The sequence below is a fragment of the Amblyomma americanum genome, chromosome 1 (assembly GCF_052857255.1).
Source record: "Amblyomma americanum isolate KBUSLIRL-KWMA chromosome 1, ASM5285725v1, whole genome shotgun sequence".
Taxonomy (NCBI): Eukaryota; Metazoa; Arthropoda; class Arachnida; order Ixodida; family Ixodidae; genus Amblyomma; species Amblyomma americanum.
Window position 1 is genome coordinate 120,103,719 of NC_135497.1, and position 144,179 is coordinate 120,247,897.

The following is a 144,179-nucleotide window of genomic DNA, read 5'->3' on the forward strand; positions in this document are numbered from 1 at the left end:
CGAGCACCAGGCAGGCGAAAGCTTGTACCCATTGTATCACCGGTACCCATTGTACCCGGCGACTCTGCGGATCGAACCTCGCACCTCCCGCATGCGAGGCAGATGCTCAAACCGCTAGGCCACCACTGCGGTTAAAGGTGGAGAAGTTCGTATACACCGCGCTCCTAAGTTGTAAACGGTAAACTCTAATATTGAGAGGCTAAACCAAAAAAACTTTTCATAAGCAGTCCAAAATAGGTAGACTCAAGTCAAAGGGTATGCAATTGTGGCAGTAATAACAATAATGCAGTTAAATTGAAACGCTCACATTTTTGACATGCTGCGGATTATTGAATTATGTCTGCGTGCGGACGATTTAACGGTGCAGTATAGTACTTAGGCGCTGTAACAATATGGAAAATATTACTCATTACTTCACCAATTACTTCGGTCCAATTTACGATGAACAAGCACTTCAGCATTGCAATTTCCTTTTATGGTAAAAACTCTACTTGTTTGATATGCAAAGTCATGTATGACTCTGTTACAAAAAAAAAACGCAAGAGAAAAACTTCCCAGAATTTCACTTCTGTCGGGACAAAAAAGTGACACTGATGCTGTACAATGCCTTTGAGATTCAGGTGGTTCGCAAATACACACTTAGAACAATAAATGCTCGTCAGCTTAAAAGAAAAAAAGTCACGCTGAAAAGGCCATAAATTAGGCTAAAAAGGAGTCAATCAATGGGTCATGAAATGTTAGTGTACGCAGTGCATGTATAGGATCACCATCTGAGCGTCTCTTGAGCAAAGAGAATGAAGAAGGGCTCTCGCGCACGTGTCCTCGAGCCGCTTTCGGCGCAAGCCACCGAACGAACGTGCCAGGCCCGCTCAGAACTGCCTCCGACCGACAAGGATTACGCCGCAGCTGCCTTCAGCGATCGAAGCCAGCCGGGGCTGCCTACCAGCCTAGAGCAGTCAGATGATACCTCAGAGCACTGTCAAATTGAAACCGGCAGCGCTGGCAGCCTTCGGAGAGGGTTGCGTAGACGTCGAGCCTAGCCATGGGATCCTTCCTGCAGAAGCTTGGCGGCACGCTGCGGCCCAGGATTTAGATGGCAGGCGGAGAGCCCCTGCTCTTCTGGAGTCTGCTGATGTGCGCCCTACTCCGACAGCGCCCTGCCCCAGCAGGGTTGAGCAGCACCATCTGTGGCGGCTCCGGAGATACTTAATTGCGTCCTGCGAACACCGGCCAAATGACCAGCGGCTGGACGCCTACGACGGGACATGCGCCCTCCATGCAAAGGTAATAGACGTTCCTCTTCTTTCCGGTGCTCCGAAGAGCGTCCTACTATTTTTCCGGACTCTGAAGTGCCGCCGTGAATCTGTCCAGAAGAACCAGCTCGTTGCCATGGTCAACCAGATAAAATTGCCATTTCCTGACGATACACAAGAGCGCACTGGTCAGCATGAACACCAGGTCGAAACTGGAGCCGACGAAGGGTACCATGCCGCCTTTGTGAACACCCGACGCCTAGCGGTATCCGTAGGATGCGGCCTGTACCGTCGTCGCTTCGAGGGTGGCCACATCGAGCGCCTGATTCTCGACCACGCCGTCAGTCGACTTACCAGAATTGCGACAAACCACGTTCTGGAGGCACCTGGTGCGTTTGCGTCATCTGGGTTCAGCATCAGAGACACGGGACAACTCGCTGTCCTGCTGGAACATCTCGCCCAGGATGCTGCTGGCGCCATCTGGCCCTCGACAGACCCTGTTATGCGTATACCAGCAGCGCTTACGCCAGCAGACCACACCACCGAAGGTGAAGAACTCGCCATCCTGCCCCGAGATCTAGCTCAGGATGCTGCTGGAGTCTTTCGTCCCGCGGAGACCCTGGTGATGCGACTGCTGCCCTTTCGTTGTCTGCCCTGCCTGACGTCAGAGAAGACGAGGAAGAACTTGTGCACCAGCTGCTGGCCCTCGGCCACACTGCCGCTGGTCGCCCAGATCATCCGATAAAACCCCGCTGGTGGTGCCCGTGCTGCGGATTGCTCATCTGGCTTCCGTGTGCTCCAGGAAGAGCCGGAGAAGCTCGCACACGAAGCCGCGCGGCACGATAACATCAGGTGCACCACAGTTACGGGTTAGCGGGACATCGGGGTGACAGGGAGGCTACAGCAGGATGGCTGCCAGCAGGACATGGTGGGCCACAAGCTTGCCTCACCTTCGTTGTGGGTGCAAGAGGACCGCAACTGACGGGCAGGTTGATGAGTGCAGTGGCTGCATAGTGGCGCACGTGTGCAAGGCGCCATCTCGCCCCGACTGCCCCATCGATTCCTTGTGGATAAACGGCAGGAACCTCTTCATCCGCGGGGCCTTATAAAAGAAGATGAAAAAGACATATTCATCGAAAATGTGGGGATTTATTTTGAGGAATTTGTCGTCGGCAAACTACGATACCTTATCTAGTTTTTGCGAGTAGTTGGGCGCATTATATTTGACTGCTAAATATTCTGATGATACTTTCGTGAGGTGCCCGCTGCTCGTAGTAAAGCAGTTTTTTTTTAAAAGGAAATTACCTATGTGTTCTTTAATGGATTGGCTGAGACCGCCCATGCACTTTCGCCAACAACTTGTAGCTTGTCCGCAGTCTTACCGCATTACTAATGCCTGATCATTCTCACTGGTGTTGAGAAGGCGTTTTCACGAACTGGAAGGTGAATATGCCCAAACCGACATGTTGGTTGAACCAACAGATGCAGTTACGTGTCCAAAATACTTGAATTGCACGGGAACCGCCCTAGAAAGGTAGTTGTACTCACAAGGACGAACTTCGGACTCTACTCGCTGCCGCGGAGAAAGTGCTCGAGGGGTTTCTGGCGCAGCAGCTGCTGGGCTACAAATAATTTTGGCCTGTGTACGTTTGTAGTACGAAGTAAAGGTGTTGACCGGACTCAATCCGGTCTAGCTGCACCAGTATTTTTCTCAGCGTTCTGCTCTTTCACTGATTTAAATCTGGTAGCTCTCAAGTTATCTGGTAAATTCTTCCCTTGCACCGGACATGCTAAGAAGTTGTGCTGGTCGCTTCCAGTAGGCTGCGTGTACTTCCTTCACTTGCCACGTGACACTGCACGCAAGCCGGTCAGGTGAGCAAGTGCCTTCGTCCTGGACGCTTCCAAACAGCGATGCTAGAAGTGCTCATTACAGAAAAGCTAAGGCTTCGTCGTTTCGTGTACGCACCGCGAATTACCTCCGCTGCGCTTAACTTACGCGGTCCAAAATGAGTTCTTCGTTATTAGCATTCCTCGTAGGGTATACGCGTAGACGCTTGTGAGCCGTCTACAATTCCTAGCTCTTTGCGGCTCTACAAGGACGGAACGGCGTTCCTCTGTGTGCTCCCGATGTTTCCAACATGTCCGGGAGCCAAGCGCGACCTTACGCAAGTTCGAGCGCTATGGCTTTACCAAGTCCCCGTTTTGCGCAACTCATTTCCAGGGATGAGCAGCTTGTCTCTAACCGCGTGCTCTCTCATACCCTTGCGCTAACTCGGGCGTACTTCTTTACGACCAATTCGTTCTTCCCATAAGAGCGTATCTTTCTCCTTGAGTCAGCTTTCTTCAGGACAAAAAGAAAACAAAAAAGTGTAACCACAAGCGGTGTCAGGTATGACCAAACACATTACGTTTACGTCATTTTCGGTGTCATGAAGGGAAGCAGTTAAAACAAAAAGGGAAGGAAGTGTTCTAGCGTAGAATCCGTTTTTCCAGATCGCATATAAGCTGGTCTGCTCTTCCTTTACAAACACGGTGGACATGTGAGCGCGCACACGGTGCGGCCGTGTTCGGCGCGAAAAAACAATCTACTGCCCCCCCCCCCCTTTTTTTTTACTGTTTCTATTTTAGTGCGCACTCAGTTTATTTCTTCGGTCGTTACAAAGCCTCAGGCGTGCTTTCTTCCACAAAAGTAAAGAATGTCTCCTGCATCGTATGTTAATTGTGATTACATCATACGTTTTTGTGTGTTTGTTTCTTTCTTTCATCGTGCGACGCTCTCTAATACAGCAGAGATTGGAGTAGCGTCCAACTTGCGGGTTGGTGCAAAATGCATGAAACCGCAGTGCTGCGTCGACTTTCCCTTGGATTCATTATGACACTCTTTTCGCAAAGGCTGGAACTCTGAAGGGGCTGTGGTTTCTTCGCATTTTTTAAAAGCGAAAGCTTTACTGGCCGCGATCTTGCGATTTCGCCGTGCCGGTGCTCCGAGGAGGCACATGACGTCATAACGAGCGCCTATCCGCGGAGCAGAACCGGTGTGGCTGGGCGGCGGCGGCTGGCGCAATCGGCGCGAAATAGAGACATGCTCCAAGTCTCCGCCAGTGCGGTTAGGCCACATTCTCACAGCCGGTTTTTCGCTTCCTCCGTCAGCTCCGTCGCTGCCGGAGCCGACGGAGGGGGACGAATTTGGACCGTTTTCCCCCCGAAATCGGGCTGCCGGTGCCGCTGGGCCCTGCTCTACGTTTCCGTCGAGCGGCGGCGACGATGCACCGCCCCACAAAAAAAAAAAAAAACGTGCCATTCACAGCACGAGCTCGCCTCATGTGACCCGCGGCTTGCTTGCTGCGAGCGAGAGATGGCGCTGGCGAGCGTCGCGGCTTCGGCGGCGGCGATGCGTGGGTGCGCGGGCTCCCAGTACCTGGCCAAGCAAGCCATCGCCACAGGCCGGGCTGCCAGCGTCACGAGCCTCGGGGACATGAACGTTTGAGTGCAGTGGGGCCGTGCGGGTGCCCAAGGACCTGCGCGTCCTAAACTCCCCTGTGTCTAATAAAGTTTCCACCACCACCACCGGGCACAAGAAAAGAAGCCCCCCCCCCCTCCCCCCCCCTTTTTTTTCTTCCTTTTTCCGTCGGGGCATACCAACGGCTCTCGAGAAGTGGGCCGGGTTAACGATACGCCGGTGTAAGAAGGGATGCTGACGCACGTTCAGAGACAGCAACGACAGGCTGGCGCCGCTTTCCAGATTTTGGGGGGACGCCTCTCAACAATCGGCACGAAGACGAGTAGTTTGTTACTTGCGGCTGTAGCGGCTCGGTAGAGATCGATAATTGCCGTAATGCTGGGAGCCGCCAGGTCACGGGTTCTCAGGAAGCCGGCGACACGCGAGAGTGTCTTTGATGTATTTTTGTGTGTTTCTCTTTTTACTTGGTCAGGGAGAGAGTATGAGTAATACTGTAGAAGTATGGGGCGTGGCACGTAAACCTAGTGGGCCAATCATTTCGAGGGCCCGTTCCCGGAATGCCATTTTTAAAAAGCAATTTTGATGTTCTTATCGTGCTGAGTATTTTAGGGAGAGGGATTCGAACCTTGCGGAACCTGCAAGACATGCCATGCAGTTTGTATACAAATCATGTGTTAGTGTGTTGTGATTGTGTGGTGCCAAATGTGGGACCGGCTCCTAGGTTTCAAAACCGGGCTCCGGAGCCGGGAAATTGTTCTGAGCTAGATTTCGATCCCTTGCATCTTCGGCGATGCCAAGGAGGGAAGATTTTCCCTCAGCCAGTTCCACGTAATCACTCGCCGTTTATTCTGTTGTAAATATGTGAATTCCTGTATAAAGATTCAGTTTGCCTTCCTTCAGTCAAGTGTTGCCTGATCTCGTCTGTTATATCGCCTCGGACGGCGGGGCACCTGTTGTGGAGCCCGAAGAACGAACCTTAACTTAGACGAAAACTAAAAAAAAACACGGCCCGTGGACTATGGCGAACAGAGGGAGTTCGGCACGGTAACGAACTGGGGGACGGAAAGCCTGTTACCAGGTTTAAACCGAAGAGAAGGGGATGGCTGATAAAAAGAACAACTATTCAGATGAAGAAGACAAAAAGGAGGATAGAGGTGACGGGGCAGATAAGATAAAGAGCAGAAAAACAAACTCAAATAAAAACAAAGCAAATACAGTAAAGAGGATCAAGAAACGCGAGATGAAAACAACGGAGTAATAAAAAAGCGTATCGTAGGAATAACATTGGACGAAGTACATAAAGCTGAGCAAGTTGGTAACTACTATCCATGGTAAAACAGCGCGCAAAAACACGAGGACGGGACAAACACGATGACACGAACGCTGTGTCGAAGGCCGCCACCAACCCGCCGAGCTGACGGCTTTTAGCCGCTTCCTGCGATGAAAGCTGCGTTGAAACCCCATTTACTTGTTGCTAGCTTTTAGGGCCTCATTGCTTCAATTAGCCTTTACTGGTAAAATATTCTCCAAACTGTTTTGCTAGCCTAATTCTCGAACGTTAGTATAAAGAACAATCTAGCAAGCCCTGAGAAACCATTCCTGTATTGATAACGGAGTTCATTACCCCCTACATATGTTCGATTTCGTTCGCATTGGCCAGAATAATGTGACTGCAGTGCGCGCAGCGCTTTAATAGCACCTTGCTATATTCATATAAATATGTTTTGGTGCTGTACGCGTGGTGTTGCGCTGTAAAAATGTGGAATTGCACAAAGTTATTCAACTTACTTCTAACTTTTGCCACCGCTTGCGAGATCGCATGTTTGTTCTGCGATAATAGTCAAGAAAAGCAACGCGCAAGCAGACGACAGACGACTTTCACCGCACCTTCGGCATCTCCTTCAGACTCCGCCACCGCCGTTTTTTGTTGTTAATTTTTTCCACGCGGGAGAAACGTGGGAGGTGGTGGTGAAAAGCCTTTATTTAATGAAAGAGGTGAGGCTCTTTAAAGGGCCCCGTAATGGGTGGAGTCCTTATTCCGGGACCCCATTAGTTGAAGCCGCCAGCTTAGCCCTCTTGACCAAAGCCTTTTGGGACTGAAGGTCCGAACAGCCAAGCAGGGCCGCCTCCCATTCCTCTCTGGTAGGGTTGGGGTGGGGGGAGAGAGCTGAGTTGCGCTGGCAAGCCCAAACCATGTGGTAGGTGTCAGCCACCTCCCCACAGTGTTTGCACCTGCCAGTGAACGCGGGATCGAAGTGTTTTAGTACTGCCGGGCACAGCATTGTGTTCGTGAACAATCGGAGTAGAACGCGTTCGTTTGCTTTCCCCAGTCCCTTTGCAGGGGCCGGGTAGAGGCGATGCCTATCCTTATAATAGGATGTGATAGCTTTGAAGGAGAGTAAGTAGCTACCTTCAGGTTCCAGGTGCTCAGGAGCCAATCGGAACGCCCGGTGAATGAGTGCTCGGGCCGCCACGTCTGCAGCCTCGTTTCCTGCTAGGCCCTGATGGCCCGGAGTCCAAACCAGGCAGCGGGGTGTAGGATCGGTATCCCGGCTGCAGTTCCTTAGTATTCGTTCAGCCAGTGGAGTTATCCAGCCAGCCTCATAATTGCGACATGCCGAACGTGAGTCTGTTATTATGTGTTTGGATTTTGAATCAGAAGCAGCTAGGGCGATGGCAACCTCTTCAGCTTGTGTTGTACCTGGGGCTCGAAAGGAATGCCCATCCACCTGCATTTCTTGATGTATGACCGCGGCCGTGTACCACCCCCCGTTGGTAGGCCCCGCTACATCTACGTAAAAGACACCATGTTTGTTGCCATAGTGGTGCGCTAAGGCTTCCGCCCTAGCCTGACCACGACCACTATGATCCTCCTTGTCTATCTTAGTGGGGAGGGGTCGAACTCTGACGGCGTGCCTCCAGAGTTCGGGCACTCGGACCCGCTCCTGAATGTGAAAATCATGTTGGATGTGAAGTCGGGCTAGCAAGTGCCGACCCGACTTCGTTTGGGCTAGCCTCGTGTATTGATTTGTGAGATGGGCTTCCTTGAGTTCCTGAAAAGTGTTCACCACTCCCAATGCAAGAAGTCTCGCATTGGAGGTGGACACAGGAAGGTCAAGTGCCCTCTTCTTCATTTTGCGGAGTATTACCTCAACTTTGTCTTCGTCGTGTTTCCGCAAGGGTAGATAAGGGACCGAATAGAGGGTTCGGCTGATTACGAAAGCATGGGCCAGCCGCACAGAATCCCTGCTTCGCAAACCCCCTCTCTTGTTGGAGACGCGACGGACCATACGGCCTACTTGGTCCCCAACTTTGCGGAGTTTGTGCAATGTTGTGTCTACTCTTCTTTGGTTATGGATGAAGAGCCCGAGTATTCGAATCTCTTTGGCCTCGTGTATGGGGCCACTTGTTAAGGAGAGATGTATTTGGGTAGTGTCCTTAGGGGATGCCCTAAGGTGCACAAATTCAGACTTGTTGGGTGCGCATTGGAGACCACAGTGCCCTGCGTAGCGATCCACTACGTGAGCGGCTGTTTGCAGGCATTCCTCCATGCGCCCTAAGTTTCCCTCTGTGGCCCAGATCGTGATATCATCGGCATACAGCGCATGCCGTATGCCTTCGATACCATTCAACTTGTCTGGGAGATGCAGCATCGCCAAATTAAAGACCAGGGGGATAGCACCACGCCTTGTGGTGTCCCCCGCGTACCCATTTGATACGGACCAAATTCTTCCTCTTGGATTCTGATTAGTGCGGCTCGATCGGTCAAGAAATCTTTGATATAGTTGAAAGTGTTGCGGCCACAGTTGGTTTCATTGAGGTGTCTCAGTATGACGCTGTGTTTGATGTTGTCGAAGGCTCCTTTCAAGTCCAAGGCCAGGACGACCTTGTCATTGTGTGGGTGTTCGACTGGTTGTATTATGTCTCTGTTGAGCTGGAGGAGTACGTCCTGTGCCGACTTATGTGGGCGAAAGCCGAAAATAGTGTCTGGAAATGTGTTTCGTTGCTCCAAGTATTCGGAGAGCCTATCCCGCACCATGGTTTCCATCAGCTTGCCCACACACGAGGTGAGCGAGATAGGCCACAAGTCTGTGTTGATTTCCTTTCACGCCTTGGGGATGAAGGTTACTAGGGCTGTTTTCCAATCAAGGGGGAGCGGGTTCTCGCCCTTCCATATAGTGTTGGTGTATTTCAGAAGGGCCCCATACGCCTGGTCAGGGAGATTGGCCAGCAGTTTAACTGTGACCTTGTCCCGTCCAGGCGCAGTGCCTCTCCTTATTTTGGTCAGGGCTGCCTTGAGATCAAATAATTAGAACGGTTGGTCCAACTCAGGATTATCTTTGCCTGCGTAAAGATACTCCTGACCGCGAGGGTCCTGTTTGCAGCAGAGATACTTGTCCCTGAGTGTCTCTGCAAGCTGTGTTTTGCTGCCCTTGAAATTATGGAGTGCTCGTTGTAATTGGCGCTGTGTTTCGCCCCGGGTCTGCGCGGGGTCTATAAGGCTGCGGAAAAGCCTCGTGGGAGGAGCGAGCACCCGCCCTAACTGGTTTGCCGGTCTCCGGCGCCTATTTCGATTAGAACAACGCGCCGCTCCGTTACTGCCGCGGTTTTGTGCGCCTAAGCCGCCAAACGCATCGGCGGTCATGCGCAGTTGGAGTATCTCGATTTGGCCGACGTTACGTCGTCGTGCAGCGCGCGCGTTACGTCGGAGTATAGACGCGTCTTAGCAGAGCCTGCGCTTAACAGCTAACAATTGTATTCGGTGGCGGCATCTATGGGAGCCACTGAACCCCCCCCCCCCCCCCCGCACACTCACTGATTAAAAAAAACCTATGCCGGTGCTCGGAATCAAACCAAGGCCTTTGGCGTTTGAGGCGGAGACGCTACCACTCCGCCACGACGGCTCAACCTTCAACCATAAATAAAGGCGCATCTAGTGAATGCACTCTTCTTATGCAGAAGTCGCCGCGCTTTCACTACGTATATCCTGGCCTAACAGAGCTAGGCCATCAGCAGTTTCTTCATAGGGTCGGACTAGAGGAGGCACGAGGCCTCCTTGTCCGACCAGCAGAAATGTCCGAGTCCGTAGTCGACGCATGTGGACGCTTTAAGCTCGAACTCAAAGCGACCATCTCAACATCCGAAGACATGTTACTAGAAGTGCTGGCGCTAATCCTCGATGTAGAAGAGGACGGCGACTGCGCAGGTTCAGTGTCAGGAGATGGCCTTGGCTCCTGCCCAGGCGAAATATCTGTCCCGACACTATACCTCGATGACGAAGGAGACGCCGACGGCGGCCTCGGCTCCTCCCCAGGCGCGATGACAGTCTCGTCAACGGCGAAGTTGACTGAAGAAGCTGAGGACGTCAAGCTGCTCTGGTCACCATCAGCCTCAGGTATGTTGGCTTCAGGTAGGTTGGTCGTTCGTTCGTGGCTGCTGCTGCTGCTTCGTCACCGCCTGCCTGCTTCGTTTCCTGGTGGTGCCGGGCGTTTCTCTTGGTGATGCCGTTCCACGTTCGTGGGGTTTTTGCCAGGGTTCAGGTTAGCTCTGCTGACTCGGGTGATGTAAGGTTGTCGGCACACTGTGTGTAGGCATGTCTTTCGCCTCCCCGGGAGGAGGCTCGGCAGCCTGGTTCGCCAGCCTGCCGGCCGAAAGCTTGCCTTTGAACTAATTTCTAAAAAATGGTGTCAATTCAAATCCCGTGGCGCTTGTACCGATTGGAGATGGAATTCCCAAAATGAAGAATCCAAAAACAATACAGCATCAACAAAAAGTCTAACCTGTCACCATCTCAACGTCTCTGAAGTGCGATCTTTTGGGAGGCGTGGCATTGTAAGTCGGCAAACATTTAGTTTGTGTCGGATCTGCTCCGGTGTAATACGTTCACTTCTCTGCCGGTTAAAGCCTTCATTCCTGAGCAACTTGCGTGCACAAAGGGCATTGTACGTGAAGTGGACCCGTCATCTGTAATTCAAGAAATTTTGGAGGAGTTCCAGGAAGGAGGGGCAGGAGTTATTTCTGTATACGCCGCTCTCGCGAGGCGGCTGGAGTGCGTGTGGCAACAGAGAGAGAGAGAGAGAGAGAAAAACTTTATTGTTAGAGAGGAAGTCTGGGCACGCCCCTGGGTCTCCGCACGACCCCACTGCACTCAAGTGTTTATGTCCCTAAGGTCCATAACACTGGCAGCCCGGCCGGTGGAGATTGTCTGCACGGCCTGGTCCTCCGAGCGCAGCAGGGTCTCCCAGTCCTCCCAAGTCTTGAGGTCCTCTAGGCCGCGCGGGGGAGGGTCCGCCGGGCAGAGGGAGAGAATGTGGAGGGAAGAGGCGAATGGTTCTGGGCACAAGGTGCAGGCAGGAGTGGGGAAGGAGGGGTGATAGTGGGCTAGGGTCAGGGGTGAGGGGAGTGTGTGTGTCTGTAGTTTGCGCCAGAGTGTTGCGTGTTTGTTATCTAGGGAGGGGGGGGCGGGGGGTAGAGCTGGCGCGAGGCTCTGTATGCCTGCGCCATCTCGCTGAACGAGTGCATTCGCTCCCTCGTGAATCCCCGATCTGAGGAAACCTGAACCCGGTTTAAAGAACCTCGGGCAACTGCAGGTTGCAGGTTGGCGGCCTCGTCTCCGGGATTCCCGGAGTGCGCAGGCACCCATATAAGCTCTACATGGCTGGATGGGGGTGCATCGGGCGAGCCCAGTATGCCAAAAGCAGGGACGTGGACTCGGCCTCGCGCAAAATTTAGAATTGCAGTTTTAGAGTCTGTTAAAATGTACTGGGCTTACGTGCGGGTGATGGCAATTGCGATGGCGGCTTCCTCTGCAGCCTCTGGGGTGGTGTCAGGGGGGAGAGGTAGTGTGAGGAGGGCGGATGAAGAGCAGTCCACCACGGCTGCGGTTGCTTCGTCACCCGTGCAGGCGCCGTCCACCCATACGGCGTCCGGCTCGGAGCCGTACACTCGGTGGAGTGCCTTCGCACGGGCTCTGCGGCGCTGCTCATGGTGGGAGGGGTGCATATTTTTTGGCAGTGGCTTGATGACCAGCTCTCGGTGAAGGGATCGAGGAATGGGGAGGAGGGTTGGGTCGTTGGCCGGTATTCTGATTCCGAGGAAGTCCAGGATATACCGGCCTGTGGAGGTTTGTATAAGCCTTATGTATTGGGCCTGTCGATGGGTCTCCACGAGTTCCCCGATCGTGTTGTGGAGGCCCAGGCCTAGTAATCTGTCTGTAAGGGTATTGAGGGGAAGATGAAGTGCGACTTTGAATGCCTTGCGGATCAAGGCATCCAAAGTATTTATGCCGTGTTTGGATAGTTCTAGGTATGGGGTAGTGTAGAGCACACGGCTGAGGACAAAGGCATGAATGAGGTGACAGAGGTCGCGCTCCTTCATGCCTCTATGATAGCCCGAAACTCTGCGGATGAGATGCGATATCGCGTCTGCAACCTGCTTGAGTTTCTTGAGGGTGGTGGTGTTTTTGCCATCGTTCTGGATATGCAGGCCCAATACGCGGAGGGTGTCAACCTCCGGTACCGGGTCCCCATTCAGTTCGATGGCAATGGGGGAGTGGGGGGAGCGTTGGTTCTTAGGCCGGATGAAGAGCAGTTCGGACTTCTCTGGGGAACAAGACAGTCCGATGTTCTGTGCATAAGTTTGGGTGAGGGTGGCTGCTTCCTGTAAGGTGTTCTCTATGTCGCCGTCACTGCCGTGGGTGGTCCACAGTGTGATGTCGTCGGCATAAAGAGTGTGCTTAAGGTGGGGAATAGTTGCCAATTTTCGGGCGAGGGGGATGAGGGTGATATTAAAGAGGAAGGAGGAGAGGACGGACCCTTGAGGGGTTCCGATCTGAAGCGTGTAGGAGGGGGAAGAGAGATGTCCAAAATGTATCTCAGCCATGCGGTCAATGAGGAATGCTTGAATGTAGGCATACGTGCGCGCACCCACATTCAATGGAGATAGGGCAGCCATGATCGCCTGATGTTCGATGCGATCAAAAGCTTTGGAGAGATCCAAAGCTAAGACTGCTTTTGTGTGAGCAGGCAGAAGCGGGTCGAAAATGTCATGTGTGAGTTGCAGCATGGCGTCCTGTGCGGATAGATGGGGGCGGAATCCCACCATGCTATGCGGATATAGATTGTTGTCCGCCATGTGCGTTGTGAGTCTTGCTAGCACAACATGCTCGAAGAGCTTTCCGAGGCATGAGGTTAATGAAATCGGGCGAAGGTTTTGAAGTGTAAGCGTTTTGTTGGGTTTGGGTATGCATATTACCTTCGCGTGGCGCCAGGACAGCGGGAGGATGCCCTCCCTCCAGCACTGGTTGAAGTATTGCGTAATTTGGGTGATCGATTGGTCGTCCAGATTACGGAGCATGGAGTTTGTGATTTGGTCTGCACCAGGTGCGGAGTTGGTTCGAAGAGTCAGGAGGGCCGCTCTGACTTCCGTCTCACTGATGTCTGTGTCGAGTGTTGGATTTGCTGGTCCTGTGTAGGTGGGTAGAGGTGTGGGGGCACCCGGAGAGGTGTATGTGTTCTGAAGTGTATTTATGAGGGCCTCGGGATCGTCAATATGTTGGTGTGTGAGGCGTGTCACGTGGTGTTGTGTTGATGATTTGGTGTTTGTGGGGTCGATGAGGTGTCGGAGGAGTTGCCATGCGCGTTTGCTGGACAGGTTTCCGGCGATGCCGTCACATATCTGTCCCCAGTTGGATCGGAAGAGCTCCTCCGAGTGTTGATGGATTTTTGTCTGCAGCGCGGCCAGCCGCTTTTTAAGTGTCTTGTTATATTTATTGCCTTTCCAGCGTTCCAGGAGGCTGTGATAAGCCTCCCAGAGGTGGGCTAGGTGTGTGTCCAGGGTAGGTGTTTCGGTGGTCGTTTCAATGTGTTGCGTGTTGTGGTGAACGTCATGCTTGAGTGATTGCACCCAGGCGTCGATCTCTGTGATAGGAGTGTCTGGGTGGGCGGTGCGTGCAGCGCGAAGTGCGTCCCAGTTAACCAGTTTATGTGTTGTATAGGAGTGACGGGGTGGTTTGTACGGGACAGTGATTTGTATAATGTAATGATCACTGCCCAATGTATGTTGAGTTCTGTTCCAGGTAACACCGCGGATGTAGCGGCTCAGCGTCAGGTCCGGGCTGGTGTCCATGCTGACACTGTTGCCGATCCACGTGGGCATCTGAAACGTGTTGTGAACAGTGAGCTGGAAGTTCTGCAGGAGCAGCCACAGCCTGCGACCTCGATGTGTCGTGGTTGTGTATCCCCGGTCAGTATGCTGACTGTTGAAGTCCCCACCGATTAGTAGAGGATGTTTCCCTGCTATGTGGTATAGCTCTCGCAGAAGTGATTCTAACGAGGCCATCGGCTGGGACGGGGCTGGTATATATTTGCTATAAAGACTGAAGGAAGTGTATGTGTGTTATGTATAAGTTCAGTGATCACGCAGGGTGTCTCAGACGTGATGTGATGAGTTTTATAGGTGAGGCTGCGGTGGATGAGTGTGGACGCCCTAGGTTTGCTAGTGGTGTCTGAGTGTGTAGATGTGTAGCTGGGGAGGGTTGCCCGATGTGCAGTCTCCTGGAGAAGAAGTATATGGGGAGTGGGCGTGAGGGTGGGAAGGAGAAGTTGCAGAGGTGCGCGCTTGGCACGGAAACCGCGGCAGTTCCAAGTTAAAATAGGGAGAGAATTAGTGTTCCGCCCCGCCATATTGGAGAGTAGGGGAGTTGAGGAGGGGAGTGAGACGGGTGTCAATTGGTATGTGTTGTTCAGCAAAGGGGGGTTTGTGCTTGCGGAGGTATGGGGGAGGAGTGGAGGTGGTCTGAATTTGGGTAAAGCGATGGGTAAGGTTATGTTCCATGAGCTCCATCATCTTGGTAAGCATAGCGCCCATGCGCTGCTCAAGTTTTTCGGTGAGGGTGGCGGCAAGGTGATTGAATCTGGCCTCAAGGCGGGCGTCTAGCTCTTTGAGTTTGTGGTCAAATTTGACATCCAGTGTAGTGAATTTAGCGTCTATTTCTAGGGGTACGGAAGGCGGTGTGGCGTCTGAGCTGCGCTGCTTCTTTGCAGGAGGGGTGCTCGATGTGTCTGTGGATGGGGAGGTCGGGTTAACGAGAGTGGTGCGGGTTGAGTAGGCAGAAAAGTGGTGGGGGTTCTTAAAAGGGAGGAGAGACGGCTTACCTCGTCGCGCAAGGCCCGGAGTTCCTGGTCTCTCGAATCTTATTGGGAGGACTGGGGTGGCGGGGGATGACGGGTGGCGTTGCCGGAAACGCGGTCTGCCCAAGTGAGACGTGAGGAGTTTTTACTGCTGTTCTGTCGGTTTCTGGAATTTGACCGGGAAGCCGTCGAGCTGCGTCCGTTGGCTGTGCTTTGTTAACCACGGCGAGATAGCCGCGATTTAGGCGGAGGAGAGAGAGGGTTCTTCGAGGACGCTAGTTTACGGCCCCGTGCTTTGCAGTTCCCAGTTCCGGTCATATGTGGGCCTCCACAGAGAATGCAGCTGGGGGTACATGAGGGCACATCTTTTTTGGGATGAGATTTCCCGCAGCGGGGACATTTATGAGATCTTGGGTGGACACACACACATCCGCCCGGTGGCCTGGGACGCGGCAGTTCGTGCAGGCGTCTATATGCCCTCGGTACGGTGTACACCCGTGGAGGGCTCCTCCATAAGAATGGCGCGTGGCACAGGTCCAGCACGAAAGGTGACTGGAATGGAACGCGTGGCCCCCATTCGGCGGGCGTGTTATTGACTGGGTGAACCCTGATTTGGGTACGCGTTGGTTCTTGAAGCTGGGACGCCGCTCGGAAGATGGCTACCCGTAGTAGTCGGGGCGGAAGCAGGTTCAGCTGCAGCCCGCCTCGAGACCTGAAGATGATCCAACAGGATAGATAAGCGGGCGAGTTGGTGATACATAATGCAAAAAAACAGCGCGAACAAACGGGGACTAGACGAAGAATACACAGGAACAAGCGCTGACTCTCAAGTTGAGAGTCAGCGCTTGTTCCTGTGTATTCTTCGTCTAGTCCCCGTTTGTTCGCGCTGTTTTTTTGCATTAAGCCTGAAGATGATCTTGTAGTCAGCAGCCGGGAGCGGCGGCTGCTGCCGCGAACACTGCGCAGCTGCGCGCGTTGCTTGCAGGTGCGACTTGTCAGGGCCTGCAGTAGATGAGATGGCGGCACCGCTTGCAGACGCTGCGGTTTCCTGGCTTGTTGACGTACAGCGGTCCCTGGAGCGGGCAGGCACACTAAGGATGTGAGTCCAGTCCCTTGGGTCGTAGTCGCGGGGGTGAAGAATCTCTCCCTGCACCTGCACCTCCATGGTGGAGTGTTCACGGGGGCGCGACCGCGAGCGAGCGCGGACACAGTCATCAGTCATAACTTTTTCTGGTCGCACATGCCCCTCGGAGTTCAAAATTTGGCAAATTGTCTACCGAGTGGACCCGCTGCATCCTCACCACTGCAATGTACCAACTGTTGGAGATTTGGACATAGTGGTAGAGCCTGTAAGTCGGCGACCAGATACCGGGTGTGTGGCGAAGGTCACTCTTCCGACAGCTGCACCACTGAACAACCAAGTTGTTGTCTATGCAGTAACAGTCCCAGCGCTGATGATGCCACTTGTGAAAGTCGGTCACAGGAGCAAAGTTTATTGGAATTAATTGAGCAGAATCGCTGCTCACGGGCAGACGCTTATGCACTCCTTAAACCGCAAAAACATTCATATGCCAGCCTTGTGCGTTCCACTACTCCTGACCTCGAAACCACATTGTCTGCCTCAATAGTGTCAACCGTCGAAAAAGCACACTCAGTTGTGGTCGAGCGCATGTTCAGCAGCTTCACGCAGGGGTTGTGATATAGTTGCAAATCAGGTTATTTCTCAACCTCAGCTTGTAGTTCCACCAGCATTAACATCACAGCAAACCTCTGCTCAAAGTTTCGTTGCCACGTCATCACCCAAGGTGCTGTCTCACGTGCCGCCTCTCGACAGCGTCCCTGTAAATCTTTCTCGCAACACTGTTTGCACTAATGATGTAGAAATGGCTTGTCCCACGCAGAAGAGTCGTGCTTCAACCTCTCCTTCTAAGTCCTCCGTTCCCCAGCTCAAGACAAAAAAGGGCCTTCTAGAGTGTCTTCCAAGTCAGATATTCTACAAGAGGCTGTTTCAGCCTCTATTCTCGAATAGGCATCATGGCGGCTGTAAAGGTTCTCCAGTGGAATTGCCGCTCTATTGCATCTTCTCTTCCTGATTAAAAATTCTTCTATCTTCTCATAACCCAGATATTGTGCTATTGCAAGAAACTTGCCTCTCCCCTGTTAGGTCATTTTCTTTAAACAGGTTTCGTGTTTTCCGTGCGGACCGCATAAATGGTAGGGGCGGCGGGTTGGTGACCCTGATTTCGACAAAATTGTGTCGCAGGTCATTAATAGCTAAAAAAGTAATGAATTCCGATTGCGAGCTTCTAGCTATAGATCTCACTTTGCCGCACTGCTCTACTGTCACAGTCGCAAACGTCTATTTATCAAATGGAGTATGCAGAACAGACCACCTAGAAAGCTTACTTGCAAACTCTAGCAGGGTAATCATTGTTGGGGACTTCAACTCACATCATGTCGTCTGGGGTTCCTACACTGATTCACATGGACATATGCTATGTGCATGGATGTCAGCAAATGATGTGCGGTGTTGCAATTCTCGGGCCATAACCTTCATCCGCAAACACTCGCGCTCAGTTCTCGATTTGTCCTTGGCAGCAAGATGAGTAGGTATAGGGGCATGGTCCACAATTGACAGTGGCACATCTAGTGACTACCTGCCAATTACTTTCACCATATTCGTGAGCCCCCTCTGAGATCATGGTTCCGCCCGAAAATTAGTTAATCTTGCAGCCTACAAATCAGCTTTGCGCGCCCCTCTTACATCTGATCCTTGTTCATGTAGGACCGACAGGGCTCAGCGAGTGTTTTGTTCAGTCTTGAAGGCTACGGAAAGCTCCCAGTTCAATTTGCGTTCTGCTATTTGCAATATATCACCATCCCCATCGTGGAATGACGCGTGTGATACATCTTTCCGTCGTAGGAAAGCAGCGTCGAGGACCCTTTCGCATAATCAGAGCCCGGCATATTGGATCAACAACAAATTTTTCTCGGCCTCGTTTAGAAGAATCATAGCAAAGGCAAAGGATGCCTACAATCAAAATTTGAACACATATTTGTCAAGCCTAAAAATAGGAAGGCTTTGTATCGTTTTATGGAACGGAATATGAACTCCTCAGCCATGCAGTTAACCAGCTCGGTGGTGCTCTCTCCACATGAGGCGAAAGATGAGTTAGAGCGAATTGGTCAAGGGTTTGCTTCACGTTTTCAGGAGCAGCGTACAGTTCCCCTGTCCGCCCCCTACCCCTGCTCAGACTATGTTGTGGTTGACAAATCAGAGTTAACAACTGCAGTTTCTTTAATGCAATCCACGGGTTGGGATGGTGTTACGGTCGGTATGTTGAAAATCTTAGCGTAAGACTTCACTCAGGATCTGCTCGAACTGGTCAATACATCATTAGAAACTGCATGGTTGCCGCATTCCTGGAAGGTGGCGAAAATAATATTGCTCTTAAAAGATTCAAAGAAAGGCTTCCATATTGTTAACATTCGGCCGATAGCTCTAACATCCAATTTGGTAAAGCCCACAGAAAGAATTGTGCACAGCCGTCTATCCGCGCATGTTTCAGTAGGGAACGCATTGAGCTCTGCCCAGATTGGCTTTAGCCGCGGATGCTCCATTTGGTCTGCCCATGTCGATTTAGAGAGCAGAGTCCGCCTTGCTATGTGCAAGAAAGAAGTATCAGCATTAGTGACGCTTGACATTGCTAAAGCGCACGACAGTGTTGAATATTCGATCCTTCTCTCTAAATCGGCATTATTACACCCGCCGTACTACATTTATGCATGGATCCGCGTATTTTTAACAGGACGGCAGTTCTTTTGCTCTGACGGATCCTTCACCTCAGACACCTACGCCTAGACCAGCGGCGTGACACAAGGTTCTGTATTTTCGCCACTTCTATTCAATCTGCTGATGTGCGACATTCCAGTACAGCCTGATGTTACATATGGTTATGCAGACGAAATAGCCTTCTTTGCTTCTGCCGCAGACATTCATGCCCTATATCGTTCTCTCCAGGATTACCTCAATGCGCTCGAGATTTGGCTGGATATATTAAATTTGGTATTAAATGTGCACAAAAGCAGCGTGCTGGTTTTTGAAACCAACGTGCCCCTATACATATCGCTACACTATCGCTCGGACAGCATACCTCAGGTAGAATCGTTGAGGTATCTAGGCGTCATTTATGATGCACGTATGGATTGGCGGCCCCGCATCAAGACTAACGTTGAGAAAGGTGAGCGTGCACTAGGTAGGCTACTACGAATAAGTAATAGGAAATTTGGCATGCGCCGGGACACGCTTGTACTTCTCTACAAAGCATATGTCAGACGCATTTTGTAATTTGGCTGCATACTTTTTTCTGGCTCCACTAAATATAAGCTTCATCCGTTGCTGCTGTCAGAAAGGCACGCACTGCGTCTCTGCCTAGGTCTCCCTTAATCAGTTTCCGCCGCAGTTCTGTACTTGGAGGCTCGTATTCCCGACCTTAACTCCCGTTTTCACCTTTTAACTGTCAGGACTTTTTTGCGGGCATTTGAGTCGGCTCCTGGTGTGGCTACACCTATTTTCGTCTCGCACCCAGCCCTCTTTCTCACTCCTCATTGGCCAAGGTTCCGCCTCCCTCAAGTTGTATTTACTCAGAACCTTTTATCAAACATTGGTGTGGATCTCAATTTTGTATGCAGAGTTGGTTGGGCAGCGTCCCCTGTTGATATTGCTTTTGATTATATTTTCCCACCAAATGCGAAGCATCTGCCTGCAAGGACATTAACTGCACTCCTCTTTGATCAACTTGCCCATTACCCGCAACATACTGTGATTGCTACAGATGCGTCTGCGACAGGCCGGAAGGCAGGGGTTGGTATTTTTTCAGAGTCTCTCTCGTGGAGCTTTTCGGTTAGAGTCCCCGATTACACAACCATATTTCTAGCAGAGTTTACGGCTCTTGGGCTGGCCGCTTTGAAAATTCCCACAACTGTTTCTCAGGTGATATTCCTCTCAGATTCTCTCCCTGTTTAGTTAGCGCTGGAGTCTATACGAAACGCTGTTTTAAGACGATCACTAAAGTCTTTGATTCCTGGATGGGTGAAAGAGGTGCACTTCGTTTGGATACCAGTAAACTGCGGTATTTTACAAAATGAAGCTGCAGACTTTTTGGCAAAATCAGCTCTAAATGCCCCTGTTGCCTGTAGCATCCCTAACCTTCTTTTCGGTATGACTACCAACATCTCATGTACCCATGGAAGGCTCGTGCGTGTAAAACCCGGCAGTGTGAGGTAGCGATAGCACTCATGCGGTGCAGGATTCCCCGTTTAAAACTTTACTTATGTAGATGCGGGTTCAGTCCCACAAACCTTTGTGCGGCTTGTGGTGAAGTAGATACATTGGAGCATTTTCTACTCTCTTGCCGGAGGTTTGCACATCACAGAAGAGCACACCTAGACATTCCCATTGCGAAGTTGGGTCTCTCTTTGTCGGTTCCCCTGCTCCTCTCTTTCGGCGCGAGCGCCAGGGGTTTTGCATTGCATCAAGTTTGCGAATACCTCCACAATTATATAGCAGCTACCGGCAGATTCTCTTGCTAATTGTTTCCAAAATTTCCGCATTTAAAACAGCGTTTTGGACATTTTCATATATTTATTTATTTAATTCTCAGATATTCTCTCCCGATATTTTGTTTCTTCCTGTTCTTTTAAATTACTCTGAAACTTCACCCAAGCAACAATCATTAGCTTCACACCAGTTTACCCTATTCTATGGGGTCTCCCCACTGAACCCTGGCCAATACCCCGTCGTGACTATGTGACAGGTCACCAAGACAACAACAACAACAGCAGCAGCAATGTTGGCGTCCTTGCCCAAAACTGCAGCGCTGGCTGCGGGCTGCCGCGCGGGCTCCGAGAGCGGTTTGTCCTCAGCATCAGACATTTGCAGGGGCACAATGGGCTCAGCCTCCTTAGCGGCAGGTGCACTAGGTGAGACTAAGGCTGACAGAGCACGCAGGCACCGTTACTGTCAGCTTGCTTGGTGCATCACTGGACGCATCAGCCGCATGCACCAGTTATTTCCCACACTGACTCTGAGACGCAGAGGAACCACCCGTAACAGTGTCGGTGTCGGAAGCGCCGGGCTCCTTGGTGGCTTCAACGGCTGCCTGTGCGGCCGGCGGAGGTGCAGGTCGGGCCGCAGCCTCTGAGTACGAGGGCTTGATCGAACATGCCACGGTAGCGTGTGGATCACCACAACGTCGACATGGCAGCACACAACCTTGGGTCACCTGGGTGACCTTAGAGCTCAGGGGGACGATGGCGACGCGCTCCTTGCCGATGATGAGGCAGGACGCATCAACAATTGTAGCCATAGCGGCTTCGCTTTTCACAATTACTTAGTAATTGCGCCCACCGAAGTGCTGGACGCAGTAAACTTCTTCCAACCCAACTACGGAGGCTGTCGCATCGACGACATCATCCGAACTAGCCCCATCAGGGACGACGACATCAAAGGCAAGAGCCTTTGTAGGTGGCTGGCTCACCATATTGAGGCGCCCGCCAGCCGAAGGACACCCGAACAACCACCGAAAGTCGAACACCGGCTACCGACGCAAGCCGGCGGCCGGAACACACCCAGAAGCAAAGTCCAGGAAAAGCCACCACAACGCACCGCCGTGGGTGCGCTGAGGTGGATGGTATGTACGCGTCGGTACTTCGGATTCCCGTCGAGGTAAATACGGTTTCTTAAGTCCAATGTTGTTGCAACAAGGCAGAAAGGCGGGAACCACTGATAAATCTGTTCTGAGCCATCTGTCCGTCTGTTATTGCCAGGAAGAAAGAAAAGTGCACAGGCAGAAAGAAAAGGAAAGTGCACAGGCCTGCCCACTGGCTCAAGCCGAGCCACAATCGCTACCACGTGCAGATAGTAGAAGAGTTAAAAGATGGGATAGGAAGACAGGATAGAAAAGACGCGCGGTATAATGACAGAGCCGATCCCGGAGGCAGTGCAATACTGGGCCAACCGGTGGCTGAAGTGAAGCAACCTTCAAGCACTCCGCCACATTTCCAAAAATATGTTGGGTTCAAATGGGACCCGGATCAGATATTCTACGGGTCCCAACCCAGATGGTTACCTGTTCTGAGCCGCATGTGTTACCTCATGATTTTTTAGTCAGGGCTACAAGATTTCAAGGCTGAGTTGGCACTCTAGTTGTTTTATTTTAGCCTGGCTACAAGTCATGTCTTGCGTCAAACTGTTAATAAGAATAAATAAAGTGCATAAATTTAAAGCATAACAGAAATAAACTCTGCATGTTTGCTGGCAATGGCGGCAGCCAAAGTTTATAAATAATTGGTTTTTGGGGTTAATGACATGGCGCAGTATCGGTCTCATATATCGTTGGACACCTGAACTGCGCCGTAAGGGAAGGAATAAAGGAGGAAGTGAAAGAAGAAAGGGAAAAGAGGTGCCGTAGTGGAGGGCTGCGGAATAATTTCGATCACCTGGGGATCTTTAATGTGCACTGACATCGCACAGCACACGGATGCCTTAGCGTTTTGCCTCCATAAAAGCGCAGCCGCCGCGGTAGGCGCGAATGTCCGAACACCGTAGAGTATCTGTTACGGGTCCAATTGGACTTATTTTTGGAAATGTGGCGGAGAGTTTGAAGGATGCTTCACTCCCGCCACCGGTTGGCCCGGTATTGCACTACCTCCGGGATCGGCCTTGTCTTTAGTGCGTCTTTACTATCCCGTCTTTCTATCCCATCTTTCAACTCTCCTACTATCTGCACGTGGTAGCGATTGTGGCTCGTCTTGAGCCAGTGAGCAGGCCTGTGCACTTTCCTTTTCTTTCTTCCTGGCAGCAACAGACAGACAGACGGGTTCGAACCCGGTAACTGCGGATCAGTAGCCGAGCGCCGTAACCACTGAGCCACCGCGGCGGGTGGAAAACTACGAACTTTGAATGTAGGAGCCACTTCAAACTGGGACTCCCTCCTTTATGCCTTCCCTTAAGGCGTGGTTCAGGTGCCCAATGATATATGAGACAGATACTGCGCCATTTCCTTTCACGAAAAACCAATTATTATTATGAACTAACAAAATCACTACGGCTGGCAACGCTGTCCACAGACATGGCGAATGTCCCACTGATGCACTTGGCCTCGGCACTGTGGTGTTGCAGCTATAACCATAAGCCTGTACACTGCAGCTGCCTCTCTCAACGCAGCCATGTAATGACTGAGCTCGTAAGAGGCTTTTTTTTCTTTTCATTCATGATTGACGCCGACAACATGTATGTGGCGTTGACAGGTACAGTACGTGCTTCCTAAAAGGTGAAGCGGAAGTTTTGGTAACAACTTAATTCAAAAGTCCTGCAGAGCTTTTGCCGACGGGGCCTTAGGTCTCCCACGTGGGGACGTCGAGGTGTTGCCTCGCCGTCGCCTCGCGGGCCTACAGGACGGCCCAAAGTTGGTCACCGAGACTGGGGCTGCGCAAGGCAGCGGCCCACCGCGGCGGGAGGGTTCCGGAGATAGCACCGTCAGGGTTTTTGCTACAGTCCCAGAGCATGTGGGGTAAAGTTGCTATAGCAGTGTGGCAGACCTTGCATATATTCGTCGGGTATGTTCCGGGGTAGAGTCTGTGGTATTGCGCCGGGTTGGGGTACGTGAGCGTCTGCAGTTGTCTGAGGGCCACCGCGTGCGCCCTGTCCAGCTTGTCGTTGGGCGGAGGGAAGGTTCGGCGGGCCAGGCAGAGGGCCTTGGTAATTTCGTTGCATGTGGTCAAACAGTATTTGGTGCTGTCCCATGGACGACGGTCGCCGGCGCGGTTCGCGAGCTCGCGCGCCTTGGCGTGTGACGTCTCGTTTCGGTTGCGATATGTGTTCGATACTGCTCCCATGTGCGCCGGGAACCACTGGATTCTGGTTTGAAAAGCTTCTTCCCACTGGACTCTTCGATTGCTCAGGATTCGGGCCGCTGTCTGTGAGATCCTTCCTTTGGCGAAGTTTTTGACCGTTTGCCGGGAGTCGCAGAGAACTGTGGTGCACGTCGGATCCGTGAGGGCGAGGGCCACCACCGCTTCCTCCGCTTCTTCTGCGCGCTCGCACGCTACACTTGCCGTTATGCGCGTTTCGTCACTCGAATCGACGACCGCAACCGCGAATCGCGAGCGTTCTGCGTATTCCGCGGCGTCAACGTACCTTGTTCCCGTTTCGTCACCGTGGCCGTGTAGGAGAGCTCTGGCCCTGGCCACTCTTCTTCCCCGGTTGTGTTCTGGGAGGACGTTCCGTGGAATCGGGTCGACTCTTAGGGTTTGTCTGATCGCGTCCGAAACAACGACTTTCTGGCCTTGTTGTGCATGGTAACGGATGCCGACATTTTCCATGATCTGGCGTCCTGCTCTCGTGCCCGCAAATCTTTCTAGTTGTGAAGTGCGCTGCGCATCGGCGATTTCGGTAAGCGTGTTCTGAGCTGGAGCCAGCGTTGCGTGCTGGTGGACTCGGATAGACCCAGTGCTATCTTGTACACCCTGCGGATGAGGACGTTGATCTTGGCTTCTTCTTCCTTGTACCAGTTGTGGAATGCCGCGACGTACGCAATATGGCTCATGACGAAAGAGTGTATGAGTCGTGTGGGACTCGCCTCCCTCATTCCGTTTCTTCTGCTGGTGACCCTCTTGAGGATTCGCATGGCGTTAGCCGTCTTGTGCTGTAATTTAGTGATCGTTTCACCGTTGACGCCATTGGCTTCGATTATCATGCCAAGGACCCTAATTCTGTGCACTATCGGGATGGTTGCTCCGTTGCTCGTGCGTAGTCTGATCTCTTCGTATTCTCGTCTGGTCGTTGCCGCATTCCGACCACACCCGGCTGGTCTGCCCCTCTGCGTAGGGCGGTAGAGTAGGAGTTCTGACTTTATAGGCGAACATCGTAATCCCGTACCCACAAGGTATTCCTCTATTGTCTCGATTGCTAGTTGCAGTGCCGTTTCGATGTGACCGTCGCTGCCTTCGTGCACCCAGAGTGTTATGTCGTCAGCGTATATGGTGTGCCGGACGTCTTCGAGTTCTTGTAGCTTTTCTGCTATCCCGATCATGACGAGGTTGAAGAGCATGGGCGAGATGACGGAGCCCTGCGGTGTGCCGGTGCTCCCCAGCGTTTGCTCTTCTAGCTGGATATCCCCTGCCACAAAAAAGCTCGCCTGTCTGTCAAAAAATCTTTAACGTAGTTGTACGAGCGTACACTTAGGTTTTGCCGCGATATCTGGTGTAAGATCGCCGAGTGCGCGATTCTATCGAACGCGCTTTCAAGGTCGAGGCCGAGAATTGCTTTGGTGCCTCTCGTCTTGCCGTCAAGCACCTGGTGCTCCAGTTGTAACATTGCGTCTTGCGTGGAGAATTGGCGGCGGAATCCTATTATGGATGGTGGGTATGCCCCTTTCTGCTCTAAGTGGGCTTGCCAGCGGTTAAGCAATGCGTGCTCCATGGTCTTGCCGACGCACGACGTTAGGGATATGGGGCGAAGGTTGTCGAGGCTCGGCGGTTTTCCGGGTTTTGGGATTAGTATCATTCTCGCAGTTTTCCACTGTTGCGGGAGGCTGCCGCGCTGCCAGCACTCATTGATGAATGCCGCTAACTGTTCCACGAATCGGTCGTCGAGATTCTTTAGGGCGCGATTCGACACCCCGTTGGGGCCCGGCGCCGATCTGCTGTGGAGGTTGTGCAGCGCCGTCCTGATCTCTTCTACGTTAAAGTCCTTATCCAATTCTGCGTTCGGATCCCCCTCATATGGGCCGTGTTGTGCGGTCGAAGTGTGCGGCAAGTACTTCGCTCGTAACCGGACGGTCACTGCAAATATGCAATTAGAATTTATTGTGTGCACTCAGTTCGGTACAGAACGTACGCACACTCCGTACCGCTAATAATGAAATGCAGCCCTCTGCTACAACCGCCCCTCCATCCCGCTCCATGGAAAAAGCAAAGCCGTGCCACTGTGGGCGTAACTACTTCCTAAAAATGCAGTTTATTTAAATTACAAATATTATCTCATAGGCATTATACATATTGCTATTCCACATTGCTTTAATATGTAAATTTAGCTGTTCCGAAAATTAGCTGAAAAGCAAACATAGTAAATATGCGTTACGGGTTTCCAGGTTTCTGAGACCTGCGGCGCTTGATTGGTTCGCTTTACACACACCCTACCTAAATCCACTGCGCGAGACCATGGTATCGAAAGAAAAACTGAAAATTGGTTTTGAAGAACGGAAAAATTGGACGACTGGTAAGCTTCGCCGTTAGGTGTGGAACGCGAGAGAGTATTGCAGCGCTGCTAAGGAGTCCACGCAACTCCTCGGTCGTTCGGCGCGACGTTTGCCCGTTGAACATATGAAGAATATTTTTTTTGAAGAATGGAAATGGCGCGGTAACAGCCTCACTCATTTCGGTGGACACCCAAACCGCGGATGATACGGTTTTTTTTTACGTAGCCCCCTATTATTGGTTGCCGGTTCGACTTCCTGCCGCGAGCTAGGCTCCAACTTAACTAGTAAGTTTGTGCTACACGAAACGCTCAATCGTATGACACAACCTGGAACATTCTGCGACAAACGGTTGGCATGATACGATTTTTTTTTTACGCAGCCCCTGATCTTACCCAGCTCAGTGACGTCATAGACGTCATGTGGTTTCTTCTCGTTTTAAGGTCAAACTCGCGCACACGGCGCACACAGCGAAGGAGCTACGGATGGGAGTAATAATAATAATAATAATAATAATAATAATAATAATAATAATAATAATAATAATAATATAATAATTGGTTTTGGGGGGAAGGAAATGACGCAGTATCTGTCTCATATATCGTTGGACACCTGAACCGCGCCGTAAGGGAAGGGATAAAGGGGGGAGTGAAAGAAGAAAGAAAGAAAGAGGTGCCGTAGTGGAAGGCTCCGGAATACTTTCGACCACCTGGGGATCTTTAACGTGCACTGACATCGCACAGCACACCGGCGCCTTAGCGTTTTTCCTCCATAAAAACGCAGCCGCCGCGGTTCGGTTATAAATGTCCGGGCCCCGTAGAGTATCTGTTACGGGTCCAATTGGACTTATTTTTGAAAATGTGGCGGAGAGTTTGAAGGATGCTTCACTCCCGCCACCGGTTGGCCCGGTATTGCCCTACCTCCGGGATCGGCCTTGTCTTTAGCGCGTCTTTACTATCCTGTCTTTCTATCCGATCTTTCAACTCTCCTGCTATCTGCACGTGGTAGCGATTGTGGCTCGTCTTGAGCCGGTGAGCAGGCCTGTGCACTTTCCTTTTCTTTCTTCCTGGCAACAATCAATCTATCTATCTATCTATCTATCTATCTATCTATCTATCTATCTATCTATCTATCTATCTATCTATCTATCTATCTATCTATCTATCTATCTATCTATCTATCTATCTATCTATCTATCTATCTATCTATCTATCTATCTATCTATCTATCTATCTATCTATCTATCTATCTATCTATCTATCTATCTATCTATCTATCTATCTATCTATCTATCTATCTATCTATCTATCTATCTATCTATCTATCTATCTATCTATCTATCTATCTATCTATCTATCTATCTATCTATCTATCTATCTATCTATCTATCTATCTATCTATCTATCTATCTATCTATCTATCTATCTATCTATCTATCTATCTATCTATCTATCTATCTATCTATCTATCTATCTATCTATCTATCTATCTATCTATCTATCTATCTATCTATCTATCTATCTATCTATCTATCTATCTATCTATCTATCTATCTATCTATCTATCTATCTATCTATCTATCTATCTATCTATCTATCTATCTATCTATCTATCTATCTATCTATCTATCTATCTATCTATCTATCTATCTATCTATCTATCTATCTATCTATCTATCTATCTATCTATCTATCTATCTATCTATCTATCTATCTATCTATCTATCTATCTATCTATCTATCTATCTATCTATCTATCTATCTATCTATCTATCTATCTATCTATCTATCTATCTATCTATCTATCTATCTATCTATCTATCTATCTATCTATCTATCTATCTATCTATCTATCTATCTATCTATCTATCTATCTATCTATCTATCTATCTATCTATCTATCTATCTATCTATCTATCTATCTATCTATCTATCTATCTATCTATCTATCTATCTATCTATCTATCTATCTATCTATCTATCTATCTATCTATCTATCTATCTATCTATCTATCTATCTATCTATCTATCTATCTATCTATCTATCTATCTATCTATCTATCTATCTATCTATCTATCTATCTATCTATCTATCTATCTATCTATCTATCTATCTATCTATCTATCTATCTATCTATCTATCTATCTATCTATCTATCTATCTATCTATCTATCTATCTATCTATCTATCTATCTATCTATCTATCTATCTATCTATCTATCTATCTATCTATCTATCTATCTATCTATCTATCTATCTATCTATCTATCTATCTATCTATCTATCTATCTATCTATCTATCTATCTATCTATCTATCTATCTATCTATCTATCTATCTATCTATCTATCTATCTATCTATCTATCTATCTATCTATCTATCTATCTATCTATCTATCTATCTATCTATCTATCTATCTATCTATCTATCTATCTATCTATCTATCTATCTATCTATCTATCTATCTATCTATCTATCTATCTATCTATCTATCTATCTATCTATCTATCGAACCCGGGAACTCAGGTGAGTAGCAAAGTTCTCGCTTTAAAAACATGCCGGCGTGGCAACACAATGGCAGGAGAATGGCCAGGCCGAGAGCGTTGAGCAAACAATACTAGGGGGACGAAAAAGGCCCTTACGTAGGCTCGGCGCACCGTTCGACTATATAGGTAGAAAAATTACAGCCGGTTTGCGTAGGTAATCAAATGCGAAGTAGGTGCGCTAGCACTGCTTGTCTCTGCTATACTTTTATAAGCTACGCAGAGTGCACCGGCTTTCTATGAGGTCGCTCCGCCTTCTCATGGGCTGACAGGCGACGCTGCGTCGCCACCGTCTCATTCGCGCTTCAAGCTCAGAGAGAGAGAGAGGGAGAGCGCGACAGCAGGGGCGGCTTGCACGAAGCAAATAATTAGTCATATTCGCAGTTCAATCTTATTCGCGGCGTGTAGACCTCTCTCGGTTTTGAGAAAAGGAAAGGAGCATAGCTAGTTCACTTCGGTGGACGCCCCAAGCGCGCCACGAACGCTGAAAAAAAAAAAACACTAAGTTGCCCGGTGCCCGGGTTCGAACCCGACCGCGGCGGCTGCGCTTTTATGGGGTAAAAACGCTAAGGCGCCCGTGTGCTGTGCGATGTCAGTGCACGTTAAAGATCCCCGGGTGGTCGAACTTATTCCGCAGCCCTCCACTACGGCACCTCTTTCTTCCTTTCTTCTTTCACTCCCTCCTTTATCTCTTCCCTTACGGCGCGGTTCAGGTGTCCAACGATATATGAGACAGATACTGCGCCATTTCCTTTCCCCCAAAACCAATTATTTTTATTATGTTAAATCCCTCCTTTATCCGGTTCCCTTACGGCGCGGTTCGGGTGTCCGCCGAGGTATGTGAGACAGTTACTTCGCCACTTCCTTTCCTCAAAAACCAAGTTTTTTCCGAGCTTTTAGTCGGCATTCGGGGTGCGCTGGCCTTGATGGTCTTGGCGCATGATGGCCTCAGTTGCCTATGGGCTTTAAAACACCACAAACAACACATGCGAAAGAGGTTTTAGACCACCCGGCCCAGGTTTCTGACTGCCATCGGCGAAATCCGTGGTTGCGGCTAAAAGTAACAACGCACTAAAACAGCTTTGACCATCTGCGGGGCTATTTTTCGAATGACATCTGAGTCGAATGACATCCGGGAACTACTGATCCGGAGTTCCCGGGTTCGAACCCGACCGCGGCGGCTGCGTTTTTATGGAGGAAAAACGCTAAGGCGCCCGTGTGCTGTGCGATGTCAGTGCACGTTAAAGATCCCCAGGTGGTCGAAATTATTCCGGAGCCCTCCACTACGGACCTATTTGTTCCTCTCTTCTTTCACTCCCTCCTTTATCCCTTTCCTTACGGCGCGGTTCAGGTGTCCAACGATATATGAGACAGATACTGCGCCATTTCCTTTCCACCAAAAACCAATTATTATTATTATTCATTCGGGACTTGGAATGGCATTCGGACTCGACGGACTTCCACGGCGCGACATGACACTTTCCAAACGCATTTGAAATTTCCTCAGCTCATTTTCAGTGTGCGATGACGACGACACTGTCACGGTCAACAGCAGCATATATGATTGTAGAAGGACAAGTTTTTGAGGCCGACACCGACGAATCCGAACGGCGGACGGTCAGCCTTCATGTACTCGGCAGGCCGGCGGCTGAGCGAAAACACGCTGATGAGGCGACGGTGTGAATATATTCGCCCTTCTACCTTATACATATTGTTAACAAGCGGAACTAACGAGTATATTTCACATGTGCACACTCGAACACTCACCAGCTATAAGCGCTTGCCAAATTAATTTTAATCGATGGCGACTCCGTTCCCTTCCGCGGCGACTAGGCCTAGTAAGTCCGCAGGGTTACGTCTGTGAATTCGGCGGTTGTGAAGAGCGAATTCACAAGTTTTAGCGAATGCAAATCATCAACGAGTGTAGTTTTGATAACAGTGATCTGAAATCAACTATCGCTCACATCGCAGGGCGCGCATACGATGAACGGGAAGCGCCGGTGTGACCCAGACCGCCGAGCACTGCTTTACGGTCAGCAGCAGTCGTCGCCGTTGCTATTTTGTGGATAACAAGTTATGTCTTTTCAATTACCGCAAATGCTCACCAATCATACTTCTGAATAAAGCAGTTTAAAAAAACTACTGATCGTGTCGGAGGAAGTCGGGACAATTAGCGACAAGCGCCGGTCGTAGGCGATGTCAGCAGCCCGGCTGTCAAGTGTTTCTCAGGCGAGCGATCGTATCGGCGCTTCCTCCCACAGATTGTCGCACTGCGTTAACAAGCACGGGTGCAACCGGTACAAAAGAGATGAGCTTATTTAATAGAGCTAAAGCGCAGAGTGCGTTTTATGTCATGAAAACGAGCGCTAGCTGTTCTTAGGCATGCGATGTAAACAACAGTATGAGTGCAGGCGTCCTCATCGGCGCACTGCTGGAGAAATTTCATGCTCATGCGGTAAATGTTCATTGGTGTACTATTACCTTCAAGCACTTACGTAGACATAACACGAGCTATTTGCTAAGCAAATAGCAGGAAAAAGCGAGCAGCAGGTATCAAAATGAGCAGAAAAGCAGTCGCGCCGCTGCGAGCGGGGCGAAGCGATGGCGGCGGCGACGCCTATTGGCCGGTTCGGGCTGTGTTCGCGTCTCGAATAATAATAATAATAATAATAATAATAATAATAATAATAATAATAATAATAATAATAATAATAATAATAATAATAATAATAATAATAATAATAATTGGTTTTTGGGGGAAAGGAAATGGCGCAGTATCTGTCTAATGGCATCTGAACCAAATGCCGTCGAAAAATTTCGTGTAGCAGCTTAAGTTCGGTAGTCGAGCCGAATGACACTCGGTTGGAAGGCATTCGAAGCGCCCGTGTAGCATGGGTATTACGTTCATTTTAAAAGGAATACACAGTGCGAACAGAGACGACGGCCGGCGAAAAAGTGAACAGCACAGCGCATGTGTTGCGCACCTCTTCTTCGCCCGTCGTCTCTGTTCGCGCTGTATATTTCCTTTAAAATACTATAGCTACAAAGGACTCCATTTTATAGAGGCCGAAACTTTAACAGATTTCGGAAAACAAGGTTTGCACAAGCCGGCTTTGTTACTTTTTTTTCTCGACAATTTTTTTCTTTTCGAGACATTCGCATATGCTTTTTCTGTGTGCCCCGCCAGCATTATATATTTTTTCGTCGAGATTAAAAGCGTCTACCGGAAATTCTTGTTCAATATATCGTGGGTTAAACGTCCGCAGTGAGAAACCCCTCGCCAGGACGGCGAACTTGCATGCGGCGCTTCGACGAGAGGAAACCGCGATAAAATACGTGAGATGTAAAGGCCTTCAGTTTGTTCTATTCAAGTTCGGCAGACACCCTCAGTGCCCGCAGCGCCGCCGATGCTGCATGCAGTAATCCGCTTCGGGTGCGCAAAAAGCTTGGCGTTGCTGTTTGCATGCGAAAAGACACTCTCAGTGCTTTGATTGGTACTGACGCACTTTTCGGTGACATTGAACTCGCGTGCTGCCGTGCAATTTTTCAGTGGATTCGCGCGTAAGACGACGGCCGAAAAGGTCCCCGACGTTCGGGAGGCATGACCGTCAAGCGGTTGTTCAGCAACTGGGAGAAGTTTCGTTTTTTGCGACAAGCGTTAAGCTGTTAAGCCGTGACGTCATGGAGGTGCGGCAGCACTGGCGTCGGCAGTGACTTTCGCAGTGTAGGCAAAGGGCAGGAACGTCCGCACTGTCCGCATATTGTGTTCCTGGACATAATTCGCGACATGCCGGCAATTTGTGGTGCGGCTGGTTGAGCCGCAAGGCAGAAGAAAGGAAGCGGCATAAGTTTCCACAGATTTACTGCGGTCAGATATAGGAGTGAAAGCAACGGGCCGTGGAGCGGAACAAGCACGGTGACGGCTCGGCTTCGCGGCCAGCATTGCATTTCTGCATCGAAATCTGACCAGATATGTTTCCGTCTCTTAATCCGCATGGTGTCTCTACGGTCGCGCGGCGAACAGTGCAAGAATCAACGCATGCAACTTCTTTGTGTTCTGTCGTCATCTTACCACGAGAACCTTGGACGCGATATTCCGTGTGCGTGTGATCGTATAAGTTGTACGTCCGCAGAGGACCCCTTTGAGATGCGAATCACCCGGAATACGTGCCGGCCCTCTCTTGACGCACAGAAAGAGAAAACAGCGGCTGCCAGTCGCCTTAAGAGTTTATAGCGAGAAACTAAACGCGACAATTGAAGCAGAGCTGCAGACTCTGGTACTGGTCCCTACAACGCGTAGTTTTCCCTCTATTTTCACTTTAGCAAGCTGCAACATGTGCGTCTTTTCAACACAGGTCCCAGGAACCCGGCCTGCGGAAACAGCAAATACCGCACCAAAAGCCAATCTGGTAAAGTATAGAAACCGGGCGTTTAATTGAACGAAAGTTTAAAATAAGCAGCAGAATGACTTGAAATATTCAGCTCAGCAGGGTGAACGTAAATTTCGTTTGAAGTTCGAGCAAAGTGTCTACGTACACGCTTGCGCAGCTCTCCCAAAGCCAACGGCGCAAAAAGAGTGAATTCATGCGGGCACTACCGGTGGCGCGAGACTTCAACTTCTGCCACAAATGCCCCTTTTATCGAGCAGAATAAAGCATTTAAGCGCAATGAGCGTTCGACAAAGTTACAAAGAACAGAGAGATTGCATTTGACTTATTCAAAGTAACTGTACTTTAGAGTGTCCAGTAATTTTCTACGTTCTCCGGAATGAAGCGGATCAGAGAAAACAGGAAGCACAAAAGAAAGTTCATCACGTCAAAAAGCTGCTTCGCGTCGTGCATCGCATCGCCCTTCTTACTGCACTAGAGAACGGTAGGCGGCTAATGCCTCGTGCTTTCTCGGTTTGATTTAATGAGTGAACGCAGTTGGCCACAGTAGCCACGCAGTTACTTGCTGCCAATTATTAGCAGAGAAGGAAGTCGATGTAGCGCCCCGTCTGTCGAACAGGTTGAAAAAGTGCAGAACTACTTTTCAGGCTTCAACAAAAATGTTTCTAACCGCAAGCTATGCGTGCATTTCTAACCACAATCTGATCTGTGAATATTCCTTTGACTATTACTGTTAGTGTCCTTATTTTTTTAGAGGCGTGTGGCCCGCCGTCATTAATATTTATATCAGTTTTAAGAATTTCGAAGACGCCGTTACCCTCCGCGCTGTGGCCCAACAAATTTAGCTACTTCGACGAGTTACGTGCACTGCAGGGGTGGCTTTGCCTGCAAGCTTTGTAGGCAAACTTTGTTGGGCTACGGCGCCGAGGGTAACTGTGTCTTTTAAATTCTAAAAATTGATATGGATATTACGGTGAACTACACACCTCTCAATAAATATCGCGCTACACCGCTGACTATGTTATGCCGAAAAAATCGCTCTTAAAGGAAGAAAGAGGTGCCGTAGTGGAGGGCTCCGGAATAATTTCGACCACCTGGGGATCTTTAACGTGCACTGACGTCGCACAGCACACGGGTGCCTTAGCGTTTTGCCTCCATAAAAACGCAGCCACCGCGGTCGGGTTCGAACCCGGGAAGTCCGGATCAGCAGCCAAGCGCCCTAACCACTGAGTCACCACGGCGGGTACACTAGACTACCAGTCGAGCATTTCGCGGTACATGCAAGAAGCCGCTTATGCGCATGCGCCAACCGGAGAGGAGCAGTGGGTGTGCCGCGCGCTTCGTCGCCGACGTCGCCGCGGCTGCGCAAACGCTCCACCGCGGAAGGTGAATGTGACATCACGCGGGTGAGCAGTTGTGCGCATGCGCCGATACTATCGTAACCGGGGAGACCCCACAGCTGCGCCGCGTTCGTCACCACCGCCTCGCCGCACACAGCTCTATCACCTGAACCGCGCGTCGTCGCATGCGCAGCATTGCGTATAAAAGGCAGAGATGTAATCGGCGGCTGTATCGCAACGCTTGATATGGATGCACAGAAGGAGAGTCCAGCCGCTGCTAAACGGCGGTATGGACAAGAGAACAATAACTCTTCCGATCCTGAGGTTGTCGCCTGGCAGTTGGCTACTCAACAAACAGAGAATGAGCGTCGGAAGGCCAAGGGAGCAGCGGAGACGCCCGAACCGAGAGAGGAACGCCTTGCCAGACGGAGACGACAGACTGCCGAGCGTAATAGACGCCGCATAGCCGCCGAGATGGAGCCTATGGAAGGCGTCAGTCAACGGGAACCAACCGAAGAGGATGCGACAGCCCGTCGTGTGACTGATCACACAATTCGAATTTCCGAAAGTGCATCTGCGACCCGGACATTTGAAGCGGACTTTGTGAATAATCCGTTTGGACACATTTGTAGTGTGTGCGGCAGACTTTGGCACCAAAAGGACTTGACACCAGTGAGTAATCCAATGTATAACACTTTGCGTTTGGCATTACCAGAACAAGCTCAGCCAGGGAAACGTACCTCCCGCTACGTATATCCTGGCATAGCGGAGCTAAGCCACTGCCAATCCTTCTGCGACACGAGCTCCTTAACGCTGTCGCGTGAAAATTAATTCCGATTGAAAGCGCCAACTGACTCACTCTCTGTGGACACCTCAATCGCTGCCAATCTTTCTGCGACACGAGCTCCTTAACGCTGTCGCGTGAAAATTAATTCCGATTGAAAGCGCCAACTGACTGTGGACACTCTATGGACACCTCAATCGCGCCTTCAGGGAATGGCTTAAGGAGGGAATGGATGGCAGCTTTTTTTTGTCCCCTACATGTGCGAGGAGGGACCCTCACTACAGAGCTCCTACGGCCTTTGCTGTCAGCTGGGGAGCATAAGAAAGCGGTAGGCTTTGGTGTGAAGCCGTTTCCATGCAACCGCTTCATCGGGTGCAGTGGGGCCGTGCGGGGGCCCAAAAACCTGCGTGTCCTAAACTCCTCTGTGTCCACTAAAGTTTTCACCACCACCTTCCTCGATTCCTCGTCAGGTGTTTGTGTGGCGAGGGGTGCGTGTGTCGGTTGAGCCGATGGGGTTGAAGGAATGCGCAGCACTGTACGAATACCGGCTCTGATGGTCTGGAGCCGTCGTGCGGGACTCGGTTATAATAAGCTCGGGCGATAGCGCGCACGCTGGTTTTCTTCGGAGGTAGTGGTGATCAGGTGTGGAAATAACATCGGCTGGTTGGTGTACTCTGCTTTTGAGGATATGATGTGGGCGGGCGCGTGTTCTGCACCTGCCGTAATTGCGGCAGACAGCTTGATACCTGGTGATGATGTAGGTTTATTTCTTGCTCCTCAATGGAGAGTATTGCGAGAGAGATGGCTGCCTCTTCTGCCTCCAGAGTGCTCGTTGTTCATGTGGGGTAGGGGGGGGGGGTAATGCCAGCAGAGTGCGATAAACGTTGGTGGCCGCCGATTACGACCGGGATGCATAGTTTGTCGCGACGGTATATGTGCGGGTTGCACGCACTCCAGAGCCAACCCGACAGGTTTGGAAGGTTTTGAAGCGAAAAGCTTCACTACGCCAGCCTTTCGAGCCGTCGGCGGGGCCGCAAGCTTGACCTTGCATGTAGCTAGAGGTCAGTGTAGCCGCAAGTTTCACCTTTAATGTAGGTATATGTCAAACCATGAGAAATGACGCCTGTCTCACATATCTCGGTGGACACCCGAACCGCGCCCGTAAGGGAAGGAAAGTGAAAAAAATTCGGGGACGCTTAAGCTTCGTCTTTAAGAGCAGGACGCGACAGCGTGGTTGCAGCGCTGCCAAGGGATCCACGGAACGCCATTGCCCGTTCGGCGCGATGTCTTGCCCTGACAATTTAAGGAAAGGAAACATATCTTGGTAGTGGCTGAGTGGTTAGGGCGCTCGGCTACTGATCCGGAGTTCCAGGGTTCGAACCCGACCACGGCGGCTGCGTTTCGATGGAGGCGAAACGCTAAGGCACCCGTGTGCTGTGCGATGTCAGTGCACGTTAAAGATCCCCAGGTGGTAGAAATCATTCCGGAGCCCTGCACTACGATACCTATTTCTTTCTTTCTTCTTTCATTCCCTCCTTTATCCTTTCCCTTGCGCCGCAGTTCAAATGACCGCCGCGATGTGAGACAGATGCTGCGCCATTTCCTTTCCCTAACAACCAACAACTATTTATAGAATAAAGGGAGGGAATTAACAAGGAGGTCAGGAGCCGCATTAGGATCCTCTTTCCCCCAAAAATTGGCAGTGGCTTAGCTCAGCAATGCCAGGATATACGTAGCGAGAGCTGTAGTTCCCCGCTGGTCACGCATGTTGTCGAGTTTGTTGTTCTGACTAAAATGTTAAGCATTGAAGAAGTATTCGGTGAGACACATTGTTTATTTATTCTATTGTTTTGACAGAGATAAACACTGCCCGATGATCGGTAAAGTAACACGCCGTTGTCTCAATGCTGCCTACACAGTATTTAGACTGGTTGGTTTCTCTCAGATACACAAGGTCAGTCCTTGCAGTCCAGGATCCGGAGTACCAAGGTTCGAACCCGACCGCGGCGGATGCGTTTCGATGGAGGTGAAACGCTAAGGCGCCCGTGCGCTGTGCGATGTCAGTGCACGTTAAAGATCTCCAGGTGGTCGAAATTATTCCGGAGCCCTTCACTACGGCACAACTTTCTTCCTTTCTTCTCTCAGTCCCTCTTTTATCTCGCCGGTGCATTTTGATGCGTTCAGCGGAACGGTAGGTGTGATCCATGCGACGCCTGCCGTGGAGATCGACACCGCGGATTGCGGCCGTAGGATTAAATTGGTTTTTGGGGAAAGGAAATGGCGCAGTATCTGTCTCACATATCGCCGGGCACCTGAACCGCGTCATAAGGGAAGGGATAAACGGGGGACTCCGGAAGAGGTGACTAATAGCGCGGCGCCCCCACTCCTCCTCCCCGGTTGCCATGGCAACGGCGCATGCGTACAACTTTCCTCTCGCATGTACCGCGAAATGCTCAAGTGGTAGCCTAGTGTAGCTATGCACCCATAACTAACATGAAGAAGACAAAACAGATCCGAAGCGCTGGAACGCATATGCGACCCATGACTGCGACTGAATGGTGCAGGTCCCTTTGTCCAATTCCTCAATGGCCTGGGCCGTCTTGCTAGCCCTGTAGATCGCTTTGTCATGGTAGCGAACGCACTGCAGCTTGTCAAAACAGCGCGCCAGCTCAACGTCACTCAGCGAAATGCGGCAGCCGAAATATGAGGAAGAGCGGTGGTTGCCAGATCTAGCGCGGGCATCTTCGCAGGCCGCCGCTAATTCCCTCGAGAAGAGAGGCACTTGAATTTCCTTGGTTGTCCAGTCCGCGGGCCGACAGCACGCCTCTCAATTTGGTGGCGCACGAACACGCGATGCGCGGGCCGCTGCGAACGGTCCGTCGTGTGAATCGGCCTTTACGGCGCGGTTCGGGTGTCGGCCGACATGTGAGAAAAATACTGCGCCATTTGCTTTCCCCAAAAACCAATTTTCAATTTTTTTCCACCCGAACCCCGCCGTAAGGCAAGGAAAATGAATATAAAATTGGTTTTAAGGAAAGGAAATTATGCCTGTCTCAGCTATCTCCGTGGGAACCGAAACCACGCCGTAAGTGAAGGAAAGGCACCATATTCACACCGTATTCACTAGACGCGCCTTTGTTCATTCCAAACCATCAAGCTGGCGTGGCGGTGTGGTTAGAGAGCTCGTCTCGCACTCCGGAGGCCCTTGTTCGATTCGCCAACTCGACTAATTTACTACTCGGCTTTATTTATTAATGTTTCTGGTATTTCTCGCTCACGGCCAACGCCGCCGACGACATCGGCTTTGCCGCCTGAGGGGCCCTGAACGCTGTCGCGGTAATACAACGTGCTTACAACGTGCTTCTGTTCCTGTACTACAGTCGCAGCTTGTTAAGTGCTTTCGAAGGCAACATACACATGGACACAAAAGAGCATTCTCGCTATGTCGGATTGAGCTAGAAAATCGAAATGTACTGATATACGTCTGCATAACCGTCGCATTGGAAAGTACTTCGACGACCAGTTTCTTTATATTCGGTAACTATTCTCAAGCATGAAAAGAGTATCGTGAATACCTCCCGCCCCCACCTCCCAATTTCTGCTATATGATGTAGAAAATCCGTGTTTGTGAATCGCCAGTTCGTGCGTGAATGAGCGAGAGGCTTCAATACGAACAAGTATACACGAAGCAGGTTGCCGAATATTGACACACATAAAGTACTCAGCGACGTACTGGTGGTAACCGCGTATGCGACACCTCTGCCCGCAGGCCATATACTCTCTGAGGGTTCATCCGAGATTATAAGCTTCCCTTATTGCGTGCTCATCAATAGTGTCTGTACACACCTTCCATCATCATCTTGGCTTTCCTGTCTCGCAGGATTCTCAGAATTGTTTTCAACCGAAAAACTTCATAACCGCTTTTTGTTTGTTTTTCGTTTGTTTTTTGAGGTCGAGCAGCCGACCTCAACCCCACAATTTGAGGTTCAGTAGGTTGAGTGAGGTCAGAGGTGGTCTCAGGAAAAGTGAGGTGAGGGCGTCTAAGGAGACCTCAACGTCAACTGATGAGGTTGAGGTTGAGTGAGGTCGGCAAATTCTTTTTGAGGTTGAGGTGAGGTCCAGATTTTTGAGGTCAAATGCCCACCTCTGCCCATAGGCATTTCCTGGGGCCAGTTCCCGGAAGCTAGGAAACGAAATACAGTTGAGCCCCCTTATAACGGCCGCAGTTATAACGAACAGTCGGTTATTACGAACGAGATCGGTGCTTCCGTGAAAATAGGTATTAAGCAATGGCAACGCATCATACAGGCATACAGGCATTGCGTAATCAGGGGGTAGAAGAGCCTTATGTCAAAATACTGGAAGATATATATAGCAACTGCACAGCTACTATAGTCCTCCATAAAGTCAGCAATAAAATCCCAATAAGGAAGGGCGTCAGGCAAGGAGACACGATCTCACCAATGCTGTTCACCGCATGTTTGCAGGAGGTATTTCGAGGCCTGAATTGGGAACAGTTGGGAATAAGAATAAATGGAGAATACCTAAATAATCTGAGATTTGCTGATGACATTGCCTTGCTGAGTCACTCAGGAGGTGAACTGCAAATCATGATCAACGAGTTAGACAGGCAGAGCAGATCGATGGGTCTAAAAATTAACATGCAGAAAACCAAGGTAATGTTCAACAGCCTAGCAAGGGAACAGCAGTTCACAATTGGCAGCGAGAGCCTAGAAATTGTGCCGGAATACGTCTACTTAGGGCAGGTAGTGACAGCTGATCCGGATCATGAGAGGGAGATAACTAGAAGGATAAGAATGGGGTGGAGCGCATATGGCAAATTCTCGCAGATCATGAGTGGCAGTTTACCAATTTCCCTCAAGAGGAAAGTGTACAATAGCATAATCTTACCGGTACTCACCTACGGGGCAGAAACGTGGAGGCTAACGAAAAGAGTTCAGCTTAAGTTAAGGACAACGCAGCGAGCCATGGAAAGAAAAATGATAGGTGTAACGTTAAGAGATCGGAAGCGGGCAGAGTGGGTGAGGGAACAAACACGGGTTAATGACATCCTAGTCGAAATCAAGAGAAAGAAATGGGCTTGGGCAGGGCATGTAATGCGAAGGCAAGATAACCGCTGGTCTTTAAGGGTAACGGAGTGGGTTCCAAGAGAAAGTAAGCGTAGCAGGGGGCGGCAGAAGGTTAGATGGGCGGATGAGATTAAGAAGTTTGCAGGCAAAGGGTGGATGCAGCTGGCAAAGGATAGGGTTAATTGGAGAGACATGGGAGAGGCCTTTGCCCTGCAGTGGGTGTAGTAGGGCTGATGATGATGATGATTGTTCACTGGAATGGTCTTCCGGAACACATCGTCAATATTCGTGATCCAGCTTCTTTTAGGACCGAAATAACAATGGCAACGCATCTCAAATAGAAGGAACAGCTGTGGCCGCACTGCTCAGTTATAGCGAACAAGGAGGCGCCGTAAACTAACCCCCGGAGTAAAAAAAAAAAAACTCGCGCTTCCAGCAAGTGCGGAGACTGAACAGCGTCTCTCATCCCGTGACTCAACTCCGAAAAGAACATGGGGACTCAAAAAAGTAAGAAATGGGAGGGGACACTTAAGCTCCGCCTTGAGGGTATGACGCGGTAGCGCTAATGGGTTAATGCCCATATATGCGGAATTGGTCATTCTCTACTTTACATTCATGGATCGCTGAGAGTCCTCATACCACTCCTGGCGCAGTGGCACAACGGTTGAGCGATTCGCCCCTGTCCTGCGATAACAGGTGCTGCCACAGGTGGGGCTTGTGCGAGCCAGGTTGCTCTTGCCGAGCAACTTTTCGCGACCAATCATTAATTTGGCCGGCACCTGCCACGATGATCAGTTTGCTCAAAATTCTGTAGGCAGGTTGTGATTTCGCCACAAGGTCACGTGACTCAGGTGGCCCAACTAGGTTGTTTTTCCGGGAATTTTTCGCAAACAGCGCCGACGACACCGGATATTCATTCTGCAGAACGGGAGCATTAACGCTATAGCTTTAAAAAGAGCGGCATTTCAACTGTTAATAACCGCCGGCCAAGCACGCGCCGATGGCCTAGGAGTCAATTGTCTCATCTGTGCCGGGTGCGCAAGGCGTGTAAAGTAAAGGGAGTAGCGTGGTGGGCAGACGACACGGGCAGCATCGAAAGCGAAAGTAGCCTGCGCGCACGGTCGGGGATCAGCCAACGGGAGCGATTTGAGAAGTTGGGATACCGTGGTACGCGACTCCGGCCCAGTATGGGCTGTCGTCCTTTTCTGCTGTTACCGTGAGCAGACAACAAACAGAGCAGCTACATTCTGAGCCAACGTATATACTACGGTATACCTTCGTCGCTGCATGGGCCCAGAAACGACGGATGATGCTGTCGAAAGCAGAGGGGATCAGACGCACGTGGACTTGGTTCAAGGCGTCTTTGATGAGCGAGGAGAGTGCTTTCTGTATAGCCAGCAACTTGAGTGGAGCGCTGCATGGCGGGAACCACGCGCCAAAATTGATTGCCCCAGACGAGCACACCATGCCGCTCAGCGTTTCCTGCAAAGCCGCCCGCGTAGCGTCACGCACGTGCACGTTAGCCCGATTATATGAAGATGAAGAACGGGAAGTCCGGAGTGGTGATCGCGGTGAGGAGAAGCATAGTGGCCCGCCTTACGACGAAGAGCCCACATGATGAGGTCTATGTCCACATTTCGCTCAACCTGATTTACTGTAGTGAAGATTGTGTCAGTTGTGAGAACGCGTCACCTGGAATTTGGGACAGCGTCCAGTCAGTGCCGCTAAGCATAGAAGTCTAGCGGCTATTTTTAGATGCTCGAGGGCATACATCACGTGGTGGCAGCCAAAGGAACTAGAAGCGCTTGTCCCGAGTCCTGGTAGTGGCCAAGAGAGCGGAAGAGGAGTTTTGTGCAGATAAATCTACTGTCTGCGCGCACAGGGCCCCACGAAGTACTGTGCGGGGAAATTCAAAATTGAAAATTGATTTTTGAGGAAAGGAAATGGCGCAGAAAGGAAGAGGGGCCGTAGTGGAGGGCTCTGGAATAATTTCGACCACTTGGGGAACTTTGACGTGTCCTGACATCGAAGAGCTCACACGCACCTTTTGCGTTTCGCCTCCATCGAAACGCGGCCGCCGCGGTCGGGTTCGAACCCGGGTACTCCGGACCAGCAGCCGAGCGCGCTAACCACTGAGCCGCCGTGGCGGGTGCGGCAAAGTTCCTGTAGACGCGATAAGGGAGATTAGGGTAGGGCTGTGACCACTGCCCCAAAATGCCCGCTTCAGCGACCCAAGGACGGTTACCGGGGCTTAGCTATATTCTAATGTATACTTCACCGCCGACAATGCTATGGCGAAAAAAGCGCTCTTTTAACTCAAAAAGCTGATATAAAAAAAATGTGTAAATTCGAAGTGTAACTGCCTGTATATTGTCATGTCGCCTCACTGGCAAGATGTCTCAACTGACGTCTGACAAACTTAGTTCTTAGTTTTCGGGAAAACTAGCGTCTGCGGGCGGATTTGAAGCTCTATTTTTAACTCAAGGGCAACATAGGCGACAGCGTCACCGCGACGTGCAATTTATGTCCGCCGACGTGCCTCCAGAACGAGTCAATTGAAAAGCAGAATCGGTAGCTTGTCGGTGTGCCGTAGAGTCACTAAATAAAGACTTATTTAGTCTTTATTTAGTAACTCTAGTGTGCCGGTGCATTATTGGGGAGGTTGAGCATGAACAAGCAGTCGATGCACTCCCGCTGTTCATGCGGACGACAAATTCTTTTTATATTCAAACGACGGCAAACTCGCTTAATCGCAACGAAGGCAATCTACCCCCGATATACGCCCGCTGCTTACATCATATGACGAAACCTATATAACCAACCTTCATTCTTTTCTTTCATCGTGAACAATTAAGGCCCTCGTAAGCCGGGCCAGAAACGTCATTAAGCGATTGGCCGGCGCTTGAAGAATTTCCGCCACAAATACTTCAGAATCCAGAGTGTGGGATCATATTAGGCTACGCATTGAACGATGAACTTCTGATTGAAGAATGATGCAAGAAGTTGTACAGATTTTGCGATTAAGCTGACCTCATCTGGTGGCTCAGTGGTTAGGGCGCTCGACTACTGATCCGGAGTTTCCGGGTTCGAACCCGACCACGGCGGCTGCGTTTTTATGGAGGAAAAACGCTAAGGCGCCCGTGTGTTGTGCGATGTCAGTGCACGTTAAAGATCCCCAGGTGGTCGAAATTATCCCGGAGCCCTCCACTACTGCACCTCTTTCTTCCTTTCTTCTTTCACTCCCTCATTTCCCCTTCCCTTATGGCGCGGTTCAGGTGTCCAATGATATATGAGACAGATACTGCGCCATTTCCTTTCCCCCAAAAAAACCAATTAAACCAATTATTGACCTCATCTACGTTAGCAAAGTGGCTGTTCACTGGACTAGGGCAACCTTTCTTCAAAGAGAGGCAAAATTTCCGACGCCCACTTTATGGCTCAGTGATGGTGGAGACAAAGAAATCTGAAAATTTTTAGGCAACACTTTTTATGCGTTGAAACTAAAAACTTATTTAAAAGTAAATTTCATTACTTGCGGGAAATAATTGTAATGTCATTACTTTTTGAAAGTAGCAATAATGTAATTTAATTACTTTTACAAGATTTCTAGGAAAGTAATCAGTAATGTAATTTAATTACATATCAAAAGTAATTTTAACATGTATGGTGCGGAACAACCAATGCGATGCGCATCGGTAGCTCTACGCTGTGCGCAGCATTGCATAATCATGCAAAGCGCACTAACATTCAAAATGGGCACTTAAATGACGCAATCAGAAGCGCTGTTCGACTCGGACACGGCAGCACTTGACCGAGCGCGGCATGTTATGATTCCGGGTTAGAATGCTGCTGTACTAGAGCGGCCAAGGTGCTAGCATATGCCCTTGCGAGCCGTCTCATGACGGCTTCTTAGAGTAAGCTAGCTTACAGTACTTCCAGAGATCACATTCACATGCCATTCGGGCCTTTGAGCACACGATCGGTCATGATTTCAGTAGTACGATTCGGTCAGGAGCGCTTGTTTGCTCCCCCAGAATTGCATGGGCGCACGAGTAACCGAGTAAATCTGCTTACAGTCAAGTGCACAACGCAGAACCTGGCAGCGCTTGACGTCTGTCATACTGCTCTTTGCACGGCTCCAGAATCTTTTTTTTCGCCGGTTTTCGATATTAGGTAAGCGGAAGAAATATATGCGACTGGTCTTCTTCGATTAATTAGCGCATTGCACCGCGCAACAGCTCGAGGGCATTGAGAAAAAAAAAGTAAATTGTCACTACACGAGCCCCGATCCACTGCACCGCTCTGCCATAATCGGAATATGGTTTCCCAACCACGCCAAGCGATGCCCTCCTCAAAAGAAATTGGCCGACTGCCATATATAAACTTCGGTAAACAACTGTGCAGTATTCGGCAGTCGCTATGTTGTCGGCCAACCAAAAGTGGCCCAAAGATGGGTCCTGGTTGGCTTCCAACTACGCTGGTTAATAGTTGGCCAAAGAGGTTCAGCCAGCAGTCGGCAAATGATAGGGAATTAGTCGCCACCCAATGCTCGGGCAAACAAACATCGTCTACCGTAGGGCCATCTGGTTGGCTCCTTCGAAACGTCATCCGTGAGGTAGCGCGGGCAAGGGTCCATTGAATTTATTCTTGATGCTGTTTGAAGCTCCAACAACCGAACGATGGCGTGACGTTTAATTGTTTATAGTCACGTGAGGCACGAAAAAACAAACAAACGTAGTTTTAATTCACTACAACGCCTAAGCCAGCCTGCTTCACGAACTGGAATGACAATGACCGATCAGCGGTTGTATAACAGTTTTTTCATTCCTCACGTAACCTAAGCACTTCTTACACATTACAGCCATCGTTCGGTTGTTGAAACCGAAACAGCATCAATTAATTAAATTGTCAATCATTCAGAGGTCGTAAGCGAATACCACGTGGTGATCCATGTATTAATTAATGTCTTATGGATGATTACAGAGAAGAAAACATGCAAATCTAACAGCTATCTCTAGCGAAGTGGTGTAGGAACAGCGCTAAGAACAGGACAGAAGTCAAACATGGAAGCACAGGGACGGGCGCTGACTATCAACTGAATCCTTATTTCGGAGCACAAACATATATAAGGTGGCAGCAAGGGGGTACAATCAGGTATGCGCGGTCACATGGAAACAGTGAATAGTCACGTCAAATGATGAATTTAGACATCTGAGGCCGAGAAGGACGGAAGGGAAGAGGCGATATAACAGAAAAAACCGATAAAAAACTGCAGGGCGTAGAGGGCCGTCACGCGAACTAAGAAAAACTAGATGAAGTTCTAATAGCAGAACTAATAGCTTATTTGCTTGCCGACAGCAATTAGACAATTAGTCTAATAAGAAATGCATCACGTAGCAAAAATGATATTCCCTGACGCTGGGAAGCAGCATTTGCAGGGCCATCACCATGACAGAAGGTCTCCGTTTGAAGCACGCGTACACTCATGTCCTTAGAGAACAAAGCGATCATCATGACATCATTAGGATGCATGTCGAAAATTAAACTTACCACTTAACACTTACCATATTTAAATAGGCTGCCTTCACCGGGTTTTTATACCTCCTGTGAACTGGCCTCGCATTGTTGATCGATGAAACTATCCATATCCGGATAAAATCCGATCAAGCGATCAAGAACGCAGCGGCAGATGCTCCTCGAAGGATCCCCCCCCCCCCCCCCGCTTCCCCCAGCCAATGGAGTCGAGTGTTTGTCACGACGTCGCGGTTAATCCGGCTAATTTGTTGTTAACTCTCTTGTACCTGCCAACCGCCTGCAATACTTTCTGTGGCAATGCAGCAGACGGCCCTTTGTACCCGCCAAGGCTTTTAATTGGGCTAATTGGTTGCTATAATTCGACATGCATGGTGGCTAGCGCACAAGGTAGACGTACACACACAAAAAAAAATCCACACAGGACAAACACGTACCACGGGAAGGGGGTGGTTCGTTGTTCAGGCTAGGGGTGAGGACGGTTGAAGGAGGGAAGTGAGATAGACGGTGCAGCCCGCTCCACACAACATGGGCAGAAATGCCCGTCTCCCTCCTTTCCTGCCTAGCCTTAGCTGCATTGCCACAAAACAGTGGATTAACCGTGAGACCGCAGTCGGTCGATGCCATTGGCCGGAGGGCCTCCTTTGAGGGGTATTTGCAGCTGCTTTCTTGAATTAAGTGGATCCGACTATAAAAAATTATTAACAGATATTCGTTAAGTGCCTGCTAGGTTCTGCTAACTGAAGACCACAACATAATTGCTATGGGTGGCTACAATTTCATGTGAAGTAAGGCAAAACGCTTCATGAGGTCTTTTGGTGTCTTGTTCTGTCAGTTTTTGCAAAGTTTTTGGTTTCTTTAACCTTTCGAAAACAAGCGACAGGCATTGTTTGCGAACGCATGCGGGCACTTCCATTCAGCTCAGCGTGCAGTGAAACGTCGTTGGGTAGATCCTCTTAGATCCGTTGAGATATTTCTTACACAGTTAAGCCACAAAGCTTTTGTCATCTGGCAACCTTTTTTACGCAAAGTACGTAAGACAGCCAAGTCAAGTCACGGTGAGGCATGAAGTATACACGAAGAGGGAGATGCCGTTACAGCAGTGAGATTTATTTGTGCCATGTGTACGTCGAAAACCGCGCTCGTGTTGCTTGTACGTGAGCTGTAACCGCAATTGCGACAAAAGTTATGGCGCTTCGACTGTGGTTGTTGCAGCTGACAGCGCACCACAGTGCCGACAGAATATCCAACAGGTGCTGGAAACTGATGGCAGCGGCCACTGAAGTGCCCTTTAGCACATGTCGGAGATACTGCAATGTGGTACCGGCTCACAAACTAACTGAGGAGCATGAGCGCTATGATGAAGCCAACGAAACGGCTCATCCGTACCGTCCGTACTGTGTCGCTGACTTTCCCGGCCTGGCGGTCGACAAAATAACTAAAGAGAGGATACGGCTTTTACTACGGCATCACAAGTTGCGGCTTCGAAGTGGCCTACTAGCACCACTGGAACTCTCATCCCAGGACGTGCTTGACCTCCTCGCGAAAGACTCCTTCAACAAGAGGTGCCGTTTCTTCAAATATCTCTTCCATCAAGAACAAAAACGGTTGCGCCAACAGCGTCGTGAAACCGACGGTTTGGTAACGACAGAAGCGCCTAAATCAACGTTGGGAAGGCTTTTACCGCATTCGGCAGACCGACTAGATGAGTATCGCCTTTTTAGGAACTGTTTCCTAATTCGCATCCGGGAGTGCACTATAAATAGATTTTACGAATCAAGACAAATACCAGCGGTACTGTTCGGCCAGAGTATCGTGTTCGACCTGAGTTACGATGAGGTTATGACACCCAGAGAATCCAACAAAGCAGCGAGAGACCTCCTTTCAGTTTTCGGAAGGAACAGGTGCAGCCGGAACCCGTTCCACTTGTATTTCTGCAATGCATCACCGAACGGCCTCACGGCGCGAATCCTGCAGAGCGCGCTTTTCGAACCATCTGAAATCCCCTTGCTGTCAGAATTGACACCAAGTAGCTACTTGGATATTTTTCCGAAGGAGAAACTTGTGTATTTAACACCAGACAGCGAAAATACTTTGGACGTGTTCGATTACGACGCAGTGTACGTGGTCGGAGCGCTGGTTGACAAAGAAGCCAAAAAAGGTGCTACTTTAGCCAAGGCAACTTCAGAAGGCTTAAAGACTGCCCGGTTTCCCCAGACTTTTTCTTGGTACTGGCAGAAGGAAGTATCACAGCCTCTGCACTTAACAGATGTATTCAAAATCTTGCTAGCTCTCAAGCAAACAAACGACTGGAATTCTGCACTAAGATATGTAAACCGCAAGGTGACTGTCCAACAAGATTAAAGTTTTGAACAGAGTATGTGTGCTTATCTTTCTACGCCAACCTGGAAACACGACTTCAAGGCTCTGGCTGAATTATGGACGTGATGCCTTAATTACCTTGTGTTGTCAATGGTGCTAGTGCAGCAAGTTGCAAGACGACACCAGTGTAGTTCTGAAACAAAATGCAAATGTGAAGTTCTAGGTGCCAAAGGGGTGTAGGTAGGTTTTGAAATAGAGGTGAACAGTTTCTCAGCATGTTTAAAGGAGCTAGGCAAATGACTTAAATTGTAATGATAGAAATTAGGGTATACGATTGTTTGGTGTTGAAGTTTTGCATGTTATAACATCAGTTTCTCAGGATTCTGAACAAACATTAAATTCAACTATCCTGTATGGCCCAAAGAAGTGAACTCCATAAAATTTACTGATTTTGTAATGTTCGGGACCAACATTTCAGTGTCTTGCATAGCTGGTACCTGGAATACCAACAAAGAAAAGCTAACGTGTTTTGTTTTTAAGGATAAAATCCGAACAGAGTCTTACCATTAGCAGTTGTTGCCACTGTAACACTTGAGCGGCTCTGGAGGACATGATAGTGAACTGGTACCTCAGCAAAGTCAACTGTGCTCCCATAATAACAGTTCTTATGGTTACTGTGACATGTACAACAATTGCCGTTACATTTTAGCCCTGAAGGATTGTAAAGAGACCTTTTTTTGAGGTTCAAGAATAGTACTAGGGTGGTTTAAATAGCCAAAATACATAGCTTGCATGAAACATTAGGGGTGTCATGATGGCTCTCCACTTATAGCTCCTACCAAGCTTCCATGTGGCTGGTGGTGATAAGCGGATTAGACGAAAGAATAATTCTCACTGTGCTCCTTTTCCACCAACATAGCGGTCAGTGTGATGTTGCAAGCCACTGATGGCAAGCTAATCACTATTTGTCAATTTGAAGACTTTCCGTCAAAAAAGTCAATGCTACCACACCTGTACATAATTTGTCTTTTTGTAGGCAGGAATATAATCTTGAAACAAATATAAAACGTCATTGTGAAATCCATTATTGTGAAACACTTTTTGTGCCTTGTGCTTTTGGTGGAAAAATTATGCCAGCAACTGTTTGATGAAGTAAGCATATGACGGAATCCCATCTGGCCGGGGGATACACTAGGAAAAACACCAATGCTGACTAGCTAAGTAAGGCTCCCAGCACGGGGGCCTTGTTCATACTTCTACCTTTTTTGAGCAAAAGCCAGAAAAATAAACATCTGACTTTCATCAGATTCTGTACTCATCAGATTAACACTGTGCATGCAGTGACATTCTGAAGAATGGATCTCAATGGAATCTAGACCACTGAAAGTTCAATGACTTGCTCCCATTACCCCCAAAGTTTACAAGAATAGACAGCTTTTAGAAGGTCGTTGATGTCTTGGCTCTGCAAGTCTGACTTTTACTAACTAATGCAAACATCCTTTTACTTGCTACATATCCAGCCAAAAGGGCACACACTTCATGAGCACAGCTGAGTTTCCCCCTTCAGTTGGTGATGAGAAGAAACACCTTGTTGATGATGAAATTGGGGTTTCTTGATGACCCGGTGGTTCCAACTCACAAACATTCATGTTACTCGAAGCAAGGAGAAGGTTAACTATTTATTTACTACATAAATAAAACGAGAAGAAGCAAAGCAAGGAGGAAACTATTTACACGACTAAACCGTTGATCAGACGAATTCAGCCCTCGTTCAACCCAGCGCGCTTGTTTTTAAAATCTCTGTCTCCGCCCTTAGCGGGAACAGCCACCAATAAGATCACAAGCGACACATCTCCCCAATCAGTGGTCAGGGAAAGGAAAATAAGGCTTCCGCCAACTAATCACAGAGTGGGGAAAGAGTGCTGATTAAACATTTGGGAAAGGAGAGGTTGCAATCAAATACACAAACAGCACAAACGCGACCACCCTTTCCCACGGCACAGCGGTTACCACTTTCCTAACATATGTTTTCTCTTTCGCACACACGACAAACATATGCCGACAAAACGATCCCTAAAGTGTTTACAGAACACACCGCAAGAGACTAACACAGTCGTTACGGGAATAGTGGGTTTCCGGTCACTCGGCTAATACCCAGCCGTGTCTCGTGTGCCCCCGAAACCTCGTCAACCCGTTGACAACGAACACATGTCGAGAGCTGTACATAGTTAGGCTTCTTAAGACAGGCTATCTGAGAGGACTCGGCTTTCTTGCGTTTAGGGTACACTCGGCGGCGACGACTTTTTCTAGGTATCCGATGGTTTTCTGTGTGCGCTTCCTTTGTTCCAGAATCGTTCGTGGAAACCGTCGCTGAATCCTGACGCAGCTCTTTGCTGTTGCCCGGCGCGCTCAACGCGTCTACCAATACCGCTGTCCGAGTTAGCGCAACCTGCGTTCTTTGTATCGACAGCTCGACCGACACGAGCGGCGCGTCCTCAGCTGCCAGTGATTGCCTACAGGCCACCTCGGTGACAACTTCATCAGAACTTGCTGTTACCTTTAAAGTTTGTCCTGCACTTTCGCAGTTCTGGGGAACTATTCTGCCAGGGACAGCGACGTCAGACTTAGTTAGAATTAGCATCTCTTAATTCCGGCCTCGCTCTTTGTGTTTCCAGCACTTGCACTTTTTCTCTCTCGCTAGCCTTTTCTCGTGCTATACGCTCCGAACGAAGACGACACGTTTCGCGCTTCAATTCCAGCGATTCCCTCTCTACTTCTGCGATCTGCAACCGCAGTTGCAGTATTGCTAACCGCGTCGATGTCGCCTCAGGTGCGGCGCTCTTCTGACCTCCGCCCATATGGCCCGCGGGCGCCAATGGGTCCTCTTCTGGCATAGGAGCCAGCACCGTTTTCAGTCCGTTTGCATAATCGCCCAACCGCTGTCCATGTTGCGCATCCTCTAGTGGCGGAAACTGCATTTGCATCAATTTTATTTCTTTATGCTCAGTTTGGAGCTTAAAATTTTCAATTTCAAACATTTGAGCCTTGCGCTCCTTTTCTTTCCACAAATCCTGCGTCATATTTCCTAGTGCCTGCTCTGTTGACGCGAGTTGCTCGATAGGCTATAGACCATTCCCCCCTGCGGCATCCATCCCTGCATCAGTCATTTTAGCGCTAACCTATAGCGTACGACTAACTACACAGACATGGCGTTTCGGAGAAAGCAGAAAGGTGTCCTACCTCTTTCGATGCTCCGACGACCGCAGCGCTGTCAATCTCAGCGTGATGATAGCGGGCTCCCGGGAAGGTAGACGCCCACGAGTTGATCCTGGTCTCTCAGCAGCTCACCGCTTCGGACCTCGCTTCACTTGGTCGCCTGGCTACTTTTCAGCAGCTTGCTGACTCGAACCCTTTCGAGGTGGATGCCTGGTTCTTTTTTTTTCAGCAGCTCACTGACTCGAACCCTCGATGGCTTGTCGTTGCCCGGCTCCTTCAGCTCCTCGCTGACTTTAGCCTCCGACGTCCACTCGACCACGACCAGTGATCCTGAAGCTCTCGACATCGTCTTTCGACGCAGCTTCATGTTTTCTCCTTTAGGACAAACAGCTTTTCCTCCAACTTGTTCTTCTCACCTTTCGCCCAATGCCTCGAGTAGAAAGAAGTTGCGATCCTGTCGGCTGCGCCAGTTGAGTTTTCCCCTTCAGTTAGTGATGAGAGGAAACACCTTGATGATGAAATTGGGGCTTCTTGATGACCCGGTGGTTCTAACTCGCAAACATTCACGTTACTCGAAGCAAGGAGAAAGTTAACTAATTATTTACTACATAAATAAAACGAGAAGAAACAAAGCAAAGAGAAAACTATTTACATGACTAAACCGCTGATCAGACGAATTCAGCCCTCGTTCAACCAAGCGCCTTGTTTTTAAACCCTCTGTCTCCGCCCTTAGCGGGGACAGCCACCAATAAGATTACAAGCGACACATCTCCCCAATCAGTGGTCAGGGAGGTGAAAATAAGGTTTCCGCCAACTAATCACAGAGTGGGGATAGAGTGCTGATTAAACATTTGGGAAAGGAGAGGTTGCAATCAAATACACAAACAGCACAAACGTGACCACCCTTTGCCACGGCACAGCGGTTAACATTTTCCTAACATATGTTTTCTCTTTCGCACACGCGACAAACATATGCCGACAAAACGATCCCTAAAGTGTTTACAGAACACACAGCAAGAGACGAACACAGCCGTTACGGGAATAGTGGGTTTCCGGTCACTCGGCTAATACTCAGCCGTGTCTCGTGCACCCCCGAAACCTCGTCAACCCCTTGACAATGAACACATGTCGAGAGCTATAACAGTTAGGCTTCTTAAGACGGGCTATGCCCGTGACGGCGCGGAGTAAACGAGGACGTCCGCCGCAATCAGGGGAGGCCGAGACGGGGACGGGTCCCTTTGCTGGCGACTTCCGACCCCCCTGGAGCGGCCTTCCTTGCGAACACGACCAACGAGTTCGCGGAAAGGTCAGCGAATTCCACAAGCACTTTAGTGTCATGCATATATTTGAAAGACGCCCTTTCATATACTGCACTTTCAGAAAGTAGGAAATATTGAAACGCTACGTATCATAAATAAAATCGTGGATAAACAAGCACACCTATGTAAACACAAGGCTTATCAAGAGCAGTAACAGTCGCCAGAAATTGAACCTATAGCCTGGCATTACATCTAAGGACTCATCCAAGGCCAGACAATATGTAAAGCGTTATTTGCAATGCTTCTGCACTTACATCTACTTCATTTCACATTAAATGCAACTATGCTGCACTTTATTCTGTTTTGCTGAGGTGTTCGAACAAGAGGCAGCCTGGAAATTTACCTTGATGCCACTTCTACTTGATCCCCTATTGCTCCATTTTCCTTTAGAAAATAAGCAGAGTGGCTGTGTACAATATTGTCACTCTCAAACAGTGCCAATAGTGCTGTTGTAACATGCCTGGCTTTGTACCTGTTGGCACATGTTTCAATTCAGATAATTTTTTCTTGTTTTGCAACTAAATGGACACTGAGCGTTTGGACTGCACAGACACGCCTGCACAATGTGATCTGTGTATGCATAAGTGTGAAAGTGCTATACGCCACCACGCCACAATGTGGCACCAGCTCTAGACAAACTCCTTTCCGAACCTACACCACAGGAACAGCTTTTTCCTGTCACAATACCCCTCTCACTGCCCATACCACTCCATGTGGGAGTGCCCTAACCCCCCCCCCCCTCAACAACCATCAATAACCCACCCCACTACCTCTTCATGAGAAGCTGCTCTATCCAGCTCTAGCCGGGGCGATTAGCACTGGCTGATGCGCGGGCCCGCATGATAGCAGAAGCTATCAGAGTCCTGGACTGAGGACCCCACCTACGAGGACAGGTCTCCTAGTCACCCTTTCTGAAAAATAGCTTTCCTTCTCCTCCTCCTCCACTGTGAAGTCATTCGAGAAAGAATGCACCCACACTCTTTATCTTCATCATGAATTAATGAATAAATGAAGGAAAGAATGTGAATATGGTCTCTAGAATAAGAATTTTTAGCTGTCTTCGGAAACACTTCCCCATGTTGCAGTTTCTCGGACAAAATTTCTCCGCTGAACAAAATCCATTTCATTAGTAAAATGATTACCAATTAAGAAAAATCCATCTTGTACAAAGGCCAAACAGGTTCAGAAGGTTGTTTCATTATTGCATTGCCTAATTAAGAAACAAGAAGCAAAGAAAAAGCATAGTGCTTTCAAACACATCAAAAAATGCTGATGATATGCTCACAACAATTTAAAAGCTTGTGGACATCTTGTTGGAGACAAACTTGAATTCATGTTTATTGTATTGGACATATTTGGAGCATTTTAAATATGCTGTACTTCTACTTGCAGCATTCTGCTGAAAACAGAGTGGATTCTAAAACAAGCATATGGCAGCATTTGAACATTGAAAAAAAAAAAGAAAGCTGGAGGTCAAGCCATATATATTACCTACAGATCATTATGCGCTGGAAAACATATCTGGATGGTGTCCTAAAATACTTGCATCTAGCTTCCAGAGCTTGTAGAGCTGGTAAAATCATGCCGTCTGTTATGGCACAGCAAGTTAAAACTTGCCTAGTCAGGTGTAGTGTTCCAGTAGGTGTGATAAGTTTTCAAGTTTTGCCTCCATAAAATGCTACAAGAGGCTCATAGCTCTTTTGAGTCACCAAAACGTAACATCAAAGAAGAAGAAAAAATGCCTTCATTAGTAAATCCCAGGTGAAGAATAAAAATGTAATGACACTCACGGGCTTTGAATGAAGCTTTTCTGAACCGTGGCATAAATTGTGTAACTTAATACTGCATAGAAACAGTTGTGAGGGCAAAAACATTATGTATTTTCATATTCCACAGCAAAAGTTTGTTATGGAGCACACCATAGTGGAGCGCTTTAGATCTCGGACACCGGTGGTTCTTTTAATGTGCACCGATCAAGCTTATGCGTGTTCTACAGAAATAGCTGCATAGGATACAATCAGTGGCTTGAACAGTGTCAAGGCTGTCATATGAAAAAATTCGGTCAGGCCCAATTGATGTGAGTGCCAGGGTGGGAAGTTCTACCACTGCAAGAAAGTGTGATATAAAAAGTGGCAGCCTGCCATCAGAGAGAAGTGATGTCATGTTCATTGGTCAGTCACATGACTTCTTCAGTGCAAAATACAATGGTCAACTCAGTGCATTCAGCAAGTGTTCAGAGACACCAAGCTGCATGGCACAGTGAAATACCGCCTGAATGAACTTTTGCAAAATCACCTTCTAAAATGCAAATGAGTTTCAGTTGAACAAATCTGAGCACACTGCAACCTTCATATTAGTGAACATTTCGGGAAGTACTAAAGTATCGCTTCCGGGTTTGAATGTGCCATTTTGGCAGACATGCAGCAACTTCAGCCTATAAAACTGCAGACAGTGCTGATCTGGAATTCTGCCCTAGCTGAGAATTTTCAAAGCATTATGCACACTGTGGATAGCACTACAGGTAGCAACTGCATGTAGAACTGTTGCCTTTCAAAGAATATGCAGGAAGTGACTTCACTGAGACACCTGCAAGACTTGACTTGCTTAGAGAACTTTACAGTCTCAGAAAGAAACAGAAGAACGTTTCAGAAGAAAGTGACAAAGTATTTCATATCTACTCTTACAGCCACGCAAAAAATTACCAACGAGCCGGCATCAATACGAAAATATTTTAGCAGGAGAGGCAATAATGTGTTTGGAAAAGATGAAAATGCTTGCCATCCAGCAGGCATCTCTACTCGAAAAAGTGTGCAAAACCACTGATAAACTCACTCAGTTTGTGACGATAGAAATACTGCGTGCCAAAATTCAGGAGGAAATTTTATAAAAAGTGCAAAGTACACAACAGATTGTGAAGTTTTCAGTTTTGTGAAAGCTGCCTTCAAGAACCATATATGAATGCTCGATATAGACTGTATTTGGCAACATAAGCTGCTGTGCACTCATTTTAGTGCAGAAAAATTTCACTTAATTGCACATGTCCTCAGGGCTCTATGAAGTTTGCTGAAGTGGTACCTCGCTGTATTACAGCACTACATTTGGGTACAAATCAAGAATGAAGCGCCAAATGCCAATCAAAGGAGGCTCTCCAGCCAATTGCATTGACCTATTGCTACCACATCGCAGTTCATATGTGGTTAATACCCTTGTCATGCTAGCGTGACAGGCGATTAACTTATAGTTACTTGGGATTAAGCATGCATTAACCGTGACATCACAAAAATCACTGTATGCCACTGGCGGAGAGCTTCCTTTGAGAAGCATTTGATGCTTCATTCTTCAGTTGTATCTGGCTATAGATCTTTCCGGTCCGTGTGCCACCATATTGCTCACTGGACTCCTTTTTCCACCTATCACTACCAAGCAGTCTCTGGGCGTCACCTTATTGTTCGCTAATACATAGTGCTCCCCTGCTGCAGGCACGGTGGATTGGCAATGCAAGGTATAAAAAAGCAGTCCGTATGGCGGTGCACAGGTTGGAGAGGTGTACAGCTGTTTTAGCCTAGCCCTCCTGGTTTAGTCATCATTGGAGTCATTAGAGTCAGCCTGTCCGCATGCCATCATCTCCTCCTTCTCTGTCCCAGACAGGGAGTGGAAGAAAGTGAGGGGAAGCTGGGAGGGAAGGAAGGAGAGAAAAGGGGAGTGGGAGAAGGGGAGCAGTAGTGAGAGGTGCCAAATACAGATGACATGTGAGCCCATGCGGTGAGAGCAGTTGCCAGCACACACAGGTGTTCCCAAGAGGCGGCTCTCGCGCACCTCCGCTGGTGCGATTGGGTTGCTCCACACGTTATCAGCATCTATGTGCCTGCTCCTGCACAGTAGTGATAGCCGCAGTGAAAATAAAAACGTCTGTGGTGATGTGGCGTATCAGTCGCATTGTGAAAATGGCCATGGATGCAGTTAAGGTGGGACATCATGCTCGGAACGCGAGGCCACAACCACAAGCGTGTGGCCTGTCTGAATGCTCTAGGGAGGATGCCTGCAAACACAGCTGAGGTGGAGCATTGTGCTAAGAACACTGCGCGCACATGCAAGGTCAGCCACGCTCTTGGGATGCTCCCGCAAATGCGCTCTGTGACAAAATTTTCAAGACCGTGCCCATAAAATTGTCACTGTAATTCTCCCATAACAAACACTCGTACTGTTGTGTGTTTGGTTGTGGTTTTATGGGGTTTAATGTCCCAAAGTGACTCGGGCTACGAGGGACGCCGTAGTGGAAGGCTCCAAGTAATTTCGACCATCCGGTGTTTTAATATGCACTGACATTGCACAGTACACTGCTGGGCCTCTAGCATTTCGCCTCCAGCGAAATGCGCATGCTGGGCCGGGATCGAACCCACATTTTTTGGGTCAGCAACCGAGCACCATGCACAACCACTGCACTGAGCCACCACCGCAGCAGCTCATACTGTCTTGTGTAGCGTCATCATTGCGTTAATCATTTCCTGAACCAGTTAGCACTGACCACTAAGGGTATGCGGCTGGAATTTTTTCACTACGCTGGCAGTGGTTATTTGGCACACTTTGCTAACCTCGGAGGAATTCCAGCTTGAAATACATCTGCATGCAAGGTGGGTTTTTCATACTTAGTGGACCATCAAGAAGGCCTGCGATGCCAGTGGGATGTCGCATTGGTATGTTCACTCTACCTGAGAGGATTATCAAGCTTGCCACGCTTGTGAAAAGTTACGTTCAGAAGAAGGCTAATAACCTCTTCTTGAAACCAGTCAGTCAAAACTTACCCAGTGTGTAGAAGGCACACTGCCTTACTTGGTGTTTTCGAAAGAACCTGATGTGCAAGGAGGAGTCAGGTCACCTAGTGCTGTCTACCTTATTTGTAGATTGTAGCAAACATTGTGAAACTGTTTTTGCATTTTAACTGCAATGAAATACCGCTACTGTAGCTGGGAATCGAGCCCACTGACTGCTTAGCACCAGAACACAATAGGCGCCGGAGCAGGTCTTGGGAAAGGTGTGGCACTCTGTGGAACTAGTATGACTACTCAAGGTTACTTTATGCTTTATTGAGGTTATGCTTTTATTGCAAATATGCTCTGTGTCCTCAGTTCACATACAAAAATGCAGGTGTAGTAATCACTTTTATTAAGTTTGACTTGGTCTTCAGAAACAAGACTGCAAAGGTTTGATACAAATGCAGTACACGTTTCTCGAAATTCTTGGAATGTCTGCAAGACTGTTGCTCCACGAATTGCATAACAAAGATGAAGAAAATCAAAATATTGGCACTGACATGCCATTTCTGTATACAGCAAGGTAGCGTACAAAACAACTCAACATGGATGGATGCTGCTGTCCAGTTCTATATTCTCCGTGCCAACGCTGAGTCTCAAGCCAGTCATATCAACTTCCACTTTGTGTATGGTAACTTTAGACATTCCCTGCACAAAATAACAACCAGAAAGAACAATATTAGATTCAGCAAAAACATGAGACCTACAGCACCACCCCTTTATTAACAATGATGCAGTTGCGGTGTGCGCCATTCAAAAAACAGTTACTGCACTTTGCCCTATTTCTACCTACAAATCCCTACAACTACTGCTACTGCTACTACTACTGCTACTACTACTGCTACTACTACTGCTACTACTACTACTACTACTACTACTACTACTACTACTACTACTACTACTATTAATACTACTACTATGTATTGCAATTCAATGTTAGACACCAAGGGTAGAATGCTTGCCACCATAGCTTTATTCGATTCAGTGCTGGTTCACGGCACCAATCCTGAAAAAGTGTTGCTGGTGCCAGCGCAGTGCAAAACCAGTTCTGTGGTGCAGGTGCAGCGTGTCAGCAGCGTCGCACCTTATGTGCAACAATTTTCAATCGAGCGCGTGCAGGCAGCTCTTGTCGTCTGCTTGCCATGAAGGTGTTCAGTGGTGCAGTTCTCGCATGTTTTCTGTGTGCGGTCGCTTTCGAGCATAACGAGACTTGCGTCATCTATGGGGTTGGCCATAGTCGACGACGGGGACATCACATAGTTTCTTGTTATGGAGTAGTTCTACTCTTACGACAGTGAATACCAGGAAACCGACTCCGTGCTGTCCTTTACCGCAACTCACTTGTTTGGACCGATTGCAGCCGAATTCTGAAGTACTGTAGAAGCGTGGTTGCAATTGCTACTTCAATGAGGCTCTTCAGGCTATCTAGAGAGTCGTTCGAAGAACTTTCGGCGCGCTTCAAGGCCCTGCATATTTCCCGACGCCTATAGGACGGCGCCCACAAATTACCGTTGAGAGCCTGCCTCGCTTATTTAGCTCTTTATAAGCAGTTTAAAAGCTACCTCGCTGCTTTGCGTGAGCCCCGACATCCTCGTAGCCGCAGCAGAATTAATGTCCAGGCAGCGGCGAACCAGCAGCATCTGCCTGCATGCTAGCGCAGCAGGCAGAGGTACTGGCGCTGGCAAAACACGCCCGCGATTCGCCCTGCCCGTATTTTTCCAATAGCACACACACCATTGTTGCGCTGTCTGAAAATAAAAAATGTTTTGTGTGAACTCGCAGGCACACGGACGGCTTAGTTATCTGTTACAAGTAGCAGGTACAACAAAAAAACACAGAAAGTTACCCGCTGTCGTGTATATTTCAGCGTCATTTTCTCGCAAAATGACACAGGACCCTTCGACGACAGCAAAGACCTCCCTCAATTCACCTTCAATACTTACGAGCATGTTAGCGCCGTCTGCGCGTCGTCTGCTCAAAGCTGTCTGCATGTGCGTAACTTTCCTGCACCTCCATCGTGGACAGTGCCAAGGTTCTTTGCACCACACCGACACCACAACTGCACCCAAATCAATCGCGGACAGTGGTGCAGGGGGCGCTGTGAATCAAGGGCTTTGGTGCAGCACACCATGAACCGGTGCCAGCGGTGCAGAGAACCACAGCTGAATCGAACAAAGCTTATGTCTAGCAGGTTACACCTAATTCATTCGGTACTGTAGTCGAGGCATATGACAGTGCAGTTGCGAAGAAAATTTTTTCACCATATAAAGTGTAAAGCTTACATCGCGAATATGAAAGAACCAGTGTTTATCCAGTCCTAAAACAACTGCTGATGCTAAACAAGCAAGTATTCAAAGGCATTAGCTGTGCACTAAGAATGAGACGAACTAAGTGAAATGCTGTAATTAAGAACAGAAATATATAAATTGTGTATTTTTACAATTTTCAAACTTGAGCTGTGTTACCGGTTGCTTATACAACGTTATTTCTTTAGAACAAGTTATTCCTTACAGTTAAAACCAATTAGTAAAGATTAACTACCTTTTTAGCCGAGAGATGCAAATACGCAAGTAAAAAATTTTGATGTACTCATATACATGTATTGGTGCAATGTGCAAAGAAAAACTTCAAGTAGAAAGTTCTTCTGCTATGCTGTAAATAAAGCATATGAGCCACTGCATGAGCCTGAGGTTTCAGCTGCATGGTTACAGTGATAGAGACTGTGGTTTGGTTGGTTTATGAGGCTAACATCACAAAGCAATTTGGGCCATAAGGGACGCTGTAGTGAAGGACTCCAGATAATTTCGAGCATCCGGGGTTCTTTAACGACCCGCCGCGGTGGCACAGTGGTTAGAGCACATGGCTACTCAGCCGGAGTACTCGGGTTCACACCCGACCGCAGTGGCCGCATTTCGATGGAGGGGAAACGCAAAAAGGCGCCGCCCGTGTGCTGTGCGATGTCAGTGCACATTAAAGATCTCCAGGTGGTCGAAATTATTCCCGAGCCCTCCAATACGGCACCTCTTTGTTCCTTTCTTCTTTGACTCCCTCCTTTATCCCTTCCACATAGTTCAGGTGTTCACCGAGATATGTGAGACAGTTACTGCAGCATTTTCTTTCCAATTTTCATCAAACCAATTTTCATTTTTCTTTAACGTGCACTGACATCTCATACATAGTATGGGGGCCTCTAAAATTTTCGCCTCCATCGAAATGCGACCACCGCAGCCGGAAATGAACCCGCGTCTTTCGGGTCAGGAGCCAAACACCGTAACCACTCAGCCACGGCCGCAGCTGATAGAGAGTATGGTATGGTTCTGTAAGCATGGAGCCATGACCTATTCTACAGAAACTGTTTACACTAGCACATAAAAATACATGTTTACTTCACTGCCCAGAAAGGATTTCAACAATGAAGCAATGTTTCTAAATATAACACATTCTTTTTTCACGTTTTCAATAGTTCCCTTAATTCTTAGGCTCTAACAGACAAGCAATACTACTACTTGCAAAGGTAGAAAGCCAACAACATGGTATTATAGCAGTATACTGGAACGGCATGTCAATTTTTACAAAGCCATAGCTCAGGCTACATGGGGCAACCTAGTAATACAGGGACTTGTACACTTAGGCTAACAACCTTTAAAAACTCCTTTGTGTATCCTGCTGGCCTGTGTATGCCCAAACCCTGCACACACATCACACCATGAAACATCTTGCCAGGTTAGCAGAAAAAATGTTTGAATGAAGGACGTAGCACTGAGAGAGCACACAGAAAAGGCGAGGACAGGATGGGTGCTACAAAGTGCCCACCCTGTCCTCACCATTTCCGTGTGCTATCTCAATGCTACGTTCTTCGTTCATATATTATGTCTGACCAACTGGCCCCTCAGTATACTTTGTTAATGCTTGCTGAAATCAATGGAAAATCACTGTCATATGAAAACTGAATAGCAAAAAAAACGTCCTGTATGTTGATTGGACATACATGCTCCCTGCCGAAGGACAGAATCGGCAATCCTGCTACTGTAGCATATGGTACTCATTTCATTTTTGTCACAATAGACGATGGCATCTGTCCCATAGGAACCAGTCATGTGACTCACTTTCTTAGTATCAGCGATTTTCTGAGAGCTTAGGATGAACCAGGCAGATAACAATACCATGTGTGTTTCTGAGAAAAACGATCTTGCCCGACATCTCGTGAGCAAAATTTGGACTCGCAAAGCATACCACAATGGAGAACATCACTCACACACGAGCGGCGCCAACTTGTTTACTTTCTGTCATTTGTAAATGGTGCACACACTCTCATTTGTGCTATCTCGCTATTGTTCTGTCCGAACTTCTCACTATCTTCTCCCTGTCCCTTTTATGTCCGCTGACCGCAGCTCGGGTGCTTAATATCAGATAGTATTTGGCATGGCCGGCTACATCTTTTTTGTTCTGTTTTGTACTGTTTTTAATAAACCACTACTACTATATGACAGGATCACAGTCCTTACAAATGGCAGATCATCTATCATGGAACTCAAATAACCATAAACAATGACAGAACAATAGCGAGAAAGCACAAATGAGAGTGTGTGCACCATTTACAAACGACAGAAAGTAAACAAGTTGGCGCCGCTCGTGTGTGAGTGATGTTCTCCATTGTGGTATGCTTTGCGAGTCCAAATTTTGCTCACGAGATGTCGGACAAGATCGTTTTTCTCAGAAACACACATGGTATTGTTATCTGCCTGGTTCATCCTAAGCTCTCAGAAAATCGCTGATACTAAGAAAGTGAGTCACATGACTGGTTGTGTCTCCTCTTCTTTGTCCTGTCTGTCGCGCTGTTATGGATCATCGTCAGCACCAACTCGCCCAACAACTGGTATTGTAAAACACATCCACAATTTGAGAGGAGCATAAAGGCCATTCTCATCAACAGAGCAAGAAGGGGAACCAGAACACTCACGAAATTGCTGGTGTATAAAACTAATTCCACCAGAAGCAAGTGAGCCCCTCAAAAACCTCATTCAGCCAAATATGCAAAAGGACCATTTGTAAGAACCTCAGTCAGAAGAAGCTCAAGAGCTCCGCAACTGAGAGAATCCCACACTGGCTGAGCTACATACAGAAGCACATGTCTTGGCCCATAAACAAATATCTAATGCCACTGTGATCATACGTCATAGCTGTGTGGCTGCAGTACAAAAAGAAAGGCCTGCTCAAGGACTGAGTAGGAGCCGCCTACAGCCAACTGCTGCTCTCTCTCTAAGCAACAGATGAGGCTTACCACTCACGACCTCATCTGGAACTATGAAGGCACAAATATACAAAGACTCCAACACATTACTGCAAGAGTTAAGGAGAGATGTGGCAAATAAAATGGCCAATTCAGTAGAAATTTCCGATTTCTTTATATATATTTCTTTGTAAGCCATGGGCCTTCATCTGTCTCACGATGAAGGCCCATGGCGCACTTTCTCCTTAATTATTAAAGGGTCTTTGAAAGGGAATCTCAATGAAGATGTGGTATGCCTGGGATGTTAAAGGATGCTGCTTCATGAGTATCCTCCAGCAGCAATTTTTTTTACGTGTTTTGTAGAAACTGATGTTATCTGTAGTCAAAATTTCAATTTCAGTGTCTTTGTGCCTTTTCCTTTCCTCTCGTCACTTTTTGCACACTCAAAGGTCAGCGCTTCTATGCCGGCTCCACCCAGTCGGCTCCACCCACCCGGCCCTGCCCACTGGGCCCCACCAATGCCTGCTGACATGCGCGCGAATTCCCCCGGGGGGCGGGAGCTTTGTGACCAACTGGAGCGATGCGGATGACTGGCTGCGGTCATATTAGCTCCATGACGTCTGAAAGAATCTAACCAATAGCTATCCCTTAACAAAGGTATGCAGGAGCGTGAGACGGAGAAGGGTGAGAGAATGAAAGAGTCGCCGGAAAGTTCACCAATTTTCGCACATGCTTGTGGGTTCTCTGCTGCATGTAAAAGTGTATTATTTGGCTCAGGTGTTTACAACTACACAATGTAGTGAATGAGCGAGTGTATGTACTCTCTTCAGAAGGTGTTTCAGAGACCCTTTAACACCTCGGGGGTGACTTTAGGAGGGTGTTAACTGTAATTACTAAACAACTATATCAGCCAGCTCAAAATAAAATGCAGTTCTGATATCTGCATAAAAATTTATATATCTGTGCCAAATTTGTTTACATTTCATGCATAAATAACAAACATAGCTTTAATTGTGATGTCCCTCCTGAAGGGTACACAAAAGAGAATTCTGAGCTCGTCTTTTTAGCGCGGGAACTCGATCTAAACGCTCCTGAGTGTTCTTAGAAACTCAAGATGATATTGCCCTGTGCGGCCATATCAAATAATTAAACGTCCCAGCTCCCACCTTTTTTTTTTTATTGAACGCACAAAGTAGGAGTCAACCAACGCATGGAGTGCCTTTCAGCTAGTCGCGTGGCAGCTTGCTGGTCTGCCATTGGCAGAGTAACATGTAGTGATACACGCAGTGATCTTCGAAAATGTGCGTGTTGCTTGCAAACCGAATGACAATTGGAACAAAACACAATGGTGTCCCGCAGACCACACGAAAAAGTGTAGATCCACGGATGCCACGGGATCGCAAAACAGGGAAGTGGGGAAGACATGGGACCTTCGAGAAAGGGGAACTGTGATCACCGATGCATCATAAGGAAAGAAGTGAGGCATGCGCTTCCGCCGGAGCAGGCGGTGCAATGCGTTACCCTGCGGCAGCAGACGAGGAGAAAACATGGTACGACTGCTTGTTTTTCGGTGACATGTTCTCTGAACCACCAAATATGCAGTGGTTTTATGAAACTATTACTTCTGCTTTGTCCAAAAAGAGTAGTAAAAATTACTTTGGCTATCCTCATGGTTTCCACTTGCCAAATGCAAGGTGATAAGGCCGAGTCTCACAAAAGCAAAGAGTCCATGCATATTCTTTTTTCCGTGGGATTAATTTGCGGCTATGTTGTCTGTGACTGAAACTATTTATTCGTGGAAACCTAAAAAATGGAATAAAAGTGAAAAGCCAGAACGCTATTTAGTGCAACTTTAATGTGCATGAGGAATAGACTAGGCCCAAGCAGAAATCAAAGAAAACTTAAGAATCTTCACAGCACTTAGCCCAGGGAGCAGGGCTCAGCAGAGACATTGTGTTCATGAGACATGAAGGAGACATGACTTATGAGCAAGGTGAGCAATGGGGCTGTGTGCAGTGTCAGACTTAAAGTGGCCTGGAACACTCATTGAATAAAGCTGCCAAATCTGTTTACAGTGAAATGCAGCCATGTTTGAGGGATCACCTACTGCATGCATTTTGGAAGCAAATATATATTGGCAGTTATTAGTGATAAAAGCTTGTTCTTTAGCCCCTTCAAGGCTTCCTTCTCATTTTGTCCTTTCCACTGTGCTGGAGGGCACAGGCTGTTGCCAGCACTTCCAGCTGCTTGTGGTGCTTTTCCCTGTCAGTAAGCTGTAGATATATATTTTTCCTGCACAATAAATCTGACAATGAGTGCTAGTTTAGCTGCATAACCTGCAGAGTTAGTTCGGCCCACTTTTGTTGCTGCTTGTCTCCCATTGGCAAATGGCATTCATTATGATGATGGAAACCAGTTAAAGGGCCCCAGAAAGGGCTTGCAATAAAGTTGCGATATGTCTGGGATGTTAAAGGACGCTCCTTCACAATTATCCTCCAGGAAGAATTTTTAAAATGCGCTTTGTGCAAGCTCAGTTGAGTTATATGTAGAAAAAATTTAAACTTCCGCGTCTTCACGCCTTTCCCTCTCCTCTCGCACGCCAAAACAGCAGCGCTCCTCCGCTGGCTTCACCCACTTGGCCCCTCCCCTAAGTCCGCTGGCTGCGGAATGCGCGCAGTGGCTCGTGATCTCTGAAAGAATTTGGTGCTGTGAACCAATGATAACTCCTGGCTGCTGTCGTCAATTGTGCGATGTGACGTCGTATGCCAGGTCTTCGCGCGAAAGCCCGGCACCGCGCGACGCCGCGAGGTGTGAAACCGGGAATTTTAAAAAATGTATTGTAAATTTCTCGCTCACTTTAGAGGTCTCTTATGCGGCATGGACGCTTGGTGGCCTCATCTCTACATAGTGCAAGCATTTTAAAGCCAAGCTCTAACACCCCTTTCTGTGGCTCTTTAATAGCTGGCACCTGTATGCCCTGACATAATAGCAGGTCGAAAGAAGGGTAGTGGTTTGACAAAGGGCACTAACTGGCAAAAAATTTCTGGAGTAGGCTGGCACGTCCTCTGCTAAATTTAGAACAGATCATATTATAATCAGGATGTCATCAGTGACGAGGCAGGCCTGCTTACTAGTATTTTCAAAAAAGTGTCTTAGGACACTTTTAGTGCCTTTCCTTAATGGCCTGACTGACTTAATCCCCTCCCACCTGCATTGCTTGCATTTCCCGTGTCATGAAGCTCCACCTCTGCTTCAAGAAAAATTATTCATTAATCCAAGCAAAATACACATCACAATGCAATCTCTGTGTCAGCTTCAAGTGTAAACAAGTGAGAAGTAAGCAAAAAGAATTTTTTTGTACCTGTGGCCAAAGCATTCAAATGCCTATATACAGTAAAACCTCGTTAATTCGAACTCTGTTTATTCGAAATCCCGCGTAATTCGAAGGTTTTCGGCGGTCCCAACAGTTTGTATGCAAATTTTGCCGGATAATTTGAACAGCCAGCGCGCCCTCATCCGGATAATACGTCAATTTAAGCCATGGCCTCCGTGATTTTTCCATAATGCCAGTCTCTGAGGCCAGTATAGTTGCCGGAGTGGAAGCCAGGCGGCACTTTAAATCAACTTCCTGTTGATAAAGAAGTTAGGACCAAAATCCAAGCAAACATTAATACAGGTAGTGAACAAAATGATAGTGGATGAGAAAGTCCCCGATGAATGGCGATTAAGTAGAATGAACATGATATATAAGGGAAAGGGGGACAAAGCAGACGTAAGTAACTATCGCCCCATAACAGTGACGTCTGTGGTTTACAGGGTGGTGATGCAAATTATAAAGGATAGACTGCAGGCTTGGGTGGAGAACGAGGGGGTGTTAGGGGAACTACAGAATGGGTTCCGGAAACAAAGGAGGTTGGAGGACAATCTATTTTCATTGACACAGTGTATAGAAATTGCGGAAAAGGAACATACGCCCTTATTGCTAGCATTTCTGGATATTAGGGGAGCCTATGACAACGTTACTCAGGAGCATTTGTGGGACATATTGGGCACATTGGATGTGGAAAATGGAGTAATTAATCTTTTAAAAGATATATATAGAGGTAACAGAGTGCTCATAAAATGGGAAAAAAATGTATCAGGGCCTGTAGAGATACAGCGGGGGCTTAGACAAGGATGTCCTCTGTCCCCTTTGTTGTTCATGTTGTACCTGCAAGGTTTGGAGGCCAAGCTAGAGGGGAGTGGACTAAGTTTCAACCTATCTTTTTTCAAGCAAGGGGAATTGATTAAACAGACATTACCGGGACTAATATATGCGGACGATATAGTGATAATGGCTGACAACAAGGAAGACCTGCAGAAGTTGTTAGACATATGCAGTACAGAGGGAGATAGATTAGGCTTCAAGTATAGTAAGGAAAAATCTGCAGTCATGACATTTAATGAAGAGGGCGGCGAGCATAGAATACAGGAGTTCGTGCTAAAGGTAGTGAATGAGTACAAGTATCTTGGGGTGTGGATAAATAACAGTGTTGAGTATCTGACAGAGCATGAAAAATATGTAATGTATAAAGCTAGTAGGAATGCAGCTGTCATGAAAAATAGGGCACTGTGGAATTACAATAGGTATGAGGTGGTAAGAGGGATCTGGAAAGGGGTGATGGTCCCTAGCCTGACCTTCGGGAATGCGGTCCTGTGTATGAGGCCAGATGTTCAAGCAAGGCTGGAAATTAGGCAACGGGGAGTAGGGAGGTTAGCTTTGGGAGCACATGGCAATACACCAAATCAGGGGGTACAGGGTGATATGGGATGGGCGTCTTTCGAGAGCAGAGAGGCTAGCAGTAAGATATCATTTGAGGAACGATTGAGAAGGATGGAGGAAAAGCGGTGGGCTAGGAAAGTTTTCAGATACCTGTATATAAAGAATGTTGACACGAAATGGAGAAAGCGAACTAGAAAATTGACAAGCAAATATCTGGACAGCAGTAAGGGGGCAAATCAGCAATTATCGGTTAAGAAAAAGGTTAAAGGAACAGAGAGAGCTTTGTGGAAAACAGGGATGCTGACGAAATCGGCACTAGAAACATACCGGACCTTTAAACAGGAAATTGTCAAAGAAAATATCTATGATAATTGTAGGGGAAGTTCTTTGTTGTTTGAGGCCAGGACTGGAGTTTTGCGGACTAAGAAGTATAGAGTCAGGTACCAGGAGATAGACACTTTGTGCATTGCGTGCGGAGAGGAGGAGGAAACGGCTGAACACTTGATACTTTTCTGTAAAGGGCTTCACCCTACAGTGGAAGGCAGCGGGGCTGACTTACCCAAGGCATTGGGGTTTAGGGATAGTGAAGGCAAAGTGGATTTTAAGAGGTTAGAAGTAACCAAGCGAAGGTTATCTGATTGGTGGCTAAAAGCAAGACAGGAGTAAAATTTCACAAGACATGGCTAGGTGGCTTGAGCCACCGCCCGATGTAAAGGGTTCAGCCGTATCCATCCATCCATCCATCCTGTTTCCGGTGCTTTGTTGTGCCTCAGTGATCTGCACCGGTTTTGGGGGCTAGCTTTAGTTGACAAAGCAACAAGCAGGTGCCTCTAGGTCAAAAATTTTCTGGTTCCGTTTCCGTTTTTGTTGTTTGTCTCGCTTGTGGCAGGCACTGCTCGTTGTTCTTTATTGTTCGGTGCCGCGACCAGGCGAGTACTGTGCTCTGCTAGTTCTTGACCACGTGCGCGGTGTTGGTGTTAAGAAAATGCCGAAGTACAGAACTCTGACTCTCTGCCAGAAAGTGTGCCTAATTGAGGAGGCTGAAAAATGGACGAGCTCCAAAACGCAGTTGGCGGAAAAGCACAAGGTGCCTTTATCGACCCTTTCGACTATATTGAAAAATAAGACGAAGATCCTCGAGGCCTACGGGAAGACGCATTCGACGAAGCGGACAAGGATTCGTTTTCCTACGTATCCGGACGTTGAAGACGCCTTGATAAAGTGGCTTCAGCATGCAAATGCAGCACACCTGCATGTGAACGGCACGCTGCTGCGCGAAAAGGCCGATGAGCTTGCACTGCGGCTGGGCCATGAAGCATTTAAGTGCAGCAACGGCTGGTTGTCCAGATTTAAAGACCGCAATAACCTCAAATTCGTGACAGTGTGCGGCGAAAGCGGGAGCGTCGACCCAAATGTTGTCGAGAATTGGAAAAGGCATACATTGGCTCCGCTGCTTCAGCAGTACGCGGAGGACGATGTTTACAACATGGACGAGGCCGCATTGTTTTACAAAATGCTGCCTACGAAGACGTTTGCCCCAAAGGATGCGGTAGTCACGGGAAAAAAACAACCCAAGGACAGAATAACCATTCTGTTTGGTGCGAATATGTCCGGCAGTCACAAACTGCCGCTGCTGATCATAGGAAAAGTGGAGAAGCCTCGGTGCTTCAAGAACGCACGACTTCCTCCTAAAGATGACGTGCTGTACAGAAGCAACAAAAAGGCTTGGATGACGGCAGCGCTGTTCGAGGAGTACGTGAGGCACCTTGACCGTAAGTTTGCTGCCGCGGGACGAAAAGTTGTTTTTGTTGTTGACAACTGCCCAGCCCACGCCGACATCCAGAACTTGACAGCAGTTAGGCTTGTCTTCCTGCCGCCGAATGTTACAGCTCTGTCGCAGCCTATGGACCAAGGCGTTATTCTGCAAGCGAGGAAGATTTATCGCTGCCATTTACTTAAAAGGATCTTGTTGTGCTACGACAACAGTAAGCAATATTCCGTGGACCTACTGGGTGCCATTTGCCTAATCGTGTACGCCTGGAAGCAGGTGGAGGGAGATATGATCAGGCGTTGCTTTATGCACGCCGGTTTTTCCAAGCAACAAGATGTCAGTCCCGAGGATGCATCTGATGCCAGCTGCACACTGGATGATGAAGGAGAGTTATTGTGTGCGCGCATGACCGACTTCGACGAGAAAGCGGCGACGGGAGCAACGGATTGACCTTTGCGGACTATTTGAGCGCCGAACTTGATGCCCAAACGTCGTATGCCGACTTGGAAGGAGAAATATGTGACAACGGGCCTTCCAGCGAAGTTGAAGGCGATGTTGAGCCCGCCCGAGCACCAGCTTTAGCTGCAGTCGTCGAGTCGCTGAACGTTGTGCACAGTTTTGTGGAGTGTAGCGGCGGTAACAGCGAATTGCTGCGCACTGTAAGCAGACTGGAGGACGCAGCCTACGGTGCGGCTAACTACCGCGCCAAGCAGTCGCGCATCGATGACTACTTCAAGTGACCGTTTTTCAGGCGAAATAAAGGCGCAGTATTGATACAGCCACGTTTTGTACGTTTATTTCTCGTTTTTCGTCCATTTTTGATAATTCGAAAACCCGGTTAATTCGTTGATTTTTCGCGGTCCGACGGACTTCGAATTAACGAGGTTCCACTGTATGTGACTAACCAGCAAACCAAGTTCAGTTTAGGATGCAAAACGTTTCACTGTTAGTAGAAAGACATAGAAGAACATAGAAGTGCAGTCAATCCACATCACAAATGGTGGAGTACTATAGCATTAGCCTTTTTACCTGTGATCTGTCCAAAAGCCTCTGAATGAAGCCTGCCTGGCACGGCTCCTTGGTGAGGGCACAAGAAAGCCACCACCGCCTGCACCCAGCAGTAGCTGGCCATGCACATATGGTTTTAGAAGCCCCATGAGGCGTGCGACGAATGATGGCTCACAGCCAACAGCCAGAATCTTTTTCAACTGCCAGTAATGGTCCAGCCACTTGCCAATTGCCTCAAGGTCCCCTGTGGGAAGATAGCCAAAGTAACTCAACAAGCAGGGCTTGTATGACCACCTGTAGTGATCTACAATGCACTTTTACAGCTTGTTCACACTTTTTTTTTTCATTCCTTGCTATTCAAGGAGCTCATCAAACAGAAAGGTTGCTCTCTGTGTTCAAGCAGAGATAGCAACACTCTAAATAGAAAGTACGCAAAATGAATAGAGGACTTAATAAATAACAGTCAGGGAAGCTATGAGAAAAAAGAATACAAGACAACACAGTAAACTACAAATGGTGGGTGTTTAACTTATGTGCACGCCACAAGCCTTGAAAAACATGCATAACTACAACAAAGGAGAAGAAATTGGAAACTTAACCTTAACACCATGAACGACAAATGAAAATTTTTGCTATTATCAAACATTCCAATGATTTCAACTGCCCAGCTTAAGAAATAGTTGTCGTTGTTTTTAGACAGTAAACTGTGTGACCACCTGAAAATTTTAATTCAGCACCATGCGCTGGCTTATTCAGTTCCAATAAATGTCAAAAAGGGAAAAAAAAAATTCGACGCGACAAACACTTGTTTAAGTAACCGTCCATTAGCAAGAAACATCACACGCAAAGTGAAAAGAACACGCCATTAGTAGCTTGTTTCTGAAACAAGAAATGGCATGATGACCACATCATATGACTAACATCAGGTTTCTTCTTGCATAGACAAAACTGCTACCATGCCCTAAAACACATTCCTGCAAATGGGCACAAGTAGCAAAGTAACAGCTGGAAAAACATAATCATATGCAGCTATGCCACATTTGAATGCAAACAGGGCCATGAAACCTGCATGTAAAAGGCATAACCAAAACATGTTCAGCATGAGAAAAATAAATAAAAGAAAAAGGCACTGAAACTTTCAGGCCAAACTTTTGTCACCAAAAGCCATGTAAACTTGAGCTTCAGAACTTTTGTCCTTTTGGCCTCATAATTCAGCTGCCTAGCAAAACAACCCTGAAAATATGGCCACACACACAACCTTTGGCAACTGCTAAAGTGATCACAAGACTGTTGGGATTAGAGTTAACCTTGCCTTGTAGGAAAGATTCTTTTACACTTGTCTTGCACAGGTGAAGAAGTTCTTGAAGCATGATACAACTTTGGTTTCTCTGGTGTACCAGTTCCGGATGACAGTCTGGATGATGACATTCATTTACCAGTAAGTTGCAAGCACCAGAAAATGTATACCGCCACTATTCACTGCAGCTTCAAGTGCTACTGACAGTACCATGAGCATTAATATGTACACATACACTAAAAGAAGTCTATAGTTTCGCAGTGAAATGCTGTCTACTAATAACTTGAAAGAGGAACAGTTCTAAAGTACAGGCTTCAGCACCAAAATCTGCTGCACTAACAAAGGAAGGTACATCAATACAGATTTTGGCGCTAAAATCTGCTAGACTAACTAAACTTGAGACCACATAGCTGTAGGCTACTTGTAAGGCATTACTGAAGCAAAGGGCTACAACAGAGAACAACAGAGGAAGAGGCTCATATTTGTTCTGTGGAACGGCACACAGCTAAAGAAAGGAAGAAGGAAGAGAAGAAGGACAAACACAGCGCTGTGCAGAAAAATATGAGCATCAATCAAGAATACCAACTAGCCAAGAACTCACTCTACTGAAGAACAGAGGAAGATATAACTATCACATGGTTGCACGTTTTTGCGTCATACCATGCAGTTGTGGTTCTTCATTTTATTACTGTTAGTTTTATTACAGCTAAATATCCAATAACTGTTTTAATCGTTCAGTTTAAAAGAAAAATTCAAGTCAACTGCTTTCTTCTGGGCGAGTTCACAAGGAAGGCATAAGATGCAGATACAGTAGACTCCCGTTAAGACAAACCCAGTTAAGAAGAATTCTCAGATAAGATGAACAAGTGAGATCACTTGGTTGGTTTCCCCTAGGTAAATTTGAATAGTGCAAGGGAACGAACACAGGAAGACAGAAAGATAGCAAGAGCGCCTCATGGTAGAGCACCTGCCTTGGCTTCGGGAGGTGGTGGGTTCGACTCCCGCTGTCGGCCAGGTACCCACTAGTTTCCACAAAATGGGTACAAGCTATGCCCCAGCCTGGTGCTCGGCTTACTAGGGTTGCATGGCTTGGAACTCAATAATATATACAGGGAAAGGCACAACCTGGAGAGCTCGTCAGTAGGAACAGATATCTTCGGAACGGCGACGAAAGTTGTACTAAGCTTGCACAGCCCCTTCCTACACAAGGGCTATTGCATCACAGCCAACAACTTTTACACATCTCCGGAACTGGTTGACTTCTTGCAGAAGAGATCTACCGATATCTATGGCGCAACACGAGTGACTCGCAAAGACCTTCCTCCTGGTTTATCTAGGGGAAATCTCAAATAAGGAGAGATACATGCCTTTCAACGGGGCAAGTGTTTGGCTATACAATGGATGAATAAAAGGCTGGTAACGGCTTTATCCACTGTACACAGTGCTGAAATAGTGCCATTCATTGACAAAATGGGCAACCAAACCACGAGCCAGAAGTTATCATGAATTGCAACCATACAATGGGAGGAGTCGACAGGACAGATGAAATGCTGGCCAGCTATTCAGTGCCATGGAAATGAAAGAAGATCTTCCAACAATTATTGGATGAGGCGACCTACAATTCATTCGTCCTCTATCAGAAAGCAGGAGGCAGAGCATTTTATCTGGAGTACCGGCTGCAACTTGTTGAGGAGACCATCAGCAAGTACTCAAATAACAGCAGTGCCAAGAAGAAAGGACAGCCAGGACGTCCCCTGAAGTAGTTGGGTGAGAGCCACTCTCCGTTCCACAACCCGCCAACAGAGAAGAAGAAAGAACCAACAGGCCGCTGTGTATAGTGTGCTACATGAGGCAAGATGCAAAAATCTGTAAGGAAATGCGGATCAGGCACAGGTGGTGCCAGAAGGCCCTCTGCGCCGTGCCATGCTTTGAACGCTATCATACAGATGGCGGACTCATCTAGTTTGAAGGCAACTATGAAGCAATTGTGAATTTTTTGCACGGCAATTCTAAGCCAACACATTCTGGAATTTGAAGAATTTATTTTTTTATATGATAATGCACCTAAAAGGCCTTCAGTACGGAGTATTAAACGGGGGGGGGGGGGGGGGGGGGGGCAAGTAATGACTAATAAAAGATTATTACTGCCGTAAATTGTTTCTGTAAATATTAGGGGTGTGCGAATATTCGAAATTTCGAATACGAATTGTCGAATATGTTTCATATTCGGTTCATATTCGTATTCGAGAACTGATATTCGTGAATTTCCGAATATTCAAAAATTCCCGAATACTTGGCAGCGATCGTATACCGCGCCGACTTTCGTAAATCTGATTGTTGCAAAAGCGCAATATCTGGGCAAATTATCCGAATATAGAGTTTAAAGTTCCAGGAAAACAATATAAAGGCCCTGTTCTCTTTCTTCTCCGTCGTTTATCGCGTGGACCGATCGCATTGCGATGCCGCTAGGCTTGACCTTGTGCGCAATTACGCAAGTGGGCTTTCCCACATACCACGCCTGCTGCGAACATGGGGAACGACCCGCTTCTAACAATTGCAACGCAAAGGCGCGTTTATTTTTTTATCCTTCCGTAATATGTTATCTAATTAGTGCCCATACCCATGGCATTCGTTCTGTCACCTTAACTCTCTGAGCGTGACCACCGCCATCTTGTTTTGGTCAACTGCGCTATGCGGGAAAGCGTGCTTGCGGAATTTCGCGTGAGGCTCCCAAGGGGGCGAGTCGAGGTGTCACAACAGGGCAAGCGATCCTGTAAAAATCCCGCGTATTGCATAGTGTACTGTAACCCATGCACTTCTTAAGTGGGCCTAAGGACAGGCGTGACAATGTTCGGAGGGCCCCTGTCAAAAAAAAAAAAAAATAACCTGACCGCGTAGTTTTGGTTTCTAAGGTTGGCCACTCGCCCATTGCAATGGCAGCTGTCGGCCCGCGCGTTCGCCAGTAGTCCAATCTCAGCACCGTGCCGCTTTCAGACGCTGACTGACACGTCGCTCGTCATTTCTTTTCCTTTTTTAGAAACAGTATCGCCATTCCGACGTCAATGCGCGTTCCCATCTCGCTTATCTCGCGATGTCTTCCAGCACGCCGAAACTCTGTGCTCGTCACGGGATTACAGGTGTTTGCACGATAGAGCCGCCTCATAAGACTACCGCACTTTCGGTATTTCGGGGGCGCGGGGCATTTTGTAAATCGACCTTCAAATAACTTGGGCATTTCTGTCGGTTCTTTGAACTCCGAATTAATGAGGTTTTACTAGCCATCATGTTATTTTTGTTTCCAGTCTTGTCATGTTATGTATTGCATTTTGCCTTACCACATTACAGGTTGGATACTGTTATGCAGTTCAATAAAGTAGTATACATTTTTGCACACATCATGTTTTTTTTTTATATGGTGCTCAGGCAGTCTAGTTTAGTTTATTTCAGTTGCAAAGGCCATACACTATTTTGAAAAATATATGAGCAACAATTTTTGCTTGTTTATCTTTTCAGAATTTATTTTTTGTGCTGACCAGATATTCGATATTCGAAGCCATTTTTTCTTCATATTCGTATTCGATTCGTATTCGAAAATTTCGATATTCGCACACCCATAGTAAATATTTTTAGGCTTTAAACATTTTACTGAAGCATTTCACATCAGAAAAAAATTTGGCAATTTTGGAACGTACATTTTTATTTAATTGGCCCTTAAGGGGTTAAAAACTCTAGGGTCATATTTTCAACAGATGCGGCATCGCAACATGCATTACTGCAGGGCAGAGATGGCCAGATATTGGCGCAGCACACATATTTGCCTGCGGCGTGCGGAAAGGCGCATGGTGTGCCTGCTTGTGGCGTTGGTATTAGCTATGCTGCCGAAGGAGCGAGATAAGAGACACACGGCTACTCTCCCGGGCACCTTCGAAGCGCTTGGAGCAGGATGGAAATCAAGAGTAAGAAACACAAACACAATTAAATAGCAGCCACTGTAGGATACAGTGAGAAAAACGAGCCGGTGAAAAAAGAAAATTAGACCAATGTCATTTTCAAGTAGGATGAAGCGAGTTTGTTTCATGCCCCCACCCTTTTAGCTCACTTCATGCATAGTGCCATACATGCTATTTGCACATATCCTCTCTCTGAGAAGCTATTTTATTCATTGTTTTCATGTAATATACATGTGCACACATCTAGTCTCGTGAAATGTTTAGGGGAATCCCCCAAGGTGGAGTAAATTTGTAATAAGGAAGTAATTACTCATTGGCATCCACCCAAGTGCAGCCATACGGCTACAAAGGAAAGCTATACAGCTTTGTCAGAAGCTTCGTAGTGAAAGAAAAATTCGTCCTGGATGGATTGGGTGGATGCTATACGAGTAATTACTCCCTTGTTACATCTAGCCTGCTGACGTATCTTTTTTAAGGGCACTTCTGTTAAAACTAACTTCTAATAAAACAAATGTTCTGGTCTCTTCAAGTTTGTCTTAAAGAGAGTCTACTGTATAAACGTTTAAATATGATTTTTTTTTTACCTCAAGTTTTCCAGTATGATCTATATGTGGGTGGTACAACGTGAAGGAGACGAACGACAAAGAAGAAGACATGGATGAGCGCTCGTCCGTGTCGTCCGTTTCGCGCTGTACCACACACAATGAACTACTGCATTACAACTCACCCAGCTATCTGTCCTTCTTCACAGTACAACCTATGCCTGCATTTATTGTGATAATTTTGTATGATGTGTTTTATGTTGTGTTATTCAATGCACTGCGTTTGCATTCTCCACATTTAAATTGTATCAGTTACACTGTGTGCTACAAGTGTTCATGAAATTAAACATTAATGCTTATTAGTCCCACTGCTTGTACTAATTCTAACATTTTTTATGTGCCAGCACGTTTTTTTTTTATGTTTCTACTTACCGTGCACTTCAAGCAAATTTGTACATCACCCTTCTTTTAGATGCAGACGTAAACACCCCCTCCCACTTCTACTCGACTCCCTGCAATAGCACATGTAAGGTGTAATAAAACAATAAACTATACCTGAAGCAAGTTCTTGGCTAGTCGGACTTTTCCAGTGTAGAGAAGAAGAAAATGGTTGCTTAGGCGATGACAAAACTCCAACGAAAGTGGCAGAATTTCGACATCCACATGAAGTGGCAGATGAGGCTGTGAGGAGCCATGCACAAGTCCACCAGTCACTCCTCCCACTTGATCTTGCCAGCCACCTCCCGTCGTTAGGAGTTGTTCTACATGCAACACCTATTAAAGGGAAAACCATGTTATGTTTTGAATGCCTGGCCAAAAGCTCCACAAAAATATGGTGATATATTTGGCTCATGGAAAAAGGATTATTGCCTCAAAAGCCTTTAAAGACAAAAGAAAACAAAGGAAAGAAAATTTTACCTCCTTTAATTACTGTACATTACACTGTAGGCAGAAACCAAGCTTATCTCGGGACAGTCGATGCAAAAAACAGTGCTACCAGAACATCATCTATGGCAAGAAGAATTTCCAGAATTTCCTCACAATTTCTTTGCACGAGGATAGGGGCTAGATCATGCCTCATATTGTGACAATTATGCATGCGGTGTGTCCAGAAACAAATGAGAATTAGAATGCTATGTCTTTGAGACTTTTTACCCAGCAAGAAATGTAGAAAAACTCCTAGGTTTTCTCCCTTATGTTAGGTGCCCCCGAGTGCTAGCTGACCTGGTGTTGCTGCTTATTGCTCGTCTGTTTTTTTTTCTTGTTTGTGGGCATGCCAAATTGTTTGCTTCTGCATGGCCCACAGCTGAATTTAGGGAGGCCAGAAGAGGGCATTTGCACAGCCAAAATGTCGTGTTCTTGGCATGGTGGCTGCAGTGGGTTATGCAGCTCATGCGCTTCGTTTCCTCCTGAAAGATGCGGGTTCGATCTCGGCCGCGACTCCGACGTGTATCCTTAGTTCCCCTCGAAGCCACGGTGAGAGTTTGGATGAAAACAAAGAGTGGTATAAAATGACGAGCTAGCATTGAGGTTCACAGAAGCTGTGAGGTGCTTTCACTAAGTGTGCACTACTTTTTAGGCACGGACGAATGCAGAGCGATTCATCATAAGAGAAGTGTATCATGCCACCATATGTCATTATTACTTCTCAAAGTCTCGAGTCACAGGAAGAAAATGTGGCAAAAGGTAAAATGAAGTGCAGGAGCATTGCTTGCTATGTATGAAACAAAGTATAGTCATACTGCACAATGGAAAACCATACAGTGGGCAAACAGCAGACAAGCAGACAGAGAACCACTGCACAACCATGAAAAGGAACGAGAAATAAGCAATTTGAAATGACAACGGGCTAGGCGCAAACACTTTGTCTCCATAAGCCTTCATATGTGGGCAGCACTTGCTGCAGGGCACACACAGGCCGTGTCACCCATCACAGCCACTCCACCAGAAGTACTGGGTAGCAGCTGTGAAAGTGCCATCTTCTAGCCTCTTACGATTCAGCAGTGTAGCCTGCGAAAGCAAGCAATACGACATGCATGCGAGCAATGCAATAAAAATGTGCATGTGTGAGCGCTGGTCCGAATGCCAAAGAACAAGCATTAGATGGTATGGTGATGCATTTTGGCATGTGCTATTGTGGTTTGCAAAATATTTTTTCTCACAATATATGTTAGCAACTTTTTCTGCTCCATTTGGTGCTTCTAGGTGTTGAGATGGTTATTATGTGGCATACTGTTTAAATGCTTTGCTAATTTTTTTGTATCTTTGTATATCTTTTATGCATGCCTTTCTCGTAGTTCACGAATGCAAACCAATACATCTCCCTCTTCTGTAATGTCTTCGAATCCTTAAGGAAACTATAAATTAAATGAAGAAAAATGCAGGCTAGTTCAGAGAAAGTGTATGGAAAAATTGTGCGAAAAATGGGTAACAGTGCATCAGATTATTTAGCAAGTGAGCCACACTCCATGAGTGGAATGATGAGGTTGAAGAACGCCAGGTGGTCGAAATAATCCGGAGTACTCCACTGCGGCGTCCTTCAAAGCCTGAGTCGCTTCGGGGCGTACCCCATGAAACCAAACCAGTCTTCTTGAGGCGAGATTATGAGGCTGTGAGGTACTATGCAGACTGTCTCTTCATCTCAGATTCCTACCCAAGACTTGTGCAAGTAAATTGTGAATGAAATCAGTGTTGTTGCTTGTGACTCTTGCAAAACCTTTCACAAGAAATTTATATCAAATTGGCAAACTGAAGATGGAGGTTTACTAGGAAGTTTTGGATCATTTGAGGAAGGAAGACAGGTATGCATATGCTTGGTGAAATAACCATTTCATGCAGTCTTCATCATGATAATGTAGAAATTTGTGCTTCACTGATATAGTTTTTGCTAGAAGGTCAGCTTCACTGGTTTCAAATACATCCTAAAGGCCAGACTCGGCTCCATGAAATTTTCTTCCAGAAGCTGAGGACACTCGAAAGGGCACCATTTCAACATTGTGGCCAATAGACAAGAGCCATGACACAGTTCCTGAACACAGTCGTAGCTGAAAATTTTCAGCAAGGCTAATAAGAAAGCACTGAAAACATTGCATGCACTCTCAAGTATCAAACCTAGAGAAACATAACATCAATCTGCAAAATAACAGCTCTTAAATGAAATTCTCATCACCTACTGGGCACACCTCTTACATTTGAAACACAGCTCTAGCACACAAGGTGTAATGAAAACAATACAAAAATTAAATCTCACTTACACAGTGAATGACAGCTTGTTTGTCGAATGTTTGCCCAACTGCTGTCCAGAGCGCTGCCACAATAGCTGCAGCCAGTATGCTACTTGTTCCCAAGCCTGTAGTAACCAAGCAATAAAGTTCTAGAAATAATCAAGTATACTTCAAGTTTATACAAGAAAGAAAAGATTGCCCTGACCTGACCCTTGAGGCAATTTGGACCAGCTCTGTAGTTCAATGCCACCACTGTGTCGTGCTAGAAGTTGCTCTGACAACTTATTTTTGCTGTCAATCTCCACCACTCCAGAGCCAACAAGACATGCCTTCAGTAGAGCACCTGCCAGTTATAAAAACAAAGAAGAAATGGTCATGTCTCACAAGAAGTAATTTGAGCCGCGGTGAAAGATTAGCAAAAAAACTGTGGCCTATTTTAACCCTTTAACTCCCAGGACTGAGCTGTACTCATCATGGGACGTGTCAATAGCCAATGACAAGTCACATTTGTTGAGCTTGATGCTGCTTTGCTTTCACTGCCAAAGGCCAGGTAGGCTCGTCTACTGGTTTCGCTTTCGGTTTTTAATACTATAAGGCACAGAAAAATGTTTTTTTAGCCTTTGGCATGCATCCAGCTTGGTGACAGATATTGAAAAATCGCAGCACGCCTGAATAATGCCAGCGATGGCAAAGCTACTCGGGAACTAGCTTGCAGCAGTTCAGACTGTGATGATATTGAAGACATCGAATTTGCCTTTGAGAGTGAGTCTGCCATAGTTGTTGAATCAGAAACTGAAACACTCTGCCGATGATGACAGTGGCGACGATGATGACGTGCTAAAGTAGTCCTTGTGTTTTATGAGACCTTGTCTATGCTAGTTACGGACATCTGGGCACTTGGAAGTTTTGTTACGGTGTGTCTCTTAAAAAAATATGCACATTTCAGAACTTGTGATCTATTACCTATGGGAAACCTCCTCTAAAACATTGTTTTTCTTTAAAACATTTTTATTTAGTTATTACAGATACCTCAGGGGCCCTTGGGTGAGGGCTTTACATGAGGTGTTAATAGCAACCAGGAAGCAATCAGACAATTATTTTCAGAATCAGAATGACAAGAGAAATATGAGCAAATAAAAAAAATTGAAAATTAAATACATTTTTTTCCAAAACAAAATGAAGGGCTAAAGCTTTTTTTGGAATAAATACATGTACTTGTACATAAACCCGCACTCAAAATTATGTGGAGCACAACATCAACAGAAAGCTCAATTTTGTTGCCCATAGGCATTGCAGCCTAAGCCTTGGCAAGCAAACTGCACAGTTCATCCTGAAAATTTCAAGTGATGTGCTGAGGTTATGAAGAAATTTTGTTTTTTGCCAAACTCTTACTGCACAAACTTGAGTACAGGGGTACACATGCACACAATACATGGTTGCCACAAATCTCGCCTTATATATCCTCATCAGACCCCACATGCATTATAATGCACATTTGTCTTTTATGAAGGTCTTAAAAACGCATCACTCCCGTAGCCTATGGGGCCATTGGAATGGAAGTCAGAGGGCATTCAATGTGCTCCCATGTAGTCAGCTTTGCAACAAGTGCGTGACGATAGCGGCACGCTCTGAGCAGTTTTCAGAGTTGGTTGATTTGTGTAAACCAGACTTCTCCCACCAGCTGCCAAACAGCTCCCAAGTCGCTCATACTTTTCTATGAGATTTGTTTGAATTCTGATTTAAATACGCATTTTGACATGCATGTATTTAATTATATATATGCCATAAAACATTGCTGCATGTTTATGTATGTCCAGAGGCCCAAAGCAGAGAGCATGAAGAAAACTCATAAGAACTGTTGGACCTGCAGCTGCAGACTTTTGCGTGTATATTCACAGGGCCACCAAGGCTTGACAGATATATTAGGATTAACATTGACAGGCCTGCCTTTTGCACAGGTCTGATGAGGATATAGGGGTTGGATGTTTCAGTTATAATTTCTTGAAAATTTGGTGGACTTTTTTTGGTGCTTATAACAGAATGCAAATTTTGTTTTTATTCAGGGAATATTATTTCCCACAGAAGAATTACTAGTTTTTTTAGTTGATACGAGTGGCACCCTTGTGCGGTCAAAAGTCATGTATCGTTCATCTTGGCTGGTTTACTAGTAAAAGCAGTTGATGCACGAGTAATTACTGTAGAAATTGTCATACGTAAAGCAATGGTTGCAATACAAACAGTACCAATGTAAAAAAAAAAAGTTGCGAGTGAAGACGATAAGGGATTGAACCATAGAAGAAAAACGGAAGTACTTGCAGTTTATTTCTAGAAACTATCGTTATATCCAAAAGCAAAGTTTATTTCTAAAAACACTCAAAGGACAGCTTCAAATGACCTATATCCAGTGTCCCAGCCACTTAATCATCGTCACATAGACTCCACAGAACAAGGGCATGAAGTGGAATAATAATCTGACATGCTAACTTCGTTGTGCATCATTTTGCAGTGCAGCTGCATGTAGTGAGAGAAACCTGCAGACAGTGATGATGCTTGATGAATCTTTATGTGCCATAGGAACACTATGGGCTATGACGCATGCCCTGATAAAAAGCTTCGAATTAACTTCAACCAGCCGGACTCCTAACCTGCTGCCAAATATCAGAACACGACTGTTTTAACATTTAACAGCTGTCAAAGCACAGCCGTTGCAACTGGGGTCAGCAGCTAAATGCCACCACCACTGAGACACAGCAACGGGCAAGAGAAATCTGCAGACAGCGATACCTCTTGTTCATTCAGGTGTCACTTAATGTAGCTGTCCAATACACTTAGATAGATCGAAAAACAAAGCAAAATTTTTTTGTGCTCAGAAAAATAGCCCTGACTTGTCAATAAAAACAGCACCCTCAATGCTACTGCATCCCATTTGACATGAAAGAGCATGCAGGCACAAATTTTGGGCTACCAGACTTTCCTTCACTTTAGCCAGGCCACTGAATGTTGTATCACATCAAGCCTTTATTGCCGAAACAATGAAAAAATCTAAGAAAATAATTATTACTTCCACATTATGCTAGCTAATGCACCCACATTCAAAAGCCACAATCAAAAACTTGTTGGTGCCACTAAAACTTGAGAATCACTATGTCACCAATTAGAAAGAATTAGCATTTGCTCCATTTTGTGCAGTTAGTCTGAGTTGTGTCAAAATACTGATTCCAAGGTCTTGAAAATAACTCGAAGGCCCAGGGACGGTACATGATTTTTCATCCAACAAATATGTTCCTGCAGAAGTTTGATTGGATAGCGCTGTACATTGAGAACATGTCGACATCAAACTTTGTATGTAAGCTTCCTGTTGTAAAGAGTACACGGCATGCAAGTGGCACGTCACGAATTCGCAGTACTGGGCATCAAAGGTTTAAGTTGAAAGCATGGCTAAAGGAGGTTCAGAATACGTCTCTGGAATTGCAGAAGAGATGATGAAACAACATTAAAGTGTATGTTGCAAGTAATCTCTTTGAACCTCAGGTGATGGCTCATATTCAACACTGCCCGGACCAGTCATGATGAAAACTGGCCTCATGTGCAACTGTAGAATGTTGCATGAAATCAGGGAAAGAAAATTTAAATGTTATATTAGAGAAACTTCACATATCAAAATATAGCAAATTTGTTGAACTAAAAGAGAAGCTGAAGCAAAGCTTGCTTTGTTGAACCAAATGTCAGTTGAATTTAGCAGCAATGGCTAGCACAAAGAAGCTTAAATATCAAAACATTTTTCATTAGTACCAGCAAAAATCGCCAATAAAGTATGAATGCCATTAAGACTTTATTGGACAAAAGGGATAGCATTCAAAACGGGCAGCGTCAAGCAACAACAACAAAAAAAGACAAAGGGGCATATTTTCACGATTTACTTATGCATATGGCATTCACACTGAAGGAAATAAAACATGACTGACGAAAAAAAAAAAAAAAAAACGTTTTTAGCATTGCTGACTGCTCCAAGTTGTCACCGCGGCTGGACACCAACAATTTCTCGCAGCTTCTGATGAGGACTTTTGTACCTTTTGCTTTATTCAAGAGATTTGAACTTGACGAAACACTTGAAGCCTTCTGTAACAAGGTGCCAAAACATCAAGTCCCAGTACACAAATGTGACCTTTAAGAGTGGATGACATAAATTAAACCTAACAATGCGGAAGACATAACAGCAAGACTCAAACTTGTTCCTGTTGGCACCTATCAGCCCCATGGTGGCATGTTGACCAACGGCAAACAGAAAGTTGTGTACACAGAGAGCTGTGCGCAAAGATAGGCCTTTATCGACCCCATCTGTAATTTAGGACTCTTTCAGGGCTAAATGGCATTACTGTTAGTACACAGTGTGGCCGAAAACCTCTGCATTCGCCTGCTAACCAAAGGGGATATTACTCGGGAGGGTCAGGCAGTGGATGCTTTAAAAAATTTGCCCTGCGTGGTCATAAGATCCAGCTGAACGTGGCTCATATAGTCCTTCAAGTTGGTGCTCTCAAAGAATGCAAGAAGGCAGTGTTCAGAAAGGCTATCACTGTCACTGCTTTATCCTAAAGAAAAGGGTAAAAATTCTATAGAATTTTACGCTATACCAGTAAACTGTGCTCATGTGACTGTGTAGAAGAAGCACAAGCTAAACACGAAGATACTACAAGGACTTTACTCATGAGCACAACTAATGTGGCTAAAGATTAATACTGTGCAACAAGATTGCAGGACCACAACTAAAGGCTATGGTGGCCGTTACTCTGATCCATAGTTTCTCAAAATTGCCTAGAGAGAAGAGAGGCACTGCAGTTGTTCATCCACCATGGGCAAGACGAGGAATACTGTGAAGTGCACATTTTGTATTTGGTTTGGCTCGTGTTCAGGAGAAAATGTGGACTCAGCCATTCTAGACGAGTCTTCAAGATATGCTACAATAGTTTTCATACGAGTTTTATACCAAGCATTCACTTACATTAAATTTATGAAATTTAAAAAAGTACCAATAAAAAAAATTTAGTCTGTGTACAGTGGAGAGCCTTGTGGCGCAGCCATGATTCCACAGCGAAAATTCACATTTACAGCTTAACACTACCCAAGCCAAATATAAAATGTGCACTTCCTGGCATTTGATCCCGTGGTGGATGAGGTGTGCTCACATAGACTGTGGTGCTTCTTTTTCCTCCAGGTAATACTGAGAAGCTTTATAATTTGAACAGTTTCATTCACTCAATCTATTACGTCAGCAGATACAGCCATGGCAACCACTGATACATGCCCCTTCCCGAAACTTTCGAAATTTCACGACGCAAGAGTGCCTTTTAGCGCATATTTTAATAAGCATCCCGAAAGTGGCAAAAAAGCCAACAATGCAACTATTTAGCAGTCTTACCTCTAGCACCAGGTTGACTGTAATCCAAAAGGTCTTCTATGCTAGTTATTTCTATCTTCTCGGGAACAAGGTCGTGCAGCAGTGTGATGACAATCTGTGGTCTACTGGTTAGCAAAGAAAGCCACACTATAGGAAATCATTCCTGACATCAATCTGAAAAAGTGTGGTTGGTTTTAAAAGGTTCTACATACTCGTGCAGTCTTCGTGCCTTGGCTCCAATTGGTTTCTGTCAAGCAATGACAAGAGGCATTAAATATGTGAGCAGCATTTCACGTACCATAGTTACTGCAGACTACAAGTGACATTACAGCGAGTGGTAGAGGGAAGGAAGTGAATATTTTGGTAAGCCTAGATTTCCTCAGTGTGTACAAGGCTGTCCAGTCCTCACATGAAATGTGGTCAAAAACTAAAGCCAGCTCAAGACAGGTGCCTTAGTATTGGTTGCTGCAGTACAGCAGTAATTAAATAAGGAAGTGAATGTGAATCACTAACCAAGTCTGTCTGCAGAGTGTCTGAACAGATTTATCAATAACCTGTGCCCTAGCTTGCATCTCATTTGGCCATCCGCGAGAGGAGACCCTAGTGCACTGTCATTTTTACCTCCACGATCAGCAGTGACATGCAACTGAACAATGTGTTATGCAGTTCCAGTGTTGTATTCGCAATGATGGAATAATCTGATCTGTGTTTCCTTTTTTAGCTTGGACACATTCATTATTAGAAACCCTTCAAATGATTCTGGAGTCTGAACTCATTCATCTGAAATGCAGAAAAATTATCGCACCAAAAGGAACACCAATGTGATGCTAATGCAAATGTGCCAATTAATTCACTCGAACTTTCTGAATGAGAAGCTCGCTGTGCATGCCACATCACTCAATGACATACAACTGCCGATTGAGAAGATGAAAATGATTCATGCACAGAAATTACCTCTAGGACACAGTCAAATGACATGCAAGCCAATCAGGCCACAGGTTTTGAAGGTATTAAACCCAGCAGGCAACTTTTTCGTAAAGACCTAGTATTATACTTAAATCATGTTCCAAAATAGGAGCAGTTTCAAAAAAATTAAATCCTACGTGTGCATTAAACTCTCAGCAGCTCACCTGGCCATCAACCAAAACAGCGATATTGATTACAGAGCCTCCAAGTTCATAACAGATGGGTGGTGTGTCTGTCCAACCACCAAATAGATCCATTCTTGCCGGGCATTCGGCCACAGCCCAAACTCCAAAAGGAGGCAGTTGGGAAGCTGGAGCTGTTATGATGTACTGCAAACCAAGAAAAAGTCAAGGCAAAAGTAAAACATCAAAAGACATGCCACCAGCACTGACATTGCACCTGATGGAACGATACAATAAAGCAATAAATGTACGGTATCAGATTAAAAGGATCAGGTGAAGGTGATTAAGCTGCGTAACCCATTATACATGGGTTACATAATTGAATCGCCACCTCAAGCACAAGCCATGCTTTTAAGAATACAAGACTAGTTGTGACCTCAGTCAAGTGCAATGAGCTTTACGGCTATTTATAGAGATAAAAAACCAAGATATTTATCTGTCTTCAGCTGAGCTTACCTTCTCTGCAGTGTGCACAGCTTTCCGTATGAGCACCTGAAGAGCACCTTCGTAATGCCTAGCAGCTCTCATCATGCGATCTGGACGGTCCATCCACTTGAGACGTTCTTGCTTCAATGCCAGAGCACCTTTCTGTACTTGCCCTTCCTGTGACATGAAAATGGCAATTGCTATACACAAGTCTGTTAAATATAATACAGAGAACCTCAAGAAAAGCTTATGGTCTTAACTTCAAACATCAGTGTTTGAAAAAGTATTTTCCAATGCATACAGAGCAGTAAATTACTCTGAAAGCTGACTCAGAGTATGTAGACTTCTTTCATACTGAGCCTACTATGGCACAAAGGCTACAAATCAGATAACCACTTAACTAAACATAAATAATAAACTTTTTGTTAAGCCTTTTACACTTATAGTCACGAATTCATGACATACTGCTTGCACGCTGTGTACTCACTGCTACATGGAGCATGCATACAAGGTTTGATGTCAACATGTTCTCAGTAGCCAGTGCTGATAGACATGTTTGGGATTACTGTGAGGAAGCTGTGTGAAGAGAAAGGGGAAATGAATGTGTGACTTCCAGCCACTGTTCACAACTACTTGTCACTCATTTTCTGACAACTTACGCGCGAAAAATATGAACACATTTCTTAGACAAAATAATTTTCTAGTGTTCCTGGGCCTTTGGGTTGGTTCGAGGCTTTTGAATTAATTTTTCACATAACTTGCACTAGCTGTACATGAAGGACCAAATGCCCATAGTAATTTGCAACATAGCAATTTACCAAATTTTAGTGGCACTAAAAAATTTTTATACAGATTTTAGAATGTGAATATATAGGTATTAGCTAGCATAATGTGGAGGTAATGATTTTTCTTTTTGATTCCTTCATAATTTGGCGATCAAAGGATTACCAACATGAAGTCATATGTTTCTACTCTAAAATTATGAAATATAAAGTTCCATTTATATGATCATTGAAACTCAATATAACCTGCGCTTCCATATACCCAGTGTCAAAGATATGCCTTAAGAAGGGGCGCAGCTTTCCAACTGTCAAAACTGAAAAAAAAATTTGCTTTTTCAAAAGTCGAAATATCTATTCGTATGACTCGTTTTCTAAGTTTTTATGTAGTTTCAATGCTACTGGGAAGCCCTCCAAAAAAAATTATTTAACCAATCGCAGTGATGCACACTATATATCTTGAAAGGGTACAAAAATGGGCGTTTTTTTTTAAACATGGTATACCTTTGTAGCGCTGCGACCTAGGTGGAAAGCTTGTTTCCTCGTGTTTAAATCTGCCACCCCAGCTTGATTCTGCCTCCAGGAGCAATGGTACAAAAATCAAAAGTTGATTTCAAGCTCACGCTTATGACTGCTATACATCAGCATGGGTCTCTTTCACGGTTTCCCCTAGCAACTGGTGGATTCTACGAGAGCCGATGAGGTGACGCCTGCTGTTGCGATCAGTTGGCTAAGCTTGCTCAATCGTTTCAAATTATACTGTTTTGGCAGGGTCATAAAATAGAGAAATAGAGAAGATGCTGGTTTTGGGTCCAACTTCTGCTGTCATAGAGTGACGCTCCTTTAAAAAAAAGCATGAAATGCTGCATTTTTACGGCAGCCAGAGGGGAAAGTTGCACACGAACTCTTCAGGCTCTGCTGGCAGCGCATGTGCAGAATGTGGCTTGCTTGCCAGATGCCATGGATGGGCAGCTCAGCTCTTTGTGCACTGTTGCTAGCATGAAACAACCGACTAGTACAACCAGCTGAAAAGCATGCCATGTGCAGAAAGAGGCAGCCAAAAAACACCGAATTCAAAAGGACATCAAGGACTACAACCATGGTGCTTTCAGAAGTAAATGTGGAGGTCATCTTTAAATGCCCTTTTTCTTAATATTGTTTTTCTAGCATGTTGTCCATTTTGTGCAGCCAATTTCTTTGCAACTGTTTCGTTTATTTTGACCGCGTTTTTTTTGTTTCACTCTTAGAATCACACTGCAGGTCAAGACATTCTTGGTTTTCCAATTCTATGAATTTTAAATTTCTTGTATAAGATTTTCTTCTCAGTATAGACATGTCTACAGCAACTGCATAGTAAAAATTCAAAACGGGAAAACTTTGTTTTGCGGGAAAAAAAAAATCCAAGCATGTCTTGACCTGTAGCATGCCAGTGGAATCGCAATGCATGTTGAACCAGTCTTGTGCCATGCATTTTGTTAACTCTGCAGGCTTTTCACAAAAATCAAGGGAGAAATATATTGTAGAAAAAAATGTTGCCAAGATATAACAAATTTTGTCAAACAGTTAATATATTATTTGAAATAAGTTAAAGAATTTTCTTGCAAACTGATCAAGAAGCAATTTTTTTGCTGAAAGCCTTATCCCCCCTTAAACAACTCATTATGCAGTCAAAAGTGCAAAGAAAACCAGAATTGGGAATGATTTCATAGACCAACAAGCTAAGTGCATTTACTGCTCTCTGTTTTTCTACAGCCAGCCCACTAATAAACTGTTACAAGTTCTAGCAAACTAGGATACTGCCCTTCTAGGCGATGAATAACAAATCAGCTTGCATAATGAGGACAGACAGCCAAATGTCACTTAACTGTGAGAATGAAAAGTAGGTGGGGACAGGGTTTAGTTTTTTAGAACGAATCTCTTCCACTCTGCAACTCAAACATGTGCCGATAGTTAATAAAAAAAAAACTAATACATCCAAGCTGATTAATCATATTACTATTCTCTGGCTGTTATAATGCCTGGTTTGCCAGCTAAACCTAAAGAAAAATAAATGCTATACAGCTTCCATCAACCTTGTACGAATTACACAGAATAAAAACACTCCACATATCCACATGCTATATGATATCACAGTTTGTTTTACCGAGAGATGGCGCCAGGACATTAGGGGTGGGGTGGTGCGCTGAAGCAGGAGAGCGGGGTGGCGGGAGGCTTGAAATGTTATGTAGATTTTATGCCTATGAGGCAATGCTCTTTACAAAAATAAAATAAATGAACATGCAGACCACTGCTGAAGGGTTTAATGTGGACTGCATTAGCTTGAAGCATCCTCCTCATCAGGGTCTGAACAAAGCGTTTGACAGATTTTTCTGTGGCCTGGCAAATTTTTAGGGTGGTGACCACCACTCCTCACCTCCCTTTGGTGCCGTCACTGGTTTTGTCCTACACTACACTTAATGAAATGCCAATATGATAGGTAGCACAACTACGCTCTCACCATCAGCAGCTGAAAAGCACACATCCAGGTCTTGTTGCCCCCAGGACCACTTCTCAAGCCTCCCGCATTTCCAGCCATTGCCCCCAAGAAGTCAGCAATGCATGAAAATGCTCTGGATGCTATGGCTAGATCTTCGCTAGCCATTTTTCCTTCAGCAACTAAACAAAAATAGACAGGAAACAAAAACTGTCTGCAAAAAAATCAGCTCGTTGACAACTGATTTATTTTGATGCAAGCTGGGATGTAACGAAGAAGTTAAAGCATAAGACCAGGACAATAAACTGTGACAAAGGAGATAAAATGCAAATTATCAAATGTTTACCACAGTGCAGCAAGCAAGAGATTTATGAAGATAAAATGGGAATTAGGCTTTTACTCGAAAGGTCATAAGCAGCTTATAACAGCGAAGAAATTGAACCTATGAGGTAGGCGTGATACCAGAGGTTTAGTAGCCCCACTAGGGCTGGAATGCTGAAATAGTTTGCACGCATTAGTAGGGAATGAAAGACTAGGTGTTTGGGTGAGTAAAGTGTGGTTTAAAAAAAGAAAGGTCGCCACCATCTGGAAGACAAAGTAATCAGCGTTAGCTGTTTGGTTTACCCCTCAAGATACGTCTGAAACGGAACTTGCATCGTTTGGGTGGTCAAGGTGGGCCTAGAATTCGGCTTGCAGCGCGATATGGTAACGCTTCAATTAGTAATTGCATGTATACAGTGTTTATCTATCATTTAATGGTGGTTTTATTTCTATACCACAGCTCATAGGGCTTTATTTGCCTAGCAAATTTGGTACACACCTATCCCCGGATGGGTGCGCCTTGTTGTCGGAGTATATATAGTGGAACGAATGTATACACATATAGCGGTCCCGTAACCGGGCAGCTTTCCTCCCATTGTAGGATATTTTGGGGGGCGAGGGGGAAAGGGATGGGAGGGCACAGCCAATTTTAATGGCAGCCATCTTGGATTCGAGAAACCGAAACTCTGCTGCCATTTCGTCCCCTGATGTCATTCTCACATAGTTCCTCTCCAATCCACCATATTGCACCAAGACGTCATCATTGGCACATGGCAGGTGGTTGTTTCTACAATGCTATTGTAGATGGCGCTACAAGTCTCCATGCAAGATATGCTGTTTTCTAGATGCTGCCACGAATGGCACTGTATCTTAGGGTGGTAGCAGACCCCACGAAATCTTGAAATGTGATGAGTAAGAGCTAACGCTCTTAAAACCACGATTGTTGCTACACAAAATTAGTTTTTTTCGCGATTTAATTATTCTAGGCAGAAATGCCACAGTGTCCAGATGCCAACTAAACAAAGAAATAGCCTTTACTTTAGTTTGAGAATGCGAGAACCATTCAGAACCCACATATTAACATAAAGTTAACATTGTACCATAATACAACTGAACTGAACTGCACTAGTACTTCTGTAGTATTGAAGAGGTTAAACTCTTCAATACTAACTACAGAAGTACTAGTGCAGGCCACATTTCAATATATGTCAACTGGAACTGCTATGAGAGGTGAAAGACAGTAAGTGCTTCAGCTTAGCCATGGCCAAAACGTTTACAAGCCAGGAGGTATTGGCACTGTTTTCTTGAGTGCACTATGAAAATGCAGCACAGTGATCAGGTGTAAAGAGTGCGCCCCTGTATATTATCCAAGCCTTTCACATGTTCTGTTAACTGTTAGCGATTAACTGTTCTACCCAAAACAATTGTTCAAAAGGCAGGTCAGATGGCACAGGCATTACATACCAAATTTACTAGTGTAATGAACTCACCTGCATAATGAACCCACCTCACACTTTTAGTGTGACAGCACTAAATGGGTTGCTAGCAAAAAAGGCGCCCCATGTCCGCATGGGCAGGAGCAACAAGTAGGCAGTGAGGAGAGGAGGCACACGCGTGCACTGTTTGGCGAAGGCGCAGGGCGTCACGTGACTCACCCGGTGCGGCAGGGAACTGCACTGCCCCAGCAGCGCTGCCACTGCTCCATTGGGAGATTGAATAATAACTGCTGCCATAAACCACTTGGGCAACTATGAGTGCCAGATCACATTCTGAATGATTAGAGGCCACGTTTGGCTAAAAGCATTCATCGCAACCAAAGCTGGGCAGGAAAAAAAAAGGAGACATTCCTTTGTCACCCTGTTGCGTTACTGCACCAAATAGTCCGGTCACCAAACAAGAGTTTGCTCCCCGTGCCTTCGGAAATTGAAGAAAAGGCGGCTCGCTGGGTTGCGCTGTTATGAGCCAGCTCCTTAACTGCTTCTTTGCCTCCAGCTGCCTTATCCTATAATTGCGAGGGGTGACTGGCAGGGGGGTGGGTTTACTTGTACTGACTCTGGTCAGTACAGGATCAAGGGGCCAATAGTTAATGTTCCGGTAGAGACAGAAATGATTATGAACGCTTTGCCACGTAAAATTGAGCAAAACTTCCCACCTTTCGCACTTGGTTTCAAAAGACATGCTTGTGTCGTGAATCTCAACAGAGTTCTTCATAGCCGGACAGGGCTTAACAGAGGCAGATAACTGCTATCGCACATATAACGCATTTACAAACAGGGTTAAATTGTCAATAATTTTTTACTTTCCTTTAATCTGGCACAAAAAACGCGCGCCTGACCTTCAGGGCTGGTGTTCAGCATGTTCACTTTATCTTGCCGCAATTCGCAGGCGCTGGCGACTACCGCAAAATCGTCGCGATACAGAAAACACATTTTGAAGCGGACAATGCTAAACACCGGTGACATGAATGCTGGTCACGCAGGAATGCAATTTGGAAGGATGGACGAACAACCAGGCGGACGGGCGAGCAGGTAGGCAGGAAGATAGTATGAAATTTCGACTCTTATAAATAAATGTACAGAAATTTTTTTTACCCCGCGTAATGAACCCTCCCCATACATTGATAGAAACTTTTCTAGAAGAATGTGTGTTCATTACACGAGTAAATATGGCAGCATAGCTAACAACCATAAAACTAAGATTCACACTTAAGGTCTAGTAAGCCTAGGCAAAAACAAATCCTAAAGAAAGCATCTAATGCTACAAGCAGATTCATCGGTCCTTAACCTTTTACATTCCTCCAATGCATGCTCCATTAAAAACAACTGAGACCAACTTACTGTAGGGTTCTCCATACTTGACATCAAGCAGTAACATTTAGCAAGTAGGGGAGGGGCAGTGCCTTCCAAGTGATTATTCTATAACCTATCTTACGTTTTCCACCTGATCCACAGCTGTTTCTAACCTCCCGTCTCTCCCTGACCTATTTTTACTAGCAGCTAGAGAAAGGGCTGCTTTTTCAATGACATACTTTACTGGAAGTTATATGCAACAAGCTAACCCTGTTTACTGTGTGTCAAGTGTCTAAGTATGAGGGCAAGTTCAGTGTCACATACCCGAATCGAGCACAGCCATCAGGTCTGCCTCACGACCATAGGCGCAGGCTGCATTCATGTACGGGGTGATTAGGACATCTGATTTCTCCAAAAGCGTCTTCTCAATGATGTCACTTGCAACACGAAAAAAGATGTTCCTGCAATAATAGCCAATATAGTGTGAATCAGTTCTCCTCTCATACTAGGTACCTTTGCTTTTTCCCACACCTGCCCCAGCAAAAACATATGTAGTCGTTTCACTATACTGGGTAAATGCAAACACTACATTACACAAGAAAATATCCTAGTGCACAAAACCACATAGATGAAGCCAAATCTTTTGGCCAGGGTGAAGTGAGAAAACCAAGAAATAAAAATGAAATTAAAAACTGATAACAAACCTCATGCTTCTTTTTGTCAAGAGTTGTGCTTAAATTCAAACTGCAATAGTATTTGCACACACTGGACAAATATAACTGGTTCTTTTTCTGTGCAAAAATGTAAGAATTACTACGGAAAAGCAACAAAGCACTAGATTATATTTTAGTCAATCGGCTACCACAGAAATCATTAGATTTGTTAATATTCGAATTAACACCCAAGTGCCATTACCAAACAATGCAGACTAAAACTACTGCATCCAAATAAAAGCCCTAGTGTTAATATGAGGACCATGCAACTAATGTACTGCATTAACGACCATGGCACCAACAAATATACATCACAGATAACATATAGCGCTAGGCTTGTGCTAAGATTGCCCGCAAGAAGCATGTTTCATATGCTATTGGTCATAAATGCAGTGCATTTAGCGGAGAGGTTGTATGCACTGCATCTATCAGAATGTAAGTTCAAGCAGGAACGTACACACATGCAAAAAGCAAACAAACTTTGCAGCCATTTTTTTTTTAAATTTCAGTTCGTGCCCCATCTGAGATGTAAGCAGTCAATAAATTGTTTTGACACGTGCCTCTCCCTTTGTCAGAACACACACTCATCCACCTGAACACCAACCTCCTCATTCAAACACCTCTTAAGCCACCATCAATATTACAGTAAACTCTAGGTAATTCGAGGTCACTTAATTTGAAGTTCTGGTCTATTTAAGCTGATGCTTTGAGCCAGTTGACATCAAATGTAGTAAAAGAAGCTACACATAATTTGAACCCTGTGTAATTTGAACAAATTTTCAGTCTCATTTGAGCCCAAGAGTTAACTGCATACCTCTGTGAGCCAAATTCTCAACTATATTCACTTACCAGCACTTGTGAAACTGGTCCTTCAGGCTCTGGTGTACCAACACATCCGCTAAAGAAAGCCTGCTGAATTTCTTCCACCTGTGTGAAAACAAAGACTCAGAAAATGATCCCACAAAGCACTTTTCTAGCATGGACAGAGCAGAATTCAATGTGGCATAACCCCGGTTTTTGATGATAGCAGATCAAACCATTAACAATCATAGCCTCTGACATTAAGGAAGGATGCTGGTCATAAAATTTTTATTTTCAGTCATGGCTGCATCGTTATCATCATCACAATGAAAGTGTGTTTATGTAGAGTCCGAATATGCAATTCGATTTTGGATATATAACTCAACTAGAATGTGAGTTATAAGGTGTTTTGTGGTTTTAGTTGTTTTAATTGGGGAATTTGTTACAGGATTTTAGCCAAAAAATGTTTATAAAGTTATTTCTTGCACCACCCAATATGCAGTTTTTACACTTGCCTCAGGGAAAATACACCGCTGAAAAACATCTATGCACAGAATGTACACAATTACGTACACAATGATACACAACATGCACGTACATAAAACATACACAATGGTAATTTAGGAAGGCAACTAAATAAATTTATTGCATCATGTAAAATCCAGTAAAGATAACATTGCTGCACAGTTCTACTCCTTCAGAATAAATTGATAGCAAGCTCATTTCAATTGCCCAAGGCAAACCAGAGAAAAAGCCCATAATGCTGAGACTGTTATTTGTGAAATCACAAATGGAGATAAAGAGGCTTGAAGTGTATGGCTGCTGTGATGACATCTTGAAAGGTGGCAAACAAAAAGTGCAAAATGAGCTTTAAAACTGTAAACAAAATGACGGCAATCTGAGAGCGTTTTTGGACTTGCGATCATGTATTGTGGCAATCGTATCGAAGCTCGTGCTTCGTTTTTCAGCCGCACGACTTTAAAAGTTTTTTTTTTTTGTACTTCGGGATTGTGTAGAGTATGAATATCTTGCTGAGATAAAGTTTGAAGTCTATTTAGTAAATCTGAAGTCTACTTAATACGAAAAACTGCTTTTCCAACAAGCGACTTTCTCGCTTTCAAGACCCGCATTCCCCTTTAATAAAGGGGTTCAGAAAGTAGTATGTACTACATACAAACATTTGTCTAGTGTAAATTATGCATTTATAACCTGTCTAGTATTTCCAAAGAATATTTCCACTGATGCTTCGCTGCTGAAAAGAAAATTCTCAATAACTTTACTAGCCCATATTGTTCAAGTCCCACATAACACCCTCCAATTAAAGCAATTGAAATGAGTCAAATGAGTGAATGAGTTGCAAGTACATAAGAAATGTGGAACACATCTCTTCCAAGATTATCACTCTACTGTCTCAAACAGGCAGAGAACACGCACACAACAAAAAGCTGACATGTTAACATGAAACTCAGCTGTTTTCAGAAAAATAACAGCACATTTTTTAACTAGAGACAAGCTATTCCAGACAAACATGTTTTATGAAACAGTGTTCTTATGGCACAACATGAGAACATGCGTGGATACCTTACTGCGGCACATTGCAGTTTTTAGTGTGAAGTTTGCAGTCAGTGTCACACATTGACTAAAATTGTTGCCATCATGAGCCGAATCTTGCACAGAAATCTATATCCACCTCAAAAAGACCACTAAAAAATAATAAAGGGAAGTAAAGGAAGCATGCCGCACTCATCCACGTTCTCTTGACAGTGGGTTGTGCCGACAAGGCGCAATGCATCTCGAAAGCTCTCCTTGCCACATGTGAACAGCTTTGCAGTCATTAGGCAATCCTGCTGTTGCCCCAGCTGCAAAAGTTGAGAACTCTGCTGAGAGCCATGTAACAAGAGTAAAATTTTCAAAGTGTGAGTTATGATCGCAATTCATTATTAAACAAATGCATGCACCTATCTGGACTAACTTAGACAAATGTTAAAGGAACCGACAACTCACAAAAACGTGTCACGAGAGAGGTTACGGTGGAAATTAAGTGATCTTGCTTTATGTTGCAAGAATTGAGCATTGTAATATTGAAGAAAAGAGGATTTAACATTTTAAATTGGCATTGAAAATTGTACAAAATAAGCTGCTATGACATCCTACAGTTAAAGCTTGTCATCATCAGTGAAATCTACTTCGTGACCAGATATTACTTAGTGTAAGTTGTTATATGTTCACAGCAGTTTTTCTTTCAGAAATGTTTGTCATAGTTTATTAAGGTTGACGTGGTCTCCTTCATGCCCTTTGATGAAAAGTAAAGCTCCCTTTGCATTGCAGATGAAATGCTTTGAATTTTTGTAGTACTAACTAGATGGCACTACAATATATTTAGCATTTCTTGGTCACAGTGGTAAACATGGTTGGCTAAAACTGTCATCAAGGTGTATGTCACCGTGCCACAACAGCTTTGGTTATGGTAACTCAAACGGACGCTTCACAATAAAACCATCTGATTACAGTCTGGCAGCTGGAAATAGATTAGTTTTTAGTTAATCACTTTCATTAGTCTCACATATTTCTTGCACAAATCTGCCCTTAGGCATAAATTAAAAAGAGGTACAGGCTCTTTCATGAATGAATGCCAACAGGGCCCGATCTTGAGGCCCATGTGTCCAGATGCTTGTGTGTTATCACTGTTGCTGACATGCGATTGCTACAGTGCTTGCTGATCACGGTTTCCAGCATCAGGATACATAAAAATATGTGCATCCGCTGACTGAAAAAAATTCCGTAAGAACCTTCAACAGTGTTTCTTATGAAACTGCTGTAGAGCCAGACTCTTAGGGCACCAAGCTTTGTTGCATAGAAAAAAACTGGGACCTTAAAATTCAGTTGTCGGTTTCTTTAAAAAATGAGTGAACAGATCCAAAAACAGCAAATTTTTCACAGTGCAAATCTACATTTTTCCAGTTCACTTCATGACATGCCAATCACATTAGTATTCATAACTTCCATTTTGTTCTCTTTAATTTGCTTCATTAACTGTCCATTTTGATCTCCCACATTATTTTGAGAAGAGAACTTGTGCCACTATTTCAAACCTACTTCAGAAATCTCTGGCTAAAGTCTATCCGGCTTTCTTCTCCTGCTGGTTGCTTTCTATTTTTTATACTGCAAATAAACTGAGACAGTGTTTGAGATTTTACCTAACCTGAGTTGTCGATGTTGACCATAAGACACCTTTGGTCACAGATGGAACAGCACAAAACTCTTGGAGAGTACGCTTGCATACATGAAACTCTCCTTCAGTAAAAGGAACATAAAAGTCAATAGAAGTCTCAATGTGTGCCTTCAAACAAGACAATTTTAAACTCTGTATAAGGACACCACTATGCAGAAGTTATGGTTGAAAAAAAAAAGGAAGGAAAAGGAAAAATGAGAAGAAAAATATCAGAATCATGGACTGAAGCTGCCTTCATATATTCAAAGCTTATAAATCTGCAAAAGACACATTTTTATTTTTCCAATTTATTTTTCTTGCACAATAAAGCTCTAATATGTAAAGGACTCATTGCAAGCATTGTATTTATGTTAGCATTATCAGCATTCCGAGCTGGGCAGGATACGTTTTAACCTCACAGATCAACTTAAGATGCAGGAGTGACAAGATTAAAAAGTGCGAAGTTCAATAATCAGACCAACAGCTGAAAAGTGAGACAGTGTCTTCTTAAATATTCATAAAATGTATATACTTTGGTTCAAGAGTCACACATTAATGGCTAAATGTGATGCACTGATGATTCAAAAGTTGAAGCTTTTTAACCTCAAGTATAATAACTTTTCTGTTCCACTGGAACCCACAGTTTAAGGTACTAAAATGTGGCAAGGATCCCCATGCCCCTGCAGCATTCACTCACACTTCCTACAAAACAGCAACATACAACACTAATGACAGGCCTCATTGCTGGACTCAGCTAATTCCTTTTCCCAACAAATAAAAGAAAAGTATTCACATGTGTACTCATTACCATGCAGCCATGAAGTGTGGAATGGTATGTTTGGTTTAATGTCCCAAAGCTGCATATGGGCTGTGACAGATGCTGCAGTTGAGAGCTCCAGATTAATTTAAACCATCTGAGTTTTTTTAACGTGCATCACACAGCACACAGGCATTTTTGCATTTTTCCTAAATCGAGATGTGGACGCCACAGCTGGGATTCGATCCTGCAACACTGAACTCAGCAGCCAAATGGCGCAGCCACTAAGCCATTGCCTCAGGCATGTCATATAAAGTGTCAAGATCAAGCTACAGATTTCTCAGCTTTATGTCACCAAATCACTTAAAAGAAAAAAATCATAGACAATAAAGTCATGTTTTACCCCAAGGTGGTCATCCATTCCAAATGCGATAACGACGGGTGCTGTGTTGAAATTCTCCAAATGGATTTCATACTGAAGTACGCAAGTGTTTGCCGGAATTACCAAGGCCTGAAAACCAGAAACAAAAGGCTTTATCAAGTCTGCCACGTGTTTTCCAATGTAAAAGAGGAGCTGCCCAGCTAGTTACATAAGCGGTAATACTGAGTCTTCCGAGTGGGTTTGTAAGGAAAGCTACAATCATTAATACCAAAGTAGGCGCAGTGAACTACACTTGCAGGTATCTATTAAGAAAAAAGGTGCAGACTGAACAGTATCCACACAAAAAGAAGTAGATAAGCAGTTACTCAAACCAATCACTCACATGTTTAGTAAGCGCGTGACAGTCTTCCATTCTTTAACCGCTTCAAAGCATTTTACTGGGCTACGACGTTTAACTTTAGAAAACTCGCTACTAGTAAGGAACACAAAATTACTTTGAGGGGCAAAAAAAAAAAATTGGCGACTAATGGTGAACTCTGATCACAGACTTCGAGGGGTTTTAGATGGACTTTTTCTGCTCGCTTTGACGGAAGGCTATTCTGGCGACAGACTGGGATCGTGGGTCACGTGTTAAAATTGCACATTGGGAGCAGCTGCCAAACCAAGGCTACTCTATGAAGCAGTTCGAACTGCTCCGCCTAAATCAATAGGTTTGACTGTCACTCTTTGTGATGTATTTACTCTAATGGTGCGCTTCTTACTTGTACCTCACTGCTGCTCCATTCTGTAGTCGACAACGTACATGGGAGATCACAAGGAATGCCAGATGCTTTCTATGTTAAGCACAAACCCACCTAGTTCGGTCTGGCAGGAATGAAAGTGTTCCAAATACAGGTTCAGGGTAAATGATCGCCTGCCTTGTTCTTACCTCATCCTTCACATTTACTGCCAGCCCATTTATGTAGCAATTTTCTCCAATAACAACTTCAGAGGCTTCCAGGTGGCAGTCCTTTAATAACGAGTTGCTCCCAATACAACAATTTTCACACCTTATGAAACTGTTCATGAGGATGGAACACTTCCCAACTCTTTTGATGCTGACCTGTGCAGAATGAAAAAAAGATACACGCTTTCTAGATAACAGGCAAAACTGACAAAAGGATGTCATTACTTAGGCTAACAACACAAGTGTAATCGAAGACAAGAAAAAAAATTATAAATGACAACAGCAGCACATAAAAGTACAGCAACTAGGTGAAAGTATTAAAATGCTATGCAGTCAGGCTAGCAATGAGCACGTTACCATGCATTTGGAGAGAACTGCAGCTGTATTCAAATTTAATGTCATGTGTAACAGCACATGACACATGAACACACAGGCAACAACAAAGAAATTATCGGCCCTGTGCCCCTACGTATTTTTGTCTTTCGCAATGATTTCAGTTATGGAACAACACCAACTTGCCCAACTTACTTCTAGCTTTACGTACTTTGAGCCAAACTTCTAAACATAATGGCTAATTGTGTGAGAATGTAAGAGTATTCAAGAGAAATTCTTTCAAACTACGCAATGAGTGAAGCAGCCATCACAAGTGCTCTTGCAGATATGCAGCCATTGCATCAGGTTAGCTCCATACGTGTTTAAAGCACTCATTTACTAGATGGCTTGGTTTTATAGGGTTTAATATCCAAAAGAGATTCAGGCTATGATGGTTGCCATAGTAGAGACCTCTGGATAATTTCGACCATCTAACGTCCATTGACATCGAGTACATGGGCCTCTAGCATTTCGCCTGCATCGAAAAGCGCCTGCCTCCGTCAGTCCGTCCGTCAACAAAAGCACACAGTCAGCCGCATTCCTGTCGTCCATGTTTAGCATTGTTTGTTTTAAAATGTGGCCATGGTGAGATCCAATGATTTTGTATTATTAGACAGCACTGGACAAGAAAGCGAACATATTGAATACCGGCACTGCAGGTCAGGTGTGAATTTTTCAAGCAAGGTTAAAAAGAAAACTCGCAAGACGGTTGCGAGTGTGTATTGCGAATGTTTAAGCATTCGTTGCGGTGTGGGACTGGTTATGCATTTCCACTTCCGGTCTCGAGCTCGCCAAATAGCTCCGGTGTCTGAAGGTCTTGCTTATTCCAGAGCATTTCAGTATAGAGGATGTTTTACAGCATTTTGATTTAAACTGCTGCGCTCGAGTGCTCACCGGCCTTCTAAGCATACACATGGCGCAGCTGGGTGCGCAGCACAAGCCACCGCCACTCCTTTCAAGGGTGCACGGTGTCCTGGTGCACTGCCAAGTTCGCAGAGTTCCACCACCACAGGAGCTCTTGTCAAAAAATAAGCATGCTGTGAGGTTATCAGCACGCAGCATCTAGGCGCACTGCCAAGGTCTGTGCTGAGGACGGTATGAAAATGAGGCTAAGAAAAGCGAATACTTTAAACAAAAATGTAAATTCTTAAAGACAAAAGTGGAGGGTGGGCTTATTACACGAGTAAATATGGTATATACTTATATAGCTGTGTTCAAATAAGAGAAGTCATAATGGTTCAATGACCATTATTTGTTTTCAATTAAATTTTAATACATGATAGGCAAATGTGCTGATACAAAGAAATCAACCCTAGTTTTGCAAAAAATGCCGCAGTTTTACAGGAAACACTCTTATCTTACAAGAGGTCAAAAACACCATTTTTGCAATTTCACAAAGTTGTAATTTTGAAGCCCTGCTGAACAAAATATTAAATTCATGAAAACTCACAAACATTTCTTTTCTGAAAAATTACAAGTACAATAAAAGTTAATTCTGCTGATTCAAATAGAAAAGACTGCATATAAGAACTTAAAAAACAATGAGGTTACAAAATTTTAGATTTTTTTCAGCCGAGCCCCAAACCAGCAAATTTGCGAAAATGAAGAAATGATGCTTACAATTAACCGTGTACTATGTTTGTTTTTTTTTTCACGTAAGATTACAGTGTTTCTTGCAAAACTAGAGTTCATTCCTTTTTGTTGACACATTTGCCTATCAAATGCAAGATTTTTATAGAAAATCAAAAATAGTCACTAGAGCGCTGTGACCACCCTAATCTTAAAACATTCATATGTAAAAATTTCAAGTAAATACAAAGTTCAGTCTCAGGCTTTCCCTTGAGAATACCTTACTAAATACCTTAAGGTTTAAGGCATTGTAACCCCAAAAGGACAGGTTGTCAAAGCACTAACTGTCCCAGGTAATGTACTAGATGCATTCTGGGCTACCTCACCAGAAGGTTTAAACACCACTTAACTTACATCCAAAGCAGCATGGTGCAGCATTTCACTGCCTGCACGGTTAATGAGCAGCTCAGAGTGCTGACGCCCAGTGGTGTCATTGGACAGGTATCGATGACTTGGCTTGCCCCCTAGAGTGTCTAAAATGACAATATGTAAAAAATTTGAAAACAGAAGAGCAAAGACTGCTTGAATCAAAATAGACTACCATTAAAGGAAGAGACGCAGCAACAAACATGCTATGCTGCATTTAATGGTGCACCAGCAACTACAGTCTGATGCAACTCAAGAATGAAGTGGCAAATGCCCCTCAAAAAAGGCCCTCCAGCCAATGGCTCCGACCGGCTTTCACGACTCCGCAGCTAATCCGATTAAGTCGTGGTCAGTCGTGGTCATTTCCCATCCATCTGGTACCCTCCGAGATTTCACACTAGCCGCCTCAAAGGAAACAGTCAAGTGGGAGAGGAGAAAAATCAGTCAAGGAGGCGAATCAGGCGACACCTTTGGCTAAAGAGGTTCCTGTAAGGGGCATTTGCTGCTTCGTTCTTGAGTTGTATCTAACAACAGTTATTAATATCCTAGTAGATATCAATAAGGAAATAGATTTGGGCAGGATATAATGTGGAGGGCTGATAACTGATGGCCTGTTAGGATAGCAGAATACACTCAAAGGGAAGAGAAACGTAGCTGGGACACTGGAAATTCGAATGGGGAGATAAGATTAAGAAATTTGCTGGGACAAGGAGGCCGCAACTGGTGTAGGACAGAGCTACTAAATGGAGACCAAAGGAAGAAGTTTTTTCCCCTGAATGGATGTCTCGAAAATGCACATCCCTGCATGCTGTCATAGAAGAATCAAGGCATGAGAGTGCACTGCACCTTACAGGCCAGACCTCATGCCATCAAAACTGCTCTCCGTTTCGTAAGATGAAAGAAAATTTGAAAATTATGCACTTTGTGACCGATGGAAAGGTTTCCAATGCAGTGTCCTTGGTGTCATCAACACGTAGCTTCTTACTACAGTAGCACGCAGAGACCAGACTACCAGTGGCAGAAGTGCAGTGTTGTTCATGGGGGCTATGCCAAAAAATGTGCCTTGGCCTTCATACTTTCAAGTGAGTGCACCACTTTTTATTTATTACTTCATAAGAAAGTTACAGCCAAGACGATAAACCTTTTGGCACACTCCTTGTACATAACTAAAGTGCAAGGAAATTCTAGAGCCCAAAAACTCATGCACACATTGCATTTATGCACAGGTCTCTACACTTCAGTTACAGGAGACAGAATTTAAAAAAAAAGACAGCTTGCACAGCATGAAGGATGAAATGAAAAATAGGTCAGAACTGCTGCATTAGATCGATGGCCAACAGGTTGCAGGCATAAAACCCTCAAGGACAAAAAACATGAATTTAGTCTAGAAAAATGTAGTGCAAGAGGCAGGCAAGAACATAAAAACCTTAATAAATAAACAGTGAGCAAACAGTACTAGCGATAGCAAACAGAAGCAGTAAAAGCACTGCTTTACATACAGCACAAACATGAACATCAAATGCCTCCGGCTAGATTCTAGTCCCAGTCACCTAAAATGCAACAATAACAATTTTATACTGGTCTCTGCGTTCCAAACCAACAATTCTTTCTATAAAGGATGCTAAAATAAGCTTACAACTAATTAGAAGCAAATTACTTTCTTTAATGCTCCCCAATCCTTTGAAGATCCCCAAACCTTTGAAGAGAAGCAATTTACTATTCTGTGTACTTTTAAAATTACTCCTAGTAACTGAAATTCTAAGTTAAGGCCCAGTAGCATATTGCCCCAGACTCTGCTGTTTGAGTATCATGGCATAAAATTTGAGCAACACACTATGGATCTTTGTAGTGCCCAATGAGAGCAAGGAGAAAAAACTTAATGACTTACAAGCATTCACAGAGTAGGGTGACAGTTCATTCCAGATGAGATTTCGAGCCCTTTGGGCCAGTGCTGTCTTTTCAAGACAAAACTTCTTATCATACCAGCGTCCACACTGGCCACTGACAAAGGAGTCTTGTGAGACATCTGCTGCCATGGCAACCAGCAGATCAAAAAACAGTGACATCTAAAAGACAGAATAAAGTGTAACCAGTTTAGGATGAGCCACAATATGGCAATGCTTTCACATGTAACAAACAATTCCTAAAACTTCTTCATAGTGACAAGCCGAACAATAATAATCACACTGAACAGAATACGGCAACTACCTTAATATCAAGCTTGTGAACATAATTGAAAGCCCTGGTTCCCTTCGATACGAAATTGCAAGTGGACAGAATTTCCTTCAACAGTGAAGCCAAGAAGTTTGTCAGCAAGTAGTGCTGAATATTGGATGTCATGCTCTCATGCTAAGAAAGAAAGTTAATCAATAGTGCCTTTGCTCAGCTGCCAAGAAAAGTGCTTAAAGAAAAGTAGAACGGTAAGAACAAAATTTGTACGGCCGACATCAATAGCACAATAATGTATAAATGAAAACTAGAGGGAGCATTGATTTAATGATCATCACCACTTTTTAAATGTGGCATTTGCTAGCTTAATTTCAATGGCCATAAAATTCACAGAAAGCATTCTAAGGCGCAAAAAAAAGAAAAAAAGCTGGCAACCTCTTTACTGCACAATTATACTAACATAAGCTACTATTAACAACAGTAAACAAACAACCATGACAATAACAACCTTTGTATCTCCCCGGTTTAAATTTGCACCAGTTAAATTACATTCAATCCTAGGCTACTATTATGCATCTTTACCAGGTCTATGTTACATAAGCATGCATGATACAACAGAGCAAGCATATAAGCACTTTTTTTATTGCACGCTTCCAAAGCAGGCTACTGCTAGTACTGGCAAATAACGATGTTCACATGGAAAGGTCTGCCAAATAGTGTGTCACAGTGCAGTTTACCCTTTTTTCTACCTGATAACTACGTGTTGCACTAGAGAAGCGCATGACAGCACAGATTAATTTGCGACATGCAGCATCCACATCAAGAACGGCAGGCATGACAATGGCAGTTTTGGTACTTCTTCATCTAAGGTACGCATCTCATAGAGCAAACCTGACCAAGTAAATTAGCATGGTGAATTATAGATAGCTTTTTCAATGGCTGTTACTGGCCTTGTCTGAGCTGCACCATAGATTCTCTTCTTTGCAGCCTGCTAGGCCCTTCTGACCTTTAGGTGCTGTACATTCAGATTGCAATACTGAGTTCAAAACAAGACTCAATTTCGTTGATCATGGCTTTGCCATTAAAATAAGAAAGCACACACAAAAAAAAATGGAATGTTTCTGTCTTTTTGACATGTAGGTGTATGCTCCTGTTCACAATAGTCCCAGTAGTGTGAACAATAAAACAGCATCCAATAAAATCACACCTGAAAGAATTTTCCATGCCGGTAACAGATCAGGTCAAAAAGTAGAAGCTGTTACTAGGTAAGGCAAAGCTAATAATTGAGGAGACTATGCCCCTGGACATAACTGTTACCTTCAGCTATATATGTGAAACACACCTAAAGACTGCAATGTTTGTGCTGTCAGAAAAGTTACTTTCGTTCAGGATATTGTACTCCACAAAAACTGTTAACAAAAAATTTACAGGACAGTTACCATTGGTTAATGCAAGATTCAGTGACAGCTGTTAAGGTATTCGATATGTTCTGGTAGAGAAAATGCGAGCGACCTCACATCTGTATATTTCTAGGGTTCCCATGGCAGTAACGTGCCGGGTGTGCCTTCTCATGCTCTCGCCATACCCTCCTCCTTCCATGGTAATCAATGGTAATCATCTTCTGGTTGGGGATTTCTCCGCCACACCCTCCTCCTTGCAAAGTAACCACCTTCCGGACGGTTACCGTTGTAGCCATCCTCTGGTTACGCCTTCCTACGCTTTCGCCATAAAGCCTCCTTCCATGGTAACAGTCCTTGTCCTTCCAGAGTAACTACCCTCCGGGTGCTTTCTGCGCTAACCGCCAACCGGTTGCGCCTTCTTACGGTCTGTCATACTCTCCTCTTCCCAGGGTAACCATCCTCCAGATGGGGATTCCCCCCTCACCCGACACCCTCCTCCTTGTATGGTAACCCCCCTCTGGATGGTTCCTGTAGTAACCACCCCCCCGGTCAAGCATTTCTCCACTCACGTGATACCTTCCTCCTTGCACAGTAATCACCCTCCAAGTGGTTGCCATGGCAACGCACCCGCCGGTTATGCCTACGACTACGATAGACAACGCTGTACCACTACGATGCAAAACCCAGGAATGTGTGCTTAACAGCCGTCACTTTAAATGACTAATATATTTCTAAGCAGTCTGAAAGTGCCACTTCAATGTCTATTTTTGCAAGTCTGTAAAAACTTCGTATTAGTAAAATGGGCACACTACTAAAATTAATTCACTGCAGAGGTGCAAAATGATTGCAAGGAGATGAATAAGGAAAATTATGACACTTATTGTGAACCTGAAAAATGATGAACGTGACAGCTGTGGTGACACCACTATTTCGGGATGTACACTAATGTGCACTACATAAATATACATGCTATAGGAAAGAAACAGCAGTGTCTGGGCCATGATGCTAAACTGTGAGTACGCCAACCTGCATTGGTTCGGCTCCACTGTCAACGCCCATGTACGTACAGCAATCCAAGGGGGACATTGAGTGTAGAGCCAGCAGGCTCTCAGCCAGCTCGGCAGAAAAAAATACCAAGCCGGACACCTGAAAAACAGATGCTCATTAACTTAAAAAAAAAACTTTAAGAAAAGCTATGCCCAAGTAACAAGCAAGCAAAACACAGTAAAACAGAGTCCAGCACATTATCTCACCTAATTCAATACCTAAACTTGTACTATGTACATCTCCACAGGATGAAATCTTAAGAGCACTCCTAAGAGAGCTCTTAAAAGAACTTTTAAAAAAGCTTAATGTTAAGGGTAATAAATATATAACCATTGGTTTAGCCACACATAGTGACAAGAAAGGCGAGATAAGAAAAATGTGGCAAAGAAACTGAAGTTGTTTTTTTGGTATCGCAATTAGATGCAATACTACGCCAACCTAGAAAGAATATTTAACACATATACTTTCTTGTTTGATTAAAGAGATTTGCTGCAAGCTAGGCCAAAAGAATAAGTTGTAAATTCAAGCAAATACTTGTGTTTAAGCAGCCGCCCGTAATAAAAAAATAATACAATGTTAGTGTTTCTGCAAAACCTTAAGAATTGTGGTTCAGTATTTTCTGAAATATATGCCACAGAAAAAGAAGCTTCCAAAATTTTTGGCCACAATGCTTTAAGCTGTTACTGTAAGCATGAAGTCATGAACAAAGGCATCAAGCCATCATTTTATATTCCACTCCTTCCCCTGACCATTATGCTGTCATGTGTTCAACCCCCCCCCCCCCAGAAAAAAAAAATACAAAAAAACACTGGCTTTATTTGCTTATAACAAAGTGGCACTCGCATTTTTAATAGTTCTGAGCTTATGAATTTTTGATGTAGAAAAAAAAAACCCTGTCCCAAAATTAAGCTGCTGCAGCTGTGTAAACTAGAACACTGGAATTCATGAAGGTGAAAGGGTCCTAGTACACACCTTTGAATAAAATAAAACTTTTAAAAGATACTGAACCATATGTATGAGGCCCGCTGTATTAAATAATCTTGAGGATACTTGCACATATGCACAGAAATCTGGAAATAGTTGCACTAAAGATTAGGTTTATTATCTATTATGCAGTTATGCAGTTTAAGAAAGGTCACCCTTGTAAGCAGAATGCAATATTTGGCAAGAAATTGTGGAGTCGAAGTCACAATGATAAAACGAAACTTAGGAAAAACAAAATTGATGAATTGCCACTATGCAGCGAGTGCACAAACTTACAACAAGAACCGTGCCATCAGGACGAGTGTAGTTATGCAAGGCCTCTAATGCTCCACAATACAGGATGTTCGAAACAACACCCTGAAAATAAGAATACAGAAATTGCAATGCTGAAATATGATATGTGACAGATGAAAGTTGGCAGCAAGGTACTGAAATATACTTAATATAATAATTAACCTGACCTTTATTATAAAAGTACAAACAGATACTTGAAATTTGCTGAGTTTTACACTTTCCCAACGCAAAAAAAAAAAGATGCAGCAAGAAAAGGCAAATTTTGCAACAAAACTCGGCATATTAGGATCGATATATAGATCTATCAAAAAAGACAATAATTTAACATAATAACGTATGTACAAATCAGCTTACATGAAGAGGTCCAAAAGTATAATTTTATTTGACTGATTTAGGTACAAGTGTCATCACTTTTCCATTCAAATTTGTAGTCTTTCAGCACCACCACCAACCGTACAAATATAGTCCAAATGAGACACCAACACTTCATGGAAGTCCAAAAATTGTCATCTGTCAGTTAACCCAGCTAGTTCTTGAGTACTGCGGTGACTAGGTATCTGTTCTGCTAGAACTGCTCACCCAATAGAGTCCATGCTTCTCAATGAGAACTACAAGAAGTTAACTGGGGTTATGTCAGAACGATATGGGGAAGCTTCAACAAGGTCATTTTTGAGGTCCCAATGAATAGCACTGTCTTGATCCATGTTGTTAAAGAGGGCATAAGTTGTAGAAAACCCCAGCCAGATTCGCAGAATTTTCTCGTCTCCACTTGTACCTGGTGTAATAGCACTTCATCATGTGGTTGTTTACCTAAAATGGAAGACCATTGTCTAAATAAAAAAAAAAACAGAAAAAAAAGTGAAAACTGAATGACCTACTGGGCCCCTTTCATATAGCTTAATCTGAGCAACAGTTTTCTTAAAATTGCTGCTTGCTGGTGAAACAACAGATACTACTTTCAGTTCCCCTAGAGTGACTTGCACTAAGAAGTGATGAGAATCTACATGGTGAATGATGTAGTTTATTTCTGCTGCAAATCTGTGGCAAGGGTTGACAACAACTTTAGCACATAAATCATAGTACAGTTCCCTAATAAGCATAAAGAGGTAAGCAATAAACATATCCCAAGGCTCGCGATTTACGAATTCCCCAATTCCATAAGGCTACACTGCTACGCACAACCTCAGTCATATTAGATGACTTCCTTTCATATCTTCACACTAAGTGTGGGCAATAGTGTCTTCAAGAGAGAGTAGCAGAAAGAAACAAGCATCTCGCGAACAAACAGCTAACAAGTGACACAGTTAACGGGGGATATGGCTTTCAATTGGTGAAAAATGGTCAAAAAACTTTTTTTTTTGAAAATCACAGTATCTGTTCATATGCCTCATTTTCTATGCTGTACGGAAGTTTCACAACTGAAATCCACCGGGAAGAACACTAAAAATTATTTCATGAATCATGGTGGCACTGCATATCGAAGAAATTATTAAAATATTGGCGTTTTTTCCGTTTCTCTCTCTCTCTGTTCTGTTTTTTTTTTGGCTAGATGCTCACCTTGTGCAGAATATTTCTGCACGAATGTTTTGTCTGTTTTTACCCCATCTGTTTTGTTGTACTGACAGAACTCCACTCAACGGGATGACATTCTTGCTTTTTTATTTTGATGGATTGTAAATTTTTGGTGTGATGTGACATCTTGTTTACAGTTTAGACATGTCTATGCCAAGTGCATTGGAAAAGGTGAAAAAAAAACAATGTCATCACGTGTACTATGCATGAAGAAATACAGTGAACACTGAATCAGTCTCCTGCCACATTTTGTCTAGTCGGCAGGCGATTCACAAGTTGCAGAAGAGAATATAAGTGTATAAACAAAAGTTCTCCAGATATAATGCTGAAATTTTGTGCACTTAAGTTTAAAAGCATGACTTGCTTAAGTTAGAAGCATGCCTAACATGCAGAAAAAGTTTAATAAAAATCCATCAAAAAATATGAAAATTGGTGTTGAAAGCCATGTCCCCCTTTAAAAAACTGAAATTAATGCCAAGAACTCCAATTTCTATTAATTTTGGGTTCTTTGCACTTTCACGGCAGCCTGAAAATATGCAAAAACATCCCCAGACAAAGTGTCATTTTTTCTGAGAGAAGCAGCAGCTTACAAAAGGAACATGAAGCTACAGCAGCATGGCTAACACCATAACAACATAAAAAACGTGAATTTTATCCCTGGAATACATGTAAAGTGGAAAACAAAAGGGAGCATTAAATGCAAAAGTAAAGCACAAGAACTTGTAGAGTTCCCTTTTACAGCATTAAGCACATAACCCTTAAAAAACACCGAGGACAAAATAAATTGGCTTCTTATCAAGCGATTACCCCATTCAAATGACAAAGACATTACTTTCATTGAAAATAGAGCTTTTAAAGCTAGGGAATCCCAAAAAATGAAATACATATGTAACCACCACGGCTGTTTTCGCAAGCAAATTGCAGTGCGACAAGACAGTTTTTTGTGCGCGGATGTCCAAGGCTAGGTCGCACAGCCATGCACCTCCAAATGGCAATTAAGGAGTTCTTTCCTGTCTTGACATCACGAGTTTGAATTGAGTTGTGGGAGAATTTTGTAATCTAATTTACTCGGCAATAAATTCATCTTTTGCTGCTGAACAAACATCAACATAGCCACAAAGAGTCAGCAAAAATTGTATGCAGTTGTTCTCTGTCTCTTCTTATCGTTTTTTTTGCTTTACTGTTGGAATAGAACCTTTGAGTTATTAGGGCAGCTCAGCACAGAGCAACCTGGTGTGTGCAAGTCATAAGCCTTTGACTTCACTTTATAGCTGCTTAGCCCTTGAACTTCCTTCGATGAGTTAAAAAATTTCGAATGTCTTACATCACTGTTCACCCTTACAGCACCATGATTTGTAGCATAATCAGGATCACTTGCAGAACAAATGAGCAGACAATCTTTCACAGAGTGCCAGTTGACAGCTGTAATAAAATATAGAACTGCATCATCACAAAATGTTGGCAGAGAAAATCAGCTCACAGTATGCACAAATGTTACCACATGCAGTGTTATTTTTGGGACTGCAACAGTACAATAAAAAAGACAGAAGAAGGCTTTCCACCAAGAGAAGAATTGGTATAAATGGCTTTAGCATGGGAGTGTATTGTCACTTGTACTGCGCAGCAATAATACTTTCTCGCAGATGCCCACCTCAAAGCATCAATAATGTGTGCTATGAGGCACTATACATGCAAGGAAGTCCATATCACTGACAAAAATAGTGAACAGCAGATAGGGTTAGAGTGCCTGTAACCTAGAATTCAATTCAGAATTTGAAGTTCTTTTTATACAGAACACAAGGTCAATATTCAGTTCATTATTAATGCAATGCTAGCAGAAATCAATCAGGAGGATGCCATCAGTAACAAATTTGATTCCTCAATCCACATGGATAAGAATGAAAGGCTTATGAGTTTGCTTGGCTGAAAAATGGAAGCCACAGAGCAGTCATGTGTAGCGCCATTAAAAAGAGTTTCTGAGCTACATGCCTATTACACAAACAAACGTGGCAAGCAACAAGCAATAGCACTCGACTAAAAGATTAGTGAAGCACATTATTGCCTTTGAATAGCTATAATGCAGTTAATTAGTCAAAACAAAACAAAAAATCAAGGAATTAATAGAGCCAGAAAGGTTTGACTGAAGTTGACTACAAACCACAGCTGCTCAGTGGTTATATGTGGCATTCTTATACTAGGCACAACGTGATAGGTTTGAATTGAGCTGAAGTGACCATATTTTGTTGCAGGAGAAATGCAAAGGCAAAACTTTTATGTAGAGAGACTTAACAGTATATTAAATATGTAAGGTGGAGGAAATTAACCTGGGGGACCACACCACAGAGGGCTTCGCAACTGGCCCCTCAGTTCTGGTACACAAGAAGCCATTTAATGAGTAACTGAAAAAGGTAACCATACCGACATCAGTGCAGGTCAGTATCATGTCAGTGCTGCACACCCAAACTCCTGGAGGGCCATTTTCTAGCATCTGACATTGGAGGAAGCAAAGCGAGCTTGTGCTGCATCAGAAAAAACTAGGAAAACTCAATTACAGTGAGATATGGCTAGGCTGCAAGTTGCGCGCTACCTAACTTAACACAGTAAGCATAGCATGGGAAGAACGCAGAACGAAAACAAGACAGGACAAGCACTAACTTTCAACACAGCGGATTTACTGCAGACCAGAAGGATATATATGCAACTGATACAGCTGACGGAAAGGAGATTAAAAAAACACATAACAAAAGTGCCACATGCCATCATGCCATGAAATCGAGCTGTTTCCTTGATAATGCCACAGACGGCCTGCTGACGCATTGATCTCCTGCCCATGCTATCTCACACGTTTCCTTGATTTCTCATAGTCAAGCCGTTATGGTGCCTATACAAAATGACAGTCTTATCGAACAGGAGATGGCAAGGTGGTTCTGCGTCACATTTTTTGCAATGGGCTGCCAGATGGCCGTCTTTGGTGATGTTTCTCGTCTTCGTCCTGTGTTCTTCGCGCGCTATGCATACTGTGTTACAACAAATTACCAACCTGCCCAAGCCTATTTCATTCTACCTAACCTATTTTCATCCAGATCACTGCAACATATACCAAGCAAGCATGAAATAGGCATCAGCATCTAAAATATTACATTGCAATGATTGAGAGTTCCAACAAAATTTTCATGTAATATTGAATTACCGAAGTTGCTGCAATGCAAAATTATGCATGAATTTGGTACCTGAGAGACAATGTTGAGGAGGTTCTCAAGGTTGGAAGAGCGACCGGTAATTTGGTCAGTGGAAGCTGCATGAATTTCAGGTATGCTCATAAATGCTTTTCCACATGGTTCCAGAGCATACTCCCTACTCTGTAGAGTGAAGTATACACAAAAAAAAAAAAAAACCTTTCAGTGCTTTGTCATTGTATACTACCATTAAAAATTGCCAACACCAGTTTTATGGCAAAACACAGCAATTTTAGCTAAAAATTAAACATCAATACTACAGACTACTGGCATTATATAAAAACCAATAGTTACTACTACTGGAGCTGGTAGGCATGACTACAGCTCAACACCTATTATGGTTAATGCTAACAGCACTGCACAGAAAAAGAAACGTTGCATGACAGAAAGTAAAAAAAAAGTGGAATAACAAACGAGGTAGTATACAGTCTGCACTCGACACGTATGCAAGGCTCAATTTTTGCAAGATGAAAATTTTTTCCACTAGTCTGCTTGCACTTGGCACATGGCCCACAAGAGCAATGCGTACAGCCAGTGCACTAAACCTCTCTAATCACTAAACCTCATAACAGTACAAGCATTGGGAATTTAACACCATATTCAGCGATACTGAAAAATGCTGTACAGTCCATGCCTATAGTCTGAAAACCACAAAATTTGAACTTTTAACCAAGTATATTCCTTGGACTGTATATCAGAAATTACGGTTATAACAGTATACCGACTTTAACATGTCCAGACTGTGAAACTTGCACAAAATGCTAAAAATGAGTAATAATGCAGTGATGTTAAAATTGTGTAATAACGTCAAACATCTTACGTGATGCAGGATCAAAATTCGACTTTTGTCAAGCACATCAGGAGACATTACCTGTAAAATAAATATGATAATGCTAGGGCATTCCTTTCTACTGTCAGAATGACATATTAATGAAGAATGATATATTGCATTACAGAAAATAAAATTTTGCATTTGCTTCCAGAAATTAATTCATCACATCTTAAATCTTGACCAAGTAATTCACAGGACTTTCCCTTGCAACAACAGAAGCATCTAACCTGTGCACTCAGAGAGGGTCACAGCGAGTTTCAGATTGGGTGGAGCTGAGGGAGAACTCCCCTGTGCAAGCAACCCCCCCCCCCCCCCAAAAAAAAAAAAAAATTTGATAACTGACATGTATACGACAATTTTACTTCACTTTAATCTAAACCCATAGAGCTACGGACATCTTAATACCTTGTGACAAAAATTTTGGTCTGTGCCATTGTGTCTTTAGCATGCTATATCTGTGCATAGTCACACTTTACAAGTTAATAAAGACACATAGTAACTCAAAATCTTGTAATGAGGAAAAAAGAAAGAGAAAGAGAGAGCAAGAACACTAACTGAGCCCTGAGTATTTTTTATAGACTTTCTACACCTGTGGTCTCAAAGTCTTTTACACCTTAAAGTGAAAAAACTGCTCCAGTGGAAATTCTAGGGCAATTTTACTTTCACAAAGGTAAACAGCCCAAGCACCATACTACACTGTATTTTAATTCTAAAGCAATTTGCAAGCAAACACACAGAGCACTGCAAAAAATACAGGCTATCAATGTTTCAAAGGCATCGGTAAGAATAACGGGCCTCTAGAATTTCGCCTCCATCGAAATTCGACAGCCGCAGCCGGGATCGAACCCGCGTCTTTTGGGCCAGCAGCTTGAGTGCCGTAACCACTCAGCCACTGCGGCGGCTAGAATAAAGAATGTGAATGCAGAAATACGTGAACCGTGTTTGCACATGTAGAAATGAAGATGCGAGTCACCAGAGGCCCTCTAGCAGGCGTATATGACAGCTAATGTAGTTAGTGTGAGGCATCGAGATGAGTTTAGGGAAATGCTGTGTGAAAACACTATTCATACTCGTTCTTCCACAAATGGCGAGCGAACACATTCGAATTATTGAGTAACTCAAGGTTGAAAGTATTCTCTATGTTGCGAATGAACAGTGAGCTCTCCATCTTGGAGATGTCATTGTTGAAGTTAGCAGACTGCCATCAGTGCTACATGGCAGCTATTTCGAGGAAATGTTGAAGTTGCCTTGGCAGTCCACGTACACACCCAAATTGATTGTTTGGTTGCCTGTGAACTGAACTTTATAGTTTATTTGATCATTTGCTCTGCTGTACATGTTTTCAGTGCTCAAAGGCTAGAACTCTCTGAACTACCTGCCTTGAGCACAGGGGGCTTAGACCAAGCAATGCATGCACTATACTCAATCAGAAATTCTTGCAGTGGAGTGGGAGCTTTGAGTATGAGAAGACAGGTTCTATAACTGTGTGGTTGACCCATGAGCATGTGAGAGCTATACGAATATCGAATATCAAACATTAAAGCGTTGACTCGCGTTCACAGCTTCCACTACACACTTCTTTCTTTCTCCTTTCCGCCCCTTCCACCCCTCTCCCATGGCTTGGTTCAGGTATTGACCCTGAATCCCTGAATGAGAAAGTCACTGCACCTTTCTTTTCTTCCGAGCCACCTCTCACCGCTTGGCGTAAGATGGTGGCCTTCATGACTGTTTTTGTGGTGTTCTTTAAGGCATGCTCATTATAACATGTTGTGAATGACTGAACTTCAAGAAAAAGATACAATGAACAACTGTGGGCTTAATTCAGAGCCATAGTCATCTGGCCAGCTATGTCCACTGCAGGACAAAGGCATCCTGCAATGATCTCCTACAAGCCCTATACTGCACCAACCTCAGCCATGCAATCCTCCTAAATTTCCTAACCTCATCTGCCCACCCGACTCTGCACCCCTTTCTCATGCACTATTGTGTTCCCTACCACACCAGGCTGAGTATTTACAGTGATTCAAAACTTTAAGAAACATCTAGTATGATTTCTTTCATTCAATTTCTATTCTTTCCACTGATGCCACACTCTCTTTATCATGTTCCTTTACCCCATTCAATGTACCCCAATTTCTGTGACAGCAAAAACAACTTGGGGAATCAGACGTACAAGACATTCTGAAATAAAAGGTTTGAAGACATCTCGTCTGATCTGCTAGTAAATTCATGTCAAAAAGGAAAACAGGAATGCTGGTCAAGGCAAGACATTACGTGACCTAAGCTTCTGTATGGCTGCTGAAATGTCTTAACCTTTTTAACAGCAACTTTTGGTCGGTGTTCCTGTTTTCCTTTTTGACACAAGAAACTGTGTTTTTGACAAACCCATCTCAGCCACATCCCCCTTCTTGCAAACATCTGAGGCATTGCAAAGTTGAAATACTCATCTCACCATCCTACTCCACGTACTTGTATACGGAATAATATAAGAACGGCTACAATTTCACTGAGTGCTGCAGCAGTCCTGATGGAGAAATAAAAAACCCATTTAAATTGCAATCAGCTGCTGAGAAGTGATGCTTAAGGCACAACGGAATGAGCAAACTTCAAGATAGGTAATGGTAGGCAACTTCAAGGCAGGCAATTTTTTTTTATAGCCGCTATCTGTCCACGCACGGAGCTTAACAATTGCAGCCCAGACATCCTTGTAAACCCAGATGAAAATTCCATTACCTGCTGGATTACGGAACCGGAAATCATGCCCTTTTGCAGCTGGAAAACATTAAATTACAACCGGAAAATTAAGGAACTGGAAATGTGTCCAACTATAATATTTTATTGCTTCCAGTTCGAAAATTTTTATTTCCAGCTAGAATTTGAAATTGAACTGCCCTTTCCAGCCACTCCAGATGGAAATTCAACTGGAAATAGTGCCTCCATTTTCATGCGGGATGTTATGGTTTCGCTTAACTTTACAGAAACAATGTGCGCTAGTAAAATCCGCACCCTGTATCATAAAATCGGTTGTGAGCAGGCGTATACTTGCCGTAAATCCGTTATGTGCACTCAAAAATTCTGTCACTACCAGGAGCGCATTCAATGTCGCAGCTCCGCTGCCGATATTACTTGCGGGGTCTTCGACGGTGAGAATCTTGACTGATTCCGAAATAATGTTCCGTGCTTGGAGTACCCGGAGTTCTGGAAAAGGTGAAAATCAAGCCTCATGCACAAAAACAAAAAATGAAAACACTACAAACGGCAAGGAATAGTAGATTTACTGCCACGCATTACCTGCTTCAATTGCAGTCGCCCATTTGAGAGAAGAGCAGGTCACCACAATGCAGTCAAAGTTGCACATTATGCTGAAATTATGGAAACAAAACGGATCTTATAAGCTGTTGTTTAAGCAGCACATGACACCATCGAAAACACGGCGATAATTGGTACCCTAACTTCGCTGCTTGCAAAACGTCGAGGAACTTCACATCCCTCGAACAGCCTTGAAAGACCGCCAACACTTGCTCGCCTTGGCTTGGATTGGTTGACCCAGTTGAGCAAACGAATCAGCTGTTGATTGGTTTCGCTTTCTCGTTTACAGCGGAAAGTTTGTAGGTGTGTATACGCCGGTTTGATCTGGGTTCAATGTGTGGGACGTGTACCTGTATGTGTGTTCGTGCGTGCATGGTCGCAGTAAAAAAGAAAAAGCAGGTGCTTACGACACAACTATCAGGCAGTGTGAGAGAATAAAGTCAAATGGGAAGACATTTATTATAAATTGCTTGCACTGACGTCTCAATGGCTACCATATTAATTAAGGACCATGAATGCGGCGCAAATCTGCACACGTATTTAATTCACTTATTCCCTCACGCTTTCGCTCCCGTGTTCGTACTGATGCTGGTGGGGGGGGGGGGGGATTGCTCAATGTATTTTCGAAACTATGTATTTTAGAAAAAAAAGGGAAGGCCGCACCTTTTTCCACATATTAGGTGTACAGTACTCACGGATTGAAATAGGACTTTCGGAGCGCGTGGCCGTCGCTTCATGGAGTGCCGCCCGTAGACGCTCATGGAACCAAGGTGGTGCATTGTGGTATGGCGCGAGAGGGAGAACATCTACAAAGCAGAATTGTTCCTTCCAGTAGCCAATGAGCCGGCCTGTGGTTTACCACATGCCGCGTGGCACTGCAAGGTTAGCGCTCCGAATGTCCTATTTCAATCCGTGAGTACTGTACATTGGTTGTTCTTTGTTCGGGCTAGAGATGCAGCGGGGTGAAGGGGGAGACCGCGGTGCAGGGTCGCAAGGGCAGGGTCAGGCCACTCGCGACGACAATGCGACAAAGCCGATCTCATTCCCTTTCCTGACTATCCTTGGCTGCATAGCCATAGAAAGCTGTCCGCGAGTATAATCCTGTTGTCCAGCCTCAGTATGTCCAGGTCATCTTAAAATTTCCTTTGAAGGACCTTCTTCGTCTGTGTTCAGGACATAAGATGACGTTTTGGCACAGGGAATGCGCGTTATATTGTTTGCTTAATTATTGTGGGCAGTGTGCGCAGGGTTGTGAAGCAGCTCTCTTTTTACTTCTTTTGACTTGGATTCTGAAAAAGTTTGAAGTTTCGCCACGCTCAACGACTGACTGGCTCGTTCACCGCATTTGTGTCGCCTACAGGTTGTGCAATCGTTTCATTCAACTCTCTAAATTTGATTCTGCCGCCTGAATAGAAAAGCCACTCAGACGAGTGCCCCCCCCCCCCCCCCCCTCCAAAAAAAAAAGTCAAACCCGATCTGGAGCATGCAGCACATAAGGTTTAAAAGCAATAATATCTGAAGATATCTGCTCAAGGCATATAATTTTGAAGCGAAAGCTTCATTAGGCTAGGTAAGGCGATTCACCGTGCGTTGCCAGTTCACCTTCAAGTGAGCCAGATGTCATGTGTGGCCTTACCATTAGTGGCCCACCAGATGGTGTCACACCACTTGACCTTTGGCCTTTCGATTCGCCGGTAAAGGGCGGTAGGATATAGGCCGCAGCGTTCATTGGGTGACCAACCTCTCGCGATGAACCATTAATTTCACTCCCACCTGCCAGGGTGACAGGGTGGGTGCGCTGCCTATCCACTGCGCGGAACACGCTCAACGTCACAGACGCCAATTAAGCCTCGTCTACTTGCCCGATACACCATAGCTTTTACTCTTTAACCAGGTTCAGCAGTAGTTAAACCACAGCTAATTTTTTTAGTCACAATAGTTTCCTTCATTACATCACTACTGTACACAAATATCTTTTTATCAAACCTGCAGTCTTTAAGTTATGAAAGCCAAATGCGATAAAGCTGGTTTTATTTCATTTAATGCCGCAACATTGTTCTGCAATAGGAAGTTGTAAGACATTTGAGAAATTTTCATCCTGAAGTCTCTAGCAAAGTACAAATTAAGGTCATCCTCACGAGGATATTATTTGCCTTGATGTACTCAAAAGTACTGAAAACGTTCTATTCGGGATGAGGACGTTTTGATCATTTGAGGAAGTCCTCAGAACTTTTGAGGTTGTCTGGGTTCCTTGCCGAAAAAGCTCATCTCCGCATGTAGTCAGCTACTGAGATGCCCTGTCACGTGCCCCAAAGATAAATCGTGGGTCCAGCCATTTTAGTTCAAAAAAGCGCTTAACAGGATAAAAATTTCAAGATTTACACATTTTTTAAGATAAACTTGGATCTTAAATTTTGAGACAGAACTTTTTTTGGAGTATCGCATGAAACCTTGTTATAGTATTGTTCGCATTGAATTTTAAAACCGCCCTTGCGTTATTCTATAATTTAATTACATATATCTAGATTTCTCGAAAACGGCCAAATTGAGGGCTACAAAACGCTATGTGGGCAACAGTGCTAGACAAAACAAAAATAGCCAAGTGGTCAACCCATTCAATTAGTTTTACGTGTAAAACTAATTAGTGAAGTACTTTTCGTTGCCGGCGAGAAATTAATTTAAAAAAAGGAGAAGGATTGATGTGGCGCCAGCATCTGTTACGGTCGGTAAAACATGGTTTTTTTTTTCGGTCTCACTCTAAGATTTAGTAGCTTCGATCAGCGTTGAACATATTGTGATAAGATGGCCAAATGGAGCGATTTCACCATTTCAGTTATCCTTAAAGATTATGTTTGGGCGGAATGCTCACGGTCGTGCTCACGGTATACAGGGCGCGCCATGTTATTCACATGATAGTTTTGACCTAAACGCAGGGTTTAAACAGCCAGTTCGAACGTGTTAGGTGGTTGAGCATTTATTATTTACATTTCGCTTGATTGAGGCATCAGCCAGACCAGATTATTCAACTTCCAAAGCAATGGTGAATAGCAAATGCAATTTTTAATAAACCATTTGTATTAAATTAAATATGAGACCTCCTCCCCTGTATATGTACACTGGACGTCCACCTGCAGACATATTGAAGTGAGGACGGTGTCGTAATACTGCTCAGAGGTCATTTCGCTTGCCGTAAGAATGATTAGACGACCAAGGCTGCTGGAGCAGGTTCTGCCTTTTCACATCGGGTGAATGACGATGCTTCCTCTGATTACCAGTGTATAAGAGTATAAGTACACATCATTTGCTGACCGAATGCCATCGAAGGACCGTGTTTCACTCGGCCGTAGCGGACGCCGCCACGTGTTGCCAACAGGGAGGCCACATTGATGCGACTCTTTAAAAAAAAATCATTTCTTGCCAACAACAAAAAGCACATTTCCGATTTTCTGATATGTGAGACTAATTGAATGAGCTGACCATTTGGCTGTCTTTGTTCGGTCTAGCGCCCTGGTAAACATAGTGTTTCCTGGCCCTCAGTGCGGCCGTTTTCGCAGAAATCGAGATACTTGCAATTAAATTAAAGAATAATGCAAGGAGAGTTTTCAACTTTAGCGCTAAGAATGCTGTTACAAGGTTTCAGACAACACTGCAAAAAAGTTCTCTCTCAAATTTCGACTCCAATTTACTTTAAAAAATGAGGAAATCTTGAATTTTTTTCTCCTTTTAGGCTCTTCTATTCTGAACCAACATGGCGTCATCCGCAGTTTTTTTTAGGGGGGGGGGCGAGGGGGGGGTTGGGGGACGCAGCATGGCATCTCAATACATGACTATATGCGGAGGCAAACTTTTTCGGGAAGGAAGGGTTCCTGAAAAAATGTCCAGATCAAGGCGATTTCTTTCATTTAGCAGCAGATTTAAAGAACAATTTTTTCTTCTTCAAAACAAGGCCTGTACTGGTCTTAACTGATTTGAATTTTTCAGCCGAATCTAAAATGTCAAGATTTGGCGCGTCGCTTTTCGCGTAAATGACCCTTCAGCTAAATTTTGCTCCTTTTACTCGTTTTGTTTTTATTGTCTTATTCGTGTTTATTTTGACGCTGACCATACGTAACCCGTTATCCGGCCATATCTGACTCATCTCGATCGGTGGCCTTTCGTGAGATTCCTGGCCGCTGCAATTGCGCCATCTGTGCACATGACAGTGTGATCCACGAGGAGCTCGGTTTGGCCATGCACGTGGACCGATACGTATCCTGTCGAGAGAGAGAAAAGAAAATGAATTTTTAATTCTATAGCTTTTTTTGCCCCAACCACCGGTTTTTTTCCGTAACGAAATTCCCTGATTGGTCGAGAGGGTCAGGACGTCATCAGCAACGCCAAATTTGAAAATCTGGTCACTAAAATGCTCGAGTACCTTGCATTCAATTATCATATGGGTTTATACTAACCCGACCCATTCTTCCACCTTACACACACTCACTAACCCATACTAATCCGCCTTAATCACTCACTAATTCACCTTAATCAATTTTCTGAGGTGGGCTATACTTCTAAAATTTGGAGGATCCTTTGATATATTTGAGGTTGGGTCAACTTACAAATGCTCTCGCATTTTCTTTAGGAATCTGGTTAAGAAGGCCCAAAGTTTTGCTTGATCTTTTAGCCCCCTCTTCGGGGCTTTTCAGTTCTGTGGCCGTCAACCACGTCTCCCCGGGCACGTTACGGACGTGTTGGACAAGAGCCTGAATAATGGTGATGTAGGATTGGATTTGTTTGGCGAGCGAGAGAGGGAGACAGGTTTGTTTGAGAGAAAGGCAGAGGTTGGCATGAAGACGTTATCATCTGGTCAGATACTTTGCAGTGGGGAAAGACAAGAGGGTCATAATGGGGGACGAGATGGATAAAAGAGAGATGGAAACATATAGACCAGCATCAGTAGACCGGCTAATCACAACCGCGAGTTAAGACCCATGTTGTACAAGAAGAGTAGAAGCGCCTGAAGTTGCCTGGATAGCTTTCCATCTCAGCGGCCAGGCGCCCAGTACAAGGTCCTCTGAGAGTGGCCTATTTTCTGAACCCGCCAAGGAAGCGGCCAATGCCAGTTTTGGGAGTGAGCCTGTCATTGAGGGGAGGTGGGATGAATGGCTGCATCTATTGCGCTGAGCGTGTTTGTGTGGAATTCTTGAGGTGTGGGGCATTCCCACAACGTACGTGTGTGTGTGAAAGATGGGAAGTCCCCGCAGTAGGGACAGGTAGGGGGATCTGGGGACCTGGTGAAGTGGTAGAATGTGACGAAGCTTCAAAGTAATGGGTCGGTGCACGCCTCAGTACACATGGTTCTTCACTGGTCATATATCCCGTGGGGGTGTAGGTATAGTTTTTCGGTCGTCTGTGAGTTCTTGTAGTATAGTGCGTCTTTCTTGCGCATATCTGTCGACTGTGCCGTCCTCGTGTCTGGAAGTCTGGCCACAGGCATGGGGGTTCCAATAATTGCAGACGCGGATGAGACTATGCGCTGCCTCGTTCCCCGGTACGCTTTCGTGGGCAGGCATCCACTGGATGAGATTTGTATATGTTGGCTCCATTGTACATGTTAATGGAGACTGTAATGTGTATAAAGATGTATGTGCGCTTGGTGGAAGACCTGGCATGCGTCTTGACTGCCCGTACTTACTAGGAGTTGTCGTGCTGGCATATTGGGAGTGTAATGGGTTTCATTACAAGGCACCGTACATTTAGCATTACACGTAGCTGCCTGTCAGAGGAGATTGTGTCGAGCCAAAGCGTTATCTATTACGGCTTTGATCGTCAATTCTCCTCTGTGGCCCGGCCTCCGTGTAATAAATGTAGGTGTTGTAATGAGTTTTCAGTTGACTGTAGCGATACGCTTTCTGAGTTCTTTGCAGTTGCCGAAGCTCATGCGTGCAGGTATGGGCTCGGGGGATGGGGCTCCAACCCATCGCCGGCCACCAGTGTTGGGGATTGCGCTTCAACGTCAGCGGTACGTGCCACCAGAGTTGGAGACGGAGGGGCCCTTGAGTAGGATGACTCGCTCAGTCCCGCAGGTCCCGTCTCCGAATGACATTGTTGGACTCCGTTAAGGAGGGGAACTGTACAGTAGGGTTTATTTACATTTCTAAAAGCATGAGAATCAAAACTGGGGTCTCTCCGAATGGAGGAACTTAAGGGAGGATGATCTTCACTGCACTCGCTGTCGAGTTTTATATCGTTCTTCGTCCCTAAATTCCCTAGGTTGAGAATGCCCTCGCCGGGGTGGAAGAGGGCTGAAATTTTCATTCACGCGCACAAACTCAAACCACCGGACAAAGGGACACGCCCCCGTCACAAGTCGAGCCTGGGAGAGAGGAGGATGCCGTCGGGTTCACATCGACTGCGAAAGGTGATGTTAGATGTTTTTAGCATACCGGAGACGTACTACCGGAGGCGTAAACCGGTTTACCGGACCTCTCGTGCATGTGCAATGGCGTTGTTGGGGTGAGGAGGAGCCACTACGCGCGCGCAAGAGGGGCCCGGTAAACCGGTATACGTCTCCGGTAGTACGTCTCCGGTATGCTAAAAACGTCTCTTACCTGGCCAGTCGAAGGTTTCCACGCGCTGCTGATACCTGTTCTTCATTATATGACAGCCGACGCGCTAGGCTAGATCGCAAGGTCGGGTCGAGAAGCCAAAAGGGGTCGTTCGTCCTTTGAGATGCTTGCGTAGATTGCGGGCGATGACCGCTAGCCCGCCGCTGCACTCGGCACGCCGTCCTCCACCGGAAACGAGGTCCCTTTGTTCCCCCAACATAGTCACGATCATTAGGGAAGATAACTGCCGCTCGTTCGCTGCGGCGTCTTTCAGGCCTCCGCTCTCTCGGGTCCCTTAATCCAACCGGGCGACGCTTGCTAATTGTAACTAGCTGACACCCGGGTCCACTCCGCGTGGTCCTTGGCGGCGAACGTGGGAGCGATCACCATCGCGTTGCTCGGAGCCACCCCGAAGAAGCAGAAGTGTTGGATGCCAGAAGGCGAGACTTTCCGTCGCCGTTGCTAATCCAGACGGGCTGCCGCTGTTCGTAACAGGGTCCACGCAATATTAGGGATGCGCTCCCACGGAAGGGCTGTGTTTGGATATATAGACGGTACATGTGTAGTGGTGGCATTTAGGTGGCGGAGGATGGGCCTGCTTTGATGTGAGAGCGTGAAGGAAGTTTAATGCGCATGTCGATACACCGTGGCGCGTTCCTCTAGTGTGTTAAATAAGAGGCCTGCGGCTTCTACAAGGTGGCTGCTTCCTTTGCTGCTTCCTTTGCAGATGAATGGCATGGGGGCCGTTCGAGGTGGACCGATATGTCTGGGTGGCGTTGCCCACATGCAGCTCTAGCATGCTTACAGTATGTTGGAGGGCAGTTGATTTCAAGTGAAGGCCCGCAAAGCAGCCTGTGAGTGCGTGCTGACTATGATCTCCTGGGAGTGGTGCTCGTGGTTGACGATGGCGTGTGCATTGGCCAGCATTTCTGCTGTCGCCACATAGGAAACGTCGTGGTGGTGATTGATGGTTGTGTTGCCATACGGATCCGTGCTTGCCGTTACTACTTTTTCGGTTTTCAAGCGAGCGTCGGCATGGTAGGAGAGGGGGTCATTTGGTAGCTGTTTGTGGCTGCATGCTCTTCGTGGTACAGCATTTATGTCTGCGTGCGTATGCGTTGGAAGCTAATCAATAGCAGCGCGTCACATGGCGGAGCACAGGCGGCACGGCGGGTAAAATGTCACATGTTCGAAATTCTAAAACCTTACATGGCTATTACTGACTGCCATGCACAATTCACTCTGCCCGATTCATACTGCGGTTAGACGCACTAGATGTATCAGAAGCCGATGTGATGTAAGGGGATTAGATGTACGGCGTTGCGTTTCCAGCATAATGCTTTGCAGCGCTAGCTGTTAAATAGGGTTTCCGGCCTCCGCATAGTAGTCGGCCGCGCGGTCGCAACAAGACGGCGCCGAACGGCTTGAAACGCCGCTCAATATACTACCCTGAAATGACCGCGCGGCGCAGCATCTTGCGCGCTTGCGTGGTTGCAGCCACCGCAGTCATGATAAAGCCGCCAGCGGCGACGTGGCGCATCAGACGCGTTGCGAGAAGGCCGTAGATGCAGCCGAGGTGGAACGTATGCGAGAGGCCAGGGCCACAAAAGAGCGGCGGGTCGAACAGAGGACGAAGGCAATCGGACGCTGCCCGCAAACGCGCTGCACAATCAGGAGGCTCAAGTCGGTGTCACCACATTTCTTACAAAGCACTCTTTGCAACCCTGCCAAAACAGAGACGTAATCATCATTCGCCCACGCGTGGCTGCAGGGAAGAAAATGCAGCAATTGAAAAAGTGCAATGTATGCCAGCTGACGGCGATCATCTGCAATTAGCAGATACGTAATCGACGTGTGGTTTTTCTTCTGCCGTCCTTGTGTTTTGTTATGAAGAAGAAGGTCTACTAACTCGACCAATTTTCTGTTCGGCATACCGACGTGTCGGAGTTGGTGATTACTTAACCCCGGCAGGATGAAACACGGCTAAACGGAATAATTGTTGCTAAAGCCTGCGTTCGTCATTTCGGAGAAAGACAGATTAATTGTGGGAAAAGGGTGATTTGAGCGGGAAATTTGATTATGAACATCTGGAAACACGTGGTCACTGAAGGAATTACACAAAAAGGAAGGTGAGTATTGAATAAAGATTGTTCCCAACTTTGAAATGAAAAATTACGGACCTAAATTTAAAACACTTCGTAACTGATCCATGTACTCGCATTCCGAAAAAATTGAAGTTGTCCTCCTCCTCATAGGCTGCGACCATAGCATCGCCAAAAAAATAATCTCGCAATGAAGACCTCAGTGCTTGCAAACGCAACGTAGAATCGCAACTTGAATTGTTGCCTTGTAGCTTGTAAATTGTAGAACAATGCCGAGACCGCCCTCTGGTGAGGTAGGGGCCGATTAGGTTGCAGAGTAACGGCCTTGGTGTGCGTTTTATAACAATAAGAGGAGGCCCGCAGAGAAATGCAAACGAGAATGCGGCGGCATCGCTGCATGGGGGAACAGGAACCAAACACACAATGGAAGCTTCGTGAGAAAACAGCACCAGAGAAGAACGGAGTGAAAGCATTATATGTGCCCTTATTCCGAAGTATCATTTTATTTCGCCAGAACAAGAGCGACAACAACACTGAAAATCTTTCCTTACGCATCCGACAGCCATCGATTAAAACAAGAATAGCCTCAAACCGGCGGCGACGTTCACGCAAACTTTTTAACGCACAAGAACAATGAACACAACCTTTCCAAAATCGGGCGAGGACAGTGTTGCGGGTCGGGGTGGCGATAAGGCGATTACGTGCACCAGAAAAGAGCCTGAAACGACGGGAGGGCGAAGAACCGGCGGCAGCACAAACTCAGTGACGGGCAAGTACGTGTTGAGCGTCAACCGCGAAATCCCAAGCATGCAAGCGCGTAGACAAGAACAAAGGCGCCGACAGGGGACGGTCCACACCACGCAACACAGTCTAGGGATGCTGCCGGGGAGTGGAGGAAGAAAAAAAGAAGTGGCGAAAAGCAGGAGGCAACGAATTTATGCCGGAGTGCGCAGATCAAATACTTATCGAAGCGACATTTTGCTCTAGCTATGTGCACCGTGGTCCCTAAAACAGTTTTCTGGCTCTCACTTGAGTTAATAGAACAATTCTTTTTTCTTTCTCGGTATGGCTATTGTTGTGATCGGAGGCCCCGACAGCGGGAACAGACGAGCCCGGCAGGCGCCATCGAACTATGTTTGACCAAAGGTGCTGTCGTCCTGAGAAGAGGATTAGGAACGGCTCCTGGCGACGGTGAGCTGTGACGAAAGGCCTCTCATCCCTTCGTTTGGAGTATGGAATGCGGCCTTTCTCCCGAACTGCGCCCTCACGTGAACCGGCAGAAAGACCCGAACAAAGGCGCCGGACCCGCCTCGCTCGCTTGCACTTGCGCGGCCAGACAAAGTGGGGGCGGACACGGCTGATTCATCTTACCCTCTGGAATGCCCGGGGCCGTCAGGACGCCTCTTTCCCACGGAGGGGATCACCGCCTGCTAAGCCAACGACCTTAGGCACATGGTCAACCCGTCGAAAACCACATTCCAGGACGCCTCTTTCCACGGAGGGGATCACCGCCTGCTAAGCCAACGACCTTATGCACCTGGTCAACCGGTCGGAAACAGCATTCCAGGACCTCAAGGCGCCAGGATTCCTTATCGCCTGTGCACGTATTTGTGGGGGCGGAGCGGTCACGGGGTTAGGGAAGACACTATGAAGAGGGTGTCTGCCCATTGGACGCTTGATCAGCCACCGGTTTCCCTAGCTAGGTGCCTAGGGAATATTCACTGTATTTAAGCCGCGATTTGGCTGGTTTCACGGCACTTCATCTCTGACTTTTGGTCTCCCTGCTTCTGTTGTAAATATGTAAATAAACCTTCAAGTTTACCAACCCTCCTGAAGGCTTCCCTCCGTCGTCTGCAGAGTTCATCGTCATGCGGTGAAGACCACGGTCCCGATACCCAAGCATATCAACTGGTTGGCAGCGGTGGGATGGTCTGCGCCTGGTCCTGGCTCTGGTATGGTAAGTGCGCGGTCTTTCTCTTGGAGCATTGCCAGGTTTTACAACTTTGGAAAATTGTTAGCCTAGGTAATCGAAGGTTGGTATAAGAGGCAGCCGGGGCTCCTCTGACCACGTGAGTAGAGACTTGCCGTTGCTTAAATAGTCATGGACTGGAAGAAGCTGCGCAAACCAGACCTAGTTCTCGTATGCGGGGAATTGGGCATTGATTGTGGGTCGATCCGTAGAAAACCTGAATTGATTAGGGCAATTGAGGATTTCGGTGCGGACGAGGAGGAGATAGTAGAATGTTGGGAGCTAATTAAGGAGGAGTTGGAGAAGGAAAGGGAACAAAAGAAGCGAGAGGATGAACAAAAGAAGCGAGAGGATGAAGAAAAAAGGAAGCGCGAAGAGCACGAAAGAAAGCGCGAAGAGCAGGAAAGGGAGCACGAAAGGAAGCGCGAAGAGCAGGAAAGAGAGCATGAAAGAGAGATCGAGAAAAAACGGCTCGATCTACAGATAGCTCAGGCTGCACAGGCAGAACGCACTAGGCTAGAGATGCCGAACACAGTGGCAAGCCAGGCAGCATCAAAAATAAAAATAAAGGACCTCTTACAACCGTACAAACTTGGAGAGGACATAGGGCTCTTTCTCGTGAACTTTGAGCGGGCATGTGAAAGTTGCGAGTTCCCGACCGAGTCTTGGCCGCAGAAACTTCTGACCATTCTTCCATGAGAGGCGGCCCAAGTACTCGCTCGTCTGGCAAAAGAAGAGGCGGCAGACTATACTAAAGTAACGGCAGCACTCCTAAACAAGTATCGCCTGTCCGCAGAGGCCTTTCTGCGCCGCTTCAGGGAAGCCAGGAAACAGCCTAACCAGTCATTTCCGGATTTTGCGTATAACCTTAAGGCAGACCTGAAGGAATGGCTAAAGGGAGAACAGGCTTACGGAACTCACGATAAAGTAATAGAGGTGATCTGCCTGGAGCAGTTTTTTGGCTCTTTGAGGGAAGAAATGCGCGTGTGGGTGCAGGACAGGCCGGGAAATAAAACCCTAGAAAGTGCAGCAGAGCTGGACTAAAGAGTTCCATGCCAAGCGCGTAGCAGAGGGTGCGCGTGCCCCCGTAAGCCCCAAAGTAGAAAAAAAATTTCCACGGATCCAGACAGGAGGGGCAGCAAGCCGCAACTGGGAGCGGAACGAGGGCCACCAAGAAAAATCAAGCAACCCCACAAAGGGGGCGACCGAAAAAGAGAGGGATAAGGCTTTTGAAGCCAGAAAGAAACCAGTGTGTTTCCGTTGTCACGAGCCCGGTCACTTCGCCCACGCTTGCAGGAAGCAGGAAATCGTTCTCTCCTTGGTGGAGGCGGGCGATGAGAACATGCGCCTGCTAGAGCCATACCTGAAAGACATGCAGGTTAATGGAAAACCGTGCCGGGTTCTGAGGGACTCCGCGGCCACCATGGACGTAATCCACCCCACGTACGTGAACGCAGCTGATTTTACTGGGGAATGTGCAGGGATTAGGCAGGTGGCCGAAGAGAATAGCGCATGCTTGCCGATCGCACGAGTTAGAATAGAGGGCCCGTTTGGCGTTCTGGAAACGGAGGCAGCGGTATCACCGAATCTGCCGGAAAAATTTCCGTACCTCTTTTCAAATCGGTCGGAGCAGATGCTCCGAGAAGAGGGTCGTAGTTTCGGCGATCGAACCGTCCAGGCGCTCACTCCTGCGAAGGCTCGCGAGATTGCAGCTGAAGTAAATCGTAGGAAGAACGAAGGCTCTCCCACGACGGGTCAGGCAGGGGCAAACCCAGGAGGCGATGCTTCTGAGACGAGCGGAGAGGCTCGCGGCAGGAACAGATGCAACGCCGAGTACAAGGACTCAAAGGGGGTCCAGTTCGATCAGCTCGTGGTGCCGCAGAAATACCGCGTAGGCATCCTTAAATTGTGCCATGGTGGGGGTTGGTCTTGCCACCTTGGAATGAAGAAAACTAAAGCTAGGCTTCTACAGGAGTTTTATTGGCCTGGCTGCTCCCGGGATGTCAAGCAGTTTGTAAAGTCCTGCGACACCTGTCAGCGTGTCGGAAAGCCGGGGGATTTAAGGAAGGCTCCGATGAAGCTAGTGCCCGTGATTAGCGAACCCTTCCGTCGTTTGGTGGGGGTCGTAGTCGGTCCTCTACCAGTGACTCAGTCGGGCTACCGCTACCGAAAAGGGCGGGAAAACGGGAATGCCGACGGTTTCAGTCGTAGCTTTCCTGCATAATCTGGCGTAAAATGCCCTAATGCTCGAGAAACGCTACCGTATCATTTTTGGTTTTTGTTTTGTTTTTTTCTTGCTTCTCCGTACCTACCTCATTGCCGAAAAAAAAGTTTCTTACCAAATTTCAGACGCATGTCTTTTGTGAAAAAAGGAAAAACAAAGAGGAACTAGTTTTGGTTCAGCAGACTTCCGGGCGTGAGCTGTTGGCGACGGTTAAGTCATCCAAAATTTGCAGCCATATTGCTCTGTATTAAAGACCTGACAATGTTCTGAGGTTGGCCGCGTGCTGCCTAGCCGGAGGTAGGGGCTGAGCTCAGATCTGATCGCTAATGCTCCGTTGAGGACCCTTGCCAGCTGCGCAGGTCAAGTGGACTGACTACTACGAGGCCGACTGGGACTCTGACGCCCATTCGTGGTGCACCGACCAGCTGCAACCACTCCGTGGCGTCTTCTTGGCGGCGGATGGATTGTTGTGATCGGAGGCCCCGACAGCGGGAACAGACGAGCCCGGCAGGCGCCATCGAACTATGTTTGACCAAAGGTGCTGTCGTCCTGAGAAGAGGATTAGGAACGGCTCCTGGCGACGGTGAGCTGTGACGAAAGGCCTCTCATCCCTTCGTCCGGAGTATGGGATGCGGCCTTTCTCCCGAACTGCGCCCTCACGTGGACCGGCAGAAAGACCCGAACAAAGGCGCCGGACCCGCCTCGCTCGCTTGCACTTGCGCGGCCAGACAAAGCGGGGGCGGACACGGCTGATTCATCTTACCCTCTGGAATGCCCGGGGCCGTCAGGACGCCTCTTTCCCACGGAGGGGATCACCGCCTGCTAAGCCAACGACCTTATGCACCTGGTCAACCGGTCGGAAACAGCATTCCAGGACCTCAAGGCGCCAGGATTCCTTATCGCCTGTGCACGTGTTTGTGGGTGCGGAGCGGTCACGGGGTTAGGGAAGAGACTATGAAGAGGATGTCTGCCCATTGGACGCTTGATCAGCCACCGGTTACCCTAGCTAGGTGCCTAGGGAATATCCACTGTATTTAAGCCGCGATTTGGCTGGTTTCACGGCACTTCATCTCTGACTTTTGGTCTCCCTGCTTCTGTTGTAAATATGTAAATAAACCTTCAAGTTTACCAACCCTCCTGAAGGCTTCCCTCCGTCGTCTGCAGAGTTCATCGTCATGCGGTGAAGACCTCGGTCCCGATACCCAAGCATATCACTATGTACACTTCCCGCGCACCAGCGTTCACTGCACAGCCTCCCGCCAAAACGCCGGTCTAACAATAGTCTTTCTTTTTGTCCCCTTGTAGTTACATTGAGAAGCACCAGTCATAACACATGCGCTGTATACACAGACAGAGACAGACCTGCTTGATGTTTGGTCGTGGTTCGCGCAATACTCCAAAATATAACGACTTCACATCTCGTCTATATGACCGTCGGATATCCAGTCTAATATATACAAGCTACACTTGCGCGTTATGTACAGGCGCTCACGGTTTTGTATCCAAACGGTATGTGCACAGCATTATATATCTGTATATTTATATATATATATATATATATATATATATATATATATATATATATGTATATATTTTTATTATGCATTATCTTTATGTTTGACTTTTATCTGCCGAAATATAGATCCCGTGTCTCGTTAGCGGCTGCAAACTCAATCATTGGTTTGTGATACAAGATGCAAATGTACATGATGCGACGCCACGTTAAGTGCAACTTCAAGATCACTTCTTTTTCTTCAGATCTGACTATTTACAACCCACTCTAGGAATATTTTGTTCGCTTGCGCAGTCGGCTACTATGCTGCCTAAATTTTAGACAAGAAATGAATGGTGAAGACATAGCTCTGAATTTCTTGCCCACAAATAAAACCGAAACACCTCTTACCGAACAAGCAGGAGGTATGAAGACTGTGAAATTGTCGTAAGGTTCTATCGACCGAGAGTAGACATGTACATGTCGAAAATAGTTTGCGAGATTACGCTCTCTTATCGAAAAAAAAGGAACAGGCGAAAAATTCGAAACGAGCGCATGAAACCCTTCAAGAGCCCAAAGGCACGATAGCCTCGGGACACTTTAAGATAATAACGGTGAACTTAATTACCAAAGAAACTTCATTCGCCTCTACTGAGACTATTAAAAGTACCCAATATTACTTGAACGTTTGAAGCAAGAGCCAAAAACACCATTCATGCGTGTGCAAAAAAAGAAAGATAAAGGAAAGAAGATTCATTTGTTCTTGACACGCATCTAATTTGGCACTTTGAACAAACTATGCTCTACGTTTGCAATTCTGAAGCCGAAAGTCTCGGCTTTGTGAGATTAGGATATAGTGATCGCCTTCTACATCTTTAAAGTAACAATAAGCGCTTTAAGAAAACCTACACTTCTTGCGGTTCTCTGTGAGTGAACAGATTCGAGGACAAATTAAAGCAGGAGGTGGTACTCCTGCCAAACAAAAAAATGACCTGTTGTATCCATAAGAGCAACAAAAGGCCGCATAGAATTCAGCATGGGTGTTTCTGAAAGTAGAAATAAATTTAATTGGACTGAGGCGGCTAATTGGGTGCGGTGGCATGACATGTCTTGGTGACTGCTGGAGAAAAAAAGAAGATACGACGAAGGACGGGAGAGTAGACAAGTAAAAGCGCTCAGCTTCCCAACGCAGTGAATACGAGCAGAATCCGTAGCAACTGATCGCGAAGGAAAGATACCACATGCAGATAGGCGAGCTGCAACCAGAGGTCTTACGTCGCTTTTGGACATCGGCACCTTCCGAGACGGCGTTGACAGGCCTCCTCCAAGGCATGCCGAGAAAAATGCCGAAGGAAACAGCACTGTGCCCGATTTCTACGCTGGCCGCTGAGCATCAATTGCCGCTGAGCAGCAAATTCTCTCTCCTTCTTCATGGCTATACTACACTGACAAACGCCCCGCTATATGTATACCACCACTGATACCTCTGCGCATGCGCACAAAATGAGAGGCGCTATCAAGCGGCTCCGGTGCAGCGTCAGACTTGGCTACTGCGCAACGGAGGCGCACAGCTGGGCACGCGCCGACGCCAGTGCGTCTGCCGCGGCTATGAAGTCACTCCTCGGGAATGCGCAGACCGGAGAGGCGCGCGCGGCGGAGGCGGCTCCGGCGCACCAGCTGTGCGCCGTGTGACGCCACTGCTCCTCGCGCATGCGCAGCACGGCTCTTCAGGAGCCACGAGAAACTGCACAACCTCGACCAGTGTAGCTCACGCTACAAAAAGCGCTTCGTAATTAGGCGACAATGCTGTATCTCACAGAATACTGCATGACACACTGGCTGCTGATTTTAGTGAACAAAAGAAAGTGTCTTTTGTACTATTCATTGAATATGAAGGAGGTGTGCAGTCAGTTTACCGTACTAATTAAGAACTTGTTTTTATGCACCTTATCTGAGACAAAGGTACTCAAATCTAAAACGCAGAGCGACAGTCTTCCTTCGTCGACGCAGCCATGAGTCCCTTATTGACACTTCTGGTCAGATGTTAGCCCTAACAACGAGTGCCTTCAAGAGGCATGCTCGTTCAGTTTCACTCCTGTTAACAGGCCGCGTTCACAGCTTGCCGAAGTAATCTGAGGAATGTGCTATTGTATCACTGTGCAACCGGGTGCACAAAATTCGCGATGCAAAAAAGAAAAAAATGCGGTGACGCGAGCTTGCGTATGTATCCCCGGAAATGTTTTTTTTTCTTTCATTCTCTCACTTTGTCTTCTTCCGGATGTCGTCGTGCACGCACACGCAAACATACATAATCGAAGCCCCAACGGCGTACATAACATAGCCACAGGAATGTGCGGCCGCCCTTTCTCACACCGCAAACATGTCGAGGGCGCACTGACGCTCGCAGCTTTCGCCACCGGGCGGCACTGACGGCGGCGCATCGTGGACCCTTCTGAGAAATGTGGCTATCAATGAAAATATGAATTTTGACTACTTCGGAAAGCAAGCGTGCGTGCTGCTTCAGTTTGTTGCTCCTTCCCGAGGACGAAGGATGAAGGCTGAAACAGGGACTCCGGAACTTTTTTTTTTTGACTGGGGGTAAGACTCCGAGTTTATTTATTTAATGCTAATTTACACACTAAATTTCATTTCTATTATTTTTTTATTATTCAATGTTCAAAGGTTGATCTAAACTATCACTTTGGGGTGGCGACACTCTAGCAGTCAGGAAGACAACGAAAAGGCTTCCAAAAGAAACTGTTTAAAGGGCTGACTTGCGCCCACTAAGAACTGAATGGCCCGGTGTCGGCGTTAGCCACAAGTGTGTTTAGCGGTCATCGAAGTGAATTCCTGCAGTTCTTGGCCGCGCTCAATTTAAAGCTGGCGAGGAACTTTCGAGATAAAGAATCAGAAGCAATTACAACAATATGGAAAAATGTAGAAGCATTTGCACGTGGCCACGATCAACAGAGATAAGCCTGGTCGCATCTCGCATTACAAAACAAAATAATAAAGCCGCGTGCCGGTGGTTTTGAGTGCAAACGAATAAACGGCGCAAAGATTCACGGCAATATAAAACGAATTGAAATGGGAAGCTTTATGCATGAGGAGTGATCAATTGCATTTAAAAACTTTTTGCATGGTTTGTTTAAATTCTGTTAATCTTGATCATGCACACGGGCCAGACAGTCTGCTTCTGATGGGATATGACTGGTTTAGGTTACTCATATACGAAATGCTTTAGAACTGGCTACGAAGCCAAGTAGCTCATCCTCACTGTAATTTGCATTAAAAGAGCGCTAGAACTGAAGTGTTTCAATTGGCAGAAATTTGGTCCAAGTGCAAGCAATTGGAGATTGGAGGGCGGGGTCATTGGGTACTTCAACGGTTAATGTAAAACCACATTGGCATCGTGGCGCACGCTACGAAACGACAAAAATTTCCTACCACTACAGAGAACGACAAAGAAATCTAAAAATCACATAACGACAACGCCAAAATACTTCACAAATACCAAGTTTTGACTCCCGAAGTAACCTCTGTGGCGAGGGGCGTGAAGACTTCTAGGGGCTCAAAACAATTACATCATAACATATAACACCACAAAAAAGCAAATATATTTCCAACAATAGCCACGGGCCACCATGTAACAAGCAAGAAGCTAGAACAAGTCATTGTTTACCCACAATTATTCCGAATAATTGTGCGTACGTCAACAGGAAGATCCAACCAGTATAAGACAACCAGAAAGAGACGCAGCATTTCCACAAACACACGTAGAACTGTAACTATAGAGAACCTCTCAGCTCAAGTTAAAAGAAACCACAACTCATTCAACACGACAGTGGTCATGAAGAGAAGGAATGCGACAGCCACGATTCAGTTATCGCATTACAACCACTCAAGCAAGTTTACCCCCACCAAGTTTAAGCCAATCTTGGCGAAACAAGCTTTCTGAAACCCAACGTCAAAACCCAAAGTGACTGGGGGCTGTGGATAGCACAGTCCCCAGGCACCGGTCCCCTGCAGCCGAGCTGTCTTCGCAACATTGGGTTTCAAATTAAAAAAAAAGTTTTGGTTGAAGACATGTTAGAGCTTATAATAAGTACACTACGAAACACGTACTGCATTCGGCAGTGTCAGAACGTCGCCTCTGTACTAATCTATTAGCTAGTGGTATAGAGCTACACGTAATATATAATTGTGCCCTCGTACAATTTTCGTCGATCGGTTGCGTACTATAGTCCTTGTGTTTAATATCCCTCCTATCTATGGCTTTCGTATGTACCCTTGCTACGCTAATTCACTAGTTGCTTACAAGTTATATGACTTGCCTTTTGTAACTTGCGCTATTTGCTTTAAGCTCAGAGTTGTTTCAATGTTTCGCCCGTTGCCCCTTGCTTCAAAGTAAATTCTTTTGTCAAACCTGCTTTACACCTCATGCTAGTCGTGGACCCTATCATCTGTGTCCACTGTCCGAATGTCCTTCTAGTAACTTATAAACAAGATGGGCATGGGCTGTTTTGCTGCTATCCACCATCTCCAGGCCTCGGCGATAACTGCAGCAGTCAGCAGGCTGGCCTGATATATAGGCAAAATTGTCATGGCTAATCAACTGTTAGCCCACCGTACTGACACTCTCATTAGACAAAGCCGCAGAACCTGCCAGGAAGAAAATCTTATCCACTCCCCTTTGTTCCATATTCGGCACGCTTCTTCTGTTCCCAGCTAACATATTTCGACATTTCGGTTCATATTGTGCGCTGCATTTGGCAGAGACAAGAAGCAGACATTTTTTATTTATATTTTTCCTTCCTTTCTAATGACACACCTATTTATTAGCTTATAGTCATAAGGCAACGCATACAATACAGGGTTCACCTTTATCACCAGGAAGTAGCGCGGTTTTGTGACCTATGGGTTGCGTGCTCGGCTCGCAATCACGAGGTCCTTTGTTGAATTCCCCGCACCTTGGGAGCAAATTTTTTAGCTCGAAAACACTATTAACATCCTACCCCACCAAATCAAAAGGTTTCCGGATGTGAAGCCTCTGACTCTAGGCTGCTCGATCTTGGGCGGCCGTGGTTGTAGACTCCGTTGATTTTGGAGGAAACGAAAGGCTGATAGGCTCGCTCGGTCAGTAGAAACCTCAATCACGCCTTGATTGATATATGGCAGTGGTGTCGACCTGCAAAACCCGTACATTCGCACAATCATAAACCGGCAGCTTTTTTTACCGTTCCTAATGACATAATCAGAGGTTTTCTGTACTTCTCCCGGGTGCCGCCAACTTTCGCGATCACCACAGATCTAGCTCTCGGCCGCGCTGCATAAATACGTCTTCGGGCCTCGCAGTTAAATGGGATTGCTTTCGGAATTGCAGACTGTCAGGTCGGCAAAGGAAATACAGGGATTTAGAGAAGAGAATGAGAAGAGAATACTCAGCTATCTGATTTTGCATTGTAAACTGACTGCAGCAGGCAGCCCTCAACCTTCTGTGGAACCGGCCCTTATCAGCTTAATATCTGATACGGCCCACCCAGAGCGGCTGACATACAGCCAATCTTCGCCGAGAGTACAGCACACTGAGCAATAAATTATAATGGAACAAACCAAAATACAACACCGCACGTTTCCTTTGAACCAGACGACTTCCCAGCTGACCCGCAAGGTAGAGCCAAGTACGCGCAAGGTCAAAACCAAAGCATGAAATCACCAACTTGCATCAACGTCATGTCGTACATTTTGTCGGAAAAAACAGCCCATCCGCAAGGTATATGTTATTTTTTTAGTGCTCCAGTCACTATTCACGACGGCCCGAGGCACGAGGATCGCTTTTAAATTGACACTATGTCGCCGGCCGAAGGGAGCATAATCTTCGCAGAAGATAGTCGCGGCACCTGGTGGCAGCATCGGAAGTTATTCTGCCTCTTGGTCATCCTCGGCTGCAGGTGTCCGCGGTGAGCTTGTAGCAGAAATGTTTTGGTGTCGGTATGTTTTAGTGCGCGCGACTGCTCGGCCGCGCGGCCGCCTGCTTTGGCGAGCTCCAAGCCGCTTTTCTTCTGGTTCGGTATGTGCGATCGTTCGATGGTCCGTATGAAATTTATGAGAGATAACGTATTTTTGGTGAAACACGCATGCCATTCACCAAACTAACAGCGCCAGGCAGAAGCGTGCACATCTGGTACGTCTCATGACGATGGCTTGCGCGGATTAAATACTTATTCAATAGAAAGGTGAAGAAACTCTTTTGGATGGCTCTCTCTCCGTACTTTCGCTTAAATTTTCACTGTACTACATGGGGAAACACGTAACTGAAGGCGTCCGCCTGTGATGACGCGCGGCAGTGTTGCCTTAGCATAGATACCTTTCTGTTGTATCGTAGTAATGATAATTAGCAATGAAACAGTACACGTAGCATACGGTCGAGCCGATCTGTATTCTCCTACTTCGTCGTCTTCTCTCCCCCCATGCGCGCGAGTGCGTGCAGCGCACTTGCCACACTTCATCTTTATCACATTTCCGCCGCACTTAAAAAAAAAATGTCTAGCGGATGTCATAGTCTTTGAACCATGCGGGCCGCTTCTTTTTGCGAGTACTTCGGCGAGGCGGCGCAGGAGGTGAAGCCGCAGTTGCCGCTGTGGATTTACTACACGAGGGTTGAGGAGCGGCTGCCGATTCCGGAGCGGGCGGAACGGCTGGCATCATATGGATTGAAGGCGCGTCCGAAGAAGGACCCTGGACCACGGTTCCGGACTGTGGACTGGGCGGCGGCATTCGGTTGCCGTCGATAGGCGGCGAAATATCAGCGAAAAGGGCCGCTGGAGCTGAGGAGGACAGTTGCTGCTGAACTACTTCTGGGCGAACCGCAGAAAACTTGGATGAGTGCCACACTCGCCCATCATCCAGCAGATAAGATGCAGGTCCACGCTGCTCCACAACCTTCCGAGGCTCCGAAAACCGAGCTGACAGTTTGCCTCGCACATTTGGTTTGCGGACACGCACGTACTGGCCAATCTGAAAGTCACGACACTGGACGCCACTCCGCTGGTCCGCATAAAGCTTGTATTGCGCTTGTTTCTCGTCAAGCCTCTGCCGCAAAAGCTTAAGCGCTTTTGTCGGATCCGTTGAGAAGGACTGATCCGGCAGTCCTACGACGTTAAGTCTTGTGCGGGGCAACCGGCCATGAAGTAGGACAGCTGGTGCAATTCCTGTCGTGGCATGGGGCGTACAGCGGTAGACACCGAGGTAGTCCACAATCGCTGTACGTAGGTCGCATCGCTCGCACAGAGCTAGCTGAATGTAGGACTTAAGCACTCGATTGAATCGTTCAACGAGTCCATTAGCTTGGGGATGGTACACTGAAGAGTAGCAATGGCGTATCCCCCGTTCGCGGAGGAAAGTTTGCATGGCCATCGATGAAAATTGAGGTCCGTGGTCAGAGACAATCTCTTGAGGGTAACCCTCACGAGCGAAGAGGCCAAGCAGGAATTCTTGAACGGTTTGAGTTGTGATGGCATCAGCGAAGACAACTTCTGGCCACTTACTGTAATAATCCATGAGAGTAATCGCGAAGCGGCAGCCACTGGGACCTTGGTCGAAAGGCCCCACGATATAAATGGCAACCTTATCCCAAGGTTTCTCTGGGAAGGCGACAGGTTGCAGAGGAGCTGCCACCGGACGAGCCGATTTGTCACAGGACTGGCACACGACGCATGTCCGTACCATTTCTTCGACGTGCTCGTCCATTCGCGGCCACCAGTAGAGCTCTCGCAGTCGACTTTTCGTGCGGCTGATCCCGGGGTGTGACTCGTGCGCGATGTCCTTGAGGCGTCGTCGCAAACTTTTGGGAACGACGAGCCTGTCACCTCGGTACAAGACGCCTTGCACGACGGACAGCTCCGAGCGCAGGAGATAGTATGGCCTAAGGTTCTCCGGTAGGGATTTCTTGTCCGGCCATGTCGCCGATGTAAACTGAATGGCTTGAGCAACTGCCGCGTCGCTGATGGTTGCCTCTTGAAGCTCTTGTAGAGTCACGGCTGGCGATAGTAGGCAGACGAAGTCGTCGTCACTGGCGTCGGGCTCACTGCACGATGTGGTCGGTAAGAAAAGGCGAGACAGAGCATCCGCAACAGAGTTGTCATTGCCTTTGCGGTACTCTACAGTGTAGTTGTAGCACAACAGGCGAGCCGACCAACGTGAAATTCGCAACGGCCGATGGCCCGTTCCTTTCGTCGACAGCAAAATGACAAGTGCACTGTGGTCGGTGCGTAGAACAAAAGGCCGGCCCCACAAATACACGTGCCACCGTTCGCACGCCCAAACGCAAGCTAGTGCCTCACGTTCACCAACAGAGTACTTTCTTTCTTGGGGTGTCAAGGTACGGGAGGCAAACGCAACAGTTTGCAGGGAATGGCCGTTGTCTTGCTGAAGCACTGCCCCAAGGCCATATCCGGAAGCGTCAGTCGTTACGACCACGGGAAGGGCAGGATAAAAAAAATGCAACACGTCACATGACGTCAACATGGACTTCAGTAGTTTGAAGCTTGAATCCGCAGCAGCAGTCCAAGTGAAGGCGGAGTCGCTGCCTCGAAGTAGGGCGCGCATAGGCTCAACGACGTCGGAGTAATGCGGGTAAACTTGGAGTAGAAACCCGCAAGTCCAAGGAGGGAGCGAAGCTCGCTGATGTTAGATGGAGTCGGAGCCTTCGTAATCGCCTCGATGGCAGAAGAAAGCGGAAACAGTCCTTCACCGCTGACAACATGCCCCAAGAAAGTGAGCTTCGGAACATCGAAGACACATTTGTGGTTGAGCTTGAGTCCGGCTTGGGACAGGCGCTCGAGAACAGCACGAAGGTTGCTCAGGTGCTCCTGTCGGGAGGTGCCATGGACTATGATGTCGTCGATGTAGAAGAGGACACCTTTGCACCCTTTTAAAATTAAGTGCATCATCTTCTGAAAAGCCGAAGGCGCCGAAGCAAGGCCGAAACACACTCGTTTGAAGCGGAAGAGGTCATCATGGGTAATGAATGTGGTCAATTCCCGACTCTCAGGACTAAGTGGTACTTGATGGTAAGCCGAGGCAAGGTCCAACTTCGAAAAACGCTGTGACCCGGCCAAGCTATGTAGAAGTTCTTCCGTTTGAGGCAAAGGAAAACTGTCGACCACAATAGCCTTGTTCGGCTCACGCAAATCGACGCACATTCGGATGGAGCCATCTTTTTTCCGAGCCACGACTATGGGTGAAATCCACTTGGAAGCGTCGACCCGTTCAATGATGTCTTGAGCTTCAAGCTTCTGGAGTTCTTCGGACACCTGCTGACGAATGGCAAACGGCAGCCGTCGGAGCTTGCAAGCAACAGGAGAAACGGAATCCTGCACTCTGACTTTGTGCACGTAGCCACGAGCAACTCCGAGTTCCTTGGAGAAGAGATGCTCGAAGTGTGGACGTAGCTCAGGAGGTAACAGAGACGTATCAGGTGTCATGAAAAGACATTCCAACGATGCACCTTTGATCTTCATTTGTAGAGCGGCAATGGAATCCAGGCCCAGCAGCGTTGTGCCTCCCGAGACAACGTACAACAGGATGCAGGTGGTACGGTCGTGGAACTTTGCTGTGGCAACAAAACACCCTTGGACTATAATCCGAGACTTAGAATAGTCCAATAGTTGAACTGCAGTTGATTTAAGCGGGAAAAATTTAGCGAAGAATCGGTGGTATAGATCTTCAGAAATAATTGACACAGATGAGCCGGTGTCAATCAGGAAGCGGATGAACTTGCCTTCAATCAGGACTGAGGCGAAAATTCCGTTTTTTTGACTTTCAACATTGAGAATAGACGCACTGCTGGAGCCATCCGGCATCGACCATCCGGCATGTGTCAGCAGTATCTGCAACTTGCTGAACTTGAACAGGACGGTCGGACGACTTGCAGAGAGAGTCGAAATGGCCCACCTTGCCGCACCGACGACACTTGCGGTTGCGGGCTCGGCACGCAGTGTTGTTCGCTAGGTGAGTTGTAGAACCGCAGCGGTAGCACATGCGCTCTGGTATTGCAGCAGCAGGTTGTGATGGTTGACTTTGGCACTTGCAGCAATGGGCCTGAGGCGGTGTTTGTCTCGATCCGCGCTCGCATCTCACACGATGTACTGGAGCGTCCTCCTCAGCCAATTCCCTGGCTTCCCGGGAAGCTTGCTCACACTGTCGAGCAAGGAGCATGGCGCGCGACAGAGTCAAGGAGGAGCCTTCCATGAGTAGGCACTCACGCAGATGGCAACTCGAGGTCTTCTCCACCAGCTGGTCCCTGATCATATCGTCCGCCATGGTCCCAAACCCGCAGTCGCCGACAAGGCTGCGAAGGACAGCGACGTACTCATCGGTTGTCTCTCCTGGAGCCTGAACTCGACGGCGAAAGCGATGACGTGCGGCGATTACATTCACGGACGATTTGTAATGCTCCGACAGGATGGATATCGCCGCATCAAATTCGTCAAGGCGGGGCGCCTCGTCACCGGAGTGCGAAGCCGCAGCTGTAGGCGCTGGAGTGGACGACGGCGGCGCCAATGTATAAAAAATGCGCTGACCTTCCAGTCCGAGGCAATTCAGCAGGATGGCCTTCCGCCTGTCCGCGCCCAGAGTAGAGGCACCAGAGGCCAGCATGTAATTCCGGAACGCCAGCTCCCATTGCTCCCATGGAAGGGCAGGACGACCAGGAGTCGGCAGGAAGGGTGGTGGTGGCGGAAGCCCAGAAAAGCTCATGACGGATGGTGAGCAGGCCACGTGAAGGTCCCGAATCAAAACAGCATCCTCGTCGCCAAAATATGTTGTATCGTAGTAATGATAATTAGCAATGAAACAGTACACGTAGCATACGATTGAGCCGATCTGTATTCTCCTACTTCGTCGTCTTCTCTCCCCCCATGCGCGCGAGTGCGTGCAGCGCACTTGCCACACTTCATCTTTATCACACTTTCCCCGTCTTCCAGCATAAAACGCGGGAAAGGATCTGCCGTAAATTGTTTGCACGGATTTTTAAGACACACCTGCTCCAGAGATGAAGAAACGAGGCAATCGCTCGCACATTACTGTGGATAATTACGATCCCAGTCGCGGCCGGCTGCCGCATTTCAGTGGTATAAATGCAGAGGCCCGTGCATCGGTGCACGTTAACGATCCTCAGGCGGTCAGTTTATCTTGAACCTTCCACTACGGTGGCACTCATAGTCTAAATCATTTTGAGACGTTAAATAAACGCAATGAATCAGGCGATTGCTGGGATTATCTGTGCTGCTCTCAGTGAAGGGCATTGCGGAATTATACGCGCGCCGTGGCTAGTTTTGCTTCGCCGTCGCCGCAGACGGTGCAAATATGTGACTTCTTTGATAGAATCAGGCGAGTCCCCCCCCCCTGAAAAAAACAAAAAAATGTGGTTTAAAACATTAATACTGGCGACAAAATCCATTTGTGTGCGAAATTTGAGCTGGAATGATTTACCAGTTTAGCTCAGAGAAGCATTATACGGCGCGCGTATAATTGCGAAACACATTATATGCAAAAGTTGCGTGTGATCAAATTAAACCTTATGCTCAGATGTACATTGTGATGCAATACGAACCGAAACGGCAATGCGTGAAGCAGTAAGCAAGACATTTTATTTCAGGACTATTATACACAATTTCGAGAACTAAATATAAGCTGTACAAACATAAAACATTGTTACGTATAAGAATAAAATGTATATTATGGGTGCTCATCGTTGCATGGGTTAAGGTTGAGCTTCCCTATCATTATACAGTTCTGAAGTGATTATCATTATTATGCACAATGTAACACAGGTACGTAAGTACAATTGGACTTCCAGTAGCACTTGGGCTATAGAAGTGCTGTGTGCTTAAAGAAAAACCAATAATAACATGCATTACGATGCATGTGTAGTTTGACGAGGGTAGTAAAAACAATAACATTGCTTGCCTGCACTTTGTATGAACTCTTGAACAATATTGCCGCGAATATTTGCAGTGTTTATTCGTTTTTCAAATCTGCCGCGACACCACCTTATCGCTTTGTTTGCGACGCAAGACGCGACTAGATTTATCTCGATTGATCGCAGCCAGGCAAAGCTGATTCTACGTTGTTCCGGAATGTTCTAGTAACTTTGCGCCCTTTATCTCGAATGTTCGCTATCAGCTTTAAATTGAGCACGGCCGACAGCGGCGGGCATTCTGTTCGACGACCGCCGAGCACGCTTGTCGCTTCGCCGCCGCCGAGTGATTCAGTCCATTTTGGGTGCAAGTCAGCCCAATAAACAGTTCTTTTAGAAGACCGTTTCGTCCATCTTCATCGCTGCTTCGACTGCCGTCACCACTACGTGACATCTGGTGGAGGTGCTGGGTAGCCTTCCATGTTCCGGACGCCCCCTTCAAGTCGTGAAGCCAGCCCTGAGCGCTTCGCACCCGAGTACGAGCCAGCAGCTCAACGAGCCAGCCGACGTCTCCAGGGAGAGGAGCCTGAGTTCGGGAAATTGCCGGACCGCACAAGACAGCGAAAAGACGCGGCTACGAGCACCACAACCTCGCCGAAGATGTCGACACCGATCATACTGCAGCAGCCGCGGGTGCCGCCAACTTTCAATGGATCCCTAGGCGAAGACCCTGAAGAATGGTTGGATCAATTTGAGCGCGTGGCATCATTCAACAAGTGGGATGATGCGGCAAAAATTGGACAGGTGTTCTTCTCATTGGATGGCTCCGCACGCACGTGGTACGAAAACTACGAGTCGTCCCTTACGACATGGGAGCTATTCAAGAGAGAACTATTGAAGGTATTCACCAGTGTCGTGAGGAAAGAAAGAGCCGAACGACTCCTCGAGTCCAGGATCCAGCTTCCGAATGAGCCCGTCCGCGGTTACGTCGAGGAGATGAAGCGCCTGTTTCGCCGCGCCGACCCCGGGATGACCGAGGAAAAGAAAGTTCAGTTTTTAATGCGCGGCGTAAAAGAACAACTCTTTGCAAGCCTCGTCCGCCAGCCGCCAAAAACAGTCGAGGAATTCATGCAAGAAGCCTGCACGATTGAGAAGACCCTCGACGTCCGAGCTCGGCAGTACAACCGCCCTTCCGCTGCCTATGCAATCCGTTTGGACACGCCGGCCACCACCAGCGACAGCTTGCGGGACGTTATCCGCGAAATCGTCCGAGAGGAGCTACGCCGATTACTGCCATCCTCCCC

The 144,179-nt window shown here is 46.1% G+C and overlaps 2 protein-coding genes across 2 annotated transcripts; one reads left to right on the forward strand and one right to left on the reverse strand.

Moving 5' to 3' along the window:
- Positions 1-46,821: 46,821 nt before the first annotated feature.
- Positions 46,822-48,158, forward strand: LOC144113553 (tRNA methyltransferase 10 homolog C-like). Its single transcript, XM_077646687.1, has one exon. It carries the CDS (start codon positions 46,967-46,969, stop codon positions 48,140-48,142), a length of 1,176 nt encoding a protein of 391 aa, XP_077502813.1. The 5' UTR covers positions 46,822-46,966; the 3' UTR covers positions 48,143-48,158.
- A 9,756-nt stretch (positions 48,159-57,914) lies between these two features.
- On the reverse strand, positions 57,915-116,769 carry LOC144113554 (L-fucose kinase-like). The gene is given in 27 exon segments (XM_077646688.1): positions 57,915-58,094; positions 70,239-70,461; positions 71,530-71,580; positions 71,583-71,631; positions 76,562-76,780; positions 79,261-79,355; positions 79,436-79,573; positions 84,647-84,747; positions 84,838-84,872; positions 85,756-85,920; positions 86,230-86,376; positions 89,476-89,633; positions 92,886-93,022; positions 94,124-94,201; positions 95,819-95,934; positions 98,447-98,554; positions 99,354-99,527; positions 101,727-101,845; positions 103,627-103,804; positions 106,334-106,453; positions 107,615-107,695; positions 110,529-110,626; positions 111,623-111,692; positions 112,435-112,563; positions 113,261-113,311; positions 116,319-116,470; positions 116,564-116,769. Coding segments are annotated over 27 exon segments (3,102 nt in total). The 5' UTR covers positions 116,631-116,769; the 3' UTR covers positions 57,915-58,051.
- Between the last annotated feature and the right edge of the window lie 27,410 nt (positions 116,770-144,179).

Coding starts and splice junctions, on each gene's coding strand:
- LOC144113553 (XM_077646687.1), top strand. CDS start 46,967: ATGGCGCTTCGACTGTGGTTGTTGCAGCTGACAGCGCACCACAGTGCC.